At 43.2% G+C, this 121,896-nt stretch overlaps 2 protein-coding genes and 1 long non-coding RNA gene across 3 annotated transcripts; all 3 read left to right on the top strand.

The window, feature by feature from the left end:
• Positions 1 to 20,248: 20,248 nt before the first annotated feature.
• Positions 20,249 to 27,403, top strand: LOC141078422 (microtubule-associated serine/threonine-protein kinase 3-like; the record flags this gene model as incomplete). The annotated part of the gene is made up of 14 exons (XM_073565151.1): positions 20,249 to 20,457; positions 21,240 to 21,378; positions 21,479 to 21,611; positions 21,759 to 21,924; positions 22,085 to 22,186; positions 22,424 to 22,543; positions 22,692 to 22,801; positions 22,900 to 22,991; positions 23,341 to 23,426; positions 24,711 to 24,788; positions 24,888 to 24,968; positions 26,226 to 26,306; positions 27,060 to 27,137; positions 27,291 to 27,403. Coding segments are annotated over 14 exons (1,588 nt in total), but the record flags the coding sequence as incomplete, so codon positions are not given.
• A 24,085-nt stretch (positions 27,404 to 51,488) lies between these two features.
• LOC141078421 (uncharacterized) lies at positions 51,489 to 92,706 on the top strand. The gene is made up of 6 exons (XR_012227847.1): positions 51,489 to 51,549; positions 89,830 to 89,931; positions 90,383 to 90,476; positions 90,908 to 90,975; positions 91,332 to 91,417; positions 92,404 to 92,706. It is a non-coding gene; the product is annotated as an uncharacterized lncRNA (long non-coding RNA).
• A 218-nt stretch (positions 92,707 to 92,924) lies between these two features.
• Positions 92,925 to 99,120, top strand: LOC141078413 (microtubule-associated serine/threonine-protein kinase 1-like). Its single transcript, XM_073565146.1, has 16 exons — positions 92,925 to 93,530; positions 93,629 to 93,761; positions 93,909 to 94,074; positions 94,234 to 94,335; positions 94,573 to 94,692; positions 94,841 to 94,938; positions 95,052 to 95,143; positions 95,496 to 95,584; positions 96,883 to 96,960; positions 97,060 to 97,140; positions 97,293 to 97,379; positions 97,526 to 97,603; positions 98,051 to 98,131; positions 98,476 to 98,568; positions 98,715 to 98,795; positions 99,026 to 99,120. Exons 1-16 carry the CDS (start codon positions 93,304 to 93,306, stop codon positions 99,118 to 99,120), a joined length of 1,701 nt encoding a protein of 566 aa, XP_073421247.1. The 5' UTR covers positions 92,925 to 93,303.
• The last annotated feature ends 22,776 nt before the right edge of the window (positions 99,121 to 121,896 follow it).

Below are 121,896 nucleotides of genomic sequence, written 5' to 3' on the forward strand. Positions count from 1 at the left end.
AAATAACCCCCAGTTTTCAATGTGTAACTATTATTATAAAGTAAATTAAGCTTGACAAGCTTAAGTAATAAGAATTGATGTCATTGGCATTGAAATGGGCACTGTAGGTGTGTTTACTGTCCTCCACTCCCTGACGACTTTGCTTCCCCATTGACTTGCATTGGGTTTCGTGTTTCAGTCGGACCTCTGACTTTTCCCGATAGTCGGCCGATTTTGTTCGACTAGACTTTTGAGAAAGTCTGGTTTCATGAAACCTGACTCGACCCTAAACAAGGCAAAGTAGCTCATCTCTACTCAAAAATATTTCTCGGATCCGTACATTCTTCAACCAAGAATCTGCAAAAACCCTTATCCATGCCCTCTTCATCTCCCGCCTTAACTACAGCAACTTCCTGCTCTATGGCCTACCTGCTAACACTCTCGCACCCCTCCAATCTATTCTAAACTCCGCTGCCTGACTAATCCACCTGTCTCCCCGCTATTCCCCAGCCTCCCTCCTCTGTCAATCCCTGCACTGGCTCCCCATTACCCAAAGACTCCAGCTCAAAACCCTAACCATGATATACAAAGCCATCCACAACCTGTGCCCCCCATACATCTGTGACCTCGTCTCCCGGTACTTACTTGCACGCAACATCCGATCCTCACAAGATCTTCTTCTCGACTCCCCACTTATCTCCTCTTCCCACAAACGCATACAAGATTTCTCTGGTGCATCCGCCCTACTCTGGAACTCTATCACAACATATCAGACTCTCACCTACCGTAGAAACCTTCAAAAGGAACCTGAAGACCTACCTCTTCCGACAAGCCTACAACCTGCAGTAACCACCGATCCACCAAACCACTGCATGACCAGCTCGGTCCTCACCTATTGTATCCTCTCCCAGCCCTTGTAGATTGTGAGCCCTCGTGGGCAGGCTCCAGCGCATCCCAATTCATTGTTATGGAGAGATGGGAGTACATGCCCCTCAGTTCCTCTGCTGGGCTCTATGGCATTTACAATGAAAATTTGGAGGATAAGCAACAAGGCCTTTCCATTGATCTCCCCCAGGTCCCCATATGATCTCCTTCTTTTTTACACTCTCCATACTTTATAGTATTCCTGCAGCTATGACAGAACCATGGCTTCAAGCACAATTATTTTATTACGCAGATATTGTAGACCCCTTTAACATAAATATTCTTCCTTTCCAGACTCTTAGAAAGTGGTTTAATCTCCCACTTAGGACCTACTTCTCATACTTACAAATTCGCCACCTGGCCTTATTTTTATCTAAAAACACAACGTTCTCTACCCCCACTCCCTTTGAACGACTCTGTAAAGGGAACCCCTCTACAAAGGGTTTGATCACAGATTTTTATAATATACTGTTCACTCTGCCATTAGACCCCCTACTTACATGATTAAGTGGGAGAGATCCCTTGGGAGGGAACTTCCGCTTCCTATCTGGCAGGTCATATGGTCTAAGGCAGCTAAATCATCACCATGCACAAAACAGAAGGAAAATCAGTACAAGATGCTGAGGTATTGGTATCATACGCAGGATGTTTTACATAATATTTACCCTGCCACGTCGGATACATGCTGGAGATGCCTTGGGGCTGTGGTCTCATTGCCATATATATTCTGGGATTGCCAGACTATATCCCCTGTCTGGAAGAGAGTACAGGGGTTGATTTCTTAGGTGTTGGATGTAGAGATACCTCAGGATCCTGTGGCTTATTTACTTAATGTTCCACCCGTATCTATGAGCAAGGGTCCAGCCAGGCTGCTCCTCCATATCCTAACATCGTCAAAGTGTCTAATAGCCTCATACTGGAAGAAAAGATCAGCTCCTTCCATGAAAAAACTCAGCTTGAAGATTAAAGAAATGAAGACGTATGGAGATTCTTACGGCCTGTATTAATAATGAACTTGATTTTTTTAACCCCTTCATGACCCAGCCTATTTTGACCTTAATGACCAGGCCATTTTTTGCAATTTTGACCAGTGTCCCTTTATGAGGAATGCTTCAACGCATCCTTGCTATTCTGAGATTGTATTTTGAGACATATTGGGCTTCATGATAGTGGTAAATTTAGGTTGATAATTTTTGCATTTATTTGTGCAAAAAACGGAAATTTGGCGAAAATTTTGAAAATTTCGCAATTTTCGTATTTTGAATTTTTATTTTGTTAAACCAGAGAGTTATATGACACAAAATAGATAATAAATAACATTTCCCACATGTCTATTTTAATCAGCACAATTTTTTTGGAAACAAAATTTTGTTTTGTTAGGAAGTTATAAGGGTTAACAGTTGACCTGCAATTTCTCATTTTTACAACAAAATATACAAAACCATTTTTTTAGGGGCCACCTCACATTTGAAGTCACTTTGAGGGGTCTATATGGCAGAAAATACCCAAAAGTGACATAATTCTAAAAACTGCACCCCTCAAGCTACTCAAAACTACATTCAAGAAGATTATTAACACTTCAGGTGCCTCACGGGAACTAAAGCAATATGGAAGGAAAAAATGGACATTTTAATTTTTCTGACAAAAAATTTCTTTTAGCATCAATTTTTTCATTTTCACATGGGTATCAGGATAAATTGGATCCTAAAATTTGTTGGGCAATTTCTCCTGAGTGCACCGATACCTAAAGTGTGGTCATAAACCACTGTTTGAGCGCATGGCAGGGCTCAGAAGGTAAGGAGCGCCATTTGACTTTTTGAATGGAAAATATGCTGAAATATTTAGCGGTTACCATGTCGCATTTGAAGAGTCTCTGTGTGCCTAAACATTGGAGCTCCCCCACAAGTGACCCCATTTTGGAAACTAGACCATCCAAGGAAATTATCTAGATGCATAGTGATCATTTTGAACCCCCAGGTGCTTCCCAAATTGATCCATAAAAAAATGTTCTTTTAGGCTGTGTGCCCACGATGTGATTTTTAAGCGTTTTTGCCGCTATTTTTGGCGCAAAAACGTTTAAAAATTGTGTACAGAACTTACCCCATGCATTTCTATGGCATTCCGCACATGCTGTGCTAATGCTGCGCTTTTTTCCGCAGCGGAATCGCATCGCGGAAAAAATCGCAGCATGCTCATTCTTTTGTGTGGAATCGCAAAGAATTGCCGCGATTCCGCACCCATAGGAATGCATGAGAATCGCTTACTTCCCGCATGTGGCTATGCCCACCATGCGCAAAGTTAAGCGTCTCATGTGCGGTTGGTACCCACGGTGTGGAGGAGAGGAGACTGTCCTCCAGGCCCTGGGTACCATACCCCTGTAAAAAAAGAATAAAAAATAAAAAAATCGGGGTATATTTACCTTCCGACGTCCCGCGCTGCATTCCCAGCCTCAGCGTAAGGCAGCCTCAATAGTAAAAAGCTGCTCACACTTGTCAAACACTATGTTTGATGAGTGTGACCAACCTGGCAATCACTTTCCACGCGATGCTTCAAATCGCTTGGAAAGTGCTTGAATATTGTACGTGAAATTCGCGAACATAATCGCGGTGAAATCGCGTGGAAAAAAACATGCGATTTCTGGGAAGGAGTCCGGTTTTAGTGGCAGGAATAAAACGCTACGTGGTCACATAGCCTTAGCCTGTTTTTTATTTTCACATGGACAACAGGATAAAGTGGATCCTAAAATTTGTTGGTCAATTTCTCCTGAGTACACCGATACCTCATATGTGGTTATAAACCACTGTTTGGGCGCACGGTGCCATTTGACTTTTCAAATACAAAAATTAGCTCCAATCGTTAGCGGACACCATGACGCATTTGGAGAGCCCCTGTGTGCCTAAACAGTGAAAAAAACCACAAGTTTTTGCGTTCAAAAAGTCAAACAGTGCTCCCTCCATTCCGAGCCCCGACATGTGCCCAAACAGTGGTTTACCCCAACATATGGGCTATCAGCATACTCAGGAAAAATTGCACAACATCTATGGGGATCGAATTTCTCCTGTTACCCTTAGGGAAATAACAAATTGGGTACTAAAAAAATATTTTTGTGGAAAAAGATTTTTTATTTTCAAGGCTCTGCGTTATAAACTTCTGTGAAGAATTTGGGAATTCAAAGTGCTCACCACACATCTAGATGAGTTCCTTGGGGGATCTAGTTTCCAAAATGGGGTCACTTGTGGGGGGTTTCTACTATTTAGGCACATCATGGGCTCTGCAAACGTAACATGACGCCCACAGACCATTCCATCAAGTCGGCATTTCAAAACGTCACTACTTCCCTTCCGATCCCCGACGTGTGCCCAAGCAGTGGTTCCCCCCTATATGGGATACCAGCGTACTCAGGACAAATTGCACAACAACTTTTGTGGTCCAATTTCTCCTGTTACCCTTGTGAAAATAAAAATTTGGGGACAAAAAGATAATTTTCGTGAAGAAAATATGATTTTTTATTTTCACGCATCTGTGTTATAAATTTCTGTGAAGCACTTGGAGGTTCAAAGTGCTCACCACACATCTAGTTAAGTTCCGTAAGGGGTCTAGTTTCCAAAATGGTGTCAATTGTTGAGGGTTTCCACTGTTTAGGCACATCAGGGGCTCTACAAACGCGACATGGCGTCCGATTTCAATTCCAGCCAATTCTGCATTGAAAAAGTCAAACGGCGCTCCTTCCATTCCAAGCCCTGCCGTGCGCCCAAAGAGTGGTTTACCCCCATATATGGGGTATCAGCATATTCAGGAAAAATTGCACAACAAATTTTGTGTTTTATTTTCTCTTTTTACACTTGTGAAAATAAAAAAATCGGTTCTGAAATAAAATGTTTGTTAAAAAAAAGTTAAATGTTAAATGTTTTCTTCCACATTGTTCAGTTCCTGTGAAGCACGTAAAGAGTTAATAAACTTCTTGAATGTGGTTTTGAGCACCTTGAGGGGTGCAGTTGTTAGAATTGTGTCACTTTTGTGTATTTTCTGTCATATTGACCTCTCAAAGTGACTTCAAATGTGAGGTGGTCCCTAAAAAATGGTTTTGCAAATTTTATTGTAAAACTGTGAAATCGCTGGTCAACTTTTAACCCTTATAACTTCCTAACAAAAAAAAAATTGGGTTCCAAAATTATGCTACTGTAAAGCAGGCATGTGGGAAATGTTACTTATTAAGTATTTTGTGTAACATCTCTCTTATTTAAGGGCACAAAACTTGAAAATTGCAAAATTTTAAATTTTTTTGCCACATTTCCCTTTTTTCATAAATAAATGCAAGTCATTTAGAAGAAAGTTTACCACTAACATGAAGTAAAACATGTCACGAAAAAACTGTCTCAGAATCAGCGGGTTCTGTCACTAAGGGGTTAAAAAAGATTACGGTACTTGTCTTTATTTTTTTTATTATGTACACCCCTCCTCACATGTAAAGCGCCATGGAATAAAAGTCGCTATAATAATAATAAATAATAATAATAATAAGACTTTTGGTTTGGCGTTCCAGTGATTTCTACGTATGCTTCTGGTCAGGGGCATTACTATCAGGAGACAGACTGCAAAATCAGTATCATTACAGGGAAAGAACAAGAGACTAAGGAGGCATGGGGGCATTATTTCTATATGCTGCTGTACTTAGATATAAGGAAATATATGAAAGACATTAGAATGTCTGGGGTACCAATGGCCCAAAAGAATATATGAATGGATAATATCCAAATGTATATATTATATATAAATCTCACAAAATCATATAAATATGACTGGCCATAGATCCCCAAACAATGTATAGGACTGGTAAGGACACATTGCCAATAATCATACAAAGGAGGGAAGGAAACCAACAAAAATTGCAATCACAAGAGTCCTTGTAATGCACAAAATATAGAATTTTTATTAGTCAAGATGAGCAGACAAGGATAGAAGGAGTTAAAAACATCAGTGGATATAACACCCTGCACTGCAGCCCTGATTCATATTGCACAGTGCCCAGCTATATCAACCATAGAGATAAAGCAGTCACTGCATACATGTATACCCATCACTCTCACTTCTATACACAGAAGTATATGGGCTCAAACATCAGAATGTATACATGAACAAATGTCCAACATACTGTATGTATAATAAAGTGCATAAAGTCTTACAATAATTACCCGTTGGTGATAAGTGGTGATGGATGGCAGCAGCGTCTACAAGAGGCCAGCCCGCCCTACCCTATGCACGTTTCGGATTACTCCTTCATCAGGGGGCGTGGTAAAGGTTGACCTAAGTGATGTTATGAAGGGAGGAGGCCGGAAATAATGTAATACCTAATAAGGGAAGAGGCGGTGCATCGCCATGGTGTCCAAGATGCCGGCATCCGACATAGGAACCCCCACCGCCGTAAACACATTATCATGTGACTAGACGCCGGAGGCACCATGTGCCGGGGACCGACGCGATGAACCAAGAAGGCGTCGCATGCGCAGAGGAGGGGGAGCGGGAACAAGTGACGCGCTACCAGGGAGGTGAAATACTGTATATGTACAATGCATGGCAGCCCGCACCCGAACCACGGGGTCCCTGAGGTCTGGCGTGGGATGCACCGCCGACACAAAAGACGCAGAAGGGCAACATAATACAATAGAACACAGAGTAATACAGAATAGTACAAATACATAAGAAGCAGCACCACCGCACATGCAGCAGCGCCAACAATCAAAAAACACCCTCTATGTATCCCACAAGTTTTTATAATAGAAATAGACACATACCCTTCACTGCATAATATTTAAAGGGGAATGCCATATATATTTTTTGATAGATAATATAAAAATAGATAAGAATTCATATTAAATTCACAATTTTCAAGCAATATCAAAATTGATATACAATCATATCACAAAGAAAGATATAATAATATTATATTTAATTATTGCCCACAAAATATATAGAACAGCATTACCAAAATAGTCATATAAGAGACATTATCATACAGTCCTAATTATATATCATTGAAAAAATAGAAAACTAAATAAAATAAACAAAATAAAGATATCCACAAGACATCCCCCCGCCTCATCTTCAACCTCGTCAAAGGATCTTCTTCAAACCTACTGTAGGTATAGGATGGACATAGAAAACAGTAGAAATTAGTCCATCTGTACAAGGTACCGCCACCATCCTGGACTCCGTCCAAAGAACTTCATAGATCCACAAAATATCATAAAAATACCTAATACATGAAAAATACACAATTAAAAATATAATAAAAACAATAAAAAATAGCAAGGATTAGATCCACCCAATGGACACCTGGAACAGTAAGGTGGTCACAGGAACGGAACGAAACTCAAATTCTCGTTTAGTCCATGTGGATATACCGTATTAAGCGTCCAGATCCAGCGAGTCTCAAGTTTACCCAATCTTTGAAACAGATTGCCACCACGGATACCAATATTTAAGGCGTCGATACCCCTCACCTGTAGCACCGTACTGTCACAGTCATGAAAGTTTTTAAAGTGACAGGGTAATGTTTTAAGAGTGGATGCATCCGTGTGGCCAGCCGCCGCCTGAATATCCAACACATACTCGCACACGCGAACCTTGAATTGTCTAGTTGTTAAACCGACATAAATTAATCCACATGGACAGGTGGTGTAATAAATAGCATATCTCGTAGCACAAGTAATGTATTTATTGATCTTAAAATTTTTAACGCCACCTGAATCGGAAAAAGAATCACACTTTTCAATGCTGGGACAGGCAATGCAATGTCCACACGGAACACGCCCACTCCTATGTGTGATATTATCCAAAAATGTATACATTCTCTCACTTGTATAGTGAGTACAGGTGAGGTGATCGCGCAGACTCTTAGCACGCCTAAATGTAATGGCTGTTATACCCAGAATAAATTTGCCAATTATTGGGTCAATTTTCAATATAGGACATGCTTTAGACAAAGGCTGCCTGACCTGCCTAGAATGGGAATGATAATTTGCAATGAAGCATAACTTCCAGGTCCCTCAATCTTCCTAGCTGATTCCCTATTGTACAGTAGGCCATTTTGGGAAGACTATTTAGCCCTGTTATAGGCTCTCTTGAGTAGATGCCGACTATAGCCACGTTCCAAGAATCTCATTTTTAGCTCCTCTGCTCTTCTCTCAAAATCCTCATTAATAGAGCAAATCCGACAAAGTTGGAGGAACTGACCAATGGGAACAGACCTGACCATGTGATCAGGATGACATAGCGAAGCGTGTAACAACATATTAGTAGAAGTCATCTTCCTAAAAATATCGGTCTGCCCCAGACCATCAGTATCCTTTTAAACAATGATATAGAGGAGCTTAATCTTATCAGCATCGCATGTGAATGTTTAACGTATATTTTGGTCGTTGCTATTCAGGCAACCAATAAACTCCTGTAGTTCCAGAGTAGTACAGAGTAGTACCATGCCAGACCAAAAATATATCATGGATGTAGACAGAGAGGGCAAAATGGAGGAAATATACACTCCCTGATTGCCTCCCTCCACACGACCAGGGGGACGCGGCTTCTTAGATGGTACAGAAGATTTGGCGCGTGCTGGGCAGACCCTGAAAACATGACCAGTCTGCCCACAGCTAAAACATGCCCCCACACCATGATGAACTGCAGGCAACACCACTGGGGAACCATCTCCTCCCACCTGCCTGGGCTCGTCTGCCTGCACCAGTGTGTCCTCCTCCCTAGCAAGGACTACATGGGGCATATTCGCCAAAGCCGCAAAAAACTCGTCCACCGACCATAGAGATGGTGAATCGGCAAGCAGGGAGAAGGCCCAGGATTGGGGATCACCCTCAAGGAGGGCTATAATGAATCCCACCCGCTGTTCCTCACTCCCTAATGAACGAGGATGGAGCCTGAAGTGTAGCTTGAAGGCCTCCTTAAAAAACAAAAAATTCTCTCTCCCTCCAGAAAACCTGTCTGGGAGAGATAACTTGGGCTCTGGTTGAGCCTGCATCTGAGCTGAAGCCCCGTACCCCAACAACTGCTGTAGCTGCTGCTCCACCACACCACGCAGCACCCCACGCTCCTCAGTGAGGGTCTGCAGCAATTGGAGACAGGTCTGCATTAGGGCCATGGCTCACCAGAAAAAATGGGACGGTTGGTAATAATGTCACAGGACAGTAGGGAAAAGGCAGGAGACGTGGAACCTGGGCCCCTGAACTGCCCCTCAGGCTAAGGGGTGCCCTGACTTTCCTTAACTTGGGGGTACACTTAATGGTAGTGAGGCCCAATTCTCCGACCTGTCCCTATCTCCTGTTTAGCCCTGAGCTAAACCCCAACCCCCTCCCCAGGAGGTGAGACAGGGAATAAAGTAAATTGCACCAAATAACACACAAGGGAAAATAAAACAGACACCACAGGGTTAAAACAACTAAAATTCCAAACTTAGCTTTATCTGCTGCCAATGCTCCAAGCAGCAGAGAAAGGCACCCGATCAGCATCCAGAAGCAACTCCACTGCTCCAGATAAGCTGAACCCCTTCTCCACCAGGTAGGTCCAGACTTCACCAAGGTTCGTTAGCAAATGACCAGTATTACCAACAGGGAGCTGCAGCAGCTGATGACCTTTTATGGGAAGGAGGGGGAGGTCACCACCTGCTGGCTAATTGAACATGTAGTAACACCAGCGGCCACCGGGAGAAAACCAACAGCAGAGCAACTACAGTTGTAGTAACACCAGCAGTTACCGGGGGCAAAAACCCATATTAACCCCCAGGGCCTGAAAGGAAAAAGGTTTATATAAGAGAGTCCAGACTCTGACACAGATCCAAAAATGGATTGTGACAAGTAAGCTCGGTTCTGCTCCCGTACCGCTACAGTAAGCTCGGTTCTGCTCCCATATATCTGGAGTAAGCTCTTTTCTGCGCCAATATCTCTGTAGTAAGCTTCATTCTGCTCCCAAATCTCTGGAGTATTCTCCGTTCTGATCCATATCTGTGTAGTAAGCTCAGTTCTCCCATATGTCTGTAGTAAGCTCGGTTCTGCTCCCATATCTCTGGAGTATGCTCAGCTCTGCTCCCATATCTGTGTAGTATGCTCTGTTCTGCTCCCTATCTCTGGAGTAAGCTCCATTCTGCTCACATATCTATGCAGCAAGCTCCTTACTGTTCTCATATCTACGTACCAGCCTATTTTTAAAGCCTGATATCTCTGCTGCTTTAATGCAATGGTTAGAGATAAGGAGGGAAAAGGAGGGCCACTGCAACTCGAGGGCCACTGCCTTGTGATTGCTCCCCAGGCTGAAAAGTGCCAGCCAGCCCCTGTCTGTGTTACATTTGTGGTGCCCCTGAGGGCTCAGTTGCCACAGAGGTACTGCACCTCCTCCTGAGGTGCGGTACCCCACCATCCAGGTAAGTTGGAGGCTCCTGACCATGCTCCAACACTTGCATCCCACACAACACGGTAGTTCGGCAAAGCCACATTGCGGCTCCCTGCTTGGAGTGTAGCAGAGCACCTTTAGTGGCTCCCTGCTTGGAACACGAAACGTGCTGGGAGGCTGGTGGAGTTAGAATACATAAAAGAGTGGGAAGGTTTAGGATTTCGGGCAGTCAGAGAGTGAGTAAGTCAGGAGTGAGGATCCTGAGAGAGGGATGGAGGAAGGAGGTGCTGCAGCAGATCTCAGTGACCTGGGTCTGCTGGCACGGGAAAGGAAAGAAAGAGAAAGACATTGAACAGAAACCTGATCTTCCATGGGAAGGAAAGACTAGTACGGAACGTAGGAGTAAAAGGGAAAAGGGGACGTGGGTTAGAAGAGAACCCTGCCTAGAAGTTCTAAGCGCAAGGACGGGGCCTGGTCCCCGAGGTTGTATGGATACTAAGGTGTTGTGAGTTCATTTTCCGGTCCACCAGTTGTGAGTTCTCCTTCCAGGCTCCCTCTGGTGGTAACTGGAGGCAGTGATGCTGATTTAATCAGTAGAGATCTGCCACCTGATAATGAGGATGACGATTTGACCTCAGGAATCTCAGGCGGGATTTAAGACAGCCGACGCCCTATTCTGGTGCTGTTGATTCCTTCTGGCTTTTCAGGTCCTGGTTTTCAGCTCTGTTCCAGTCATTTCAAGCTAAATTTTTCTGCTAATGTTCACACTCGATTTTGTTGGTATATTCAGTTTTTTTTGTGTGGTCAGCCTGCCCCGGCTGGGGCTGTGCTGAATTTCCACTCTTATTTATCTGTATTTGCAAATTTGCTTTTTGTTCCTTATTAGATTGGCCTCTTTTTGCTCTGTCTCAGAATATTTCCGAGTGTTGATATAGTGGGAGAAGTCTAGTGACTTCAGGGTTAATTTTGCTATCAGACGTGTTGGACATTATTTTTGTAGGGTTTTTGGCAGATTGCAGACAGTGTCTTTCCTTTCCAATCCTTTCTAGTTAGTTTGGGCCCCATCATTTGCTCAGCCTATTTTCCTGCCTGTGTTTGTGCTTTCATCTTGTTTCACCGTCAATACATGTGAGGGGGCTGTCTTTCCTTTGGGGTCTGCTCTGGGGCAGTTAGTTTATCTCTTTTCTTGCTTTAGGCTTATTTAGTCCTCCGGCTGTGACGAAGCATCTAGGACCATCGCAGGTACGCTCCACGGCTGCTGCTAGTTGTGTGGTTAGGATCAGGGATCTGCAATCTGCATAGTTACCAACCTCTCTGGTTTTCTGTGACTTAGCTTGTTTAGTCTTTTTCTCCTCGGTGACCCATTCATAACAGAGTCACCAGAAATACCGCAGATTCTAGGGTACTCAAAAGCAGGAAAAAGTTGTTGAAAAGAAAAAAAGTGTCAGAATTTTTTTTTTTTCCTTTTTTTTTTTTTCTTTCTGGGGCCGTAGGAGGATTTTTTTTTCCTAATGGAGATTAAGCAATTGTCTGATCGTGTGGAGCAACTTGCTGCTGAAGTACAGGGAATTTCCTCCTACCTCACTCAGTCACATGCTGCTGAACCTAAGATCTCTACTCCAGATGTGTTTTCTGGGGATCGGTCTAAATTTCTCAATTTTAAGAATAATTGTAAATTATTTCTTGCCTTGAAGCCTAGCTCATCGGGGAGCTCTGTGCAGCAGGTTAAAATTGTCATCTCCTTGTTGCACGGTGATCCCCAGGATTGGGCTTTTTCTCGGACACCTGAAAATCCTGTTTTGACTAATGTGGATGCATTTTTTCAGGCCTTGGTGTTGTTGTATGATGAACCTAATGCTGTTGATCTAGCTGAGAGAACCCTGTTGGCATTAAACCAGGGTCAGGATTCTGCAGTTATACTGTCAACAATTCCGAAAATGGGAGGTCCTTACTACATTGAATGATAGTGCATTGGCAGCTCTCTTTCGGAAGGGTTTATCAGAGACCGTAAAAGATGTTATGGTGGGATTTCTTGTTCCCTCTGGTCTGGATGATTCTATGTCATTAGCCATTCAAGTTGATCGGCGTTTACATGAACGTAAGACTACGCGGGAGGCGATGCCACCTTTTGAATAAACGTCTGAACCTATGCATTGTGATGGGGTTTTGTCTAGGGCGCAATGTCAGGAGTTTAGAAGGCGTAATAAGCTGTGTTATTTCTGTGGAGACGCCTCTCATACTATTTCTGTCTGCCCTAAACGAGAGAAATGTTTTGCACACACATTTGCTGTGGGCAGTGTACAACCTAAGTTCCATTTGGCAATTACTTTGATCTGCTCCTTATCCACGTTTTCTACTAAGGCTTTCGTGGATTCAAGAGCAGCGTTGAATCTGATGGATTTGGACTTTGCTAAACGTTGTGGTTTTTCCATGACGCCTCTGCAGATGCCTATTCCTTTGAGGGGTATTGATGCTACTCCTTTGGCGGAGAATAAACCTCAGTGTTGGACCCAGGTGATAATGCGAGTTGCCCCAGACCACCAAGAAAATTGTAAATTTTTGGTGCTGCATAATTTGCATGATACTATTGTTCTGGGTTTTCTCTGGTTGCAAACTCATAATCCAGTTTTGGATTGGAAGTCTGGGTCTGTGGTGAGTTGGGGTTGTCAGTGTGTTCTTAGGGACGCCCCTGTTTTCTCCACCTCTCCTCAGTCTCAAGATATTCATGATTATCTAGCCGATTTTTCTGATGTATTTAGTGAGAGTAAGTCTGCGTCTTTGCCTCCTCATAGGAGTTATGACTGTGCAATTGAGTTGATGCTTGGGTGTAAATTTCCCAAGGGTAGGCTATTCAACTTATCAGTACCCGAGCATGATGCTATGCCGTCCTATATTAAGGAGTCGTTGGAGAAGGGTCATATTAGACCATCCTCGTCACCTTTAGGTGCTGTTTTTTTTGTGGCCAAGAAAGATGGTTCATTAAGACCGTGTATTGATTATCGTTCCCTTAACAAGATGACGGTTAAATATCAGTACCTGTTACCTCTGATGTCTGATTTATTCTCCAGAGTTAAGAGTGCCTGCTGGTTTACTAAGCTTGACCTCATTCGCATCAAGCACGGGGATGAATGGAAGACGGCGTTTAATACTCCGGAGGGACATTTTGAGTACCTGGTGATGCCTTTTGGGCTCACTAATGCCCCTTCTGTCTTCCAGTCCTTTATGAATGATATTTTCCATGACTTTGTGGATAAGTTTTTGATCATCTATCTGGATGATATTGTGATCTTTTCTAGTGATTGGGATTCTCATGTGGAGCACGGACTGTGTTCCGGATTTTGAGGGAGAATTCCCTGTTTGTTAAGGGATCGAAATGCCTCTTTGGTGTACAGAGGATTTCATTTTTGGGATTTATCTTGTCTCCATCGACTATTGAAATGGACCCGGCCAAGGTACAGGCCATTTATGATTGGGTTCAGCCTACTTCTTTGAAGGCCCTCCAGAAGTTTTTGGGTTTTGCCAATTTCTATCGTAAATTTATTGGTAATTTTTCTGGTATTGTTAAACCACTGACTGATCTGACCAAGAAGGGCGCTGATGTGCTGAATTGGTCTCCTGAGGCTGTCTCAGCATTTCAGGAGCTTAAGCGGAGATTTACTTCAACTCCAGTTTTACGGCAACCTGATGTCTCACTTCCATTTCAGGTGGAGGTAGATGCTTCTGAGATTGGTGCAGGAGCTGTTTTGTCCCAAAAAGACCATGTGACTTCTAAGATGAATCCCTGTGCCTTCTTTTCTCGAAAGTTCTCCCCATCTGAACGCAACTATGATGTGGGGAATCGGGAATTGTTGGCCATGAAATGGGCATTTGAGGAGTGGAGACATTGGTTGGAGTGAGCTAAACATCAAGTTGTGGTCCTCACCGAACACAAAAATTTGATTTATCTAGAGTCGGCCAAATGCTTGAATCCTAGACAGGCTAGATGGGCCTTGTTTTTCACGCGTTTTAATTTTCTGGTCTCTTTTCTTCCGGACACTAAGAATGTTAAGGCAGACGCCCTTTCTAGGAGTTTCTTTGCCGATTCTCTTAATGTGACCGAGCCAACACACTCTGTACCGCTACATCTGGGTACCTGCTTCTACACTGCCTGCGCCTCTCCTCTACCCGTACATCCACACTGCCCTGGGACTACAGCTCCACCTGTGGGGAGCTTCACCATTTTGGCTGCAACACACCACCAGCCCCAGAGGATCTGCATGTAGCGTCGGCTTAACATCTCACTTGTCGAACACCACAGGTGGCGTCACGAACTATTCATTCAATCAATTACATTTCACGATTTCAATTCCCCCATTACTTGGGCGCCCAGGGCCACGGACCGGGTCACCGCCGCTGTGACACATCCCACTGACACCGGCCCGGTACCGAGTACCCCACAGCCCTGGGAGGGCGACCCACATTGTGCAGGGATGAGTTATGGATTGAAAAAGTGATCATGCTGTTTTGGGCCAAATGGAAAATGAAAGGAAAAATGAATGACTGCGATTATTGAGAACGTCTTTGGTGAGAATCTGCACAGTACACACATATATGGTCTGCAGTGCACTTGTGTAAAACTGATAGTACCATTTTATGGACACTGTATGGTGGTGATATCAGTAATAGTACATTGGTTTTAGCTAATGATCCGTATGGCGGTATTATCACTACTGTATATGCTGGTAATATTTTGATCTGCTCTGGTGCTATTTGTTTGGTAGGCTAAGTTCCCGTGAAGTGTAGTTGGTGAGTTTTTGATGTCGCAGATTTTCTGCTGCATTTTCCACCTATTTTTGTATCTTTTTGACTGTGATTTTTGGTTAATTTAGTATGTTATGTGTTGAATAAATCTGCTTTAATTTTGATACTTCCTGGTACTCGGCTTTAACAAAGGTTTACTGAAAGATTCATGTGTGGATTTTATGCATTTTGCGTTTTTTACCTATGTATTTTCCTCATCGAATGCAATTCTATAGATAAAATCTGCATATAAATCTCAGCGTAATCACAAGAAAAATGTATCCTGTATATTGTGGATTTCAAACTCACGCACCGCAGGTCATTTTATACAGGGTATAAAAAATCACAGTGGGCATGAAATTTCTATAAATCCCATCAACTTTGTGGGGACTGTAAGAAAATGTGTTTTCTTTGCAGTGAAAATATTCAATGTGAGAACTAAACTATATATCGCAATATTATTATTATGAAATCTGGTTCTTCGCTCCATGCCTGAGTTTGAAACTGATGCTCAGCCTATGGTATTGCCACAATAATTATTGCTAGGCAACTTCCTTTTATAGTGAGATGTCCCTTTAAGATTCCATCACCAGATTCCATTATGACATCACTGATGACAAGTTAACATTCCACCCCAAGATTCCATTATGACATCATAATGCTCCGCCACTACCTAACCAAGTGCTTACTGCCCAGGTGTCATTATTGTCAGTGATTGGCTGCAAAGCTGGTGATATACTGACTGCGCTTGGATTTGTTTGAAATGTCTGACATTTCTTCAGATAAAATTAAGGAGTTGGCACTACTCCAGGGGATTCTTACCACCTATGCCCCTGACAATGTGCTACCAATACCCGATGGCGTCCTCAGCTTCACTTACCGGCTGGTTATGAAGCTAGTGAGAGACTGCCTGACCAAACACCAACAAGGTCGTATAAGCTCAGAATATCTTGAGCATTTACAGATGAACATCAGGACATCAGTACAACAGGTAACAGACAATCTGGGCAAAGCATCTAAAACAACAATGGATAATATTCATAAAATACAAGCTGGGGAGGGGGGCGGTGATAGCGTGAGCCTGCGTGCTCTACAATGCCAGGGCTGAATTTTACTCCCAGTCCACCCTGGTCACAATATGAAGAAAAAGTAAATGTTTACACATGTAAAGAATATTTAGCATCCAAAACCTGGTTAAAATAATTTTTTTGGGGAAAGACGGATATAAAAGCCTCATAAGAAGAGCAAAGCCATGGTTTTCCCTCTTTCCTTGATTCTGGTTCTGATGCTCAACCCATAATGTTGCCACTTTAATTGTTACTAGAATGTTGCTAGGCAACTTCCCTTTATGGTGAGATGCCCCTTTAACCCCTTCACCACCTTATGATTTTCCATTTTATGTGCTTTCGTTTTTTTGCTCCTCTTCTTCTCAGAGCCAGAACATTTTTTACCATCAATATAGCTTATGAGGTCTTGTTTATTGCAGGCCGAGTTGTTGTTTTAAATGACACCATAGATTACATATATTGTACTTGAAAACGGGGAAAAAATTTCAAGTGCTGTGAAATTGCAAAACAGTGCAATTCCACAAATTTTTTTAATTTAAAATGTTTACTAAATGCTAAAACTGACCTGGTAATATGATTCTACAGACAGTACGCGAATGCAGATACCAAACATGTATAGGTTCTTTTTTTAATTAAGTGGTGGGAAAAACATCTGAACGCTGGCCATGAGTCTGTGTTCCTAAAAGAAGATCAATGGACAGGCACACTGGTCTTCTGCAGACCCCTGGCTTTTATGATAACCCATCGCAACCCCAGAATCATGTGACAAGGGCGCTGATGAGCGAGACTTGTGACATGGTTTCGGTCAGCACGTCTGATATGCAGTTGTCAGTGATTGACAGCAGCATATAAGTGGTTGACAGCCAAAATCCATCTGCATCTATTTGCAGGACATGACAGCTGATCACATCAGCTGTCATGTACGGGTAGAGATGCGGGCTCTGGTGCTGCCTAAAAAAGACAGGGACACAACCATGGATGTAACTATACTTTCAAAATTGTAACTGGGTAAGATTCCATCCTGGGATTCCATGATGACATCACTGATGACATGTTAACATTCCACCACAAGATTCCATTATGACATCATAATGCACCACCACTACCTATCCAAGTGCTTACTGCCCAGGTGTCATTGTTGTCAGTGATTGGCTATGAAGCTGGTGATATACTGACTGCACTTGGATTTTTTTTAAATGTCTGGAATTTCTTCAGATAAACTTGAGGAGTTGGAACTACTCCAGGGGATTCTTGCCATCTATGCCCCTGCCCTTGTGCTACCACTACCCGATGGCGTCCTCAGCTTCACTTACCGGCTGGTTATGAAGCTAGTGAGAGACTGCCTGACCAAACACCAACAAGGTCTTATAAGCTCAGAATATCTTGAGCATTTACAGATGAACATCAGGACATTAGTACAACAGGTAACAGACAATCTGGGCAAAGCATGTAACAATAATAATGAATGATATTCACAGCACATGAAACAATAATGAATAATATTTATAAAATACAAGTTTATTTACATGAAATATGTAGTTTGGCCAAGAGCAATATAATTTATAGCTTATAAGAAATATCCATATATGTATTAATTGTAGCTGTAGATTGCACTAGTAAAATGGTGACATAAATAGCGTCCTATATTCTCTACTTTCTCTCATGATTTTCCTTTTTTGTTTATTTCCATTTTTATAGGCTGAAGAAAGATCCCAATATGGAGATTTGGCCTTTTTTAAACAATTGGCCCAACATTTCCTGTATGTACTAGAGTTTATTGCCCGCCCACTGAAGCATTTGGTAAGAATCCGTCATCTTCTATATCTCATGTCGTTTTATCTTCACAATCTTCCTTCTTGTAAATGCTGCAGTTCTGGTAATAGATATTATTGGAGAACTGTTGTATATACAAGTCCCTTATATATTAATGTGGATTTACTGGGCGGAGCGGCCGTGTATATTCCCCGCAATTATGTTAATCCAGGTTTAGTCCGTTCTGTCTTTTGTGTACTGTAATTTAGTATTTGTGAGTTGTTATATTAATTGCACATATTATATCCATCAGGAAACACCGGCCGGTGACTCCAAAGAGGGGCAACACCGAAATATCGCTGACCCCAATACCAGTGAGCCAGGGCTAAAAAGTGATCTGATTGAAGGTAAGCTGATCATCTCGCATTCCTACAAACATTAATATTATGGAGACACCAGAGAATATATAAATTTACTCTTCATCCTCTGTATGAGGCCGGTGACGGCTCCTGAACCTCCTATAGACTGTAATAGAGAGGGCTCATGCAATTCTGAAAACCCCTCCGGTTCTCTCTTCTGGGATCTTTTCAGCCCCAAAATGCACAGAGGACCTCACAGGGTCCTCATCCAAGTCACTGTCAGATCCCGAACAATCACACATTTATGGCAGAGTATATCTATCTATGGATGTGCCATAAGTATATACAGTATGTGCAGAATATCCATATAACTAGTATTATACCATTTATTTGTCTTTCCTTTCTTATATCGATGTGTTATATATTAAGTTCTGATATCGTCTAATACATGATGTCTCATTATTTTATCATTATATTAGAGACAACTGAGCCGGCAACTGCTGATGGTGGAATATCTGAGACACCAGAGATCCCCGAATCTGCCAGTGTAAGTACCAGAGAAAACATCTGTATATCATCAGATAACGGGGTATGAATTACACATCACATGTTACACCCCATAGTACAGTGGGTTAACTCTATTCTTATTGTAGATTGGACCTATTATTATTATTCCTGTCTCCTCTGTGTGATGTCCCTTACCATCCCCTCCAGTACAATGATACATGTGTATGGAGGATATCCCTATAATATAATAGTGTCTGGGGAGCGTCCTGCTGGTATCATGTCCTCTACATCTGCTGCAGTGTAATCAGCGGGGACATAATGTAGAGAAGTTCCTGCATCTGCAGCTTTTATCTTCCTGCAACTTTTATGTCTCATTGTCATTTCTTATTCTTCTAGGCCGTGATCAGATCATTGACCCCTATGAGAAAACCAAGTAAGAGCGACTATACCCAGATCAAAGAGATCAGCAGTGGAGGTTTTGGGTGAGCGTTATGTATAATCTACATTTTTCCCAAACTCCTTATGATGGTGCCTCAGTCTATATGTCCTGCCTTAGGGAAATTCCTGTATATGAGTCCACATCTAAATGTTACTGTATTCCAAGATGTGTAACATTTTTATTTTTTCATCCCATAGAGCTTTGTAAGGACTTGTTTTTTGTGTGTCGAGCTGTTGTTATCGGTACCACTTTGCACTAGATCTAATCTACATCTAGTCATCTACTCCACATCTATTTGTCCCGATTCAGCTCAGTTATGATGTGATATGTATGAAAACCTCCCATAAGGACTCATACTCACTTGCGAGAGACTCGCACTATTCTGGTGCCAGTGTCACATGGAAACCTGGCACAGCCGCCGGCATTGGGACTGGAGTGTGCGGCTACATGTATCTCTATGCAGCCGCACGCTCTGTTCCCAGTGCCAGTGGCAGTGCCGGGTTTTCATGCGAGAGACTAGCACGAGAATCATGCGAGTCTCTCGTAAGTGAGTATGAGCCCTAAGTGATCATTTATGCTGAGTAATTTTGTGTATTTCCAGACATTGGTTTCTAGTGACGGCCATACATCTAGTATTAACTATTAGTGATGAGCGAGTATACTTGTTACTCGTGATTTCCGAGCATGCTCGGGTGTTCTCTGAGTATTTTGGCATGCTCGGAGATTTAGTTTGTGTCGCCGTAGCTGCATGATTTGCGGCTCCTAGACAGCCTGAATACATGTGGGGATTTCCTAACAAACAGGCATTCCTCCTCACGTGTATTCAGGCTGTCTAGCAGTCGCAAATCATGCAGCTGCGGTGACACAAACTAAATCTCCGAGCACGCCAAAATAATCAGAGAACACCCGAGCATGCTCGGAAAACTCAAGTAACGAGCATACTCGCTCATCACTATTAATCACTATTAACTATTAGGACAGAAGATCATTTGACATATTGACAGACTGTTAGTAAGAATTCTGTATAAATTATGGATTTTTCTCCTCTACAGGGCCGTCCACTTAGTGCGTCATAAAGACACAAACAAGGTATTCGCCATGAAGAAACAAGCAAGGAGTAACCTGGAGGATCCAGAGTATCTTGAAATGGCCTATCAGGAAAGGGACATCGCAATATTCGCTGATTGTCCCTTTGTTGTCTCCACGTTTTGTTCCTTCCCAACTAAACGACATCTGTGTATGGTCATGGACTTTGAAGCAGGTAAGACATATCCATTGTATCTCTATCCAGCCCATATCTGCTTAAACATATAAAGCTACCAATGTATTTATATTTCATTAATCTACATGCTCAGAAGAACAGTTTAGGAAGGTTACATCTTTCTGACAGATAATAATTTTCATTGCTTCTTATTGCATTTTTTTCTGATGTTGGGGCAACAAAAACACTGCAATTCCATCTGAGTTTATTTGTTTTTTTATTATTTATTTTGAATGGAGAAAAAGTGATGTTTATATAAAATTTTCTTTCCCCAAATATTTTTGTTATTTTATTTTTTAGTCTCCATAAGGGACCTGAACTTGCGATTATATAATCGTAATTACTATGTACTGCAATATGGGCATTGCAGAATATGGTGAAAATCTTGGTCCACTATGAAGCCAAGCTATACACTGACCTTCACAGAAGTACCATAGTGGCAAGGATAGTAGTCTTCCGCAGACACTCAGCAGCCATAGCAAACCACTGACATGGAATGGGGGCGATGAGTGCTTAGAGCAGCTCACCTCCAGGTCACCTGCTGTAAATGCCGCTGTCAGAGATTGACAGTGCAATGTACGAGTTTACCAGCAGGGGGCAGATCTCAGCTCTCTTTTTGTATAGGATTACTCTGCAGTATACAGTATACGCTCTACATCACACAGTGTATCTCTATGATTGACTCCCTGCCCCAATGTCTCAGCTTATTTCTCATTCACACTCATCATGTGTAATTTACATTATAACAAACCCTCACCTGTCATATTTGCTTTCTGCTCTAGGAGGAGACTGTGGCAGTCTCTTAAAGTTATATGGTCGCTTATCCCTCGCCTGGGCCCGCAGGTACCTTGCAGAAACGGTTGTTGCTGTGGAATATCTGCACAGCTATGGTGTGGTTCACCGAGACCTGAAGCCTGGAAAGTAAGTGAGCGCTGCAGTATAATAAAGGGAGAGACAGTTATAGTTTGGTATACAGTCTATGGGTTATTACTTAGGGCTGACAATATCTTTTCTTTTACAGCCTCATGATATCATCAACTGGACATATCAAAGTCACCGATTTTGGTATTTCAAAACTCGGACTCATGAGACCAACATCAGACATTTACAAGGCTCAAACTGAAGACATCACCAGAGAGTTTCCTGATGATGGGGTTAGCTATACATAAAAAACTTATTCTTTACAGATCTGATCTATTTCTGCTTCTCGGATATTTTCTCACATAGAAAACTTTTCCACTGATATTATTTGTCACAGTTATTTTCATTGATCATCTTCTTATTGTTCTGTTGGTTTTCAGATGATTGGTACATTGCATTATATAGCCCCAGAAGTCATCTTAGGGGAGCGCTACGGAAGGCCTATTGACTGGTGGTCACTAGGGATCATCATGTATAAATTTCTTACTGGCGATGTGCCATTTAAAGGAAGATACAAAAGTATTATTTTTAACAGTATCACCACAGGTAAGTAAAATATTCTGAATGCTGTGTGATGCCACAGTAATTTGGTTCAGTTGTTATGTTCATTCTTTGGTTTAGTTACTTGTTGCTTTTGATGAGTTTTTTTAAATGATAGTAAATGTAGAGACTTTCTTTTCTGTAATATTTACTTTTTACATAACAGATAACATCACTTTGAAATTTAAAAAGCATGCTCTTCATCCCAAAGCTCAAAGCATCATTACTCAGCTACTCATAAAAGATCCAACACATAGACTCGGGACAGGTAATATATATAGTAGTATTAATAATGACTTATAGCTCCTCTGTGACCTGACAAATAGATCATTTCCATGAGGATCAACACTGAGGTCTCTGCGTTATCTTCTTGTCCATTCCCCATTCTTCATGCCATGACTTACAGTATATTTTGGATCTGCTATATCTTCAGTTTAGATTAACTTAAAATGTACAGTCTTCCTAACATTGTCTGGATCACTTTTTTCTTGTCTTCCGTTTCCAGGAGGAGCAAATGAAATCAAGAGTCATCCATTCCTGAGTGAGTTAGACTTTGAGAACCTTCAAAATATGCCAACGTTAAGGCCAGATATTACATCAGAGGAGGACACCCGCTACTTTCCCAGTAAGTAGAATGAGACGTCATCTGGTTAAAGTTGCCGTTTGTCTTGTCTTTTATTTTATGTGACAATATGTTCCCATCATTATTAGTAATAACTTGGTGACTGTCTGTGATTATATTAATAATCTTTGATAATACTTGTACTTTGTAGCTGGCATTAAGAGACCCAAACATATGGATTCAGATGAGGATGACACAAGTGAGGTCAGTGATTGGCCAGAAAGTCTAAACTATGTATCATCTTCTCAAAGACTTTCTAAGGTAAGTATATCATCAGTAAATCCACAAAACTATAACTAAAATAGTATGAAAATACTATATATATATATATATAATTAATTTTACTCTGTGTATTTTAGCTATATGACCCCAATACCATGATGATGAGAGATGAAGACCATGAGCCATCTCCAGATTGCTCTCTAGAGACCAGCACAAAACACTCAGACGTGTGAGTAGATTATTACAGGGTATAGTACTGACATATCTTCAGAATACCAAATACAAGACGCATATGACACAATACTAAATCCAGAACTCACCGCCCCCATGATTGATCATCACTGTAATGTCTGGCTTGTGATAACGCTGGTGATAACAGTTGATCATTATGACCAGCCTTTCATTTCAATTTCATTAAAGCCCTTTATTACTAGTTATTCTTCATTCTTGCTGACAGAAGGCAGTCCTGTGCAAGGTATACCCTTCATTTTGGCCAAGTGTCCTAATTGCCCATAAAAAAGGAGTCTTTTTATTTTTCATTGCTTTCACTTGTAATTTATTTTTTTTCTACTAAACAGGCAGAAAGAATCTTCTCCAACTGGAAATGATGGTGATAATCAGTGCTTCACTACTGAAAACAAGTCACCCTCTCCCATATTGCCAGGTATGTGCAGGTCTATAGGACATCTTGTTGTCGTCACTGATCATAAGGTGTAATGTAAATGTTACATGAGGGCTCAGAAAATCACTGCTTTTTTGTGCCTTTAAAATAATCAACAATCCAACACTTTACTGTATAAAATTCTCACTCTTATGTGCTGCGCATAAAAGGTATAAGGGGCCATACAGTCTGGTGCCTGATACTGATCACGAATGCTCTGCCCATGGTTCAATCAGGCCCCAAACTAACCCTATATATACCCTTAATGTCCCACAGATGTTTTAACCCCTTAACTCCCGAAGCTTTTTTCCGATTTTGCATTTTCGTTTTTCTTTCCCCTTCTTTCCAGAGCCATAAGTTTTTTTATTTTTAGGTCAATATTGCCGTGTGAGGGCTTATTTTTTGTGGGACGAGTTGTACTCTTGAACAATACCTTTGGTTTTACCATGTCGTGTAACAGAAAACAGGAAAAAAAATTCAAAGTGCAGTAAAATTGCAAAATAAATGCAATCCCACACTTAATTTTTGATTGGCTTTTTTGCTAGGTTCACTAAATGCTAAAACTGACCTGTGATTTTGATTCTCCAGGTCATTACGAGTTTATAGACACCAAACATGTCTAGGTTCTTTTTTATCTAAGTGGTGAAGAAAAATTCCAAACTTTGCAAAAAAAAAAATTGCGCCCTTTTCTGAGACCCGTAGCGTCTCCACTTTTTGGGATCTCTGGTTGGGCGAGGATTTATTTTTTGCACGCCGAGCTGACGTTTTTAATGATAACACTTTTATACAGATACGTTCTTTTGATCGCCTGTTATTTCATGTTAATGCAATATCGCGGCGACCAAAAAAACTTAATTATGGCGTTTCGATTTGTTTTCTCGCTCAGCCGTTTGGCGATAGGGTTAATCTTTTTTTTATTGATAGATCGGGTGATTCTGTACACAGCAATACCAAATATGTGTAGGTTTGATTTTTTTTATTGTTTAATTTTGAATGAGGCGAAAGAGGGGGGATTTAAACTTTTGTTTTTTTATATTTTTTAAAAACATTTTTTTATTTTTGCATTACTCCATGGGAGGCTAGAAACTGCCATAAATCAATCGCCTCTGCTACATAGAGGAGATGCATAGATCCCCTCTATGTAGCAGAATTATAGGTGTGCTATGAACGCCGACCACAGGGTTGAGCTCATAGCAATCCGGCATCAGCAACCATAAAGATATGACTCTAATCTTATAGGAGTTTTTCATTGACTTGTTTTTCTTAATTTTTTGTATGATTTTCCAGTTGATACGAAAAATACATCTGCACTAAAACTGGAAGAGCAAAAACCAGAAATAGTAGTAAAGACAGAACCTAGCAGAGGTAAGTGTGACAATAAGGTCTATGTGGTCTGATGTCGGCGACTGAGAATAATTCACAAGGAGGATATATTATATGTTACTTTTTTACATGAATTTCCAGTTGAGACAATAAATACATCTGCATTAAACCTGGGAGAAGATCAAGACCCAAAAATAGTCCCAGAGACAGAACCGAGCAGAGGTAAGTGTGACAATAAGGTCTTTGTTGTCTGATGTCGGCGACAGAATAATTCACGAGCAGGATATATTATGTGTCAATGGAGAGATTTTCACATCTACGACTGACAATGATCACTGACTTGTTTTTCTTACTTTTTTATATGAATTTCAAGATGAGACAAAAAATACCTCTGCATTAAACCTGGGAGAAGATCAAGACCCAGAAATAGTCCCAGAGACAGAACCTAGCAGAGGTAAGTGTGACAATTAGGTCTATGTGGTCTGATGTCGGAGACTGAGAATAATTGAGGAGGAGGATATATTATATGTCAATGTGGGATTTTCACATCAAGGACTGACAATGATTATTGACTTGTTTTTCTTACTTTTTTATATAATTTTCCAGTTGAGGCAAAAAATACATCTGCTTTAAAACTGGGAGAAGAGCAAGACCCAGAAATACTTGCAGAGACAGAGCCTAGCAGAGGTAAGTGTGACAATAAGGTCTATGTGGTCTGATGTCGGCGACTGAGAATAATTCACGAGGAGGATATATTATATGTAAAACGAAAAAAGTGGTTTGGTACCGTGTTAGCCAGTAGAAAAAAATATATAAAGTGCTCTCAGTGAGAGAAACAAAATAGGAATCTTGTGGGTATGATGCCTTTTAATGGCTAACAAATAATAGTGAATGTTGTTACAAAGCAAGCTTTCGGGACTGCTTACGTCCCTTCATCAAGCTGATAAGCTGCTGATATGCATATCAGCCTGATTAAGGGACGTAAGCAGTCCCGAAAGCTTGCTTTGTAACAACATTTACTATTATTTGTTAGCCATTAAAAGGTATCATACCCACAAGATTCCTATTTTGTTTCTCTCACTGAGAGCACTTTATATATATTATATGTAGTGATGAGCGAATGTGCTCTTTACTCGAGTTTTCTGAACATGTTTGAGTGTTCCCTGAGTAGTTTCGGCATGCTCGGAAATCAAGTTTTATTCCCCGCAGCTGCATGATTTGAGACTGCTAGAGAGCCTGAATTCATGTGAGGATTTCCGAAAAAACTGGCAATCCCCACATGTATTCAGGCTGTCTAGAAGCTGCAAATCATGCAGCTGCGGGGACTAAAACTTAATTCATGAGCACGATCAAAATGCTCGGAAAACTCGAGTAACGAACACACTCGCTCATCACTATATGTCAATGGTGGGATTTTCACATCTATGACTGACAATAATCATTGACTTGTTTTTCTTACTTTTTTATATGAATTTCCAGTTAAGGCGAAAAATACCTCTGCATTAAAACTGGGAGAAGATCAAGACCCAGAAATAGTAGCAGAGACAGAACCTAGTAGAGGTAAGTGTGACAATAAGGTCTATGTTGTCTGATGTCGGCAACTGAGAATAATTCATGAGGAGGATATATTATATGTAGTGATAAGCGAGTGTGCTCTTTACTCGAGTTTTCCGAACATGCTCGGGTGTTCTCTGAGTATTTTGGGCGTGCTCGGAAATCCAGTTTTAGTCCCCGCAGCTGCATGATTTGAGACTGCTAGAGAGCCTGAATACATGTGGGGATTTCCAAAAAAACATGCAATCATCCCCGCATGTATTCAGGCTGTCTAGCAGCTGCAAACCATGCAGCTGCAGGGACTAAAATTTAATTTCCGAGCACGCCCAAAATACTCGGAGAGCACCCGGAGAACACCTGAGAATGCTTGGAAAACTCAAGTAACGAGCACAATCGCTCATCACTACATATAATATATCCTTCTCGGGAATTATTCTCAGTCACCGACATCAGACAGTCAGTCCCCGCAGCTGCATGATTTGCGGCTGACAGCCTGAATACATGTGGCGATTGCTTGTTCTTTAGCAAAAATCCCCACATGTATTCAGGCGTTCCAGCAGCCGCAAATCATGCAGCTGCGAGGACTAAAACTTAGTTCACGAGTATGCTCAAAATACTTGGAGAACACCTGAGCATGCTCGGAAAGCTCCAGTAACAAGCACACCCACCCATCACTATATGTCTATGGTGGGATTTTCACATTGATGACTGACAATGATCAATGACTTGTTTTTCTTACTTTTTTACCTGAATTTCCAGTTGATACGAAAAATACATCTGCACTAAAACTGGAAGAGCAAAAACCAGAAATAGTAGTAAAGACAGAACCTAGCAGAGGTAAGTGTGACAATAAGGTCTATGTTGTCTGATGTTGGCGACTGAGAATAATTCCCGAGGAGGATATATTATATATCAATGGTGGGATTTTCACATCTATGACTGACAATGATCATTGACTTGTTTTTCTTACTTTTTTACATGAATTTCAAGATGAGACAAAAAATACCTCTGCATTAAAACTGGGAGAAGATCAAGACCCAGAAATAGTCCCAGAGACAGAACCTAGCAGAGGTAAGTGTGACAATAAGGTCAATGTTGTCTGATGTCGGCGATTGAGAATTAGTCACGAGGAGGAGATGTTAACTCCCAATTATACGATTGCCACATGTATGATGACTGACAATGATCATTGACTTGTTTTTCTTACTTTTTTACATGAATTTCAAGATAAGACAAAAAATACATCTGCATTAAAACTGGAAGAAGATCAAGACCCAGAAATAGTCCCAGAGACAGAACCTAGCAGAGGTAAGTGTGACAATAAGGTCAATGTTGTCTGATGTCGGCGATTGAGAATTAGTCACAAGGAGGAGATGATAACTCCCAATTATACGATTGCCACATGTATGATGACTGACAATGATCATTGACTTGTTTTTCTTACTTTTTTACATGAACTTCAAGATGAGACAAAAAATACATCTGCATTAAAACTGGAAGAAGATCAAGACCCAGAAATAGTCCCAGAGACAGAACCTAGCAGAGGTAAGTGTGACAATAAGGTCTATGTTGTCTGATGTCGGCGATTGAGAAATAGTCACGAGGAGGAGATGTTAACTCCCAGTTATACAATTGCCACATGTATGATGACTGACAATGATCATTGACTTGATTTTTTACTTTTTATATAAATTTCTAGTTGAGAAGAAAAATAACTCTGCAATAAAACTGGTAGAAGATCAAAATGCCAAAATAGTAGAAGAGCGAGAACCTAGAAGACGTAAGTGTGATAATAAGGCCTATGTTGATTGATGTTGGCCAGTGAGAATAATTCATGTGGAGAAGATGTTTTCTGTCAGTGGTGGGATTGTCACATGTATGATGAGTGACAATGATCCTGTTCCTCTGCACGGATAAGATTTCTCTACCGTCCTGCCACAATGACACCAAAGCAGTATCCTCTAATATGGAGTCCCATTACTTACATTAGTTTTATATCTCTTCTCAAAGGTTCCATCTTCCGCCGGATTATATCATCCTGCCGGCGTGGAATATCCAGGGCCGCTCGCAGCATCAGTAGATGCATTTGTCCAATCTGTCCTTAGGGCACCATATACATCTAGTACAGCAAGTCCATCATCAAAGCTGTACTTGGGCAGCACGGTGGCTCAGTGGTTATCAGTGTTGCTTTGCAGCACTGGGATCCTGGGTTTAAATGTCACTAAGGAAAACATCTGCAAGGAGTTTGTATGTTCTCCCCGTGTTTGCGTGGGTTTCCTCCGGGTACTCCGGTTTCCTCCCACACTCCAAAGACATACTGATAGGGAATTCCCAATTTAAAAAAATTAAATAAAAATTCTGAATTAATTAATATTCCTTTGTAATAGAATATTTCTGAAATATATGGCATACCAATACTGTACGTCATACATGTTTGAAGAATCCTCATGAAGTTTTGCTTTTTTCACTAAACGTGTATGTACTTTAGTGTGGTGGGGTAATATACTTCCCAACTGCCGTCTTCTCTGAGATCAAGCTCTGTCCGGCTCCTGTTTTGTGTGATGTCATAGATACATAGCTACATACATAGGTTGAAAAAAGACCTAGGTCCATCAAGTTTAACCTTTCTCCACCAATTGTCCATTTTGTCACTAAATTAAATATAGCCCACAATGTTATGTGTATTGAGGAAATCATCCAGCCCTGGTTAAAAGCTGTTGTAGTGTCTGCTATTAGTAGTTCTTGTAGTTGGGCATTCCATAGTGTGACTGCTCTAACTGTAAATAACCCTTTCCTATTTAGCTGTCAGAATCGCCTGTCATCGCTCTTCAGACTCTTCGGCTTACTCTATGCTCTCGGTGTGAGCAAGAAGTCTCTTCTATAATGCAAGTCTATGGGGCCTTGTTCGGACGCTCCATAGGCTTGCATTGTTAAGGGGAACTTGTCACCTCGTTTTTCAGCTATAAGCTGCGGCCACTGCCTTTCGGGGCTTATCAACAGCATTCTAGAATGCTGTAGAAAGGCAGTGGCCGCAGCTTATAGCTGAAATAATAATAATAATAATATAATAATAAATTTTTAGATAGAGAAAGGCACCGCGCTCACAGGACGATTCAAAGATGATAACGTAATGCTGTAATGCTGTAGATAAGCCCCTGATGAAACCTGAAAAATAAGAAAAACATGTTAGATTATACTCACCAGGGGGGGTGGGTGTCGTGGTCCGGTGCCTCCCATCTTCATACGATGATGTCCTCCTCCTTGCTTCTGTTGAGGGTATTGTAAAGTACTGCAGTGCGCAGGCACCAGGAAAGGTCAGAGAGGTTCGGCGCCTGTGCACTGCAGTACTCTGCTCTGCCCTCAACAGGGCCGATAAAGTATGCATGCGTCATCATATGAAGATGGGAGGTGCCGGATGTTACGGCGACACCCATTGGACCAGACACCAGGGTGAGTATAATCTAACTCTTTTTTCTTATCTTTCAGGTTTCCCCAGGGGCTTATCTACAGCATTACAAAATGCTGTAGATGAGCCCCTGATGGTGGTGGCTGCAGCTGATAGGCCAAAAATGGGGTGACAGATCCCATTTAAATTCCGCGCCAATATCGCTGATTGCGGCAAATCCGTGCGTGCAGGAGATGACCCGAGGCAACCGTCGGGAGATCAGCGGCTAACGCAGCATATCGCCTGGCGGTGGCGTGCGTCGTTCGAAATCCGTGCCAATTCGCGGCCGGACTGCGCCTGTAGCTGATCGGTCGCGTCTGGCCGGCCGCGACCAATCAGCAACGCGGGATTTCCATTGCAAACAGACAGACAAAATTAGACGATTATATAGTAGATGGCTCCATTAACACAAACATCGGAAAACGTTTTTCTAGGGCTTCAGCTGCAAGCCCCCAACCATAGACAAAGACACAATGTGAACTTAGATCAAGTTCAGCAGCGTAGCTAGCAGGGGGGCACAGGGTGCAGTCGCCCCGGGCCCCTTGATCTGAGGGGCCCATCCAGAGCTTCTGCCACTGTTAACCATGTCAGCGTGCGCAGCTCACTGATGTAGCTAAGCTGCACTGTAGATGCAGGGAGATTATAGCTTTAAGCTTCCTCCAGCGAACTGCAGACATGCCCACACTGCTCCTGTGTGTCTGCAGGAGAGAGGTCACCACACAGCACCAGCTTCTTCACCTGGACAGGAGCAGGACAAGACGGTGCTGTGAGTAAGAACTCGGGGGCCCTGAGGGGTCTGTGCAGTGAGGAGGGGGGAGGACGCTGCTCACCTCCTGACAAATCCTGGATGGTTTATTTTCTTGTATCTGAGGCACAGTAGATTTATGGCGGCTGCTTGAACTCTTATACAGCTCAGAAGATGTCTCTGTCAGTGCAAATCAGCTGCCATAAATCTCACTGTGCCTCAGAGCCACTGACATGAGTGATATCATAATGGTATATATGGTATATAAATGTAAAAATCTAAAGTAGTAAAAACTGAAGGCAGTAGTCTATTGACAAAATTAAGAAATAGTGTTTTAATAGCTCATTGGGGCTCAGCAATGTTTCAGTTTACTGAGAACCTTTTTCCAGGAGAATCAAAACTCTGGTTTTTTTCATTTTGTCTAAGCGGTGTGCTACTTTCATTTTTGCTGCTATATTGAAGATCGGTAAATGCCTGGAATGTTTGGCAGCCGTATATTTCATATATCTCTACATATATGTATATATGCAGTATACATACACCCCCCCCCCGTGACTTGGTCCTGTAGCCGGGGTGAGGGTCCTATCATCTCATATTGTAAATCCAGGGTGGCAAACATGAAAAGCCAATTACGGTATATAACTTTTTACTAAAAAAAATAATCCCCACAAAGTTGAGGATGAATATATATGATAAAGAGCCAAATAGAAGAAAATACAAACAGCCAGCAGGTTCGTATAGCTGATCACATATAGACCCCTGAACATATACTCAGTCTGGACAAGACCCCCCCAAAGGCAGAAAGGGGAATAAAAGAGAAGACATACCAGGGTGCACTTTTCTTCTTTACATGAGTAATATTTTACCTCCCTCTCTTCTAAATCCCTCTTTCTTTCTCCCTCTTTGGGGTCTTGTTCAGCCAAGAATATTTCTTTTAGGGTCACCTGGGTACATTCAGGGAGCTATACCCATATCCTGGACTCTATACGCACCCACTGGCTGTTTATATTTTCTTCTATTTAGTTCTTTGTCATATATATCAGGACTGTGCAGGTTGTAGCTCACAGACAGGGACTGACAGAGACCAGAATCAGAGGCATGGGAGCTACAGCGGGGGCCATTATACAGTGTTAGAGCTAATTCGAGGGTCATAATCCAGCGGATGAGCTAATGCGGGAGTCAGTATATAGCATGAGAGCTAATGCAGGGGCCATTATACAGTATGGGAGCTGGTGTGAGGCCAGTATAGAGCGTGAGAGCTAATGCAGGGGTCATTATACAGTATGGGAGCTAGTGTGGGGCCAGTATAGAGCGTGAGCGCTAATGCAGGGGCCATTATACAGTATGGGAGCTAATGTGGGGGCCATTATACAGTACAGTTTAAAGTCTACTGTGGGGGCTGTCATACAGTATGGGGGCCTATATACAGTGTGGGAGCTACTGTGGGGGCCATCATACAGTATGGGGGTCTATATACAGTGTGGGAGCTACTGTGGGGGCCATCACACAATATGGGGGTCTATATACAGTGTGGGAGCTACTGTGGGGGCCATCATACAGTATGGAGGTCTATATACAGTGTGGGAGCTACTTTGGGGGCCATCATACAGTATGGGGGTCTATATACAGCGTGGGAGCTACTGTGGGGGCCATCATACAGTATGGGGGTCTTTATACAGTGTGAGAGCTACTGTGAGGGCACAAGAGACATTCTGCTATGTAAAGGGCACAATAGTGGCATTATTATGTGAGGCAGTTAGAGGATTCCTGCGCTTGTACCACACAGCAGGTGCATTAATAGGGACACATACGGCAGCAGCAGCTCAGTATTGGGGTATCAGGTACAATAGTAGGGACACATACGGCAGCAGCGGCTCAGTATTGGGGTATCAGGTACAATAGTAGGGACACATACGGCAGCAGCGGTCAGTATTGGGGTATCAGGTGCAGTAATAGGGACACATACGGCAGCAGTGGCTCAGTATTGGGGTATCAGGTACAATAGTAGGGACACATATGGCAGCAGCGGTTCAGTATTAGGGTATCAGGTGCAGCAATAGGGACACATACGGCAGCAGCGGCTCAGTATTGGGGTATCAGGTACAATAGTAGGGACACATACCCCAATGCTGAGCCACTGCTGCCGTATCAGGTACAATAGTAGGGACACATACGGCAGCAACGGCTCAGTATTGGGTGAGTAGTTTGTGCAGGTTGGAGATAGATGGGTACTAAGCTGGAAATGTGAGAAGTCAAATGTGTCTTTGTTGTATTCTCTGCAGATGAGTCCTGGCTGGAGAAGTAGACATGTCGGTCTGAGTAAAGTGTAAAAGTGAATGATTATCAGAAAGAACGGGGCCTGTAAGTTATCATATGTAACTGTATAGTAAACTCTTGTATATGCTGCAGGACTGGTATCTACCACTATGAGATCACCATATGGCGGTAATATCAGTATTGTTTTTTGTATAGAGATTTGTTTCAGTTACAGCGCGGTCATCTGCTGAGGTTCTCCTATACTCACGACTAGAGTGTGCCAACCTGAGTTGTAATCAGGGTTACCGGTTGGGAGCCCACTCAGATTTTTTCGCCCCCCCCAAGCCGAACCCCTAGCTACGCTTCTGATCAAGTTATTAAGTTATAGCCATCAAGAAGAAAGAAAAAAAATGGATCCAGCTCACTGCTTGTAGTCCAAATGGAGATCCTAAAAAATACCTTTTAAATAGTCTGTGGGCTGGCGCATGGGTCGAGATACATACCAGGCTGGCTCCATAGTCAAATAGCTTCAAAAAGTAGTAGTATATGTAATTACTGCTATCTCCTGCCAAATTCCTTAGTGAGGAGTGCCGAACCTTTATTCAGGTTATTTTTTAACGCAGAATGCTTAAGACAACGAATAGGTTAAAAAAAACACACTATGCCAATAATAGTTATTCCATGTTCTTGTATGGACCTTGAGAATATATCCATGTCAGAAGGAGCAGACATCAGAAGGGTCGGAGGTTGATCATAGAACTTTGCTTTACCTTATTGACTTAACGGAGTCCAAAACATGAACCGATTGGCTTTATTGGGGAATGCATAGTTCACAGCTGAGAAACACACAATATAGGAGATTGTGATCTGTGCGTTTCTAGTCTGCTATGGCTGCAGTATTTGCGGTGTGCAAGTGTCATACCCAAACAGTTACACAGCAGCAAATACTGTATAAACTGGCAGCAGAAAAAAATAAATAAATGTTAAAATCGTGTCATTTTAATAATACATGATTATATAAATCAATGCAAAAATAAAAATGGGAACATTCTTCTTAAGAACCCGTGCTCTACAATGGGCTGCAGGGCTTTGCTACATTGCACAAACAAAAGAGAAGATTCAAATTATCCACAACTTTAATAAAAAAAATTGATACACATATAAAGCATTCACGGAAAGCCTACAAGTGAAGATCATTAACTGGAAAAATACAGTGTTTGTGTATCCATAGTCCAGCATAGTGCAATTATTCGCATGTACTTTTATATCTTGGCCGATTTTGGTTTCAGAGACCTGCTGAAAGTATTGGCAACGTGAAATAATAGTGGTTAGATTTGGCTTGGGGGAAAAAAAAAATTATATACAATTTTTTTTTTAATAATAAAATAGAAGGGACGATTCATTAAGACTGTGCTGTGCAGGCCAGTTTAAGAAGAGGATTGCTGGAGTACAATCCACCCAATTCTGGTGCCGTCAATATACCCCAGTCAGACTCTTTATGCAGGTGGGTGCAGCCATGCCCTGTCCATATTGGCATAGCTGGCTTGTAAAGTAAACTCCAAATGTTGCAAGATTTTTGTGCAACTTCACCAGAATTATGCTGAAAACAGCTTAATAAATCAGGACCCAAAAGGCTTCAAAATAGTGAATAATGAAGTTATTAAAATCTAATAAAGGCTCATTTTAATAGCTTACACATGTAGCAGAATATGAGCACTGAACTGTTACTTGCCAATTACAGGTGGGCTACAGAGAGGTAAAGGGACCCCATCCCATTAGAAGGGAGGTACAGTTTACCATTACCTTTTTTGGGACAGTCACAATAACAGCCCCAATACACGTTAGTTGAAAGCCGGTCGAAGCCACAGATTTTGGGAGGATCGCTTGGCCATCTGATGTGTATGGGCAGCTCCTGGCTCTCCCCCCATAGAAGAGAGAAGGACCGGGCAGGTGGAGTGGCAATGCCTGATACTTTTGTTCTCAAGGGAGATAATCCCAAAATCCCTAGCACTCACAAGTATGTGGAGACGGGAGTGATAGTCTTTGGCCGAACATTCAGCACACGGCTACCCAATGTGTATGGTCAGCTTTTTCCATCTCGTGTAGCTTTACAACTAGAGTTGAGAGAATATGTTCGTAAACCATCACCAAATCCGAGTTTGCCATATTCATGCCTTTTTTTGTACCCTATTCGTGCAGAATTTATGTTTGACGATCAGTCCCGAACATATTCGCTCAACTCTAGACCCATTGACGTTAGGTGAATACTGCAAATACAATATTCGTCGGCGATCGTAATCCGAACCAAATTTTGCAAAATTCTCTCAACTCTTGTCACAACCCCTATCTCCTGTGGCATTGCTTACTCCCAACACTACATTGATAGCTATACGATAGGGATTCATTTTTATAATAGACACTACCTGAATTTTAATGCCAGGTAACAGGAGAATACAAACCATCTTGCAGCAAGAATTCAAACCAAAATTTGTTTGCATAAAGTAAAATATGAAAAAAGCAATTTCACAAAAAAAACCAAACAAAGCAACCTTCATAATGTTGATAATAAATTGGAATATTCAGAAATACAAAAAAAAAAAAAAAGATACTAGTTTTTCCAATTAAAGAAATTATTGCTGATTTGTATCCCCAGAAACCCTCTTGGCAGTGAACCTGTCAGACACCTGATGTGGGAGTTTTCAAATTAAGCCAGGATCACACATTGCTATGCAGCCGCACGCTCCGCTCCCGAGTGCAGGCGGCAGTTCCGGGTATTATCATGCGAGACTCGTCCAAGTTTCTCGCATGTGTGATCCCGGACTTAAACCAATTGTCGGTGGTAAAACATTTTATTTGCTGCCGATGTGCACAAACAGCAATTGGTGTGAAGAAACCGAGACATTGTTCATAGGACGGCACTTTTTATTGCAGCTTATCCCATTTTACATCAATGAAGCTACAATACTGAGCTAATCCCATGGACACGAGTATCTAATTATCCATTTATTAGATTTGCTGGCGTTTATATTATACTAGCTGAAGAGCCCGGTGTTGCCTGGGCATAGTAACCAACTGTAGTTAGTTATAACAAATTATAATGATTATATTGCACATAAAACCGTGCATCTAATCCTATCCTGTGTGATACTGACTCCTGAGCCGTGTATCTAATCCTATTCTGTGTGATACTGTCTGCTGAGCAGTGTATCTAATACTATTCTGTGTGATACTGTGTGCTGAGCTGCGTATCTAATCCTATCCTGTGTGATACTGTCTGCTGAGCCGTGTATCTATTCCTATCCTGTGTGATACTGACTGCTGAGCTGTGTATCTAATCCTATCCTGTCTGATACTGACTGCTGAGCTGTGTATCTAATCCTATCCTGTGTGATACTGACTGCTGAGCTGTGTATCTAATCCTCTCCTGTGTGATACTGACTGCTGAGCTGTGTATCTAATCCTATCCTGTGTGATACTTATTTCCAGCTTTACAGAAGGATGATAAGAATAATAGGCCTCAGTTACCACAACTGTTTACAAAGAAAACTGTTGCTGATAGCAACCAATCACAGCTCATTTTTCATCTTTTAAACAGCTCTGGGACAGCGTGGCGAGTTTTGAGTGGCGACTTTTGTGTTTGGACTTTTAGGTGGCGAGGTTGGTGTATGTGTGGTGAAATGTGTGCTGATGGTGGTATATGTGTTGAAGCACGTAGTGTGTGGCGCATTTTGTGTGTGTGTTCATATCCCCGTGTGGAGGAACACACACGGACCCGTTCCTCCCACGTCACCACTGTGACGTAACTACACAGGCACAGCTCTCCGGCGCCCCCTTTGGGGGTGATAAAGGGGGGGTTTATTTACTTTTTTTATTTTGATCACTGTGAGAGTTTATCACAGTGATCAAAATAAATGAACGGAATCTGCCGGCCGGCGGGCGCACTGCGCATGCGCCCGCCATTTTGCAGGATGGCAGCGCCCATGAAGGATCTGGGAGGGACACCGGGACGGACACAGGGACATCGGAGATACTAGGACAGGTAAGGGGGATCAGAAGGCGGGGGAAGTGGAGGGAAGGGGGAGGGGAGCAGATGGTTACGGCAGCGGCAGATCGACGCCGTTAGTCAGTGGTGGGGGCTGATCGCCCCCATCATTTGCTGTGGGGGGGTCGGATCTCGGTTTCCAGCCATGACAGAAGCTATTGCAGCATCAGCCATGGCTGGATTGTAATATTTCACCAAATTTCATTGATGAAATATTACAAATCGCTCTGATTGGCTGTTTCACTTTTAACAGCCAATCAGAGCGATCGTAGCCACGGGGGGGCTAACGCACCCCCCGAGGTGAAGTACAAAGGGTCTTGTGCCTTCAGGTGAGGTGACCTTTCAGTGACCCCAGTCACCCGACCCGCAGGAACGCGATCCTTCCATGACACAGCATATGCGTCACAGGTCAGATTGGCACTGACTTTCAGGATGCATACGCTGTGTCAAAGGTCAGGAAGCGGTTAATCGCATATGGAATCCATGGGATGACTATGTAACTAAGCTAACCAATTGATGTTACGTGCTTCTTTTCTTTCTTTTTTTTCCCCCCTCCCTGACTTTTTCCCTATGTCTTCCCTGTACCACACCTACTCTTAGATGATGTATTAGATGTTTGACCTAATGTTAGTAGGAGCAGAAGTTCTGAGTACTGTACCACTGGATGAAACTTCTAAAATGTTTTGCATTGTTTTGCATAATATTGCTACAAGTCTACTTGTGTTTATGATGTTATTTGTACAAGAAAATAGAAAATATTTAAAAAATAAACAGTTTAACCCCTTAACGACCACCAATACGCCTTTTAATTGCGGTAGTTAAGGGTACCTAAACCACATCGCCGTTAATTAACAGCGCTGTGGAGAAAGTGTATAGCAACCCCCAGAGTCGGATTTTCTCCGGGGTCTCAGCTGCCGGAGGTAGCCGAGACTCCAAAGAACATGATTCGGGTTGATTTTTACTGACCCCGCTTTTGCCATCGCCGTTATTAACCGTATAACGGCGACCGAAAAAAAAGTCCAATGTGCCATTCAATTTCTCTCTCCTATGATGTGATCGCACATGAGAGGAGAGAGAAATAGGATCCCCAACCCCCCCGGTACCTCCCGGTGGTCCTCGGCCCTCGTGCTTACCCTCCATGGGTGCCGCCATCTTCTTCTGGGAAGAAAATGGTGGGCGCATGCGCAGTGCGCCCGCCGAGATCTGCCGGCCGGTACCCGGCAACAATAGGGAGATTTTTCCTATTGATTCATTTTGGTCACTGTGATAGACCCTATCACAGTGATCAAAATAAAAAAATAGTAAATAAACCCCCACTTTATCACCCCATAGGTGGGGAAAAATAATGAAATAAAGAAAATATTTTTATTTTCATTTTTCCATTAGGGTTAGTGTTAGCATTAGGGTGGGAATTAGGGTTAGGGTTGGGATTGGCATTAGGATAAGGGTTAGGTTTGGCATTAGGGTTAGGGTTGGGACTAGGGTTAAGAATTAGGGCTAGGGGTGTGTTGGTGTTAGGTTTGTGGTTAGGGTTGTGGTTAGGGTTAGGGTTGTGTTGGGGTTAGGGTTATGGTTAGGGTTGGGATTAGAGTTAGGGGTGTGTTGGGGTTAGGTTTGTGGTTAGAGTTATGATTAGGGTTGGGATTAAGGTTACGGGTGTGTTGGGGTTAGGGTTGTTGTTAGAATTGAGGGGTTTCCACTACTTAGGCACATCACAGGGTCTCTAAACGCGACATGGTGCCACCATTGATTCCAACCAATTTTGCGTTGAAAAAGTCAAATGATGCTCCCTCCCTTCCAAGCCCCGACGTGTGCCCAAACAGTGGTTTACCCCAACATATGGGGAATCAGCGTACTCAAGACAAATTGCACAATAACTTTGGGGGTCTAATTTCTACAGTTACCCTTGGGAAAATTAAAAAATTGGTGGCTAAAAAATCATTTTTGCGGAAAAAAAAATGATTTTTTATTTTCACGGCTGCGTTATAAACTTCTGTGAAGCACTAGGGGGTTCAAAGTGCTCACCACACACCTAGATAAACTCCTTGGGGGGTCTAGTTTCCAAAATGGTGTCACTTGTAGGGGGTTTCCACTGTTTAGGCACATCAAGGGGTCTCCAAACGTGACATGGCGTTTGACCTCAATTCCAGCCAATTCTGCATTGAAAAAGTCAAATGACGTTCCTTCACTTCTGAGCTCTACCGTGCCCCCTAACAGTCATTTACCCCCACATAAGGGGTATCGGCGCACTCAGGACAAATTGCACAACTTTGGGGGTCTAATTTCTCCTGTTACCCTTGTGAAAATAAAAATTCAGGGACAAAAAGATAATTTTTGTAAAAAAATATGATTTTTTATTTTCACGGCTCTGCGTTATAAACTTCTGTGAAGCACTTGGAGGTTCAAAGTGCTCACCACACATCTAGTTAAGTTCCTTAAGGGGTCTAGTTTCCAAAATGGTGTCAATTGTTGGGGGTTTCCACTGTTTAGGCACATCAGGGACTCTACAAATGCGGCATGGCATCCGATTTCAATTACAGCCAATTCTGCATTGAAAAAGTCAAACGGCGCTCCTTCCATTCCAAGCCCTGCCGTGCGCCCAAACAGTGGTTTACCCCCACATATGGGGTATCACCATATTCAGGAAAAATTGCACAGCAAATTTTGTGTTTTATTTTCTCTTTTTACGCTTGTGAAAATAAAAAAATTGGTTCTGAAATAAAATGTTTGTAAAAAAAAGTTAAATGTTAAATTTTTTCTTCCACGTTGTTCAGTTCCTGTGAAGCACGTAAAGGGTTAATAATCTTCTTGAATGTGGTTTTGAGCACCTTGAGGGGTGCAGTTGTTAGAATGGTGTCACTTTTGTGTATTTTCTGTCATATTGACCTCTCAAAGTGACTTCAAATGTGAGGTGGTCCCTAAAAAAATGGTTTTGCAAATTTTGTTGTAAAAATGTGAAATCGTTGGTCAACTTTTAACCCTTGTAACTTCCTAACAACAAAAATTATGCTACTGTAAAGCAGGAATGTGGGAAATGTTATTTATTAAGTATTTTGTGTAACATATCTCTCTGATTTAAGGGCATAAAAATTCAAAATTTGAAAATTGCAAAATTTTAAAATTTTTTGCCATATTTCCGTTTTTTTCATAAATAAACACAAGTCATTTCGAAGAACATTTACCACTAACGTGAAGTAAAATATGTCATGAAAAACAGTCTCAGAATCGGCGGGATCTGTTAGTGTTCCAAAGTTATAACCTCAAAGTGACAGTCGTCAGAATTGTAAAAATTGGCCTGGTCAGTAAGCTGCAAATTGGCTCAGTCACTAAGGAGTTAAAAAAAGATTACTGTACTTGTCTTTTATTATGTACACTCCTCCTCACATGTAAAGCGCCATGGAATAAATGTCGCTATAATAATAATAATAATACATAATAATAAGACTTTTGGTTTGGCGTTCCAGTGATTTCTACTTATGCTCCTGCTCAGGGGCATTACTATCAGGAGGCAGACTGCAAAATCAGTATCATTACAGGGAGAGAACAGGAGACATATTATTATAAGCAATCACGGGGGTAAGAAGGTACGGCGTCAATATTATTACTATAAAGGGTGAAGGAGAATTATTATAAGGAGGCATGGGGGCATTATTTCTATATGCTGCTGTACTTAGATATAAGGAAATATATGAAAGACATTAGAATGTCTGGGGTAACAATGGACCAAAAGGAATATATGAATGGATAATATCCAAATGTATATATTATATATAAATCTCACAAAATCATATAAATATGACTGGCCATAGATCCCCAAACAATGCATAGGACTGGTAAGAACAGATTGCCAATAATCATACAAAGGAGGGAAGGAAACCAACAAAAATTGCAATCACAAGAGTCCATGTAATGCAAAAAATATATAATTTTTATTAGTCAAGATGAGCAGACAAAGATAGAAGGAGTTAAAAACATCAGTGGACATAACACCCTGCACTGCAGCCCTGATTCATATTGCACAGTGCCCAGCTATATCAGCCATAGAGATAAAGCAGTCACTGCATACATGTATACCCATCACTCTCACTTCTATACACAGAAGTATATGGGCTCAAACATCAGAATGTATACATGAACAAATGTCCAACATACTGTATGTATAATAAAGTGCATAAAGTCTTACAATAAATACCTGTTGGTGATAAGTGGTGATGGATGGCAGCAGCGTCTACAAGAGGCCAGCCCGCCCTCCCCTACGCACGTTTCGGATTACTCCTTTATCAGGGGGCGTGGTAAAGGTTGACCTAAGTGATGTTATAAAGGGAGGAGCCCGGAAATAATGTAATACCTAATAAGGGAAGAGGTGGTGCATCACCATGGTGTCCAAGATGCCAGCATCCGACACAGGAACTCCCAGCACTGGAAACACATTATCATGTGACCAGACGCCGGAGGCACCACGTGTCGGGGACCGACGTGATGAACCAAGAAGGCGTCGCATGTGCAGAGGAGGGGGAGCAGGAACAAGTGACGCGCTACCAGGGAGGTGAAATAGTGTATATGTACAAGGCATGGCAGCCCGCACCCAGACCACGGTGTCCCTGAGGTCTGGCGTGGGATGCACCGCCGACACAAGATATGCAGAAGGGCAACATAATACAATAGAAAGCAGAGTAATACAGAATAGTACAAATACATAAGAAGCAGCACCACCGCACATGCAGCAGTGCCAACAATCAAAAAACATCCTATATGTATCCCACAAGTTTTTATAATAGAAATAGAAACATACCCTTCACTGCATAATATTTAAAGGGGAATGCCATATATATTTTTTGATAGATAATATAAAAAAGATAAGAATTCATATTATATTCACAATTTTCAAGCAATATCAAAATTGATATACAATCATATCACAAAGAAAGATATAATAATATTATATTTAATTATTGCCCACAAAATATATAGAACAGCATTACCAAGATATGATTATATAAGAGACATTATCATACAGTCCTAATTATATATCATTGAAAAAAATAGAAAAATAAATAAAATAAACAAAATAAAGATATCCAAAAGACATCCCCCCGACTCATCTTCAACCTCGTCAAAGGATCTTCTTCAAACATAGGTATAGGATGGACATAGAAAACAGTAGAAATTAGTCCATCTGTACAAGGGACCGCCACTATCCTGGACTCCGTCCAATGATCTTCATAGATCCACAAAATATCATAAAAATACCTAATACATGAAAAACACAATTAAAAATATAATAAAAACAATAAAAAATAGCAAGGATTAGATCCACCCAATGTCCACCTGGAACAGTAAGGTGGTCACAGGAATGGATCGAAACTCAAATTCTCGTTTAGTCCTTGTGGATATACCGTATTAAGCGTCCAGATCCAGCGAGTCTCAAGTTTACCCAATCTTTGAAACAGATTGCCACCACGAATCCCAATATTTAAGGCATCGATACCCCTCACCTGTAGCACCGTACTGTCACAGTCATGAAAGTTTTTAAAGTGTCGGGGTAACATTTTAAGAGTGAATGCATCCATGTGGCCAGCCGCCACCTGAATCGGAAAAAGAATCACACTTTTCAATGTTGGGACAGGCAACTCAATGTCCACACGGAACACACCCACTCCTATGTGTGAAATTATCCAAAAATGTACCCTTTCTCTCACTTGTATAATGACTACGGGTGAGGTGATTGCACAGATTCTTAGCACGCCTAAATGTAATGACTGGTATATCCAGAATAAATTTGCCAATTATTGGGTCAATTTTCAATATAGGACATGCTTTAGACAAAGCCTGCCTGACCTGCCTAGAATGGGAATGATAATTTGCAATGAAGCATAGCTTCCAGGTCCCTCCATCTTCCTAGCTGATTCCCTATTGTACAGTAGGCCATTTTGGGAAGAATAAATAGCCCTGTTATAGGCTCTTTTGAGTAGATGCCGACTATAGCCACGTTCCAAGAATCTCATTTTTAGCTCCTCTGCTCTTCTCTCAAAATCCTCATTAATAGAGCAAATCCGACAAAGTTGGAGGAACTGACCAATGGGAACAGACCTGACCATGTGATCAGGATGACATAGCGAAGCGTGTAACAACATATTAGTAGAAGTCATCTTCCTAAAAATATCGGTCTGCCCCAGACCATCAGTATCCTGTTAAACAATGACAGAGAGGAACTCAATCTTATCAGCATCGCATGTGAATGTTTAACGTATATTTTGGTTGTTGCTATTCAGGCGACCAATAAACTCCTGTAGTTCCAGAGTAGTACAGAGTAGTACCCTACCAGACCAAAAATATAGGGCAAAATGGAGGAAATATACACTCCCTGATCGCCTCCCTCCACATGACCAGGGGGACGCGGCTTCTTAGATGGTACAGAAGATTTGGCGTTCGCTGGGCAGACCCTGAAAACATGACCAGTCTGCCCATAGCTAAAACATGCCCCCACACCACGACGAACTGGAGGAAACACCGCTGGAGAACCACCTCTTCCCACCTGCCTGGGCTCGTCTTCCTGCACCAGTGTGTCCTCCTCCCTAGCAAGGACTACATTGGGCATATTCGCCAAAGCCACAAAAAACTCGTCTACCGACCGTAGAGATGGTGAATCGGCCGGCAAGGAGAAGGCCCAGGATTGGGGATCACCCTCAAGGAGGGCTATAGTGAATCCCTCCTGCTGTTCCTCACTCCCTAATGAGCGATTGTGGAGCCTGAAGTGTAGCTTGTAGGCCTCCTTAAAAACAAAAAATTCTCTCCCTCCAGAAAACCTGTCTGGGAGAGATAACTTGGGCTCTGGTTGAGCCTGCATCTGAGCTGAAGCCCCGTACCCCACCAACTGCTGTAGCTGCTGCTCCACCACACCACGCAGCACCCCACGCTCCTCAGTGAGGGTCTGGAGCAATTGGAGACAGGTATGCATTATGGCCATGGCTCACCAGAAAAAATGGGATTGTTGGTAATAATGTCACAGGACAGTAGGGAAAAGGCAGGAGACATGGAACCTGGGCCCCTGAACTGTCCCTCAGGTTTAGGGGGTGCCCTGACTTTCCTTAACTTGGGGGTACACTTAATGGTAGTGAGGCCCAATTCTCTGACCTGTCCCTATCCCCTGTTTAGCCATGAGCTCAACCCCAACCCCCTCCCCAAGAGGTGAGACAGGGAATAAAGTAAACTGCACCAAATAACACAAGGGAAAATAAAACAGACACCACGGGGTTAAAGCAACTATAAACCCAAACTTAGCTTTATCTGCTGCCAATGCTCCAAGCAGCAGAGAAAGGCACCCAATCAGCATCCAGCAGCAACTCCACTGCTCCAGATAAGCTGAACCCCTTCTCCACCAGGTAGGTCCAGACTTCACCAAGGTTCATTAGCAAATGACCAGTATTACCAACAGGGAGCTGCATCAGCTGATGATCTTTTATAGGATGGAGGGGGGAGGTCACCACCTGCTGGCTAATTGAACATGTAGTAACACCAGCGGCCACCAGGAGAAAACCAGCAGCAGAGCAACTACAGTTGTAGTAACACCAGCAGCCACCGGGGAAAAAACCCATATTAACCCCCAGGGCCTGAAAGGAAAAAGGTTTATATAAGAGAGTCCAGACTCTGACACAGATCCAAAAATGGATTGTGACAAGTAAGCTCGGTTCTGCTCCCATACCGCTGTAGTAAGCTCGGTTCTGCTCCCATATCTCTGGAGTAAGCTCTTTTCTGAGCCAATATCTCTGTAGTAAGCTCCATTCTGCTCCCATATCTCTGGAGTATTCTCCGTTCTGATCCATATCCATATCTGTGTAGTAAGCTCAGTTCTTCTTCCATATGTCTGTAGTAAGCTTCTCCCTCCTGCCCAGCCTGGTTCCAGCACGCCTGCTGTTTCCGGGTAGTGTCAACGTCACTTTGCCACCGATACGTTGTCCTGTCGTGTTGCGGTCGGGTTAGCCGAGTCTATGGTGCCTGCAGTTTCGGTGCTTCCTATGTGGGCTGCGGGTTCTGGTAATAAAGGCTGGTTCCGTAGTGCCAATAGGGCAAGCACCCCCTGTAGAACTGTGGGTTTCGGCATCTGTGGCCGGCTCACTGCCTTGCAGCTTTGTTTTTTTCCTGGGTACCTTCTGCTACCCATCCGGGTTCCAGCACCGTCAGCTGGTTCTCGGCAGAGCCTTTGGCCTAGGTGCCTCCTTCTTGGTATCCGAGTTCCAGCAACGTCTGCTGGTCCTTGGTAATGCTTTGTAGCACAGGTACCTCCTGCTTAGTAACCGTGTTCCAGCACCGTCAGCTGGTCCACGGTTGTGCCATTGGCTGTTGTTCCTTCTGCTACCCCTCCGGGTTCCAGCACCGTCAGCTGGTTCTCGGTAGTTCCATTGACTCTTGTAGCTAATGCTACCCATCCGGGTTCCAGCACCGTCAGCTGGTTCTCGGCAGTGCCTTTGGCCTAGGTGCCTCCTTCTTGGTATCCGAGTTCCAGCAATGTCTGCTGGTCCTTGGTAATGCTTTGTAGCACAGGTACCTCCTGCTTAGTAACCGTGTTCCAGCAACGTCAGCTGGTCCACGGTTGTGCCATTGGCTCTTGTTCATTCTGCTGCCCTCCGGGTTCCAGTACCATCAGCTGGTTCTCGGCAGTTCCTCAGCCTTCTTGTACCTTCTGCTACTTTTCCAAGTTCAAGCTTGTGGAAATGGTTTTTAGTTCTCACTCTGGATCTCCCTGACAATGACCCTGAAGACGACGACCCTGAAGACCACACAGAAGAATACTTAAAAGATGACCCTGAAGAAGATGACCAAGAGGACAAAGAACAGGAAGACAACCAGCAAGATGCAGAACAACAAGAGACAGAAGACCAAGAAGCATAAAAACCAAAAGCAGAAGAACATGAAGCATAAGACTAACAATCAGAGCAAATGATATTATTTAATTTATAAGCAGAAGAAGACTAAGTGTATGGGGGTGAGTCCGTTCCTCCTCGTGGTGCCCCTGGAAAAGGCCTGCTGCTGCAGGCCAAACTGAACGCGGACAAATCCTGTTGTAAATCTTTTGTGACAGGCTGAACGGAAGGTGTAATCTTCAAACTTTTAACAACTAACAACTTTTTAACAACTACAGGAATGCCTGACACAAATAAGAATATGATGAAGAAGAATAGGAAGAAGATGAAGAAGTAGAATATGAAGAAGAATAAAAGAAGAAGAATAAAAGAAGAATAAAAGAAGAAGATACTGCTGCTGCTGAAGATGATGAAGGAGAAAGTGTGGGAGAAGTAAAAAAGAAGGTGAAAGAGCATGGAAGTAGTGAAACATACATATCTGACAAAAAAATTAAAGACTTTAACATAGTCAATATCTTTGTAACTACGAACGTCTTTAAAAAAAAAAAAAATACTGCGATTCCATTTGATTGGGCTAAAGCTCTATGGCTTTAATGTCTCCTACACCTCCCACAATACATTCTACATTATTATTAGTTGTTTTTCTCCATGTAGAATTAACCAACAGGGAAAGAAAGGTTTTTTTTAATTCCGATATTTCTGTTCCATTGACTTGACTGGGACTTCCGGGATCGGAATCGGCGATACCCGATACTTTTTTTAGATCGGCCGATCCATTCCGATACGATATTTTTCAGTATCGGGTGGTATCGCTCAACACTAATCACCACACATAAAGGGAAACGGGAAAAACCAGCAGCAGCAATCACACGGTGATATATGCAGACCCAGTGGTATCTACTGCTGATAACCCCACAGACTATATAATTATAATTGTTAGGACAGTCAAATCACTGAACACAGCACAACACACAAGAACACACTGACCATAAGTCCTGAATGTAAAAATATATATACTTTATTATTTTATAAATAAAGGTACTTGAGGCATTTTAAAAGTAGCAAAGCATCAGTGTTTTATAATATAAAAATATACATAAGAGGGCAGTACTATCCATTTCATAAGGGCATATTATTGCAGTAAATGGTGCTAACAAATATATATATCTCAACAGTGGAAAAAAAAATTTTTTTAAACCAAAATGATAATATATATTCATAAGTAAGGTGCATACAAATTAGTAAACATTTTATATCAATTCCTTATAGGTTTACATCATAATTATACAAATAAGAAAACGTATATAAAGTGCAAAAAATATATAGGTATTAAAGTGCAATATTAGTGCAAAAATAGTGAACACCATATGTGTCACTGCATAGATATACCACATGAATAATGGGAATAATACCCAATAGGACCAGCAGGTATCAGTATATGCATAGTTTATGTCATGGACCAGAAAAATTTCTGAAAACAGCATTAGACATCAAAGAGTATGGTAAGTATAAGGTATGACTTACAAGCTACACTGCACCTGGTCTCGACAGCCGCCCTCCCCAACACGTGTTTCGGCCCTTATCCTTTGTCAGGGGGTGGCGCCTATAGGAGACAGGTAAGTATATATACCCAAACTCAACCAATCGTACATCGGATATGGCAAAACTGGCCAATCAAAGTGGAAGGGTGTGTTTAACAATCACCATGATGAACTTCCCATCCTATTCTACCTCATACATCATTTAACCCCTTACCTACAATGGACGAAATATTCTGTCCATGTGACCCTGGACCTAATTTCCATGGACGGAATATTACGTCATAGCGATCAGCGGCGCCCACGTGGTGAGCGCCGCTGATCGCGGCCGGGTGTCAGCTGACTATCACAGCTGACACCCAGCACAATGTGTCAGGGGCGGTCACGGACCATCCCTGACACATTAACCCCTTGCACACCGCGATCAAACACGATCGCGGTGTACCGGGGCTAAAGGGAAGCGTCGGCAGGGAGGGGGCTCCCTCCGTGCTTCCCTGAGCCCCCCACAGCAGCGTAATGTGCAGTGCTGCTGTGGGGGGCTCTTTCCCTGCAGGCCCCCGAATCCAAGATGGCGACGGGGATCTTCGGGGGCCTGCAGGGAGCTGGCTTCCTCATTGCCTGCAAAGCGCAGGCATGAGGAAAGCCTGTGCAGTGCCTGTGACAGATCGCTGATCTGTCACAGTGATCTGTGATGTGACAGATCAGCGATCTGTCACAGGACAGTGATGTCCCACCTGGGACAATGTAATAAAGTTAAAAAAAAAGTGTAAAAATAATTTTTAAAAAATCGCTAAATAAATAATTAAAAAAAAATATTCCTAAATAAATACATTTTTTGGAAATAAAAAAAAAAACAGAAAGGCGTACTACTGCAAGATACACTAGATCTAAAAGGATTACAGATAACCATTTAATATCTCACCACACATGTCAGACGGAATATCTTGTGTATCTTGTACTAGTACACCTTCCTCCTCGTAAAAGTGTAAGGAGTGGTGTTCTTGTCTATGCCAATGTTATTTCATCTTACCTTAGCTATTATTGATATTAACATATGCCTAATGATATCATGTCCCATCTATTATGCGCCTATTATGTTATATATGCCTAATGATATCATGTACCATCCTTAGGGCGCCTTAATTTTGGTTGTCATGATCATCCGGTATTATAAAAGGATGGCTCTTAATTATATGTGACATTTGGTCATTATGGATATTGTTACTCCTTGGATATTGGCGTCCATGTTCTTGTTCTTTTTCTGCCTATGCACAGTGGTTTGTTTCATATATTACTGTGCTAGATATTTAAGAATAATGGTTACCAATTTTATATTATGCGCAGTGATTTCTAATGGATGCTATATATTTACAGCGGCGGTCATTTTTTTTTTCTCTGCTTAGGGGCAGTATGAATATTGATATCAACATGGACACTTTTGTATCATCTACAAGTAATAACGTACGCTATGCAATTAGGACTAGCGGCGGTCATTTTTTCCTGTCATGCGCAATTTAAGTATCTAAGTTACCATGGACGCTTTGTAATCATGAGTAGCGGCGGCCATCTTTTTCCTGTCATGCGCAGTACGACTTGTTGTTACTAGGAACACTGTGTATCTATGAATAGCGGCGGCCATTTTCTTCCGGTCATGTGCAGTGTGATTCGTTATGTACTATTAGTGTTGAGCATTCCGATACTGCAAATATTGGGTATCGGCCGATATTCGCTGTATCGGAATTCCGATACCGAGTACCGATATTTTTTCAATATCGGATACCGGAATCGGAAGTCCCCATAATGTAATAAGCCACTGTTGTGGCTGTGATTGGCTGCTGAAATGATGTCATCATGATGTGCGGTCTGTGCCGACTGCGGGGGGTCTGTGCCGACTGTCGGGGGTCTGTGTCGGCTGCCGGTGGTCTGTACGGGCCTCTCGGGGGTCTGTACAGGCCTGTCAGGGGCCTGTGCCGGTGGTCTGTATGGGCCTCTTGGGGGCCTGCGCTGGCTGTCGGTGGTCTGTACGGGCCTCTCGGGGGCCTGTGCCAGCTGCCGGTGGTCTGTACGGGCTTCTCGGGGGTCTGTACAGGCCTGTCGGGGGCCAGTGCCGGCTGCCGGTGGTCTGTACGGGCCTCTCGGGGGCCTGTGCCGGCTGTCGGTGGTCTGTGCCGGCTGCCGGAGGCCTGTGCCAGCTGCCGGTGGTCTGTACGGGCCTCTCAGGGGCCTGTGCCGGCTGTCGGTGGTCTGTGCTGGCTGCCGGTGGTTTGTGCGGGCCTGCCGGGGGTCTTGTATGTGTGCAGGCATCGTCCGATGGGACTACAAGTCCCATCGGGCGATGCCTGCTACAATGACAGTGATTGACACATTAGCCAATGATGGGACAGTAGTAGTCCCATCATCCGGCTAATGTGTTGAATGTAAAAAAAAAAAAAACATACTACATACATACTACATATATACTACATTCATACAACATACATACATACTACATACATACTTCATATATACTACATTCATACAACATACATATATACTACATACTACATACATGCTACATATATACTACATTCATACAACATACATACATACTACATACATGCTACATATATACTACATTCATACAACATACATACATACTACATACATGCTACATATATACTACATTCATACAATACATACATATAGACATACAGTACATATAACATAGAGTACATACTCACCACCACTTGTCACTTTGATCCCCGAAGCCAGTGTCATCTATGAAAAAATATGAAAATAACAAACAAGCCATATACTCCCTGATCCGGAGAAATCCACGAGGGTCACACGCAGATCTCCCGTGGAGAACAGCAGCATCAGCTGATGCGACCGCTCTCTAGGGGCTTCAATAATCCAATGACGGGTGGTAGGTATCCTTCCACACTGTATTCCTCCGCCACCGTAAAAAAATAGTCCCTAGTCTCACTTTTGGCATTGCTGTGTGAGAAAGTTCCCATGCACCTTTTGCCATAAAGTGAGACCAGGGACTATTTTTTTACAGTGGCGGAGGAATACAGTGCGGAAGGATACCTACCTCCCATCACTGGATTCCTGGAGCCCCGTAGAGAGCAGTCGCATCAGCTGATGCTGCTGTTCTCCACGGGAGATCGGCGTGGGACACGCGGGATTTCTGCGGATCAGGGAGTATATTGTTTGTTTGTTATTTTCAAATTTTCCACAGATGACACTGGCTTCGGGGATCAAAGTGACAAGTGATGGTGAGTATGTACTCTATGTTATATGTACTGTATGTCTATATGTATGTATTGTATGAATGTATTGCATGCAGTATGTATGTAATATGTATGCTGCATGTAGTATGTATATATGTAGTATGTATGTACTATGTATGTATGTTGTATGAATGTAGTATATATGAAGCATATATGTAGTATGTATGTATGTTGTATGAATGTAGTATATATGTAGCATGTATGTAGTATGTATGTATGTATGTTGCATGAATGTAGTATACATGTAGAATGTATGTAGTATGTATGTATGTTGTATGAATGTAGTATATATGTAGCATGTTTGTAGTATGTAGTATGTATGCTGTATGAATGTAGTATATATGTAGCATGTATGTAGTATGTATGTATGTTGTATGAATGTAGTATATATGTAGCATGTATGTAGTATGTATGTATGTTGTATGAATGTAGTATATATGTAGCATGTATGTAGTATGTATGCTGTATGAATGTAGTATGTATGTAGTATGTATGTATGCTGTATGAATGTAGTATATATGTAGCATGTATGTAGTATGTATGTATGTTGTATGAATGTAGTATATATGTAGCATGTATGTAGTATGTATGTATGTTGTATGAATGTAGTATATATGTAGCATGTATGTAGTATGTATGCTGTATGAATGTAGTATATACAGTGGGGAAAAAAAGTATTTAGTCAGTCAGCAATAGTGCAAGTTCCACCACTTAAAAAGATGAGAGGCGTCTGTAATTTACATCATAGGTAGACCTCAACTATGGGAGACAAACTGAGAAAAAAAAATCCAGAAAATCACATTGTCTGTTTTTTTTTCATTTTATTTGCATATTATGGTGGTTCACAGCTTATAATGATATGGCTTTGATTAAATGACGTATGAGGTAGAATAGGATGGGAGGTTCATCATGGTGATTGTTAAACACACCCTGCCACTTTGATTGGCCAGTTTTGCTATATCCGATGTGCGATTGGTTGAGTTTGGGTATATACTTACCTGTCTCCTATAGGCGCCACCCCCTGAAGAAGGCTAAGGGTTGAAAAACGTGTTGGGGAGGACGGCTGTCCAGATCAGGTGCAGTGCAGCTTGTAAGTTATACCTTATACTTACCATACTCTTTGATGTCTCACGCTGTTTTCAGAAATTTTCCTGGTCCATGACATAAACTATGCATATACTGACACCTATTGGTGCTATTGGGTATTATTCCCATTATTCACATGGTATATCTATGCAGTGACACATATGGTGTTCACTATTTTTGCACTAATATTGCATTTTAATACCTATCTATTTTTTGCACTTTATATACGTTTTCTTATTTGTATAATTATGATGTACACCTATAGGGAATTGATATAAAATTTTTAACAATATGTTTGCACCTTACTTATGAATATATATTATCATTTTGGTTTTTAAAAAATGTTTTTTCACTGTTGAGATATACAGTATATATATATATATTTGTTAGCACCATTTACTGCAATAATATGTCCTTATGAAATGGATAGTACTGCCCTCTTATGTATATTTTTATATTATAAAACACTGATGCTCTGCTACTTTTAAAATACCTCAAGTACCTTTATTTATAAAATAATAAAGTATGTATATATTTACATTCAGGACTTATGGTCAGTGTGTTCTTGTGTGTTGTGCTGGCTCAAACCTTGAACCTGGTGGTGCAGTGCTTCCTAAACAATTATCCAGAGTTAATCCCTGCTCCATAAGATGCGAAGACTGTGCTCGCATATCCGTCGCTCGCCCGTAGACTCCAGTCGTATGCAGAGGCTGCAGCGATCGCTCCACCTCCCCAAGCACCGCCTAATCAGATGTTGCAACAAGGTGGAACTCCACCATGCACATGGTTGAGAGGCTGTGCGAACAGAGGCAGGCTGTAATGCATTTGTGGGAGGATACATGGGCAGGCAGTTTGAGGGCAGACATGGAGTTGTCGGGTTTGCAGTGGTCCAAGCTGAAAGACCTCTGTAAAGTCCTTCAGTGTTTTGTGGAATGCACACGGCTGGTAAGCGCAGACGACGCCATCATAAGCATGAGCATACCACTTATGCATCTGCTCATGCAAACTTTGACTCACATTAAGGATCAGGCGTCTGCAGAGGAGGAGGAACAGGAGGAGGAGGAGGAGGGAAGCCTTGATGACAGATAGCCATTGTCTGCTCAGGGAACTGTCCTGGATGAGGTGGAGGAAGAAGAGGAAGAGGAGGAGGATGAGGGGCATGATTATTTTGGGGAGGAGGATGCTTCTCGGTGGGCAAGAGAAAATGTTGGCTTGCCCAGGTCATGTACAGGGTTTGTGCGTGACTGGAGGGATTTGGATTTGGCAGAAAGTGCTTCTCCACCCACCACTGACACCTGGAACATTGGCCCACATGTGTGATTATCTCTTGCGGATCCTAAAAAGGGACCCCCGCATTGTCAAAATTATGAAGGATGACGACAATTGGTTGGCCAGCATCCTCAATCCATGCTATAAAGGCAAATTACAGAACATCATGCCACAGGAGAACCTAGAGCTAATATTGGCGAACAAACAAGCAACTCTGGTAAACCATTTGTAAGAGGCATTCCCAGCACACAGCAGCGGTGCAGGTTCTACCACGAGCCGTACTGGGCCAAATGGAAGAGGTATTCGTGGTGCACACAGCCGAACTGGTGTTGGAGACAGGTGTTTCATGACGATGTTGTGGACTGATTTCTCGAGGACCGCTCACATGACTGTTAATACTGAATCGATTGCAACAGACAGGAGACAGCAGTTGTCAACTATGGTTCAAAATTACCTCTCCTCCCCTATCGATGTTCTCCCTCACAGTTCATTCCCCTTTGACTACTGGCCCTCTAAACTGGACACCTGGCCTGAATTGGCACAATATGCCTTACAGGAGCTCGCTTGCCCTGCTGGTAGTGTGCTATCAGAAAGAGTCTTCAGTGCTGCTGGATCAATCCTGACAGAAAGAAGGACCCGGCTGTTGACCCAAAATGTTGGTGATCTCACCTTCATTAAAACGAACCATGCCTGGGTTTCAAAGCATTTTGTACCACCTTCCCCTGATGACACATAGGTTGCCAGCAAAATGGCTCACTTCGTACTCCTCTTCCTTCGACTTATGCAATTCCTCCATTTGCAGCTGCTGAACGTCCAGCCTACACCTCAACATATGCCAGTTTTTCCACCTCCCTAACTGGCCTGTACCCCCCCAGGGCCGACATCAGTACCTGGCACACCCGGGCAAGTGCCGGGGCCCTGAGCAGGTGGGGTGGGCCCACTTGTGGGTGACGGCACTGGCTTAGGGCCCCTCACAGTATGCAAAAGTCTTTGAGGGTGGGGGCTCACTCGCCGTCACAGACACCGTCGTACTATGAGGGGCCCTGTGCCACTGCCGTTGCCCACGAGTGGGCCCCCCTGCTTGCTCAGGGCACCAGCACTTGCAATACTTACCTCTCCCTGCTCCACCGCTGTGACCTCTTCCGCGTTTCCTGACAGTGACATTCAGATCAGAGAGCGCGATGACTTCACGTCTGTACGCCCTCTGCCTGAACAGTCCAAGTGCAGAGAGCTGGAAGATAGTGATGCTGAGGAGTCTAGAGTAGAGCAGTGCCCAGCGATGAGAGGTATTTCATTTTTTTAATGTTTGGAGCAATATATGGGGAGAGCATTATACACTGGAGAATTATATATGGGGCCCATCATACACTTGAGCATCATATATATGGCCCATTATACACTGGAGCATCATATGGGGCCCATTATATATGGAGCATTATATGGGCCCATCATACACTGGAGCATTATAAATGGGGCCCATCATACACTTGAGCATCATAGATAGGGTCCATTATACACTGGAGCATCATATGGGCCCATCATACACTGGAGCATTATAAATGGGGCCCATCATACACTGGAGCATCATCCATGGGGCCCATCATACACCTGCGCATTATAAATGGGGCCCATTATATATGGAGCATTATACACTGTTTGCATAATTATTTTTTTTATATCAGGTAATTTTTTATTAAACATTTTCAAAAATTGAAAAAAAAAAGGTAGTCATATACAGGATATTTCCCAAATAGTGTATTACATAAACACAATAGAACTTCACAAAAATCCCTCCCAACTCACCCCCCACCCTCACCCGAAAAAACACCTCTCGTCTCTCCCGATGCATTTGATCTCTCACAGCTACAATTTTTGGGTTATATTCTCCTCAACGCTCTCATCCATGTTAATCTAGGAGGTGCCACCCCGGGTGTGTCCAACCAAGGTGCCCACATATCTTCCCATTTCTTAGTTGTTCTTCTCTTTTGATACACATATTTTTCCATATCTATATTATTATTAACTGCATCAGTAACTTCCATGATTGTGGGTACGGAAGATCTCTTCCAGTGAGCCACCACCCTTTTACGAGCTTGATATAATATTCGTGAGACTGCCTGCTGGTGCTCCTCCGAAAGCGGCAAAGTCTCCACCTGCCCCAGAAGAGCCATTTTGGGGTCTAGTACCATTTGACATTGATAGACAGTAATAAGTAATAGACACCTCCCCAAAACCTACGTAACCGAGGCCAGTTCCAGGTCATGTGTATCAGATCCGCATTGGGTGTTCCACATTTCCAACAATCTGCCTCTCTAGCATAGCCCATTTTCAACAGCCATACAGGGGTTCGATAAACTCGATGAAACAAATAAAGATGCGACACTCTGCGCCTCGGTAACCGAGACTTTCGTGACTTCTTGCAATGCATTCTCCCATTCATCATCTGTTAAATCACCTACATCAACTTGCCACTTATTCTTCAGTGTCTCCAAACTTGCCACTCTCTTTTCCAACATGGTTGCATATATCATGGATATAATACCTCTTGATCCTCCTCCCATCACTACTCTATCCAACAGCGGAGTTTTAACTAGATTACCTAGTGGAGCGAGTCACTGTTGTGCTTCACAAGCATGTCTCAGCTGGAGATATTGAAAAAATCTTTTATTAGGGATGGAAAATGTCTGTTTGAGATCCTCAAAAGAGCCAAACTCCCCTTCCAAATAAAGCTGTGATACTAGTTTAAGCCATCTCCTCTCCCATAGCTCAAACCCTCTAATTTATTTAGCTCTGTACATGTCAAGTTTCTCCAGATGAGGGAATGCGCCGTGACTCCCTGTATACCTAATATTTCTTTGGCCATGTTCCATACCTTATCCATGCACTTCATTATCGGAGTATTGATAGCTTGAACCTGACGGAACTGCACTGAGTCTAGTGCCTGCACCAGTAAGTCCCTTCCCACTACGCATGTAAGCATACATCACGAGGAACTTCACATGAAGGAATTTTCCTCCCCCCATCCTCTGAAATGTTGCAACTGCGCTGCAAGATAATGCAGAAACGGGTCAGGAACCGCTAACCCCCCCAGTTCTTTAGATGTACGCAAAACCTCCAACCGAATTCTAGGAACTCTCCTCTTCCAGATAAGCTCTCTAAATATTCTGTTTATCTGATAAAAGATTCGACCAGGAATCCAAATGGGCGCATTGTGGAGGGCATACAAAGCTTGTGGCATGAGAACCATTTTTACCAGGTTTGCCCTTCCCACCATACTCAGCGTTAACTTGCACCAGTCATTTATTTTTTTTTTAAATTTAGCAAGTAGCGGGGTAATATTTAAATGCTCAAAATCTTGTATATTATATCCAATATGAATATTGGAGAATTGGGCTGAAAAATGGCAAATGAGGTTTAACACGGATAAGTGTAAGGTTATGCACATGAGAAGGAGAAACAGATGCTACAATTACTTACTAAATGGGAAACTGCTTTGGAAATCAGACATGGAAAAAGACTTAGGCATCTTAGTCATTAAGAAGCTAAATTGGAGTGCCCAGTAGAGTTGAGTGAAACGGGTCGAAAAATTTCAAAAGTTGCCGACTTTTGGCAAAGTCGGGTTTCATGAAACGAAACCCGACCCTAGGATGAGGTCGGCCACGAGGTCGGCGACTTAAGCGCCAAAGTCGCGTTTCAAAAGTTTGTTTTGCACTCTTTTTCAGCCAATCAGGATCCACGGACACTGTGGGCAATGTGATGACATAGCCAGGGGTCACCACCATCTTTCAGAAGGGCATGCAAGTGATTGGCTTGCTTTGGTGGGCGTCACAGGGGGTATAAAAGGGCGTGCACACCGACTGCCATGTTACTCATTCTGATCTCAGAATAGGGAGAGCTGCTGCTGCTGATGATTTTGTAGGGAGAGTGTTAGGCAGGGAAGAAACCAAAAACTGCTTCTGCTGCTAGCGATTTTGCCTGTACAACACACCAGTCACTGTGTGTGCAGTGCAAGTGGAGGCTATATTTTGCTGGATCAGCGGTGTTGGTTGTTAGGCTGCCTTCTAAGGCTTCCTGACGGCTGCATTGTTGTTTACCCACTGCTCTGCAAACTGCTTTTTTAAAAGCCATCCCAATTTTTTTGTCCTGGTGAGGTACTGAGCGTGCATTTTTTCACACCATACAGCGGTGCACACTCCTCACACAGTACCGTGTAACGGCTGTTATCACAGCCACAGTGAAGCTATCTGTGTGTCACTCTGTAAGGATAAGTCGAGGACATGTTCCGTTCTTACAGACCTGCACCTTCTAGTTTTGTCTAGCTTTCAAACAGTTAAATATATTTGCTGTTTGATCACATTCAAAACTATAGAGAGACAGCATGTGTCAGTCCGTATACTTAAAAAAACACGGAGCTTGACAATTTTACGTACACCGGACAGCCGTGTACGTGCACGCTCCTCTCTCAGTACAGTGTAACGGCTGTTATCACGGCCACAGTGAAGCTATCTGTGTGTCGCTCAGTAAGGATAAGTCGAGGACTTGTTCCGTTCTTACAGACCTACACTCTAGGGAGATTCCTATTCTGCCCAATTCTATATACACCTTGTAGTTTGTCATACACTAGCCAATTTCTGCCTGTGACATAGCGCTGTGATATTCAGTGGGCCTCACACAATCCAAAAGTGTCCAGTGTCCACAAGTGTGTGCTGAAATTCAAAATCTCCGTTATCTTCTAGTGACATTTTTCACACCTGTGACATCAAGCCTGTGACATAGCACTGTGATATTCAGTGGGCCTCACACAATCCAAAAGTGTCCATTGTCCACAAGTGTGTGCAGAAATTCAAAATCTCCGTTATCCTCTAGTGACATTTTTCACACCTGCGACATCGAGCCTGTTACATAGCGCTGTGATATTCAGTGGGCCTCATACAATCCAAAAGTGTCCAGTGTCCACAAGTGTGTGCAGAAATTCAAAATCTCCGTTATCCTCTAGTGACATTTTTCACACCTGCGACATCGAGCCTGTGACATAGCGCTGTGATATTCAGTGGGCCTCACACAATCCAAAAGTGTCCAGTGTCCACAAGTGTGTGCAGAAATTCAAAATCTCCGTTATCCTCTAGTGACATTTTTCACACCTGCGACATCGAGCCTGTGACATAGCGCTGTGATATTCAGTGGGCCTCACACAATCCAAAAGCGTCCAGTGTCCACAAGTGTGTGCAGAAATTCAAAATCTCCCCTGTCCTATAGACACCTTGTACCTTGGTTTACATTACTATATAGTTTGTTGGATTTTTCTACATTTCTACCAAAAATGAGGAAGGCTGGTGGAAGAGGCCGTGGAATTGGACGGGGGTTGGCAGCTGGTAATGATGGTGTTGGTGGTGGATCTGATGGTAGTGGCAAAAAAGCAAAATAGGACAGAATGCAGGAAGTGTTGAGCCTGCGTCATCGTCTGGCTCCACAAGGCCTCGAAGGCTTAGTTTTCTAGGAGTTGGCAAACCGCTTTTAAAGCCAGAGCTTCAGGAAAAAGTTTTGTCTTACATTGCTGACTCAGCCTCCAGCTCTATCGCCTCCTCTTCTGAAGTTGTAAAAAATAAAAGCACTGAGTCGTCATTGGAGGCTCATGTTCATGAACCACACCTTTCCTTGTGTCCTTCACCCCAACCAAGATTGAAGGATGACGCAGGCCATACTACTGATTACTCCATGGAGCTGTTTTCACATACCATGCCTGGATTATCAAGTGAAATGGTGAATTACCCAGGCCAAGATGAATCTGACATGGAGTGCACTGATGCACAGCCACTGATAAATGATTCTGCTGGTACATTCAGTCAGAGCACTACATTGTCCTCGCAGTGTACAGAGCCAGATTCTGACCCTGATGAGACTCAGGTGCCCCTTCCCGCACACTATACCACCATACACGGTGACACAGAGGAAGGTGCACATGACATTGAAGAGGAGGTGATGGATGACCCAGTTGTTGACCCAGATTGGCATCCATTGGGGGAAGAGGGTGCTGCTTCCAATAGCTCAGATGAGGAGGAGCATCCACAGCAGACATCGACATTGCAACAGCTGTTATCTGGCAGGCCCGGAGCACTCCAAAGACAGGTTCCAAAAATCAAAAGAGTTGCTGGACAGCTTGTCCAGAGGGTCAAAATATCACAGTGTGCTAGGCCGCAAAATGTCTGCCAAAGTAGGAAGAGTGCAGTGTGGCACTTTTTTGAACAAAATCCTCATGATCAGGCCAAGGTTATCTGTAAGAAGTGCGCAAAGACCTTTAGCCGAGGGAAAAATCTGAAAAATGTGAATACCAGTTGCATGCTTAGACATTTAACCAGCATGCACTTGCAAGCGTGGACACAACACCAAACCTCAAGTACCACATGTGCAACTGATCACAAAGAAGGTAGTCAGCAGCGCTACATTGTTTCCCCCACTGTAAGCCCACCAGTTAGCACAGCAGCAAATGTTGAGGTGTCGTTGCAAGGCCACAGCAGTCAGGGAATCCCACTGTTATATCAATGAAAGACTGAATCTAGGCCATCAGAAAGAACACCAACTCCATCACCATCATCAACCCTCTCTCAGTCCACCCTGTCCACCGCTACTTCCACCATATGCAGCTCTCAAGTCCAGCTCATCCTCCCAGACCCTATGAGTAGGTCAAGAAAGTACTCAGTCTCTCATCCGCGTACACTGGGTTTGAACGCCCACATTGCCAAACTAATCTCGTTAGAGATGATGCCATATCGGTTGGTGGAAAGCGCAGCTTTCCGCGAACTCATGGCCTATGCAGTACCACGCTATGACCTACCTAGTCGCCACTTCTTCTCTCGCAAAGCCATCCCATCCCTCCACCATCATGTGAAAGACCGCATTGTCCATGCACTCAAGCAGTCAGTGAGTGGAAAGGTGCACCTCACAACTGATGCATGGTCCAGTCGGCATGGCCAGGGCCGTTACGTGTCCATCACTGCGCACTGGGTTAATGTGGTGGATGCAGGGTCCACAGGGGACAGCGGTGGTGGGACAGTGCTGCCTAGCCCACGGTATAGGAAACAGTTGGCTGTAGGTGTTCGACCCTCCTCCAGAAGCGAAAGCTCGTCCACAGAGCGCAGTCGTACGAGCACTCCATCGGCAGCTGCCACTGTTGCACACGAGGTGTCCCCCTATCGAGCAGCTAGTGGAAAGCGTCAGCAGGCTGTGTTGCAGATGATGTGTTTGGGCGACAGACACACTGCCGAGGTGCTGGCCGAGTACTTTCAGCGACAAACTGAGTCATGGCTGGGCAGTGTACATCTTGAGGCAGGCAAGGTAGATAGTGATAACGGCCGTAATTTTGTGGCAGCCATAGCCCTTTCAAAACTCAGCCACATACCTTGCTTGGCTCACACCTTGAACCTGGTGGTGCAGTGCTTCCTCAATAATTATCCGGAGCTAACAGCCCTGCTCCAGAAGGTGCGAAGACTGTGCGCGCACATCCGCCGGTTGCCTGTACACTCCATTCGTATGCAGAAGCTGCAGCGATTACTCCACCTTCCCAACCACTGCCTCATTATCATGGCAACAAGGTGGAACACCCTGCACATGGTTGAGCGGCTGTGCGAGCAGAGGCAGGCCATAATGCATTTGTGGGAGGATACACGGCCAGGCACTTTGAGAGCAGACATGGAGTTGACAGGTGTGCAGTGGTCGAAGCTGAAAGACCTCTGTAAAGTCCTTCAGTGTTTTGAGGAATGCACACGGCTGGTAAGCGCAGACGACGCCATCCTAAGCATGAGCATCCCACTTATGCATCTGCTCATGCAAACTTTGACGCACCTTAAGGAGCAGGCGTCTGCAGCCAATGTTGACGAGGAGGAAGAGGTGGAGGGAATCCTTGATGACATTCAGCCATTGTCTGCTCAGGGACCTCTCCTGGACGAGGTGGAGGAAGAAGCGGAGGAGGAGGATGATGATGGGGATGATTACTTAGGGGAGGAGGATGCATCTCGTGGGGCAAGTGAAAATGTTGGCTTGGCGTGGCAAGGTCTGTTACAGGGTTTGTGCGTGACTGGAGGGATGTGGATTTGCCAGAAAGTGCTCCTCCACCCAGCACTCGCAGTGCATCATTGACACCGGGAACATTGGCCCACATGTCAGATTATGCCTTGCAGATCCTAAAAAGGGGCCCACGCATTGCCAAAATGATGAACGATGACGACTACTGGTTGGCCAGCATCCTGGATCCACGCTATAAAGGCAAATTACAAAACATCATGCCACAGGAGAACCTTGACCTAATATTGGCTACTAAACAAGCAACTCTGGTTAACCGGTTGGTTGAGGCATTCCCAGCACACAGCAGCGGTGATGGTTCTCACACGAGCCGTACGGGCTGGGGGCAGCTTGGCAGAAGTGTTCGTGGTGCACACAGCAGAAGTGGCGTTGGAGACAGGGGTTTCATGACAATGTTGTGGACTGATTTTTCACGGACCGCTCACACAACTGGTAATACTGCATCGATGGAAAGTGACAGGAGACAGCAGTTGTCAACTATGGTTAACAACTACTTTTCCTCCCATATCGATGTTCTCCCGCACAGGTCATTCCCCTTTGACTATTGGGCCGCTAAACTGGACACCTGGCCTGAATTGGCACAATATGCCTTACAGGAGCTCGCTTGCCCAGATGCAAGTGTGCTATCGGAAAGAGTCTTCAGTGCAGCTGGATCAATCCTGACAGAAAAAAGGACCCATCTGTCAACCCAAAATGTGGATGATCTAACCTTCATTGAAATGAACCATGCATGGGTTTCCAAGGATTTTGTCCCACCTTCCCTTGATGACACATAGGTTGCCAGAAAAATGGCTTGCTTTGGTCCTCCTCCTATTCCGCGAACTTGACCTATTTCGCCTTTTGCAGCAGCGGAATGACCCACATCTACATATGCCACTTTGTAAACCTCCCTAAGTGGGCGCCCCCCGCCATGGCCGGGGTCACCACCTAGAGCACAAAACTGTGCGAGTGCCGTTGCCCTGGACAGGTGGGTAGGCCGACTCTTGGGCACAGGCACTGGCATAGGGTCCCTCATAGTGCAATCAAGTGTCTCTGACAGTGGTGGTGCACACCCGCCGTCAGACACACTGCCGTACTATAAGGGGCCCAGTGCCAGTACCGACGCCCACGAGGGTGCCCCCCTTGCTTGGGCAGGGCCCCAGCATTTGCAATGTTTACCTCTCCCTGCTCCTCCGCTGTGTAGTCTGGGCTGTCAAATCCTTCACTGGGACTGCCACTACAAATTTATTGAACTAAAAGATGATGGTTAAGATGTAGCTATGCCCTGTCCTGCTGGCCGGGCTCTAGCTCCAGATGATCAGCGGCTTCCATTTCTTATGGACGTCGACTCACAATTACATGCAGTGGTGATTTATCATCAGCTTTCACAGTTTTCCTACTCACAAACGTGTGACATTCCGGCGCACATTTCAAAATGTGCCCTCTCATGCCAATCAAATAGAATCGCCTACGACCTGTGGCTTCTGTCTTTTGCACTCCAAAGTTACGTGACAGATCATGATAGCCAGTGAGCACCATGTTTACATCGCTTCCTGTGATAAAAATTGGATTGAGATGAGTAACAGTGATGGAATCAACGGAAGTGCGATACAGCAAGACTTTATTCACAAAAAAATGTTTTCACTGTCTCAACACACAAATTAATTGAGGGTCAGCATCGCCTATGAGAATTGTGATGGAAGTTTTTCCCGTGAATAATAATTCCTAGATTTCTGCAATCAATAGCCCTTATGTCACTAATTGTATGCATCTCATTTCCTATTGCGGAGAGGCTGGACTGTATTATTGAGACAGAAATATATATGAAGATTTAAAAATAACACCAAAAGTATATAGTTGTGTACGCCTCAAATGCATTTCCTTTTTTCCACTTTTTAGATTGCTGTGTAATCCATACTGAGAACACTGAGATTTTACATGTTTAAACTATGCTATATATACCTGCTATCCAGTGATAAAGTACCCTTTCTCAACTTTGTACAAACTGGTCAAATCCATACTGGGCCTGAGAACATCTGAGTCTGCCTCCTGATCTATAGACATTTTTTTTTAATGTGTAAACTAGGCTACATATATACGTGTTATTCGGTGAAACTGTACCCTTTATCAACTTTCTACAATGTTGTTGAATCCATACTGGGCCTGAGAATGGCTGCCGAGCTGTTAAGCAAGCTACAGCACCTGTGGTTTGGACACGTAATTTTTTCAGGAATGACGGTTAGACCTAACACCGGAATTGCGGTTGACCTGAACTTACTGGGAAATCATCGTTCGCGGGGAATAATCTGAATCCCAGATCCCCATCACTAACGGAGTTCAGCAGGTTATCTGCACCTGTAAGCTACAAAAGCTGGTCCTTTCAGTGTAGCATGCATGCAGCCCCGGACATGTACTGGAATGCTAGACCTGTTATTGCTCGATCTCACGTGCCACAGCCTCGCGTATCCCTCTAGTAAGCTTGACGTGTACCGCGGGGCCATGCCGGAGTCTCGGTCGTTAACGGAATAAAGCTGAGAAATCGCTAGCACAACTACAAACTGACATACCACACCACACACAGAATCGACAAAGCTTGCAATCTGTCCATCTTTTCTGTAGCTTGTATGGTAGTGGTTTCCCGGGTGCAGTCCAATTAAGCCACAGGCTCCACTCCTGGTGGTGCTCTTTTGGACATTCCATTAAGGTTCAGCTTTGCAATCATACTGCCCCCAGAAACCAAAAACTTTGCCTTCAGGGACGCTGTTTGGAGGTTCGTGGGAATAACGCCGCCCGATCAGCAGTCGGCATATGGGTCGCCCTCCCAGGGCTGTGGGGTACTCGGTACCGGGCCGGTGTCAGTGGGATGTGTCACAGCAGCGGTGGCCCTGGGCACCCATGTAAATGGCGTGGTATAATGGTAAAGAGTTTATATAGATAGTTTGACGCCACCTGTGGTGTTCGGCAACATAGATGTTAGGCCGACGCTGCATGCAGATCCTCTGGGACTGATGGTGTTGTGCAGCAAAGATGGTGAAGCTCCCCACAGGTGGATCTGGAGTCCCAGGGAAGTGTAGATGTAGTGATGGGGAAAGGCACAGGCGGTGTAGGTGCTGGTACCCAGATGTAGCGGTGCTGGAATAACTGTAGGACACCAGAGCGTGCAGTTCCAAAGCTTTACTCACAGTCTGCAGTTTACACAGATGCCTGCCTCCATGCTGTGTCCTCCGGGTCAGGACCTCTGCCAACCTCCGGGACCAGAATGGAAAGCTCCCTTCCAACACTCCGCCAACATGTACCTTCCTGAACGTCTCCTTTCTAGCGCTTGTGGGGGAAGCACTCACAGGACCGTGGTTCACTGAAACGCCTCCTGTCTAACAGATGTTCCTCAGACTTTACTTGTATGGCAGACAGCTGTAGCCTTTTCCTTCTTCCTCGCACACGTCGATGCTGGGGCCTCCGAGCCTTAGTTGGGTACAGAGCATTTATAGCTGCTACTTCCCCCGGTTTCTGCTGCAGGAACGTCAGTGTCCCTACAAACTCGGAGACCGGAATCGGGACCATGCGCTCCAGCTAGGAGTGAGCCTTAACTCTGCTCATCCTCCAGCTCCCCTTCTCATGTCCACACACTTCCCTGCACAGAGTGCCCTAACTTACCTCCTCCCGACCACAGAGAGCAGCTCCTCAGCAGTCAGGTTCAGAGGTCTCCCTGCTGGCCTGGAGTGGGAAATGTGTTGTGTGTTGGTTTCACTGCTAGAGAGATCCTTCGTTGCTCCCAAGCTTGACAACACACTCCCTAGGAGGAAGGCAATGCCACAGTGGCGACCGTACTCTTGGGGACGCCACAAGAGCACTGAGGCCCAGCCACTGCTGGATGATGCTGCTGGTACATTGACCCAGACCAATACATTCCCCTCACACTCTACACAGCCAGAATCTGACCCAGAGGAAACTCAGGTTCCCCTTCCTGCATACTATACCACCTTACACGGTGACAAAGAGGAAGGTGCAGATGAAAGTGCAGGTTCCTTGAGCAGGTGGGGGGGCATACTCATGGGCGATGGCACTGGCACAGGGCACCGCATAGTACGCAAAAGTGTCTCTGCCGGTGGGAGGGCCTAAACAGCCAAGTGCAGTGAGATGGAAGATGGGGACGACAAGGAGTTCAGAGTAGTGCAGGGATTCCCTAGCAAGGAGACTTATGTCATTGTTTTCTATGTTGGGACAGCAATTTTTGGAGAGCACTATACTCTGGTGAATGATATATGGGGCCCACCATACACTGGAGCATTCCAAAGGTGGACATCAGACACTGGAGCAGCATTTACAGGGCCCATTATACACTAGAGCAATAGAAATGGGGCCCATTATATATGGAGCATTATTTGGGCCCATAAGACAGTGGAGCTTCATCCATTGGGACCAACATATACTATAGCATTATGTGGAGCTCATCATATACGGTTTGAAACATTATATGGGAATAATGATTCCGTATGGAGAAAAATATGGGCCTCATTACTCTGTATAGCGCACTAAGCGCTGGCCATAATACTGTATGGAGTTATATACTGTCCGTTTTTGGAGGTATTGGAGAATTTAAAATGGATATCAGTCATGAGATGTAAGAAGTGAAGTATTTTTCATTGTACTATACTGCTATTTCTCTGCCGTATCGGAGCATCATGAGTTGTGGTATGTGTTAAAGGGGCGCTCTTTGGCCCTGGGCCCACGAAAACCTGGAGCCAGCCCTCCCCCCCCCACAACTGTAGCCAAATAACCCCCATTTTTCAGTGCATAACTAGTATTATGAAGTTAATTAAGGTTGACAAGCTTCAGTAACAAGAATTTATGCTTTTGGCATTCAAATGGGCACTGTTGGCGTGTTTCCTGTCCTCCTCTCACTGTCGACTTTAATTCTCCATTGACTTACATTGGGTTTCGTGTTTCGGGATGACCCCGACTTTTCCCTAAAGTCGGCCGATTTTGCTCGACCCGACTTTTGGAAAAGTTGGGTTTCATGAAACGAAACTCGACCCTAAAAAACCAAAAGTCACTCAACACTAGTGCCCAGTGTCAGGCAGCTGCCACCAAAGCAAATAGGGTCATGGGATGCATTAGAAGAGGTCTGGGGACACGAGATAAAAACATAATTCTCCCTCTGTACAAATCACTCGTCAGACCACCCTTGGAGTATTGTGTGTAATTTTGGACGCCGGTGCTCAAGAAAGACATTACTGAACTTGAAAGGGTTCAAAGGCGGGCTACTAAAATGATAAATGGAGTTGGTTCACTACAAAACCGAGAAAGGTTATCAAAATTAGGCCTATTTACTCTAGAAAAGAGAAGACTTACTGGAGACCTAATATATATGTGCAAGTATATCAGAGGGCAATACAGAGATCTCTCCAATGAACTGTTTGTACCAAGGACTGTGACAAGAACAAGGGGGCATTCTCTTCGTTTGGAGGAAAGACAATTTCTACACCAGCATAGAAGAGCGTTCTTCACGGTAAGAGCAGTGAGGCTCTGGAATTCTCTTCCTGAGGAAGTGGTGATGGCCAACTCACTGAATGAATTTAAGAAAGGAATGGATGTTTTTCTTGTGATTAACAGTATAGAAGGTTACGAATAACATAATATTATAGGTAGATGGTTGACCCAACTTAGGGGAAGGAATTTTTTTCCCTATGGAGAAAATTTGCTTCTACTCTGTGGGTTTTTTGCCTTCCCCTGGATCAACAATGCAGAACAGCTGCACTAAAAATAGGCTTAACTAGATGGACATAAGGTCTTCCTTCAGCCTTCAAAACTATGTTACTATGTTACTATGAATTCCCAATTATTTAAACTCTTTGACTACATTTAATCGTCCGGCCAATTCCAAGGAGTTCTCGGGAGCATCTCCCACCGGCATAATTGAAGATTTCTCCCAGTTAATACATAAACCAGAGATCACTGCGAAGGATCCAAAGACTTACATTGCCACCCTCAGAGAAGATGGCCACTCTCCCAAAAACAAGAGCATGTCATCAGCATACAACACTATTTTTTCTTGCAAAGACTCATACCCAAACCCCTTAATTTCAGGTGTCGCCCGAATTACTACTGCCAAGGGCTCAATGCCAGATCAAACAGTAGGGGAGACAGGGGGCACCCCTGTCTGGTCCCTATGTATAAGTTAATTGTATTTGAGATCTCCCCATTAATTCTAATTTTGGCCTCTGGACTCGAATTCAGCAGCTGTATCCAGGCAATAAAATTTTTACAGAAACCCATCTTGGCTAATATAGCCCAGAGATATGGGTATTCGACGCAGTCAAATGGTTTAGCAGCATCCAAAAATGCAATAGCCCTAGGTTCCTATCCCTTAGATGGGATCTGTAAATTTAGATACAACCCCCTGATATTAATCGCAGTTGATTTCTCTGGCATAAAACCAGTTTGATCTGGATGAATAATACTAGATATTACTCCAGACAGCCGCATCGCCAGAATCTTTGCAAAAATCTTGACATCAATGTTTAAAAGGGAGATAGGCCTGTATGACTCTGGAAGACAAGGATCCTTATCAGCCTTGGGGATCACCACTATGATTGCTTCATTCAAGGACCGGGGCAAGTGCCCATCTTCCCTAGCTGCCTCAAACACCTTCAACAGCTGTGGAAGCATTATATTTGAGTACTGCTTATATACCTCCACAGGCAGCCCATCAGACCCCGGTGTCTTATTCCCTGCCATAGAATCTAGAGCAGTGATGGTGAACCTTGGCACTCCAGCTGTTGGAGAACTACAACTCCCAGCATGCCTCAACTGCTGCAGGTTGCAAGGGCATGCTGGGAGTTGTAGTTTTACAACAGCTGGAGTGCCAAGGTTAGCCATCACTGATCTAGAGCCTCCTCTAATTCCTCCAGACTAATTGGTGCCTCCAGCCCAACAGCTTCCGATTCTGACAGAGTAGGCAGACCAGCAGTCCCCAAAAAGCTACTGAGCAACTCGTCAGAGAACCCGCCCTGCGAATTATATAATGTCTCAAAAACTCGCTAAAAGTTGCTAGAATTGCCCCAGAAGATCTTTCTAGTTCCCCATTTTTGTTTTTTTTATCTCCGCTACCATTGCAGGGCCAGATTGAGTCTCGATCAGGGTAGCTAGGAGATGTCCAGTTCCCTCCCCCTCCCCGAAATAGACCTGCCGCCGGAAGTATCGTTTATCTGCAGCTTTTGAAAGCTTATGTTGGGTTGATTGTTTTTCCCCATCTTTTAATGCGTTAAAATGTACACTCACTGGCCACTTTATTAGGTACACCATGCTAGTAACGGGTTGGACCCCCTTTTGCCTTCAGAACTGCCTCAATTCTTCGTGGCAGAGATTCAACAAGGTGCTGGAAGCATTCCTCAGAGATTTTGGACCATATTGACATGATGGCATCACACAGTTGGCGCAGATTTGTCGGCTGCACATCCCTGATGCGAATCTCCCGTTCCACCACATCCCAAAGATGCTCTATTGGATTGAGATCTGGTGACTGAGGAGGCCATTTGAGCACAGTGAACTCATTGTCATGTTCAAGAAACCAATCTGAGATGATTCGAGCTTTATGACATGGCGCATTATCCTGCTGAAAGTAGCCATCAGATGTTGGGTACATTGTGGTCATAAAGGGATGGACATGGTCAGCAACAATACTCAGGTAGGCTGTGGCGTTGCAACGATGCTCAATTGGTACCAAGGGGCCCAAAGAGTGCCAAGAAAAAATTCCCCACACCATGACACCACCACCACCAGCCTGAACCGTTGATACAAGGCAGGATGGATCCATGCTTTCATGTTGTTTACGCCAAATTCTGACCCTACCATCCGAATGTCGCAGCAGAAATCGAGACTCATCAGACCAGGCAACGTTTTTCCAATCTTCTACTGTCCAATTTCGATGAGCTTGTGCAAATTGTAGCCTCAGTTTCCTGTTCTTAGCTGAGAGGAGTGGTACCCAGTGTGGTCTTCTGCTGCTGTAGCCCATCTGCCTCAAAGTTCGACGCACTGTGCGTTCAGAGATGCTCTTCTGCCTACCTTGGTTGTAACGGGTGGCAATTTGAGTCACTGTTGCCTTTCTATCAGCTCGAACCAGTCTGCCCATTCTCCTCTGACCTCTAGCATCAACAAGGCATTTCCGGCCACAGAACTGCCGCTCACTGGATTTTTTTTCTTTTTCGGACCATTCTCTGTAAACCCTAGAGATGGTTGTGCGTGAAAATCCCAGTAGATCAGCAGTTTCTGAAATACTCAGACCAGCCCTTCTGGCACCAACAATCATGCCACGTTCAAAGGCACTCAAATCACCTTTCTTCCCCATACTGATGCTCGGTTTGAACTGCAGGAGATTGTCTTGACCATGTCTACATGCCTAAATGCACTGAGTTGCCGCCATGTGATTGGCTGATTAGAAATTAAGTCTTAACACACAGTTGGACAGGTGTACCTAATAAAGTGGCCAGTGAGTGTATATCCGATGGAGTTTTCAAATATTGCAATTCTGCAGAGATAGCTTCCTTCTGTAAAAGTTCCTCATATTCTCTAGACTTAGTTCTAACTCTATTCACTTCCGAGATCGACAGTCCTCTCAGATAAGCTTTAGACGCATCCCATATTATTTCCCTGGGGGCTGTACCCTCATTAATAGCAAAAAATTATTTTAGCAATCAGGGATCCTAGCATCTGCTTGAATAATAGGTAACCAGAATGCGTTAAACGACCATGGTGCCCGTTCCCCTCTCCCACCATTTTCCCAATTAAATGTCGCCATAACAGGGGAGTGATCTGACAAGGCCCTAGGTTGATATTTGTTTGCAAAATTATTACTGGGCAAGTTGTATTTGAGAGGATTCTTTTTATTATTGAACAACAACTATGTTCTCAATCAACCGAAAAGACTCATAAATATCAAAGCTTAATATTTTTGGAAGTTGGAGTGGGTTTTTTTTAGATTTGGCTATCTTAGGAGGATATCTGTTTGTGCAGGTAACTATTACTGTGCAGTATATACCCATCTCACTTGTTTATTTTCACCAGGTAAACCAATATAACAACACAAAATGTAGAAATAAACATTTCTGACATTCAAAACAAAAAAAAAGGGACCAAAATAGCCACCTTTCTTTACGATGACACTCAAAAGCCTTCCATCCATACATTCTGTCAGTTGCTTGATCTGTTTACGATCAACATTGCGTGCAGCAGCCACCACAGCCTCCCTGACAGTGTTCCCAGAGGTGTAATGTTTTGACTCCCTGTAGATCTCACATTTTATGAGGGACCACAGGTTCTCTATGGGGTTCAGATTAGGTGAACAAGGGGGCCATGTCATTATTTTTTCTTCTTTTAGACCTTTACTGGGCAGCCACGCTGTGGAGTATTTGGATGCATGTGATGGAGCATTGGCCTGCATGAAAATCATGATTTTCTTGAACAATACTGACTTCTTCCTGTACCACTGGTTGAAGAAGGTGTCTTCCAGAAACTAGCAGTAGGTCTGGGAGTTGAGCTTCACTCCATCCTCAACCCGAATAGGTCCCACAAGTTTATCTTTGATGATACCAGCCCATACCAGTACCCCACCTCCACCTTGCTGGCGTCTGAGTCAGAGTGGAGCTCTACAGCATTTACTGATCCAGCCTCGGGCCCATCCATCTGGCCCATCAAGAGTCACTCTCATTTCATCAGTCCATAAAACCTTACAAAAAACTGTCTTAACATATGTCTTGGCCCAGTCTTCACATTTCATCTTATGTTTCTTGTTCAAAGGTGGTCGTTTTCCTGCCTTCCTTACCTTGGTCATGTCCCAGAGTATGGCACACCTTGTGCTTTTTGATACTCCAGTAACGTTGCAGTTCTGAAATATGGCAAAACTGGTGGCAAATGGCATCTTGGCAGCTTCACGCTTGATTTTCCTCAATTCATGGACAGTTATTTTGAGCCTTTTTTTATCAACACGCTTCTTGTGACCCTGTTGGCTATTTGCCATGAAATGCCTGATTGTTCAGTGATCACGCTTCAAAAGTTTGGCAATTTCAAGACTACTGCATCCCTCTGCAAGACATCTCACAATTTTTGACTTTTCAGAGTCCGTCAAATCTCTCTTCTGACCCATTTTGCCAAAGGAAAGGAAGTTACCTAATAATTAAGCACACCTTATATAGGGTGTTTATGTCATTAGACTACACCCCTCCTCATTACAGAGATGCAAATCACCTGATTTACATAATTGACAGTTGGCTTTCAAGCCTATATAGCTTGGAGTAGGACAATATGTATGAAAAGGATGATGTGATCAAAATACTCATTTGCCTTATAATTCTGCACACAGTATATAGGCCCATCATACACTGGAGCATCATCCATGGGGCCCTTCATACACTGGAGCATCATATGGGGCCCATCATATGCTAGAGCATCATATGGGGCCCATTATATATGGAGCATAATATAGGCCCATCATACAATGGAGCATCATCCATGGGGCCCATCATATACTGGAGCATCATATGGGGCCCATTATATATGGAGCATAATATAGGCCCATCATGCAATGGGGGATCATCCATGGGGCCCATCATATACTAGAGCATCATATGGGGCCCATTATATATGGAGCAATATATAGGCCCATCATACAATGGAGAATCATCCATGGTGCCCATCATATACTGGAGCATCATATGGGGTTCATTATTTATGGGGCTGGAGCCCATTCTGTATGGAGCAATATATGGGGCCCATCATATACTGTATGGAGCTTTATATGCGACTCATTATACTGTATGGAGCAATATGTGGGGCGCATTCTATTCTATGGGGACCGTCCTATACTGTATGGCACATTATATGGGGACCATCATAAACTGTAGCATTATGTGGAGCTCATCATATACTGTATGGTACATTATATGGGACTAATTATTCTGTATGGAGCATTATATGGGGCTCATTATTCTGTATGGTGCACTATGTGGTGGACATAATACTGTATGGAGGAATATACTTTTTGCGCTATTGTAGAATTTAAAATAGATATCAGTCATGTAATGTAAGAAGTGAAGTATTTCTCATTGCACTATACCAATATTTCTCTGCTGTATCGGAGCATCATGAATTGTGGTATGTGTCAAAGGGGCCCACTGACACTCTTTCACCCGGGGCACACGAAAACCTGGCGCCAGCCCTACCCCCCCACAACTTTAGCCAAATAACCCCCAGTTTTCAATGCGTAACTATTATTATAAAGTAAATTAAGCTTGACAAGCTTAAGTAATAAGAATTGATGTCGTTGGCATTGAAATGGGCACTGTAGGTGTGTTTACTGTCCTCCTCTCCCTGACGTCTTTGCTTCCCCATTGACTTGCATTGGGTTTCGTGTTTTAGTCAGACCTCCGACTTTTCCGGATAGTCGGCCCATTTCGTTCGACTCGACTTTTGAGAAAGTCGGGCTTCATGAAACCCGACTTGACCCTAAACAAGGCAAAGTCACTCATCTCTACTCAAAAATATTTCTCGGATCCGTACATTCCTCAACCAAGAATCTGCAAAAACCCTAATCCATGCCCTCTTCATCTCCCACCTTGACTACTGCAACCTCCTGCTCTATGGCCTCCCCGCTAACACTCTCGCACCCCTCCAATCTATTCTAAACTCCGCTGCCTGACTAATCCACCTGTCTCCCTGCTATTCTCCAGCCTCCCTCCTCTGTCAATCCCTGCACTGGCTCCGTATTACCCAAAGGCTCCAGCTCAAAACACTAACCATGATATACAAAGCCATCCACAACCTGTGCCCTCCATACATCTGTGACCTCGTCTCCCGGTACTTACTTGCACGCAACATCCGATCCTCACAAGATCTTCTCGACTCCCCTCTTATCTCCTCTTCCCACAAACGCATACAAGATTTCTCCGGTGGATCCGCCCTACTCTGGAACTCTATCACAACATATCAGACTCTCACCTACCGTGGAAACCTTCAAAAGGAACCTGAAGACCTACCTCTTCCAACACGCCTACAACCTGCAGTAACCACCGATCCACCAAACCACTGCATGACCAGCTCGGCCCTCACCTATTGTATCCTCACCCAGCCCTTGTAGATTGTGAGCCCTCATGGGCAGGGTCCTCTGTCCTCCTGTACCAGTTGTGACCTGTGTTGTTTAAGATTACTGTACTGCTACATCGAATAACTTAATCAGTCCTCACCTCTCCAAAAACGCAGGGGGGTATTACCTTTCCAGACGTCTGGAGATATAACTTGGCCGTGCACCTTAGAAGGATACCAGCTTGGGCCTCCTTGCGGGCTTATAGCAAATGGGTAGAAATCGATAAACTTTGGATGGCTCCAGCGCATCCCAATTCATTGTTATGGAGAGATGGGAGTACATGCCCCTCAGTTCCTCTGCTGGGCTCTATGGCATTTACAATGAAAATTTGGAGGATAAGCAACAGGGCCTTTCCATTGATCTCCCCCAGGTCCCCATATTATCTCCTTCTTTTTTACACTCTCCATACTTTATAGTATTCCTGCAGCTATGACAGAACCATGGCTTCAAGCACAATTATTTTATTACGCAGATATTTTAGACCCCTTTAACATAAATATTCTTCCTTTCCAGACTCTTAGAGAGCGGTTTAATCTCCCACTTAGGACCTACTTCTCATACTTACAAATTCGCCACCTGGCCTTATCTTTATATAAAAACACAATGTTCTCTACCCCCACTCGCTTTGAACGACTCTGTAAAGGGAACCCCTCTACAAAGGGTTTGATCACAGACTTTTATAATATACTGCTCACTCTGCCATTAGACCCCCTCCTAAACATACTTACATGATTAAGTGGGAGAGATACCTGGGGAGGGAACTTCTGCTTCCTATATGGCAGGTCATATGGTCAAAGGCAGCTAAATCATCACCATGCACAATACAGAAGGAAAATCAGTACAAGATACTGATGTATTGATATCATACGCAGGAGGTTTTACATAATATTTACCCTGCCATGTCAGATAGATGCTGGAGATGCCTGGGGGCAGAGGGCTCATTGCCACATATATTCTGGGATTGCCAGACTATACCCCCCTTCTGGAAGAGAGTACAGGGGTTGATTTCTTAGGTGTTGGCTGTAGAGATACCTCTGGATCCTGTGGCTTATTTACTTAATGATCCACCCGTATCTATGAGCAAGGGTCCAGCCAGGCTGCTCCTCCATATCCTAACATCGTCAAAGTGTCTAATAGCCTCATACTGGAAGAAAAGATCAGCTCCTTCCATGAAAAAACTCAGCTTGAAGATTAAAGAAATGAAGACATATGGAGATTCTTACGGCCTGCATTAATAATGAACTTGATTTGTTCAACCCCTTCATGACCCAGTCTATTTTGACCTTAATGACCAGGCCATTTTTTGCAATTCTGACCAGTGTCCCTTTATGAGGTAATAACTCAGGAACGCTTCAACGGATCCTTGCGATTCTGAGATTGTATTTTGTGACATATTGGGCTTCATGATAGTGGTAAATTTAGGTTGATAATTTTTGCGTTTATTTGTGAAAAAACGGAAATTTGGTGAAAATTTTGAAAATTTCGCAGTTTTCATATTTTGAATTTTTATTCTGTTAAACCAGAGAGTTATGTGACACGAAATAGTTAATAAATAACATTTCCCACATGTTTACTTTACATCAGCACAATTTTTTTGGAAACAAAATTTTGTTTTGTTAGGAAGTTATAAGGGTTAAAAGTTGACCAGCGATTTCTCATTTTTACAACAAAATATACAAAACCATTTTTTTAGGGGCCACCTCACATTTGAAGTCACTTTGAGGGGTCTATATGGCAGAAAATACCCAAAAGTGACATAATTCTAAAAACTGCACCCCTCAAGCTACTCAAAACTACATTCAAGAAGATTATTAACACTTCAGGTGCCTCACAGGAACTAAAGCAATATGGAAGGAAAAAATGGACATTTTAATTTTTCTGACAAAAAATTTATTTTAGCATCAATTTTTTCATTTTCACATGGGTAACAGGATAAATTGGATCCTAAATTTGTTAGGCAATTTCTCCTGAGTACAACGATACCTCATGTGTGGTCATAAACCACTGTTTGAGTGCACGGCAGGGCTCAGAAGGGAAGGAGTGCCATTTGACTTTTTGAATGGAAAATATGCTAGAATATTTAGCGGTTGCCATGTCGCATATGGAGAGTCTCTCTGTGCCTAAACATTGGAGCTCCCCCACAAGTGACCCCATTTTGGAAACTAGACCACCCAAGGAACTTATCTAGATGCATAGTGAGCACTTTGAACCCCCAGGTGCTTCACAAATTGATCTGTAAAAAAAAGAAAGTACATTTTTTCACAAAAATTATCTTCTAGCCTCAGTTTTTTATTTTCACATGGACAACAGGATAAAGTGGATCCTAAAATTTGCTGTTCACTTTCTCCTGAGTACATCGATACCTCAAATGTGGTTATAAACCACTGTTTGGGCGCACGGCAGGGCCCAGAAGGAAAGGAGTGCCATTTGACTTTTCAAATACAAAAATTAGCTTCAATCGTTAGCGGACACCATGACGCACTTGGAGAGCCCCTGTGTGCCTAAACAGTGTAAAAAACCACAAGTGACACCATTTTGAAAAGTAGACCCTTTAAGGAACTTATCTAGATGTGATGTGAGCACTCTGAACCCCCCAAGTGCTTCACAGAAGTTTATAACGCAGAGCGGTGAAAATAAAAAATCTTTTTTTTTCCTCAAAAATGATATTTTAGCCCACAATTTTTTATTTTGACAAGGGTAACAGGAGAAATTGGACCACAAAAGTTGTTGTGCAATTTGTCTTGAGTATGCTGGTATCCCATATATGGGGGGGAACCACTGTTTGGGCACACGTCGGGGCTCGGAAGGGAAATAGTGAAGTTTTGAAATGCCAACTTGATGGAATGGTCTGCTGGCGTCATGTTAGGTTTGCAGAGCCCATGATGTGCCTAAACAGTAGGAACCCCCCACAAGTGACCCTATTTTGGAAACTAGATCCCCCAAGGAACTCATCTAGATGTGTGGTGAGCACTTTGAATCCCCAAGTTCTTCACAGAAGTTTATAACGCAGAGAATAAAATAATAATTTTTTTAGTACCCAATTTTTTATTTTCCCAAGGGTAACAGGAGAAATTAGACCCCCAAAGATGTTGTGCAATTTTTCCTGAGTACGCTGAAACCCCATATGTTGGGTAAACCACTGTTTGGGCACACGTCGGGGCTCAGAATGGAGGGAGCACTGTTTGACTTTTTGAACGCAAAATTGGCTGGAATCAATGGTGGCACCATGCCGCGTTTGGAGACCCCCTGATGTGCCTAAATAGTGGAAACCCCCATTCTAACTCCAACCCAAACCCCAACACACTCCTATCCCTAATCCCAACCCTATCCATAACCACAACCTTAACCTCAACACACCCCTAACCCTAATCCCAACTCTAACCCTAAACACAAGCCTAACCCTAATCTTAACCCTAATTCCAACCGTAGCCCTAATCCCAACCCTAATTCCAACCCTAACCCTAATTCCAACCCTAACCGTAATTCTAACCCTGACCCTAATTCCAACCCTAACCCTAATTCCAACCCTAAACCTAATTCCATCCCTAACCCTAATTTCAACCCTAACCCTAATTCCAACCCTAACCCTAATTCTAACCCTAATGGAAAAATAAAAAATATTTTCTTTATTTTATTATTTGCCCCTACCTATGGGGGTGATAAAAGGGGGGGGGTTATTTACTTTTTTTATTTTGATCACTGTGAGAGTTGGGACTAGGGTTAAGAATTAGGGCTAGGGGTGTGTTGATGTTAGGTTTGTGGTTAGGGTTGTGGTTAGGGTTAGGGTTGTGTTGGGGTTAGGGTTATGGTTAGGGTTGGGATTAGAGTTAGGGGTGTGTTGGGGTTAGGGTTGTTGTTAGAATTGAGGGGTTTCCACTACGTAGGCACATCACAGGGTCTCCAAACGCGACATGGTGCCACCATTGATTCCAACCAATTTTGAGTTGAAAAAGTCAAATGATGCTCCCTCCCTTCCAAGCCCTGACGTGTGCCCAAACAGTGGTTTACCCCAACATATGGGGAATCAGCGTACTCAAGACAAATTGCACAACAACTTTGGGGATCTAATTTCTACAGTTACCCTTGGGAAAATTGAAAAATTGGTGGCTAAAAAATCATTTTTGTGGAAAAAAAATGATTTTTTATTTTCACGACTCTGCGTTATAAACTTTTGTGAAGCACTTAGGGGTTCAAAGTGCTCACCACACACCTAGATAAACTCCTTGGGGGGTCTAGTTTCCAAAATGGTGTCACTTGTAGGGGGTTTCTACTGTTTAGGCACATCAAAGGGTCTCCAAACGCGACATGGCATTTGACCTCAATTCCAGCCAATTCTGCATTGAAAAAGTCAAATGACGTTCCTTCACTTCTGAGCTCTGCCGTGCCCCCTAACAGTCGTTTACCACCATATAAGGGGTATCGGCGCACTCAGGACAAATTGCACAACTTTGGGGGTCTAATTTCTCCTGTTACCCTTGTGAAAATAAAAATTCGGGGACAAAAAGATAATTTTCGTGAAAAAAATATGATTTTTTATTTTCACGGCTCTGCGTTATAAACTTCTGTGAAGCACTTGAAGGTTCAAAGTGCTCACCACACATCTAAGTTCCTTAATTGGTCTAGTTTCCAAAATGGTGTCAATTGTTGGGGGTTTCCACTGTTTAGGCACATCAGGGACTCTATAAACGCGGCATGGCATCCGATTTCAATTCCAGCCAATTCTGCATTGAAAAAGTCAAACGGCGCTCCTTCCATTCCAAGCCCTGCCGTGCGCCCAAACAGTGGTTTACCCCCACATATGGGGTATCACCGTATTCAGGAAAAATTGCACAACAAATTTTGTGTTTTATTTTCTCTTTTTACGCTTGTGAAAATAAAAAAATTGGTTCTGAAATAAAATGTTTGTAAAAAAAAAGTTAAATGTTAAATTTTTTTCTTCCACATTGTTCAGTTCCTGTGAAGCACGTAAAGGGTTAATAAACTTCTTGAATGGTTTTGAGCACCTTGAGGGGTGCAGTTGTTAGAATGGTGTCACTTTTGTGTATTTTCTGTCATATTGACCTCTCAAAGTGACTTCAAATGTGAGGTGGTCATTAAAAAAAATGGTTTTGCAAATTTGTTGTAAAAATGTGAAATCGCTGGTCAACTTTTAACCCTTATAACTTCCTAACAAAAAAAATGATGCTACTGTAAAGCAGGCATGTGGGAAATGTTATTTATTAAGTATTTTGTGTAACATACAGTGGGTAAAAAAAGTATTTAGTCAGTCAGCAATAGTGCAAGTTCCACCACTTAAAAAGATGAGAGGCGTCTGTAATTTACATCATAGGTAGACCTCAACTATGGGAGACAAACTGAGAAAAAAAAATCCAGAAAATCACATTGTCTGTTTTTTTTCATTTTATTTGCATATTATGGTGGAAAATAAGTATTTGGTCAGAAACAAAATTTCATCTCAATACTTTGTGATATATCCTTTGTTGGCAATGACAGAGGTCAAACGTTTTCTGTAAGTCTTCACAAGGTTGCCACACACTGTTGTTGGTATGTTGGCCCATTCCTCCATGCATATCTCCTCTAGAGCAGTGATGTTTTTGGCTTTTCGCTTGGCAACACGGACTTTCAACTCCCTCCAAAGGTTTTCTATAGGGTTGAGATCTGGAGACTGGCTAGGCCACTCCAGGACCTTGAAATGCTTCTTACGAAGCCACTCCTTCGTTGCCCTGGCGGTGTGCTTTGGATCATTGTCATGTTGAAAGACCCAGCCACGTTTCATCTTCAATGCCCTTGCTGATGGAAGGAGGTTTGCACTCAAAATCTCACGATACATGGCCCCATTCATTCTTTCATGTACCCGGATCAGTCGTCCTGGCCCCTTTGCAGAGAAACAGCCCCAAAGCATGATGTTTCCACCACCATGCTTTACAGTAGGTATGGTGTTTGATGGATGCAACTCAGTATTCTTTTTCCTCCAAACACGACAAGTTGTGTTTCTACCAAACAGTTCCAGTTTGGTTTCATCAGACCATAGGACATTCTCCCAAAACTCCTCTGGATCATCCAAATGCTCTCTAGCAAACTTCAGACGGGCCCGGACATGTACAGGCTTAAGCAGTGGGACACGTCTGGCACTGCAGGATCTGGGTCCATGGTGGCGTAGTGTGTTACTTATGGTAGGCCTTGTTACATTGGTCCCAGCTCTCTGCAGTTCATTCACTAGGTCCCCCCGCGTGGTTCTGGGATTTTTGCTCACCGTTCTTGTGATCATTCTGACCCCACGGGGTGGGATTTTGCATGGAGCACCAGATCGAGGGAGATTATCAGTGGTCTTGTATGTCTTCCATTTTCTAATTATTGCTCCCACAGTTGATTTCTTCACTCCAAGCTGATTGGCTATTGCAGGTTCAGTCTTCCCAGCCTGGTGCAGGGCTACAATTTTGTTTCTGGTGTCCTTTGACAGCTCTTTGGTCTTCACCATAGTGGAGTTTGGAGTCAGACTGTTTGAGGGTGTGCACAGGTGTCTTTTTATACTGATAACAAGTTTAAACAGGTGCCATTACTACAGGTAATGAGTGGAGGAAAGAGGAGACTCTTAAAGAAGAAGTTACAGGTCTGTGAGAGCCAGAAATCTTGATTGCTTGTTTCTGACCAAATACTTATTTTCCACCATAATATGCAAATAAAATGAAAAAATAACAGACAATGTGATTTTCTGGATTTTTTTTTCTCAGTTTGTCTCCCATAGTTGAGGTCTACCTATGATGTAAATTACAGACGCCTCTCATCTTTTTAAGTGGTGGAACTTGCACTATTGCTGACTGACTAAATAGTTTTTTTTCCCCACTGTATCTCTCTGATTTAAGGGCAGAATCGTCGGGATCTTTTAAAGTGTTCCAAAGTTATAACCTCAAAGTGACAGTCGTCAGAATTGTAAAAATTGGCCTGGTCAGTAAGCTGCAAATTGGCTCAGTCACTAAGGAGTTAAAAAAAGATTACTGCACTTGTCTTTTATTATGTACACCCCTCCTCACATGTAAAGCGCCATGGATTAAATGTCGCTATAATAATAATAATAATAATAATAATAATAATAATAATAATAATAATAAATAATAATAAGACTTTTGGTTTGGCGTTCCAGTGATTTCTACGTATGCTCCTGCTCAGGGGCATTACTATCAGGAGGCAGACTGCAAAATCAGTATCATTACAGGGAGAGAACAGGAGACATATTATTATAAGCAATCACGTGGGTAAGAAGGTACGGGGTCAATATCATTACTATAAAGGGTGAAGGAGAATTATTATAAGGAGGCATGGGGGCATTATTTCTATATGCTGCTGTACTTAGATATAAGGAAATATATGAAAGACATTAGAATGTCTGGGGTAACAATGGACCAAAAGGAATATATGAATGGATAATATCCAAATGTATATATTATATATAAATCTCACAAAATCATATAAATATGACTGGCCATAGATCCCCAAACAATGCATAGGACTGGTAAGAACAGATTGCCAATAATCATACAAAGGAGGGAAGGAAACCAACAAAAGTTGCAATCACAAGAGTCCATGTAATGCAAAAAATATATAATTTTTATTAGTCAAGATGAGCAGACAAAGATAGAAGGAGTTAAAAACATCAGTGGATATAACACCCTGCACTGCAGCCCTGATTCATATTGCACAGTGCCCAGCTATATCAGCCATAGAGATAAAGCAGTCACTGTATACATGTATACCCATCACTCTCACTTCTATACACAGAAGTATATGGGCTCAAACATCAGAATGTATACATGAACAAATGTCCAACATACTGTATGTATAATAAAGTGCATAAAGTCTTACAATAATTACCTGTTGGTGATAAGTGGTGATGGATGGCAGCAGCGTCTACAACAGGCCAGCCCGCCCTCCCCTACGCACGTTTCGGATTACTCCTTTATCAGGGGGCGTGGTAAATGTTGACCTAAGTGATGTTATAAAGGGAGGAGGCCGGAAATAATGTAATACCTAATAAGGGAAGAGGTGGTGCATCGCCATGGTGTCCAAGATGCCAGCATCCGACACAGGAACTCCCAGCGCCGGAAACACATTATCATGTGACCAGACGCCGGAGGCACCATGTGCCGGGGACCGACGCGATGAACCAAGAAGGCGTTGCATGTGCAGAGGAGGGGGAGCGGGAACAAGTGACGCGCTACCAGGGAGGTGAAATAGTGTATATGTACAAGGCATGGCAGCCCGCACCCAATCCACGGTGTCCCTGAGGTCTGGCGTGGGATGCATCGCCGACACAAGATATGCAGAAGGGCAACATAATACAATAGAAAGCAGAGTAATACAGAATAGTACAAATACATAAGAAGCAGTACCACCGCACATGCAGCAGTGCCAACAATCAAAAAACACCCTATATGTATCCCACAAGTTTTTATAATAGAAATAGAAACATACCCTTCACTGCATAATATTTAAAGGGGAATGCCATATATATTTTTTGATAGATAATATAAAAATAGATAAGAATTCATATTATATTCACAATTTTCAAGCAATATCAAAATTGATATACAATCATATCACAAAGAAAGATATAATAATATTATATTTAATTATTGCCCACAAAATATATAGAACAGCATTACCAAGATATGATTATATAAGAGAGACATTATCATACAGTCCTAATTATATATCATTGAAAAAAATAGAAAAATAAATAAAATAAACAAAATAAAGATATTCACAAAACATCCCCCCGACTCATCTTCAACCTCGTCAAAGGATCAAAGGATCTTTTTCAAACATAGGTATAGGATGGACATAGAAAACAGTAGAAATTAGTCCATCTGTACAAGGGACCGCCACTATCCTGGACTCCGTCCAATGATCTTCATAGATCCACAAAATATCATAAAAATACCTAATACATGAAAAACACAATTAAAAATATAATAAAAACAATAAAAAATAGCAAGGATTAGATCCACCCAATGTCCACCTGGAACAGTAAGGTGGTCACAGGAACGGATCGAAACTCAAATTCTCGTTTAGTCCTTGTGGATATACCGTATTAAGCGTCCAGATCCAGCGAGTCTCAAGTTTACCCAATCTTTGAAACAGATTGCCACCACGAATCCCAATATTTAAGGCATCGATACCCCTCACCTGTAGCACCGTACTGTCACAGTCATGAAAGTTTTTAAAGTGTCGGGGTAACGTTTTAAGAGTGAATGCATCCATGTGGCCAGCCGCCGCCTGAATATCCAACACATACTCGCGCACGCGAACCTTGAATTGTCTAGTTGTTATACCGACATAAATTAATCCACATGGACAGGTGGCGTAATAAATAACATATCTCGTAGCACAAGTAATGTATTTATTGATCTTAAAATTTTTAACGCCACCTGAATCGGAAAAAGAATCACACTTTTCAATGTTGGGACAGGCAACTCAATGTCCACACGGAACACACCCACTCCTATGTGTGAAATTATCCAAAAATGTACCCTTTCTCTCACTTGTATAATGACTATGTGTGAGGTGATTGCGCAGATTCTTAGGACGCCAAAATGTAATGACTGGTATGTCCAGAATAAATTTGCCAATTATTGGGTCAATTTTCAATATAGGACATGCTTTAGACAAAGCCTGCCTGACCTGCCTAGAATGGGAATGATAATTTGCAATGAAGCGTAACTTCCAGGTCCCTCCATCTTCCTAGCTGATTCCCTATTGTACAGTAGGCCATTTTGGGAAGAATAATTAGCCCTGTTATAGGCTCTTTTGAGTAGACGCCGACTATAGCCACGTTCCAAGAATCTCATTTTTAGCTCCTCTGCTCTTCTCTCAAAATCCTCATTAATAGAGCAAATCTGACAAAGTTGGAGGAACTGACCAATGGGAACAGACCTTACCATGTGATCAGGATGACATAGCGAAGCGTGTAACAACAGAATAGTAGAAGTCATCTTCCTAAAAATATCTGTCTGCCACAGACCATCAGTATCCTGTTAAACAATGACATAGAGGAACTCAATCTTATCAGCATCGCATGTGAATGTTTAACGTATATTTTGGTCGTTGCTATTCAGGCGACCAATAAACTCCTGTAGTTCCAGAGTAATACAGCGTAGTACCCTACCAGACCAAAAATATAGGGCAAAATGGAGGAAATATACACTCCCTGATCGCCTACCTCCACACGACCAGGGGGATGCGGCTTCTTAGATGGTACAGAAGATTTGGCGCGCGCTGGGCAGACCCTGAAAACATGACCAGTCTGCCCATAGCTAAAACATGCCCCCACACCATGACTAACTGGAGGAAACACCGCTGGAGAACCACCTCTTCCCACCTGCCTGGGCTCGTCTTCCTGCACCAGTGTGTCCTCCTCCCTAGCAAGGACTACACTGGGCATATTCGCCAAAGCCACAAAAAACTCGTCTACCGACCGTAGAGATGGTGAATCGGCCGGCAAGGAGAAGGCCCAGGATTGGGGATCACCCTCAAGGAGGGCTATAGTGAATCCCACCTGCTGTTCCTCACTCCCTCATGAGCGATTGTGGAGCCTGAAGTGTAGCTTGTAGGCCTCCTTAAAAAACAAAAAATTCTCTCTCCCTCCAGAAAACCTGTCTGGGAGAGGTAACTTGGGCTGTGGTTGAGCCTGCATCTGAGCTGAAGCCCCGTACCCCACCAACTGCTGTAGCTGCTGCTCCACCACACCACGCAGCACCCCACGCTCCTCAGTGAGGGTCTGCAGCAATTGGAAACAGGTCTGCATTAGGGCCATGGCTCACCAGAAAAAATGGGACTGTTGGTAATAATGTCACAGGACAGTAGGGAAAAGGCAGGAGACATGGAACCTGGGCCCCTGAACTGTCCCTCAGGATTAGGGGGTGCCCTGACTTTCCTTAACTTGGGGGTACACTTAATGGTAGTGAGGCCCAATTCTCTGACCTGTCCCTATCCCCTGTTTAGTCATGAGCTCAACCCCAACCCCCTCCCCAGGAGGTGAGACAGGGAATAAAGTAAATTGCACCAAATAACACAAGGGAAAATAAAACAGACACCACGGGGTTAAAGCAACTATAAACCCAAACTTAGCTTTATCTGCTGCCAATGCTCCAAGCAGCAGAGAAAGGCACCCGATCAGCATCTAGCAGCAACTCCACTGCTCCAGATAAGCTGAACCCCTTCTCCATCAGGTAGATCCAGACTTCACCAAGGTTCGTTAGAAAATGACCAGTATTACCAACAGGGAGCTGCAGCAGCTGATGATCTTTTATAGGAAGGAGGGGGGAGGTCACCACCTGCTGGCTAATTGAACATGTAGTAACACCAGCGGCCACCGGGAGAAAACCAGCAGCAGAGCAACTACAGTTGTAGTAACACCAGCAGCCACCGGGGAAAAAACCCATATAATCCCCAGGGCCTGAAAGGAAAAAGGTTTATATAAGAGAGTCCAGACTCTGACACAGATCCTAAAATGGATTGTGACAAGTAAGCTCGGTTCTGCTCCCATACCGCTGTAGTAAGCTCGGTTCTGCTCCCATATCTCTGGAGTAAGCTCTTTTCTGAGCCAATATCTCTGTAGTAAGCTCCATTCTGCTCCCATATCTCTGGAGTATTCTCCGTTCTGATCCATATCCATATCTGTGTAGTAAGCTCAGTTCTTCTCCCATATGTCTGTAGTAAGCTCAGTTCTGCTCCCATATCTCTGGAGTATGCTCAGTTCTGCTCCCATATCTCTGTAGTAAGCTTGATTCTGCTCCCATATATCTGGAGTAAGCGCTGCTCTGCTTCCATATTTCTGTAGTAAGCTCTGTTCTGCTCCCATATCTCTGGAGTAAGCTCTGTTCTGCTCCCATATCTCTGGAGTAAGCTCTGTTCTGCTCCCATATCTCTGGAGTATGCTCAGTTCTGCTCCCATATCTCTGTAGTAAGCTTGATTCTGCTCCCATATATCTGGAGTAAGCGCTGCTCTGCTTCCATATTTCTGTAGTAAGCTCTGTTCTGCTCTAGGGATGGGCGAATCTACTCCTTAGGACTCGTTACTCTGCGAGTAGTAGGGGACTCGCAGGAGTCGGTACTCTGCAAGTTTCCAAGAGATTACTCGCACAGTAACGAGTCCAATGCAAATCAATGGCAATCCTAGTTTTTACAGAGTTTAATACAAGCAATCCTAGTTTCTTAGCGATTTTGTGTCCCGCTGTCAGCAGCGAGTCTTAGCGAGTCTAGGACTCCTATATACTGTATTCGGGACTCGCAGAATACAGAATATGTTAATTTTCAGAGACAGCCTAGTTTGTTAGGTGAGAAAACTGTGAAGAGCACTACTATGATTGGCTGCTGTCCATCGTGATGCCTATGTCATGTATCACAGGCAAGGCTGTATATAAACCCTGCCCCCGCCATTTTGGGCACATTCCTGTGACGATCTGAGCTAGTGCAGGGCGAGTTGGAGACATAGAGCAGATCTAGGGACTGTTAGTCAGTGTAGGACCTCAAGATTCCTCACATATAACACAAAAGTTATTTTCAGAACTACCAGGACGGAGGAGTTCTGTAGAGGACTGTAGGCAGGGAGAAAGGCAGGAGCAGCCTTACAGTGCATACAGCACCATCCTCAGAGCTTAGCTTACTCACTCAGCTTCCATCAGAGCTGAAATCAGAAGCATAGCTGAGCAAATTTTCTTTTTTTTTCCACCAGATATTATTGGGGTCATATTTACCCCTGCAGCGTTATTGTTTCTGTGGCAGACCAGTGCGTTGCTGCTATCTATCCCACTAGCTAATAGCACGCACGCTGCCTGCTTGTGTGCACTAAACAATTTTTTCAGAAAGAGTGCGTTGCTTCTCTGCTAAGTTACAGCACGCACTTCACCCCAGAGCGGTGACGCAGACAGCACCACAGTCCACCTAGGTGACTGCCTTTGCGCACTAAACAATTTTTTCAGGGAGAGTGCAGGGCTTCTCTGCTACCAGCTAATAGCACGCACGTTACCTTCCTGCTGTGCCAATACGCATCACTAGCCTTGATTGTCCTCCTATTACAGTCCCCTGTAGTTATCCCCTTTGCACTGTGCATCCCCTGAGACTACAGCACAGGTCACATCACAGCCCCCAGTGAAGCAGACCCCGGCCCGGTGCTGGGTACCACGGTTTCAGTGCGTCACAGACGCCAATGGTGACACAAGAAATCTCACTCTCTCCTAATCCAAAAAAGGGTACAGTAAAAGAAAATAGAAGAAATGACATCACATAACTCTTACCCATGTTTGCCTGCCCATCTTCTCCAGCGTGATCAAATGACGGGAACATACTTCTGGCGATGGACCTCCAAGCCATATTTCGCTGTCTTTCATCACCATAGCCAGGGTGGGTGGGCTGCCACAGCTGGGGCCACTCTTCAACCAGGCCGATCAGCCTCTCTGTATCACGTCTGCTACACATCTTTGGTGGGCCTGTGTGTGCAGATCTGATCGCCCTGTGTGTGCAGAACAGATCGCCCTGTGTGTGCAGAATATCAGATCAGCCTGTGCAGTAAATCGGTTAGCACAGGCGACTTCCTGTTTAGCTTCTAGTGTGATGTAGAAACGATTTTCTGTGCTTTAGGGATGAATTCTAAATCGCTAAGCTAGGGGCCACTTGCGAGAGTAAAGAGTAAAAAAAATGGCAGCAGAGGAATCGCTGCAATACTCGCATCCCCATTCATTAACATTGGACTCGCTAGACTTGCAACGAATAGCGAGTTTCCGAGTCAGACTCGTTAGAGTCTAGCGATTCCGAGTATTTCAGGATTCGCCCATCCCTATTCTGCTCCCATATCTCTGGAGTAAGCTCCATTCTGCTCCCATATCTCTGGAGTAAGCTTGGTTCTGCTTCCATATCTCTGGAGTACTCTTGGTTCTGCTACCATATCTATGCAGCAAGCTACTTACTGTTCCCATATCTACATACCAGCCTATTTTTAAAGCCTGTTATCTCTGCTGCTTTAATACAATGGCCAGAGATAGGGAGGGAAAAGGAGGGCCACTGCAACTCGAGGGCCACTGCCTTGTGATTGCTCCCCAGGCTGAAAAGTGCCATCCAGCCCCTGTCTGTGTTAGAGTAGTTGGTGAGTTCTTGATGTCGCAGATTTTCTGCTGCATTTTTCCACCTATTTTTGTATCTTTTTAACTGCGTTTTTTTGTTTCTTTGCTATGTTATGTGTTGAATAAATTTGTTTTAATTTTGATACTTCCTGGTACTCGGCTTTAACAAAGCTTTATTGATAGAGTCATGTGTGGATTTTATGCATTTTGTGTTTTTTACCTGCGTATTTTCCTCATCTAATGCAATTCTATGGATAAAATCTGCATATAAATCTCAGCGTAAAAATCATAGTGGGCATGAGATTTCTATAAATCCCATCCACTTTGTGGGGACTGTAAGAAAATGCGTTTTCTATGCAGTGAAAATATTCAATGTGAGAACTTAGCTATATATTGCAATATTATTATTATGAAATCTGGTTCTTCCCTCCATGCCTGAGTTTGAAACTGATGCTAAGCCTATGGTGTTGCCACAATAATTATTGCTAGGCAACTTTCTTTTATGGTGAGATGTCTCTTTAAGATTCCATCACCAGATTCCATTATGACATCACTGATGTCAAGTTAACATTCCACCCCAAGATTCCATTATGACATCATAATGCACCGCCACTACTTAACCAAGTGCTTACTGCCCAGGTGTCATTATTGTCAGTGATTGGCTGCAAGGCTGGTGATATACTGACTGCGCTTGGATTTGCTTGAAATGTCTGACATTTCTTCAGATAAACTTGAGGAGTTGGCACTACTCCAGGGGATTCTTACCATCTATGCCCCTGACAATGTGCTACCAATACCCGATGGCGTCCTCAGCTTCACTTACCGGCTGGTTATGAAGCTAGTGAGAGACTGCCTGACCAAACACCAACAAGGTCGTATAAGCTCAGAATATCTTGAGCATTTACAGATGAACATCAGGACATCAGTACAACAGGTAACAGACAATCTGGGCAAAGCATATAAAACAACAATGGATAATATTCATAAAATACAAGCTGGGGAGGGGGGCGGTGATAGCGTGAGCCTGCGTGCTCTACAATGCCAGGGCTGAATTTTACTCCCAGTCCACCCTGGTCACAATATGAAGAAAAAGTAAATGTTTACACATGTAAAGAATATTTAGCATCCAAAACCTGGTTAAAATAATATTTTTGGGGAAAGACGGATATAAAAGCCTGATCAGAAGCGCAATGCCATGGTTTTCCCTCTTTCCCTGATTCTGGTTCTGATGCCCAACCCATAATCTTGCCACGTTAATTGTTACTAGAATGTTGCTAGGCAACTTCCATTTATGGTGAGATGCCCCTTTAACCCCTTCACCACCTTACGATTTTCCATTTTATGTGCTTTCATTTTTTTGCTCCCCTTCTTCTCAGAGTCAGAACATTTTTTTTACCATCAATATAGCCTATGAGGGCTTGTTTATTGCAGGCTGAGTTGCAGTTTTAAATGACACCATAGATTACATATATTGTACTTGAAAACGGGGAAAAAATTTCTAGTGCTGTGAAATTGCAAAACAGTGCAATTCCACAAATTTTTTTAATTTAAAATGTTTACTAAATGCTAAAACTGACCTGGTAATATGATTCTACAGGACAGTACGAGAATGCAGATACCAAACATGTATAGGTTCTTTTTTTAATTAAGTGGTAGGAAAAACATCTGAACGCCGGCCATGAGTCGGTGTTCATAAAAGAAGATCAATGGACAGGCACACTGGTCTTCTGCAGACCCCCGGCTTTTATGATAACCCATCGCAACCCCAGAATCATGTGACAAGGGCGCTGATGAGCGAGACTTGTGACACGGTTTCGGTCAGCATGTCTGATATGCAGTTGTCAGTGATTGACAGTAGCATTTAAGTGGTTGACAGCCAAAATCCATCTGCATCTATTTGCAGGACATGACAGCTGATCACACCATCAACTGTCATGTGCGGGTAGAGATGCGGGCTCTGGTGCTGCCTAAAAAGACAGGGACACAACCTTGGATGTAACTATACTTTCAAAGTTGTAACTGGGTTAAGATTCCATCCCCGATTCCATGATGACATCACTGATGGCATGTTAACATTCCACCACAAGACTCCATTATGACATCATAATGCACCACCACTACCTACCCAATTGCTTACTGCCCAGGTGTCATTGTTGTCAGTGATTGGCTATGAAGCTGGTGATATACTGACTGCACTTGGATTTTTTTGAAATGTCTGGAATTTCTTCAGATAAACTTGAGGTGTTGGCACACTCCAGGGGATTCTTGCCATCTATGCCCCTGCCCATGTGCTACCACTACCCGATGGCGTCCTCAGCTTCACTTACCGGCTGGTTGTGAAGCTAGTGAGAGACTGCCTGACCAAACACCAACAAGGTCGTATTAGCTCAGAATATCTTGAGCATTTACAGATGAACCTCAGGACATTAGTACAACAGGTAACAGACAATCTGGGCAAAGCATATAACAATAATAATGAATAATATTCACAGCACATGAAACAATAATGAATAATATTTATAAAATACAAGTTTCTTTACATGAAATATATAGTTTGGCCAAGAGCAATATAATTTATAGCTTATAAGAAATATCCATATATGTATTAATTGTAGCTGTAGATTGCAGGAGTAAAATGGTGACAAATAGCGTCCTATATTCTCTACTTTCTCTCATGATTTTCCTTTTTTGTTTATTTCCATTTTTATAGGCTGAAGAAAGATCCCAATGTGGAGATCTGGCCTTTTTTAAACAATTGGCCCAACATTTCCTGTATGTACTAGAGTTTATTGCCCGCCCACTGAAGCATTTGGTAAGAATCCGTCATCTTCTATATCTCATGTCTTTCTTGTCTGATCTTCTCCAGATTACTAGTCATATAGCAGATTGTCATATTTCTCATCATAGAAGCCCCCTGTCCGCTCCAGGCAGATACAGGATCTTTTATGGCAGCCTGTCTCTGCTCCATCCTCTGTGGTGACAGTCTGTACTGTGCTCAGTGGTGCGGACCTTTCATATCACATCGGTCTCGCTTTATCTTCACAATCTTCCTTCTTGTAAATGTTGCAGTTCTGGTAATAGATGTTATTGGAGAACTGTTGTATATACAAGTTCCTTATATATTAATGTGGATTTACTGGGCAGAGCGGCCGTGTATATTCCCCGCAATTATGTAAATCCAGGTTTAGTCCATTCTGTCTTTTGTGTACTGTAATTTAGTATTTGTGAGTTGTTATATTAATTGCACATATTATATCCATCAGGAAACACCGGCCGGTGACTCCAAAGAGGGGCAACACCGAAATATCGCTGACCCCAATACCAGTGAGCCAGGGCTAAAAAGTGATCTGATTGAAGGTAAGCTGATCATCTCGCATTCCTACAAACATTAATATTATGGAGACACCAGAGAATATATAAATTTACTCTTCATCCTCTGTATGAGGCCGGTGACGGCTCCTGAACCTCCTGTAGACTGTAATGGAGAGGGCTCATGCAATTCTGAAAACCCCTCCGGTTCTCTCTTCTGGGATCTTCTCAGCCCCAAAATGCACAGAGGACCTCACAGGGTCCTCATCCAAGTCACTGTCAGATCCCGAACAATCACACATTTATGGCAGAGTATATCTATCTATGGATGTGCCATAAGTATATACAGTATGTGCAGAATATCCATATAACTAGTATTATACCATTTACTTGTCTTTCCTTCCTTATATCGATGTGTTATATATTAAGTTCTGATATCGTCTAATACATGATGTCTCATTATTTTATCATTATATTAGAGACAACTGAGCCGGCAACTGCTGACGGTGGAATATCTGAGACACCAGAGATCCCCGAATCTGCCAGTGTAAGTATCAGAGAAAACATCTGTATATCATCAGATAACGGGGTATGAATTACACATCACATGTTACACCCCAGAGTACAGTGGGTTAACTCTATTCTTAATGTAGATTGGACCTATTATTATTATTCCTGTCTCCTCTGTGTGATGTCCCTTACCATCCCCTCCAGTACAATGATACATGTGTATGGAGGATATCCCTATAATATAATAGTGTCTGGGGAGCGTCCTGCTGGTATCATGTCCTCTACATCTGCTGCAGTGTAATCAGCGGGGACATAATGTAGAGAAGTTCCTGCATCTGCAGCTTTTATCTTCCTGCAACTTATATGTCTTATTGTCATTTCTTATTCTTCTAGGCCGTGATCAGATCATTGACCCCTATGAGAAAACCAAGTATGAGCGACTATACCCAGATCAAAGAGATTGGCAGAGGATCTTTAGGGTGAGCATTATGTATAATCTTCATTTTTCCAAAACTCCTTATGATGGTGCCTCAGTCTATATGTCCTGCCTTTTGGAAATTCCTGTATATGAGTCCACATCTAAATTTTACTGTATTCCAAGATGTGTAACATTTTTATTTTTTCATCCCATAGAGCTTTGTAAGGACTTGTTTTTGGTGTGTTGAGCTGTTGTTATCGGTACCACTTTGCACTAGATCTAATCTACATCTAGTCACCTACTCCACATCTATTTGTCATGATTCAGCTCAGTTATGATGTGATATGTATGAAAACCTCCCATAAGGGCTCATACTCACTTGCGAGAGACTCACACGATTCTCGATACTCGCACTGGGACCGGAGCGTGCGGCTACATGTATCTCTATGCAGCCGCACGCTCCAGTCCCAGTGCCGGCGGCAGTGCCGAGTTTTCATGTGAGAGACTAACACGAGAATCGTGCGAGTCTCTCGTAAGTGAGTATGAGCCCTAAGTGATCATTTATGCTGAGTAATTTTGTGTATTTCCAGACATTGGTTTCTAGTGGCGGCCATACATCTAGTATTAACTATTAGTGATGAGTGAGTGTACTTGTTACTCGTGATTTCCGAGCATGCTCGGGTGTTCTCTAAGTATTTTGGCATGCTCGGAGATTTAGTTTGTGTCGCCATAGCGATAGCTGCATGATTTGCGGCTCCTAGACAGCCTGAATATATGTGGGTATTTCCTAACAAACAGGCATTCCTCCTCACGAGTATTCAGACTGTCTAGCAGTCGCAAATCATGCAACTGCGGTGACACAAACTAAATCTCCGAGCACGCCAAAATACTCAGAGAACACCCAAGCATGCTCGGAAAACTCAAGTAACGAGCATACTCGCTCATCACTATTAATCACTATTAACTATTAGGACAGAAGATCATTTGACATATTGACAGACTGTTAGTAAGAATTCTGTATAAATTATGGATTTTTCTCCTCTACAGGGCCGTCTACTTAGTGCGTCATAAAGACACAAACAAGGTATTCGCCATGAAGAAACAAGCAAGGGGTATCCTGGAGGATCCAGAGTATCTTGAAATGGCCTATCTGGAAAGGGACATCGCAATATTCGCTGATTGCCCCTTTGTTGTCTCCACGCTTTGTTCCTTCCCAGGTAAACAACATCTGTGTATGGTCATGGACTTTGAAGCAGGTAAGACATATCCATTGTATCTATAATCAGCCCATTTCTGCTTAAACATATAAAGCTACCAATGTATTTATATTTCATTATTCTACATGCTCATAAGAACAGATTAGGAGGGTTACATCTTTCTGACAGATAATAATTTTCATTGCTTCTTATTGCATTTTTTTCTGATGTTGGGGCAACAAAAACACTGCAATTCCATCTGAGTTTATTTTTTTTTATTATTTATTTTGAATGGAGAAAAAGTGATTTTTATATTAAATTTTCTTTCCCCAAATATTTTGGTATTTTATTTTTTAGTCTCCATAAGGGACCTGAACTTGTGATTATATAATCGTAATTACTATGTACTGCAGTATGGGCATTGCAGAATATGGTGAAAATCTTGGTCCACTATGAAGCCAAGCTACACACTGACCTTCACAGAAGTACCATAGTGGCAAGGATAGTAGTCTTCCGCAGACACTCAGCAGCCATAGCAAACCACTGACATGGAATGGGAGCAATGAGTGCTTAGAGCAGCTCGCCTCCAGGTCACCTGCTGTAAATGCCGCTGTCAGAGATTGACAGTGCAATGTAAGAGTTTACCAGCAGGGGGCAGATCTCAGCTCTCTTTTTGTATAGGATTACTCTGCAGTATACAGTATACGCTCTACATCACACAGTGTATCTCTATGATTGACTCCCTGCCCCAATGTCTCAGCTTATTTCTCATTCACACTCATCATGTGTAATTTACATTGTAACAAACCCTCACCTGTCATATTTGCTTTCTGCTCTAGGAGGAGACTGTGGCAGTCTCTTAGAGTTATATGGTCGTTTACCCCTCACCTTGGCCCGCAGGTACCTTGCAGAAACGGTTGTTGCTGTGGAATATCTGCACAGCTATGGTGTGGTTCATCGAGACCTGAAGCCTGAAAAGTAAGTGAGCGCTGCAGGATAATAAAGGGACACAGTTATAGTTTGGTATACAGTCTATGGGTTATTACTTAGGGCTGACAATATCTTTTCTTTTACAGCCTCATGATATCATCAACTGGACATATCAAAGTCACCGATTTTGGGATTTCAAAACTCGGACTCATGAGACCAACATCAGACATTTACAAGGCTCAAACTATCGACATCACCAGAGAGTTTCCTGCTGATGGGGTTAGCTATACATAAAAAACTTATTCTTTACAGATCTGATCTATTACTGCTTCTCGGATATTTTCTCACATAGAAAACTTTTCCACTGATATTATTTGTCACAGTTATTTTCATTGATCATCTTCTCATTGTTCTGTTGGTTTTCAGATGACTGGCACCTTGCATTATATAGCCCCAGAAGTCATCTTAGGGGAGGGCTACGGAAGGCCTATTGACTGGTGGTCAATAGGGATCATCATGTATGAATTTCTTACCGGCGATGTGCCATTTAAAGGAAGATACAAAAGTGATATTTTCAACAGTATCACCACGGGTAAGTAAAATATTCTGAATGCTGTGTGATGCCACAGTAATTTGGTTCAGTTGTTATGTTCATTCTTTGATTTAGTTACTTGTTGCTTTTGATGAGTTTTTTAAATGATAGTAAATGTAGAGACCTTCTTTTCTGTAATATTTACTTTTTATATAACAGATGACATCACTTTGAAATTTCAAGAGTGTGCTCTTCATCCCAAAGCTCAAAGCATCATTACTCAGCTACTCATAAAAGATCCAACACATAGACTCGGGACAGGTAATATATATAGTAGTATTAATAATGACTTATAGCTCCTCTGTGACCTGACAAATAGATCATTTCCATGAGGATAAACACTGAGGTCTCTGCATTATCTTCTTGTCCATTCCCCATTCTTCATTCCATGACTTACAGTATATTTTGGATCTGCTATATCTTCAGTTTAGATTAACTTAAAATGTACAGTCTTCCTAACATTGTCTGGATCACTTTTTTCTTGTCTTCCATTTCCAGGAGGAGCAAATGAAATCAAGAGTCATCCATTCCTGAGTGAGTTAGACTTTGAGAACCTTCAAAATATGCCAACGTTAAGGCCAGATATTACGTCAGAGGAGGACACCCGCTACTTTCCCAGTAAGTAGAATGAGACGTCATCTGGTTAAAGTTGCAGTTTGTCTTGTCTTTCATTTTATGTGACAATATGTTCCCATCATTATTAGTAATAACATGGTGACTGTCTGTGATTATATTAATAATCTCTGATAATACTTGTACTTTGTAGCTGGCATTGAGAGACCCAAATATATGGATTCAGATGAGGAGGTCAGTGATTGGCCAGAAAGTCTAAACTATGTATCATCTTCTCAAAGACTTTCTAAGGTAAGTATATGATCAGTAAATCCACAAAACTATAACTAAAATAGTATTATAATACTATATATACTGTATATATATATATATATATATATTTAATTTTACTCTGTGTATTTTAGCTATATGACCCCAATACCAGGATGATGAGAGATGAAGATCATGAGCCATCTCCAGATTGCTCTCTAGAGACCAGCACAAAACACTCAGATATGTGAGTAAATTATTATAGGGTATAGTACTGACATATCTTCAGAATACCAAATACAATACGCATATGACACAATACTAAATACAGAATCCACCATCCCATGATTGATCATCACTGTTGGGTCTGGCTTGTGATAACGCTGGTGATAACAGTTGATCATTATGACCAGCCTTTCATTTCCATTTCATTAAAGCCCTTTATTACTAGTTATTATTCATTCATGCTGACAGAAGGCAGTCCTGTGCAAGGTATACCCTTCATTTTGGCCAAGTGTCCTAATTGCCCATAAAAACTGAGTCTTTTTAATTTTCATTGCTTTCACTTGTAATTTATTTATTTTTCTTCTACTAAACAGGCAGAAAGAATCTTCTCCAACTGGAAATGATGGTGATAATCAGTGCTTCACTACTGAAAACAACAAGTCACCCTCTCCCATATTGCCAGGTATGTGCAGGTCTATAGGACATCTTGTTGTCGCCACTGATCATAAGGTGTAATGTAAATGTCACATGAGGACTCAGAAAATCACTGCTTTTTTGTGCCTTTAAAATAAACAACAATCCAACACGTTAATGTATAAAATTCTCACTCTTATGTGCTGCGCATTAAAAGGTATAAGGGGCCATACAGTCTGGTGCCTGATACTGATCACGAATACTCTGCCCATGGCTCAATCAGGCCCCAAACTAACCTTATATATACCCTTAATGTGCCACAGATGTTTAAACCCCTTAACCCCCGAACCTTTGTTTAGATTTTGCGTTTTGGCGCTTTTGTTTTTCTTTCCACTTCTTTCCAGAGCCATAAGTTTTTTATTTTTAGGTCAATATGGCCATGTGAGGGCTTATTTTTTGTGGAACGAGTTGTACTTTTGAACAATACCTTTGTTTTTACCATGTCGTGTAACAGAAAACAGGAAAAAAATTCCAAGTACAGTAAAATTGCAAAATAAATGCAATCCCATACTTAATTTTTGATTGATTTTTTTGCTAGGTTCACTAAATGCTAAAACTGACCTGTGACTTGGATTCTACAAGTCATTACGAGTTCATAGACACCAAACAGGTTCTTTTTATCTAAGTGGTGAAAAAATATTCCAAACTTTGCAAATAAAAAAATAAATTGCGCCCTTTTCTGAGACCCGTAGCGTCTCCACTTTTTGGGATCTCTGGTTGGGCGAGAATTTAGTTTTTGCACGCTGAGCTGACGTTTTTAATGATAACACTTTTAGGCAGATACGTTCTTTTGATCGCCTGTTATTTCATGTTAATGCAATATCGCGGCGACCAAAAAAACTTAATTATGGCGTTTCGATTTGTTTTCTCGCTCAGCCGTTTAGCGATAGGGTTAATCTTTTTGTTTATTGATAGATTGGGCGATTCTGAACACAGCAATACCAAATATGTGTAGGTTTGAATTTTTTTATTGTTTAATTTTGAATGGGGCGAAAGAGGGGTGATTTAAACTTTTGTTTTTTTACATTTTTTAATATTTTTAAAAACATTTTTTTTATTTTTGCATTGCTCCATAGGAGGCTAGAAACTGCCATAAATCGATCGCATCTGCTACATAGAGGAGATGAATAGATCCCCTCTATGTAGCAGAATTATAGGTGTGCTATGAACCCGACCACAGGGTTGTGCTGATAGCAATCCGGCATCAGCAATCATAAAGATATGACTCTAATCTTATAGGAGGTTATCATTGACTTGTTTTTCTTAATATTTTGTATGATTTTCCAGTTGATACGAAAAATACATCTGCACTAAAACTGGAAGAGCAAAGACCAGAAATAGTAGTAAAGACAGAACCTAGCAGAGGTAAGTGTGACAATAAGGTCTATGTGGTCTGATGTCAGCGACTGAGAATAATTCACAAGGAGGATATATTATATGTTACTTTTTTACATGAATTTCCAGTTGAGACAATAAATACATCTGCATTAAAACTGGGAGAAGATCAAGACCCAAAAATAGTCCCAGAGACAGAACCGAGCAGAGGTAAGTGTGACAATAAGGTCTTTGTTGTCTGATGTCGGCGACAGAATAATTCACGAGCAGGATATATTATATGTCAATGGTGAGATTTTCACATCTATGACTGACAATGATCACTGACTTGTTTTTCTTACTTTTTTTGTATGAATTTCAAGATGAGACAAAAAATACCTCTGCATTAAAACTGGGAGAAGATCAAGACCCAGAAATAGTCGCAGAGACAGAGCCTAGCAGAGGTAAGTGTGACAATAAGGTCTATGTTGTCTAATGTCGGAGACTGAGAATAATTGAGGAGGAGGATATATTATATGTCAATGTGGGATTTTCACATCTATGACTGACAATGATCATTGACTTGTTTTTCTTACTTTTTTGTATAATTTTCCAGTTGAGGCAAAAAATACATCTGCATTAAAACTGGGAGAACAAGACCCAGAAATAGTTGCAGAGACAGAGCCTAGCAGAGGTAAGTGTGACAATAAGGTCTATGTGGTCTGATGTCGGCGATTGAGAATAATTCACAAGGAGGATATATTATATGTAGTGATAAGCGAATGTGCTCTTTACTCGAGTTTTCTGAACATGCTTGGGTGTTCTCTGAGTAGTTTCGGCGTGCTCGGAAATCAAGCTTTAGTCCCCACAGCTGCATGATTTGAGACTGCTAGACAGCCTGAATTCATGTGAGGATTTCCGAAATAACGGGCAATCCCCACATGTATTCAGGCTGTCTAAAAGCTGCAAATCATGCAGCTGCGGGGACTAAAACTTAATTCATGAGCACCCTCAAAATGCTCGGAAAACTCGAGTAATGAACACACTCGCTCATCACTATATGTCAATGGTGGGATTTTCACATCTATGACTGACAATAATCATTGACTTGTTTTTCTTACTTTTTTATATGAATTCCCAGTTGAGGCCAAAAATACATCTGCATTAAAACTGGGAGAAGAACAAGACCCAGAAATAGTTGCAGAGACAGAGCCTAGCAGAGGTAAGTGTGACTATAAGGTCTATGTTGTCTGATGTCGGCAACTGAGAATAATTCATGAGGAGGAGATATTATATGTAGTGATAAGTGAGTGTGCTCTTTACTCGAGTTTTCCGAACATGCTCGGGTGTTCTCTGAGTAGTTTGGGTGTGCTCGGAAATCAAGTTTTAGTCCTCGCAGCTGCATGATTTGAGACTGCTAGAGAACCTGAATACATGTGGAGAACACCCAAGCATGCTCGGAAAACTCCAGTAACGAGCACACTCGCTCATCGCTATATGTCAATGGTGGGATTTTCACATTTATGACTAACAATGATCATTGACTTTTTTTTCTTACTTTTTTAGATGAATTTCCAGTTGAGACAATAAATACATCTGCACTAAGACTGGGAGAAGAGCAAGACCCAGAAATAGTCCCAGAGACAGAACCTAGCAGAGGTAAGTGTGACAATAAGGTCTGATGTCGGCGATTGAGAATTAGTCACGAGGAGGAGATGTTAACTCCCAGTGGGTACGATTGTCACATGTATGATGACTGACAATGATCATTGACTTGTTTTTTCACTTTTTATATGAATTTCTAGTTGAGAAGAAAAATAACTCTGCAATAAAACTGGTAGAAGAGCAAAATGCCAAAATAGTAGAAGAGCGAGAACCTAGAAGACGTAAGTGTGATAATAAGGCCTATGTTGTTTGATGTTGGCCAGTGAGAATATTTCATGTGGAGAAGATGTTATCTGTCAGTGGTGGGATTGTCACATGTATGATGAGTGACAATGATCCTGTTCCTCTGCACGGATAAGATTTCTCTACTGTCCTGCCACAATGACACCAAAGCAGTATCCTCTAATATGGAGTACCATTACTTACATTAGTTTTATATCTCTTCTCCTAGGGTCCATCTTCCGCCGGATTATATCATCCTGTCGGCGTGGATTATCCAGGGCCGCTCGCAGCATCAGTAGATGCATTTGTCCAATCTATGATTAGGGCACCATATACATCTAGTACAGCAAGTCCATCATCAAAGCTGTACTTGGGCAGCACGGTGGCTCAGTGGTTATCACTGTTGCTTTGCAACACTGGGATCCTGGATTTAAATGTCACTAAGGAAAACATCTGCAAGGAGTTTGTATGTTCTCCCCGTGTTTGCGTGGGTTTCCTCCGGGTACTCCGGTTTCCTCCCACACTCCAAAGACATACTGATAGGGAATTCCTAATTTAAAAAAATTAAATAAAAATTCTGAATTAATTAATATTCCTTTGTAATAGAATATTTCTGAAATATATGGCATACCAATACTGTACATCGTACATATTTGAAGAATCCTCATGAAGTTTTGCTTTTTTCACTAAACGTGTATGTACTGTAGTGTGGTGGGGTAATATACTTCCCAACTGCCATCTTCTCTGAGATCAAGCTCTGTCCGGCTCCACTTTTATGTGATGTCATAGATACATAGTTACATACATAGGTTGAAAAAAGACTTGGGTCCATCAAGTTTAACCTTTCTCCACCAATTGTCCATTTTGCCACTAAATTAAATATAACCCACAATGTTATGTGTATTGAGGAAATCATCCAGCCCTTTTTAAAAGCTGTTGTAGTGTCTGCTATTACTATTTCTTGTGGTCGGCATTCCACAGTGTGACTGCTCTAACTGTAAATAACCCTTTCCTATTTAGCTGTCGGAATCGCCTTTCATTGCTCTCCAGACTCTTCGGCTCACTCTATGCTCTCGGTGAGAGCGAGAAGTCTCTTCTATAATGCTAGCCTATGGGGCCTTGTTCTGACGCTCCATAGGCTTACATTGATAAAGGCAACCTGTCACCTCGCTTTTCAGCTATAAGCTGCGGCCACTGCCTTTCAGGGCTTATCGACAGCATTCTAGAATGCTGTAGAAAGGCAGTGGCCGCAGCTTATAGCTGAAAAACGAGGTGACAGGTTTCCCTTTACTAGTCGACTACATACTTGCCGATGTGGGAGATGTTGTGACCTGGTCATCATCTAGCCGTGACAATTATTCCCTTATAAAAGGTTCTAGAGACATTCATTAACTAGTAGGACTTGGGCATCCTAAGACAGTCCTGCTTAGACTGCAGAGACCCGTATGACGTAAACGGTGCCTCCCCGCCTCCCACCAATCCCATAATAACGAAACAACAAAAAGGCCTGGATGGGTTGAACAGGTCGGTCACAGTTTACTGAATTCTAAACCGAGAGAGGCAAATACAAATTCTCAACGGACTCAGAGCCGAAAGCCCCCCGTAACTGACGGTGGGCAAGGAAGCTGATGAGAGGTTACGAACCTTTGCCCCCCATACTACCGCTGTGACATTGAATACAACAAAATCATGCAAGTAATGAAAACATTGTCCAAAATTTTTTTTTTTTTTTTAAATAAACATTATATACAATAGCCGCACAGCACAATTGCGAATTTATAAGGGAGGGAGGGTGGTGACAAAACTTTGACTGGTCAGCCAGGGGAGGAAGAGGAATTCTCCGGCCCAGCACAAGAATTTAACCCCTGAGGGTGTGGCCGGACGCCCCTTCCCCTTTTTCCCATTGGTCAGTGGGTGTCCTAATATATGGCATCACCTGAGAAGTAGTGGGAGGGGGGAAGCACTGCCCAAAGTTCCTTTATAGCTTAACCTATCTATGGGGACTCTGCAGTCAGACACACATTCCCTATACGGTGCCGTGCCTCTCAGACTGTTCACATTGGACTATGATCAGTGGCCCTGTCGGTATTTGTGTCTGAAGCCCCATAGAATGGGATTCAGATGTTCGCACCAACAGGAACATTGAATATAATGATGCAGGCAGAGTCAGTGTTCTATATTAGCATTATTATATGCCTATTTGAGGCAGGCACCAAGACGCCATCTTGGTGTCTGCCTCAAAAAGGCATACGAGGACAAAAATTATGACCTATAGAGCACACAATGACTCCATCTACTTCATTATAATCAACAAGATGGTGGCCCGATTCTAACACATCTGGTATTCTAGAATATGCATGTAGTTTATTTAAAGGGAATAAGTCACCCCATTTTTGCCCCATAAGCAGGGGCCACCGCAATCAGGGGCTTATCTACAGCATTCTGTAATGCTGTAGATAAGCCCCCGATGAAACCTGAAAAATAAGAAAAACAAGTTAGATTATACTCACCGGAGGCGGGGGCGGTGGTTCGTCGCTGTCCGGCGCCTCCCATCTTCATACAATTATGTCCTCCTCCTTGCTTCCCCTTGGCTCCTGTGCACATGTACTTTATCTGCTCTGTTGAGGGCAGAGTAAAGTACTGCAGTGCGCAGGCGCCGGGAAAGATCAGAGAGGTCAGGCGCCTGCGCACTGCAGTACTCTGCTCTGCCCTCAACAGGGCCAATAAAGTACGCGTGCGCAGGAACTGAGGGAGAAGCAAGGAGGAGGGCGTCATCATATGAAGATGGGAGGTGTCGGATGGGACAGCAACACCCATCAGACCGGACCGAACGCCGGGGTGAGTATAAGCTAACTCTTTTTTCTTATCTTTCAGGTTTCATCGGGGGCTTATCCACAGCATTACAGAATGCTGTAAATAAGCCCCTGATGGCAGTGGCTGCAGCTGATAGGCCAAAAATGGGGTGACAGATCCCCTTTAAATTCCACGCCAATATCGCTGATTGCGGCAAATCCGTGTGGCAGGAGATGACCCGAGGCAACCGTCGCGAGATAAGAGGCTAACGCCGCAGATCTCCCGATGGTAGCAGTGGCGTGCGCCGTTCGAACTCCGCACCAATTTGCGGCCGGACTCTGCCTGTCGCTGATTGGTCGCGGCCGGCCGGGCGCGACCAATCAGCGATGCGGGATTTCCATTGCAAACAGACAGACAGATAGAATTATTATATAGTAGATGGCTCCATTAACACAAACATCGGAAAACGTTTTTCTAGGGCTTCAGCTGCAAGCCCCCAACCGTAGACAATGACACAATGTGAACTTTGATTAAGTAATTAAGTTATAGCCATCAAAAAGAAAGAAAAAAAATGGATTCAGCTCACTGCTTGTATTCCAAATGGAGATGCTAAAAAATAACTTTTAAATAGTCTGTGGTCTGGCGCATGGGTCGAGATACATACCAGGCTGGCTCCATAGTCAAATAGCTTCAAAAAGTAGTAGTAGTAGTATATGTAATTACTGCTATCTCCTGCCAAATTCCTTAGTGAGGAGTGCCGAACATTTATTCAGGTTATTTGTCAACCCAGAACGCTTAAGACAATGCATAGGTTAAAAAAACACACTATGCCTATAATAGTTATGACATGTTCTTGTATGGACCTTGAGAATATATCCATGTCAGAAGGAGCAGACATCAGAAGGAAGGGTCGGAGGTTGAACATAGAACTTTGCTTTACCTTATTCACTTAACGGAGTACAGAACATGAACCGATTGGCTTTATTAAAAAAATAAAGTTTTTTCCTGATCCCGAGGGACAATCAGAGTGGACCTACAGGCATTTAGGCTTCACGGCGGTCAGAGCCAGAACAAAAAACAATTAGTTCCAGTCAGAGCATAACAGTTCATTTTAATGGCTACATTTAATCAGCAACATTCCCTTTATAATCTACAGTAGATGATAAATGGATCTGGCAGATTTAAAGGGAACTAGCTGAAGAGCCCGGCACTGCCCGGGCATAGTAACTAACTGTGGTTAGTTATAACAAATAATTATCCTCCATCCCATAGGCCCGTGCCCATATACCCATCATACATATCCTCCATCCCATAGTCGAGTGCCCATATACCCATCACACATCCTCCATCCCATAGTCCCATGCCCATATACCCATCATACATATTCTCCATCCCATAGTCCCATGCCCATATACCCATCATACATATTCGCCATCCCATAGTCGAGTGCCCATATACCCATCACACTTCCTTCATCTCATAGTCCAATGCCCATATACCCATCATACATATCCTCCATCCCATAGTCCTGTGCCCATATACCCATCATACATATCCTCCATCCCATAGGCCCGTGCCCATATACCCATCACACATCCTCCATGCCATAGGCCCGTGCCCATATACCCACCATACATATCCTCCATCCTATAGTCCCATGCCCATATACCCATCACACATCCTTCATCTCATAGTCCAGTGCCCATATACCCATCACACATCCTCCATCCCATAGTCCCATGCCCATACACCCATCACACATCCTCCATCCCATAGTCCCATGCCCATATACCCATCATACATATTCGCCATCCCATAGTCGAGTGCCCATATACCCATCACACATCCTTCATCTCATAGTCCCATGCCCATATACCCATCATACACATCGTCCATCCCATAGTCCCATGCCCATATACCCATCATACATATTCGCCATCCCATAGTCGAGTGCCCATATACCCATCATACATATTCGCCATCCCATAGTCTTGTGCCCCTATACCCGTCGTACATATCCTCCATCCCATAGTCTAGTGCCCATATACCCATCACACATCCTCCATCCCATAGTCCCGTGCCCATATACCCGTCATACATATCGTCCATCCCATAGTCCCGTGCCCATATACCCGTCACACATCCTCCATCCCATAGTCCCGTGCCCATATACCCATCATACATATCCTCAATCCCATAGTCCCGTGCCCATATACCTATCATACATATCCTCCATTCCATAGGCCCATGCCCATATACCCGTCATACATATCGTCCATCCCATAGTCCCGTGCCCATATACCCGTCACACATCCTCCATCCCATAGTCCCGTGCCCATATACCCATCACACATCCTCAATCTCATAGTCCCGTGCCCATATACCCGTCATACATATCCTCCATCCCATAGTCCCGTGCCCATATACCCGTCATACATATCCACCATCCCATAGGCCCGTGCCCATATACCCGTCATACATATCCTCCATCCTATAGTCCAGTGCCCATATACCCATCACACATCCTCCATCCCATAGTCAACCATTATGACATCATAATGAGCAGCGGCAGGGTTTGCAACCTATGATGACATCAGCGTCACCATGGCAACTATTGTGACATCATAATGAGGGGCAGGGCTTGATACGCACACACTGTTTCCCCAGTATGCAAATAGGGGCATTATGACATCATAATGAGGGGCGGGGCTTGACGCGCACACACTTTTTCCCTCAGTATGTAGATAGGGGCAAAATTGTTTGGTGAATTGAAATGCACGGGGTTAAAATTTCACCTCACAACATAGCTTAGGACGCTCTCTGGGTCCAGATGTGTGACTGTGCCAAATTTTGTGGCTGTAGCTGCGACGGTGCGGATGCCTATCCCGGACATACACACATACATACACACATACATACATACATACATACATACATACTTTGAGCTTTATATATTAGATGTGCCCATTTTTTCTCAACAATTGGAAAAAAAAATGCAAAAACGTATATTTTTTAATGGTATAAAATAGCAATTTTTGTTCATATTTTCAACTTGAAAAACTGGAGGGAGTGGGGGGCAACTGCTGATATTTGCCATAAAAATTTAATGTAATGTGAGATAGTGCAACTGCAGTACACATTGGTGGGATCTGCTCCATGTGTGAGACGTCACTCCTCGCCTTCTAGAAGTTTGCCAAAGGATAAGGCAGGATGAAGCATAGGAGCCATTTTGTTAGTGGCGGCAAAGTGATATTGACAAGTGGACAGTGACACAGAGGTCGGTCGTTAGCACCGATTCTGTTAGTTGAAGCTGCGCTGCTCACCGTTTCAGTGACCGCATGAGATACATGGCTCAGCAGACCGTCACACATGATGGGACTAGATACATGGCTGTGCTCAGTGTAAAGCCTCACTCAGATGTATAATGTAGGGACAACTGAATGAGACTTTACACTGACTGAGCAGAGATGAGTCAGTGTTCAGAGCACAGCAACGTGATGATGAGCTCTGAATACTGAAGTGAATATAGGTCGGCAGCCTGACATTGTACGACTAATCCCAGGCTACCGAGCTGCTCAATAGCCTGATATTAGTACAGCGTCAGGCTCCTGATCTGTGCTCACCACATCTCACAACCACTGCGCAGACCTCCTGTCACCGACAGCTACGTGAGCTGTTGATATGGGGGTGTAAATTGTAGCCAAGAGCACAGTTCTGGACTACAATAAAATGGCACCTGACTCCCCCGCAGTGTTGAACTGGACACCCCATGGGGAATACACAGTCCACAGCTGAGGCAGACACAATATAGGAGATTGTGGTCTGTGCGTCTCTAGTCTCCTATGGCTGCAGTATTTGCGGTGTGCAAGTGTCATACCCAAACAGTTTTGTTGCTACATTGCTACAAACAAAAGAGAAGATTCAAATGATCCACAACTTTAATAAAAAAAATTGATACACATATAAAGCATTCACGGAAAGCCTACAAGTGAAGATCATTAACTGGAAAAATACAGTGTTTGTGTATCCAAAGTCCAGCATAGTGCAATTATTCGCATGTACTTTTATATCTTGGCCAATTTTGGTTTCAAAGACCTGCTGCAAGTATTGGCAACTGAAATAATAGTGGTTAGATTTGGCTTGGTGAAAAAAAAAAATTATATACAATTTTTTTTTTTTAATAATGAAATAGAAGGCACGAGTCATTAAGACTGTGCTGTGCAGGCCAGTTTAAGAAGAGGATTGCTGGAGTACAATGCACCCAATTCAGGTGCCGTCAATGTACCCCAGTCAGACTCTTTATGCAGGTGGGTGCAGCCATGCCCTGTCCATATTGGCATAGCTGGCTTGTAAAGTAAACTCCAAATGTTGCAATATTTTTGCGCAACTTCACCAGAATTCTGCTGAAATCAGTTTAATAAATCAGGACCCAAAAGACTTCAAAATAGTGAATAATGAAGTTATTAAAATCTAATAAAGGCTCATTTTAATAGCTTACACATGTAGCAGAATATGAGCACTGAACTGTTACTTTCCAATTACAGGTGGGCTACATAGAGGTAAAGGGACCCCATCCCATTAGAAGGGAGGTACAGTTTACCATTACCTTTTTTGAGACAGTAATAATAACAGCCCCAATACACGTTAGTTGAAAGCCGGTCAAAGCCACAGATTTTGGGAGGATCGCTCGGCCATCTGCTGTGTAGGGGCACCTCCCGCCTCTTCCCCGATAGGAGAGAGAAGGACCGGGCAGGTGGAGTGGCAATGCCTGATACTTTTGTTCTCAGGGGAGATTGTTGTGAGTTCATTCTCTCCTTCACCTTTGATGTCTGATGAACTCCCTCTGCTGGTGAAGAGAGGTAGTGAAATTGATTGGGATGGGAAGAACCTGTCATCTGAACAGGCGGAGTGTGATTGGACATCTGGAATTTCTGAGTGGATATAAGGCAGCCGACGCCCTGCAGGGCTGCTGTTGATCCTTTCTGCTCTGAGCTCTTGCATCCAGTTTTGTTCTTGTCTACTAAAAGCTAAGTTTTTGCCCTGCTAATATTCCATGAGATTTTGTCTGGTTTCCTTAGTGTTTGTATTCAGCCAGTCCTGGTTGGGACTGGCTGAATTCCATTTTTGTCTCTGATCAGTTGATCTCTTTGCTCTGTTTTCAGAATATACCTGAGTGCTGATATAGTGATTTTTGTCTAGTGACTTCAGGGCCTTTTTCCCTATCAGATGGTTGGGACATTTTTGGAAGGGTTTTTTGCGGATTGCAGCCAGCATCTTTTCTGTCCTGTCCTATCTAATTAGTTGGGCCCCATCGTTTGCTCAGTCTGCATTTCTGTCTGTGTTTGTGTTTTCATCTGTTTTTCACCGACAATACATGTTGGGGGCTGTCTATTGCTTTGGGGTCTGCTCTGGGGCAGTTTAGATTTCCCCTTTCCTACTTTAGGCTTATGTAGTTCTCCGGCTGTGACGAGGGGTCTAGGGCACCATAGGAACCCCCCACGGCTACTGTTAGTTGTGGTGTATAGGATCAGGGGTCTGCAATCCGATAGCTACCAACCTCTCCGGTTTTCTGGACTTAGCTTGTATTTTTGTTTTCTCCTCCTCCGGTGACTCATTCATAACAGGAGATAATCTCAAAATACCCAGCACTCACAAGTATGTGGAGTCGGGAGTGATAGCCTTTGGCCGAACATTCAGCACACGGCTACCCAATGTGTATAGTCAGCTTTTTCCATCTCGTGTAGCATTACAACTGGAGAATATGAAACCATCCTCAAATCCGAATTTGCCATATTCATGGCTTTTTTGTACTCTATTCGTGCAGAATTTATGTTTGACGATCAGTCCCGAACATATTCGCTCAACTCTAAACCCACTGACGTTTGGTGAATACTGCAAATACAATATTCGCCGGCGATCGTAATCCGAACCAAATTTTGCAAAATTGGCTCAACTCTTGTCACAACCCCTATCTCCTGTGGCATTGCTTACTCCCAACACTACATTGATAGCTATACGATAGGGATTCATTTTTATAATAGACATTACCAGAATTTTAATGCCAGGTAACACAAGAATACAAACCATCTTGCAGCAAGAATTCAAACCAAAATTTATTTGCATAAAGTAAAATATGAAAAAGGCAACTTCACAAAAAAACAAAAAAAACAAAACAAAGAAACCTTCACAATGTTGATAATAAATGGAGTATTCAGAAATACAAAAAATAAATGCATACCTATTTTTCCCATTAAAGAAATTATTTCTGATTTGAATCCCCAGAAACCCTCTTGGCAGTGAACCTGTCAGACACCTGATGTGGGAGTTTTCAAATTAGGCCAGGATCACAAATTGCTATGCAGCCGCACGCTCCGCTCCCAAGTGCAGGCGGCAATGCCTGGTATTAACATGCGAGATTCGTCCGAGTTTCTCGCATGTGTGATCCCGGACTTAAACCAATTGTCAGTGGTAAGAACATTTTATTTGCTGCCGATGTGCAAAACAGCAATTGGTGTGAAGAAACCGAGACACTGTTCATAGGACGGCACTTTTTATTGCAGCTTATCCCATTTTACATCAATGAAGTTACAATACTGAGCTAATCCCATGGACACGAGTATCTAATTATCCATTTATTAGATTTGCTGGCGTTTATATTATACTAGCTGAAGAGCCCGGTGTTGCCTGGGCATAGTAACCAACTGTGGTTAGTTATAACAAATTATAATGATTATATTGCACATAAAAACCGTGCATCTAATCCTATCCTGTGTGATACTGACTGCTGAGCCGTGTATCTGGGTCACCCTCCCAGGGCTGTGGGGTAATCGGTACCGGGCCGGTCACTCAAGGGGAAAGGTGTCACAGCAGCGGTGACCCGGTCCGTGGCCCTGGGCACCCAAGTAAAAGGGAGATTGAATGGTGGATTGTAGTTGATTAAATGAATAGTTCGTGACGCCACCTGTGGTGTTTGGCAAGGAGGTGTTAAGCCGACGCTGCATGCAGATCCTCTGGGACTGATGGTATGATGCAGCAAAGATGTAAAAGCTCCCCACAGGTGAAGCTGTAGTCCCAGGGCAGTGTAGATGTGGAGGCCAAGGGGAGATGTAGGTCAGGCGGTGTTGGGCACCAAGATGTAGCAGTGCCGGGTGTGTTGGCGCAGGAATAAGTGGAGGACACCAGGGCATGTAGTTCCAAAGCTTTACTCACAGTCTGTTGTGCAAACAGGTGCCTGCCTCTGTGCTGTGTCCTCCAGGTCAGGGACTCAGTCAACCTCCAGGCCAGGTGGAATACTCCTTTCCAACACTCCGCCAACATGTGCCTTTCTGAACGTCTCCTCTTATAGCGCCTATAAATGAAGTACTCCCAGTACTGAGTTACACTGGAGTTTCTCCTGTCCGATGTTCTTATGAACTTTCCTTGTACGGCAGACAGCTGTAGCCTGCTTCGGGGACTTCTTGCTTCCTAGTCCCAGCTCACTATCAATGTTGCTGTTGTGCCACCAAGTCTGATGTGGGAATAAAGTATTGCTAACTTCTTTTCCTCCGGTGTCTGCTGCAGGATCATTAGTATCCATACAACCTCGGGGACCGGGCCCCGGCCTTGCACTTAGAACTCCTAGGCAGGGTTCTTCTCTAACCCACGTCCTCTGTTCTGTCTTTTACTCCTCACATTCTGTACTAATCCTTTCTTTCTATGGAACAATCAGGTTTTTGTTCTATGTCTATTTCTTGTGCCAGCAGACCCAGGTCACTGTGGCCTGCTGCAGCACTTCCTTCATCCATCCATCTCCCGGGGATCTTCTCTGTCTCACTCTCTGTCCTTCTGCATCCTCACTCACTCTCAGTGACTGGCTGAATGACTGAATGCCTATGACTGAATGACTGACTACTAACTAACTGCTGAATCCTAAACTCTTCTCGCTCTTTTAATGTAAACTCAACTCCACCCACCTCCCAGCACGTTTCGTGTTCCAAGCAGGGAGCCACCAATGGGTGCTTTGCTATACTCCAAGCAGGAAGCCGCTGAAGGTGCTTTGCTACACTACTTTGTGGTGTGGGGTGCAGGTGTTGGAGTGTGGTTAGGAGCTTCCCACCTTACCTGGATGGTGGGGCACCACACCTCAGGAGGAGGTGCAGTACCTCTGTGGCAACCGAGCCTCAGGGGCGCCACATATCTAATCCTATTCTGTGTGATACTGTCTGCTGAGCCGTGTATCTAATACTATTCTGTGTGATACTGTGTGCTGAGCTGCGTATCTAATCCTATCCTGTGTGATTCTGTCTGCTGAGCCATGTATCTATTCCTATCCTGTGTGATACTGACTGCTGAGCTGTGTATCTAATCCTATCCTGTGTGATACTGACTGCTGAGCTGTGTATCTAATCCTATCCTGTGTGATACTGCCTGTTGAGCCATGTGTCTAATCCTCTCCTGTGTGATACTGACTGCTGAGCTGTGTATCTAATCCTATCCTGTGTGATACTGACTGCTGAGTCGTGTATCTAATCCTATTCTGTGTGATACTGTCTACTGAGCTGTGTATCTAATACTATTCTGTGTGATACTGTGTGCTGAGCTGCGTATCTAATCCTATCCTGTGTGATACTGCCTGCTGAGCCATGTATCTATTCCTAGCCTGTGTGATACTGACTGCTGAGCTGTGTATCTAATCCTATCCTGTGTGATACTGACTGCTGAGCTGTGTATCTAATCCTATCCTGTGTAATACTGCTTGCTGAGCCGTGTATCTAATCCTATACTGTGTGATACTAATTGCTGAGCTGTGTATCTAATCCTATCCTGTGTGATAGTGACTGTGGAGCCGTGTGTCTAATTCTCTGCTGTGTGATACTGACTGCTGAGCCGTGTATCTAATCCTATGCTGTGTGATACTGACTGCTGAGCCATGTGTCCAATCCTCTCCTGTGTGATACTGACTGCTGAGCTGTGTATCTAATCCTATCCTGTGTGATACTGACTGCTGAGCTGTGTATCTAATCCTATCCTGTGTGATACTGGGCTCCCCCTGCAGTCTGTGTCAGAGGGTGGTCTGTATTGGCACGGTAATAAATTGTGTTATTTCCAGCTTTACAGACGGACGATAACACCATAGAAATGATAAGAATAATAGGCCTCAGTTACCACAACTGCCTACAAAGAAAACTGTTGCTGATAGCAACCAATCACAGCTCATTTTTCATCTTTTAAACAGCTTTGGGACAGCGTGGCGAGTTTTGAGTGGCCACTTTTGTGTTTGGACTTTTATGTGGCGAGGTTGGTGTATGTGTGGTGAAATGTGTGCTGAGGGTGGTATATGTGTTGAAGCACGTGGTAGTGTGTGGTGCATTTTGTGTGTGTGTTCATATCCCCGTGTGTAGTGAGTATCCCATGTCAGGGCCCCACCTTAGCAACTGTACGGTATATACTGTTTGGCGCCATCGCTCTCATTCTTTAAGTCTCCCTTGTTCACATCTGGCAGCTCTCAATTTGCCTCCAACACTTTTCCTTTCACTATTTCCCCATTATGTAGATAGGGGCAAAATTGTTTGGTGAATTGGAACGCGCAGAGTTAAAATTTCGCCTCACAACATAGCCTATGACGCTCTCTGTGCCCAGGTGTGTGACTGTGCTAAATTTTATGGCTGTAGCTACGATGGTGCAGATGCCAATACATTCATACACTTTTTCCCCATTTTGTAGATAGGGGTAAAATTGTTTGGTGAATTGGAACGCGCGGGGTTAAAATTGAGAAAGTTTAGCGCATAAACTTGGCCATTTTATGCACTAAACTTTCTCAATTTTTCATATTTCTAATGCAGTAATGCAATTCATTATTCATTTTTCATGTTTGCATGGTTTGGCGCTACAGTGTGCTTCCTTTTTTGCTTGAATGTGCCAAATTTTATGGCTGTAGCTGCGACAGTGCGGATGCCAATCCCGGACATACATACATACAGTACATACACTCCCACATTGAGCTTTATATATTAGATAGTACGGTGTTGTGTACACAACTGTATTATGGCTCCATACAAGCAAAGCGTTGTATAATCATAGCCAAACTAGAGAGCCAGTTCTGCACCTCTAGGTCTCATATGGAGGATTTTTTCATGGCATCCATATTTTTTTTTTGGATACCATTTATAGAGCACCATATGGCGGCACAATGGCTAAGTAGGACGTTCCAACAGGGACTACTGTCTATGTCTTGAGGCTTTACTCTCACACTTGACAATATGGATCAGGCATGTGTTGTCGAATGCAGTATTTTTTCCCCCACATTTCTCTCCATATTGTAACCCTTTTGCTCAGCGTTGACCATTTTTCATGTAGTAGATTCGTTTTTGGTTAAAGCATTAACCAATTTTGCAGAAAAGCAAATGAAAAAAAACCAAAAAAAAATGCATGCTTAAACTAATTAAAAATCTTTTTTTTGTTTTTTTCTTAAATAAACGTCTATGTGGTAAAAATGGTACCAATACCGAGCTGTTGCCACATGCTGGGCCTTTTAGAAAAAAAAAAAAAGAAAAAGTAAAATATATATTTACAGGTCACTTTTTCTTCTCTTTTTGCAAGTGACATGTAAATTAAATCATGAACATCTACTGCCAAATTTAAAAAAAAGAAAACGAATCTAAAATAAGCAAATGTGAATGAGCCCTTGGCATAAAAGACTGCGGACTACTAGCCAAAAAATCGGGCCAGATTCAGCTTTTTAGTGCAACTATATTGTATGCGACAGGCATTTATTTAGGGGGATGGGGGCACGTGAGGAAAGCCTTAAAAAAAAGGGTATTCCCATCGCCAAGATCCTACCCCAATATGTAGTAGGTTTAATAATAATAATATCAAATACCTCCAATTAGAAAGGTAGTATAGTTCTCCTGAGATGCTATGTCCCTTTCCTTAGGCATCCATGGTTACGGCCACTCATATAGTGGCACTTATCTAGTTGCTAGTGGTCGTAACCATGGAAACCTAGGCTACAGCAATGCCCTGCACATGAGGAAAGAGACATGGCAAATAAGAACTATGCTACATTTCTAATAGGGGCATTTGATAATACAGGGTGGGCCATTTATATGGATAAACATGGGTGGGCCATTTATATGGATACACCATTGTTTTTCCTGTGAAATTCTCAATAAGTTTGTCACATGACCCTCTTCCCATTTAATTTAGGTGTATCCATATAAATGGCCCACCCTGTTTATTGGGATAGAATCTTGGAAATGGGAATACCCCTTTAAGGCCTAAATACGCAATTGATTACTTTTGTTTGATCCTGACGAAATGTGATGTCAGGGAAGAGAAAAAGGCTTGAAATTTAAAGGACCCGACTTGTATCAGAGGAGTGTGTAGGTGGTAAAGGGAGAGATCACTGACGGCAGAATGAGCAGTGGTCCATTTGCCATCATAAGTTTATGGCCAGCTTTAGGTCTACAGCTCCCACATGAGTGACAGGTTCACGTAGTTACACGTCTACAACAGTTTAGTAGGTTGCAGTAATGCTGCAGTTACACGGCCCCAGAGGGCCACCAGTATACAATTCCTAATTACATTTATACATTTTGTATAATTTAAAGGGAATCTATCATGTTAAAAAAGGCAAACCTATACCTACAAGGCGGATACCCTGGTACATATGTGGTGCCCCTGAGGGTTCAGTCGCCACAGAGGTACTGCACCTCCTTCTGAGGTGTGGTACCCCACTATCCAGGTAAGGTGGAGACACCTGACCACACTCCAACACCTGCACCCAGCACAGACACTTTAGAATAGCAGAGCACCCTGTAAGCCAGCTGCTTTGGTTCATGAAGGGTGCTGGAGAAGTGGGTGGAGCTTAGACTGCACAAGAGAGCGGGAGAATGTTAGGAAAGGGTCAGTGAGAGAGAGAAGATCCCGAGAGAGGGATGGAGTGGAAGCAAGTGCTGCAGCAAACTGTTGTGAGTCGGAGCTGTTGGCACGTGGATCGCCCGCCAGGGCAGTGTGGTACTGGGCCGGTATCTCAGAGGGAAGTGTCACAGTAGCGGTGACCCGGTCCGTGGCCCTGGGCGTCCATGTAAAAGGGGTTAAGCGTGGCTGGTTAAAGTCTATAAGTGGATGATACGCGATGCCACCTGTGGTGCTCGGCAATGAAGGGGTTAATCCGACGCTGCAGGCAGATTCTCTGGGACAGATGGTATAAGGCAGCAAGATGTAATAGCTCCCCACAGGTAGAGCTGTAGTCCCAGGGCAGTGAGAATAGGTGTTGAGGAAGAGGGTGCAGTGTTAGGCACAGAGATGTAGCAGAACTGAGGGGGTTGCAGGAAGAAGGCAATGACACAACAGGGTGCAGTTTCCTTTACCTTTACTTTGCTTTGCAAAGTCCAGGATCCAGATTGCAGATGGAACAGGAGTTGGCTAGCCTGGAAGCAACTCAGGAATCTCTCTATGCAGATGAGTTGTGTAGTCTCTTTTCTAGCGCTTATCTGAGGTACATGCAGTACTGAGTTACACTGAAGATCCTCTTGCTTGCTCTCTTTTAGAACCCCCTCGTATGGCAGACAGCTGTATCCTCCTTCTTCTGGCTCACACGTTGCTGTTGTGCCTCCTAGTCTTATGTGTGAACAGAGCATTTACAGCTTCCTATTCCTCCGGTTTCTGCTGCAGGAACATCAGTTTCTCAAACTTCTCGGGACCGGACCCCGGAACCATGCGCCACGCTAGAAGTGAGCCTGAACTCTGCTCAATCCTCCAGCTCTTCTCCTCTCATCCACACACTACGCCCTCCTCACACGAACTAACTAAACTTCCCCTTCCTGGCCTCCAGAGAGCAGCTCTTTCCCCAGTTTTGGTTCAGAGCTCCCTCTGCTGGCCTGGAGTGGGAACTGTGCTGTGTGTTGTATTTACCTGACAGAGAGACCCTTTATTGCTTCCAAAAGCATGACATCACACTCCCTAGGAGGAAGGTAATGCCACTGTGGCGCCCATACTCCTGGGGGCGCCACAGCACGGGAAAGAGCAAGAGAAAGCCTGATTCTCCAGAAGGAAGATAGATTAGTATGGAACGTGGGGAGAAGAGAACTGAGGATAAGGGTGAGAGCAGAGCCCTTCCTTAAGTTAAAGCGCATGGTCCGGAGTCCGGTCTCCGAGGTTGTATGGATACTGATGTTCTTGCAGCAGAACCTGGAGGAAAAGAAGCTGTCACCACTTTATTCCCACCTAAGACTTGGGGGCCTTCTGTCTCCCTGTCTCCCTCTTCTGGTGTGATGTCACTTCCTTCTTCTTCTCCCTGTGTCTCATTCTCCATCTTGGCTTCATTAGAAGCACATGTGTTTTCAGCCTGCCTGAAGAAAGTCTTTTTTACCTGCTGCTGTTTGTATGCATTCATCAAGAATTCTTAAAGAAATCAAAGTCTCTTCTGGATTCTTCATAAGGCCGGGGTCACACTAACCGACGCAAAATACGGTCAGTAGTTTACATGCATAATACGGATGAATGACCCCTAAATAGTGCTCGGTATGTCATCCGTAAGGCTAGTTTCACACTTGCTTTTTTTTGCTGCGCGTTTTTCCCGCAAAAAAACGCATAAAAAAACGCATACAAATGCATACAAACGCTGCGTTTTTTTCAAGCATTTTTATGCGCATGCAGGAAAAAAACGCAGCGTTTTTGTGCGTTTGTATGCGTTTTTTGTGCATTTGCGTTTTTTTACAGACTTTGGAAAAACCCCAAAAAAAAGAAAAAACAACCATTCAACAACACACAAGACCAATGGGACTTCATTGTGGGTGTGGTATGTTAATATATAGACCCTGTCTACAGTATTCTTCACATTTGCTTGATTCTTCTCGTGACCATGGATCTGCGCTGGAAGAGTTTTCACTTCAACTTGGATTTGGACATCGCGATGGCTCAGGCGTATGCAGTTGCTTGCCATGAACAAAGGAAGAGAGAGAGGCAGCGAAGACGGTGGCGTATGTGGATACATCCGATTGTTGAACTCCGGGAGAGCCGTGGGGCATACCACACCCTCTACAGCGAGCTCCAGTCAAACCCGGAGAAATTTACAGATTATATCCGGATGTCCCACGAAAGTTTCATGGATTTGCTTGCTCGTGTCCAACAATCCATCCGGAGACAGGACACACAGCTCCGTCGTGCGATTCCTCCTGAGGAACGGCTACTGGTGACATTACGGTATGTTTTAAAAACCAAGGGGTGCGGTCTGATGTTTTTTTTTTAAATTTAGTATTCAAAACCTTGGGTAATTAGTTTTCGTGAATGTACTAATATTTTATTTTATAGTTTTTTAAAATAATATACATAAATATTAATTTTACTTCTTTGTCTGCTCACAGATTCCTGGCGACTGGAGAAACCCTATCTTCACTACACTTCCAGTACCGTATTGGAATCTCTACCTTGTCTGGAATTGTTGCTGACACCTGCCGGGCTCTCTGGAATGTTCTTTGTCCAGAATTTATGCCCCTGCCCACCGCTGAAAAGTGGATGGAAATTGCTGACAAATTCTGGACAGTATGCAATTTTCCCAACTGTTTGGGAGCTGTTGATGGTAAACACATACGGATCATCAAACCCCAAAGAACGGGATCTGAGTACTATAATTACAAAAAGTACTTTTCAATAGTACTCATGGCGATTGCGGATGCCGGATGTATGTTTGTAGCAGTGGACATTGGAGCATTTGGCCGTGGTAATGACTCACAGGCTTTTAAAAACTCAGACATGGGCCGGAGGTTGTATGGCAACCAATTTAATTTCCCTATGCCACGGCCTCTTCCTCACACCGAAGCTCCGCCACTGCCCTTTGTAATGGTTGGCGATGAGGCTTTTCAAATGTGCGGAAACTTACTGAAACCCTACTCCAGCCGGGACTTGGACCACACCAAAAAAATATTTAATTACAGGCTGACCAGGGCCAGAAGAACTGTCGAGTGTGCTTTTGGGATTCTTGTCTCCATATGGCGAATTCTGGGCACGGCCATTAATCTTAAACTTGAAACAGTCGATGAGGTGGTGAAGGCCTGTGTGGTTCTACATAACTTTGTGATGGCTAAAGAGCACCCGACCTTTGAACTGGACGATGATGCTCCTAACCCATTGCCTGAATTCACTCAGCACACTCTCAGGTCATCCGTTGAAGTTGGCCAAATGAGGGACCAATTTGCGGCCTACTTTATTTCTGATGTAGGACGGGTGCACTGGCAAGATGAAATGGTGTAATGTTTTTGTTTGTTTATGGTAATAAAAAACCTTATTTGATACCATTACTGAGTGCACTATATTTTTTAAACTCCAATTAAATAAAAATATATTGGAACGAGCAAAGCTGCAGGCCATGAATCGGGAAACCAATTTTTTTCAAGAGAAAATTGTGCAACTAGTTGAAAAAAAAGTATGTGATTTTCTCAAAACACAACCCTCAAAACCCAACCCCAATGAAAGTCCATGGGGAATACAAGTCAGCATTGAGTGGATGAATGTAATCTGCTCCATTCCAACTTACAAGTTATTACACTAGGCCTTGGAATGACTATACTAGGCCGTGGTATTTCAAATATGAGTATAGTAGGCCTTGGGCCTACTAGTATAGTCATATGTGAAATACCACGGCCTAGTATAGTCATACCAAGGCCTACTCGATTTTTGCCAACTAGGATCTTGTTTCACGAAAAACAAACTGGTGAAACTTGACAAGTTTCAACAGTTTGTTTTTCATGAAACCAGATTCTAGTTGGTAAAACTCGAGTATTACACTAGGCCTTGTAATGACTACACTAGGCCGTGGTATTTCAAATATGAGTATAGTAGGCCTTGGGGCTAGTAGTATAGTAATATGTGAAATACCACGGCCTAGTATAGTCATACCAAGGCCTACTGTAATAACTCGATTTTTAACAACTAGCATCTTGTTTCACAAAAAACAAACTGGTGAAACTAGAAAGAAACTTATTTTTTAGACAAGTTTCAACAGTTTGTTTTTCATGAAACCAGATTCTAGTTGGTAAAACTAGAGTTATTACACTAGGCCTTGGAATGACTACACTAGGCCGTGGTATTTCAAATATGAGTATAGTAGGCCTTGGGGCTAGTAGTATAGTAATATGTGAAATACCACGGCCTAGTATAGTAATACCAAGGCCTACTTGATTTTTACCAACTAGGATCTTGTTTCACGAAAAACAAACTGGTGAAACTTGACAAGTTTCAACAGTTTGTTTTTCATGAAACCAGATTCTAGTTGGTAAAACTAGAGTTATTACACTAGGCCTTGTAATGACTACACTAGGCCGTGGTATTTCAAATATGAGTATAGTAGGCCTTGGGGCTAGTAGTATAGTAATATGTGAAATACCACGGCCTAGTATAGTCATACCAAGGCCTACTGTAATAACTCGATTTTTAACAACTAGCATCTTGTTTCACAAAAAACAAACTGGTGAAACTAGAAAGAAACTTATTTTTAAGACAAGTTTCAACAGTTTGTTTTTCATGAAACCAGATCCAAGTTGGTAAAACTCGAGTTATTACACTAGGCCTTGGTATTACTATACTAGTACGTGTTATTTCACATATGACTATACTAGGCCTTGGGTTGGTTTTTAACATGTATTTACCCATCAGTGTGTGTGAGCGGCGCAAACAACATTAATGAAACTTTGTAATGGTGAACCACAAATGTAAATTTATTTTTAATCACAAAAATAAACCAAAAAATTATTTTTTCCGGCGTTTGGGGGCAGATGGTTTCAATTTGGGGGTGTGCAGGGAATATGCAACACTTGCAGTTGAAGACGGTGTTTGAGGGGAAGGGGCAACAAAACTTATGGGGGAAGGTAGTCCAGTTAAGGGAATTAAACTAGGAACACTTGGAGGAGAGGAAATCTGTTCAGGTACATTAGTTGTAATGGCATGTCGCCGTAGGCTTGTGTGCCTGGACCGACTTTGGCCCAATGCCCGCCTTGATAGATTTCGCCTTGAACTAGGGGCAAATATTGAATGTAGGTCCCCCGTCTGCTGGTGTGGCTTCTGCTGCTGCTGAGGTGGCTGCTGCTGCTGCTGAGGTGGCGGCTGCTGCTGAGGTGGCTGCTGCTGCTGCTGAGGTGGCTGCTGCTGCTGCTGAGGTGGTTGCTGCTGCTGCTGAGGTGGCTGCTGCTGCTGCTGAGGTGGCTGCTGCTGCTGCTGAGGTGGCTGCTGCTGAGGTGGCTGCTGCTGCTGAGGTGGCTGCTGCTGCTGTTCTTCGTTGGCAGTGCTCGTCCTTGCAGGAGGACTGGTGGCGGCAGTGATGGTCCAGGTTTGCAGAGTGGTGGTGGCAGGGCTACTACATGTTGTTGTAGCGGCAGGGCTGTTCCATGTTTGCCTAGTGGTGGCTGAGCTCCACGCATGCATGGGAGTGGCGGTGGTGCTCCAGACAGGAGCAGCGCTTGCCATGGTGGTGTCGGTGAAGTGACCAGCTGCACTCAGACTTGTGGTGGTGTAACGGTGGGTGTCCTGGCTTTGAATAGAGGTGTCCGTGCAGTGGTATGCAGCACAAGTCGGTAGTGAGGTGAAGCGAGTCAATGGTGGCACAGGTGGAAATGACACCACTGACTGCTGACCGTACCGATTATGCTGCATAGCCTGCAAGAAAGCATTGTTGCAGGCCTGCAGCACATTCAGCTGTTGCTCAGGACTAAGGTGTTCCGCCATGCCCTTTTCAATCTTACTAAAAAAATGGTGTGCTGGTCTGTTGAGGTCGGCCTCCAGACAGTCAAGGCGCTGTTCTACAGAATTGAAGCGGTGTTCAAAGTGGTTAAAACCACGTTCCATGAGTGCAAAACCGCTTTCAACTCTGTCGGACAGTGACTTGAGGCTGGAATTAAAGGCCTCGCTCAAATGCATAAACTCGGGCAAGACATTCCGGTCCAAGGCCCTCTGCCGCTGGCGGGTAGTGCCCGCATAACCAGTGGCAGAGACCTGGGACAGGGGAACACCTGATGGCCCAGCTTCCTGGTCACCAGCTGTGTGTGTGGTTGACCTGCAAGGTGCTTCCTGGCTGTCGGATGGCTGGGACGGGTCAGAGGACGTCCGAGGAAGGACCGCTCCAGGGCCAGGTTGCAGGGTGCTGCTCCAGGTGCTGTGGAAGAAAGGAAAATCATTACTACCATGCCTTTACAAGAAGCATCAGCTGTGGATTAGAAAAACACAGATTAATAAAAATAAAAACCCAAAATTTATAATACTTACGATCTCGTGGCAAGGACCGGTCTTAGGAACTGCAACGCGTGATAGTGACGGTATCTAGTTCTGGTCCTTGACGCAGATCCACTGCGAACCTGGCCCTCAGCACGAACATCACTGTTGAAGCGGTCCTTGATCGAACGCCAACGTGTTCGGACTTTGTCCACTGTTGTTAAAAAAAAAACAGTGCCGTCAAGGACAACAGTCAATGCGGCACAATATAGCAATACAATACTCAAAGCAGTCACTGTAGACCCCGATGACACTGTTGGGTTTCATGCTAGAATACACCTAGCACGAAACCCAACAGTGCCGTCAAGGACAACAGTCACTGCGGCACAATGTAGCAATACAATACTCAAAGCAGTCACTGTAGACCCCGATGACACTGTTGGGTTTCCTGCTAGAATACACCTAGCACGAAACCCAACAGTGCCGTCAAGGACAACAGTCACTGCGGCACAATGTAGCAATACAATACTCAAAGCAGTCACTGTAGACCCCGATAACACTGTTGGGTTTCCTGCTAGAATACACCTAGCACGAAACCCAACAGTGCCGTCAAGGACAACAGTCACTGCGGCACAATGTAGCAATACAATACTCAAAGCAGTCACTGTAGACCCCGATGACACTGTTGGGTTTCCTGCTAGAATACACCTAGCACGAAACCCAACAGTGCCGTCAAGGACAACAGTCACTGCGGCACAATGTAGCAATACAATACTCAAAGCAGTCACTGTAGACCCCGATGACACTGTTGGGTTTCCTGCTAGAATATGCCTAGCACGAAACCCAACAGTGCCGTCAAGGACAACAGTCACTGCGGCACAATACAGAGCAGGGAAATACTCACTAAACGCCTTTTTGGAGGATGCTGTGGCGCTGTCCCAGCCATCCATCAACGCTGCGGCCACCTCATTCCATAGCCGCCGGGTCACCACAATGTCCTTGTGCAGCCGGTCACGGCTGTCCCACAACGGCGAACGCTCCTGGACCAGGCTGATGAGCTGCTCATTATCCAGGTAGACGTCTTCATCCCGTTGTGGAACCTAGACAAAACACATTCATTAGAATAATCAAATTTAAATTGAATAAAAAGTTACAAAAAAAGAAACATAAAAAAGAGTAAAAATAGAAGATAAAAAATAAAGAACATTACAAATCATTTGATACATACATTCCGTATCACCACCGGGACTTGGCTTCACTGCTCCTGCTCTTCGCCCTCACTAGTCCCGTCCGCAGAAGATGATGATGACGATGTCTTAAAAAAGTTGAAAAAAACGTAAGAGATTTGGAGAAGCTGCAGATATACTTACCAGATGCACGAAAATAATCACCTCACGGTCTGCTTGCGCCAATTCCTGCCGCGATGGGGAATACTCGGATTCTGAAGACATACTGCATGTAAAAATAATAAAAATCATTAGTACATACATAATTTAAAAGGACAGGCATATAATGTAATATACTCACATTCTTCGCTGATAGAAGATGGGTTCCTTGTTGACTGTCTGCTCTCCAATCTGTCAGTGTAGTAGTGGCAGAGTTTTGGCAGGCACCTCCTTTATATAGACTTTTTTTTTTTTACTTTAGAAGATTATAACTAGTACAACAAGTGGACACCACCAAAAAAACGCAGCGCTAAAAAAACGCTTACATGCGCATGCCAGTGCGCACGTATGCGCATCCATAGGCTATAATGGCCATTTTTAGCGCAAAACGTGCGCATACGTGCACATGCGCTTTTTTGCAGGGCCAAAAAATGCAACATGCTGCGTCTGGAAAATACAAACGCACACCCCAAAAAAACGCAGCGCATGAAAATCGCATACGTGCGCATGCCAGCGCGCAGGTATGCGCACCCATGTTAAATATAGGGGAAAAAACGCATGCGCACGTAAGCGTTTTTTTCCAGCGCAAAAAAACGCAAATGTGAAACCAGCCTAAGCAAGGTGTGGTTGCGTATTTTGCGCATGTCTGCATCCGTATGTAATCCGTATGACATTCGTATGGCGAGATTTTCTTGCCGCCTTGCAAAATGGACATATAATGGAGCCCTATGACAGGGTTTAT

The sequence above is a fragment of the Dendrobates tinctorius genome, unplaced genomic scaffold (genome assembly GCF_039654945.1).
Source record: "Dendrobates tinctorius isolate UK_male_01 unplaced genomic scaffold, ASM3965494v1 ptg000559l, whole genome shotgun sequence".
Taxonomy (NCBI): Eukaryota; Metazoa; Chordata; class Amphibia; order Anura; family Dendrobatidae; genus Dendrobates; species Dendrobates tinctorius.

Bases quoted from the DNA above. Each gene is read 5' to 3' on its own strand.
- LOC141078413 (XM_073565146.1), top strand. From the start codon at position 93,304: ATGTCTCAGCTTATTTCTCATTCACACTCATCATGTGTAATTTACATT. The intron at 93,531-93,628 runs GTAAGTGAGCGC...TTTCTTTTACAG, and splicing joins CGAGACCTGAAGCCTGAAAA to CCTCATGATATCATCAACTG. The intron at 97,141-97,292 runs GTAAGTGTGACA...ATGAATTTCAAG, and splicing joins AGAGACAGAACCGAGCAGAG to ATGAGACAAAAAATACCTCT.